The sequence below is a fragment of the Pomacea canaliculata genome, linkage group LG5 (genome assembly GCF_003073045.1).
Source record: "Pomacea canaliculata isolate SZHN2017 linkage group LG5, ASM307304v1, whole genome shotgun sequence".
Taxonomy (NCBI): domain Eukaryota; kingdom Metazoa; phylum Mollusca; class Gastropoda; order Architaenioglossa; family Ampullariidae; genus Pomacea; species Pomacea canaliculata.
In genome coordinates, this window is record NC_037594.1 from 5,525,894 (window position 1) to 5,644,513 (window position 118,620).

General features: G+C 39.2%; 4 protein-coding genes across 10 annotated transcripts; 2 read left to right on the plus strand and 2 right to left on the minus strand.

The window, feature by feature from the left end:
• The first annotated feature begins 4,255 nt into the window (after positions 1–4,255).
• On the plus strand, positions 4,256–35,605 carry LOC112564417 (leucine-rich repeat flightless-interacting protein 2-like). 5 transcript variants are annotated; one of them, XM_025239214.1, is made up of 12 exons: positions 4,297–4,874; positions 8,193–8,279; positions 9,427–9,468; positions 9,789–9,809; positions 12,717–12,980; positions 13,356–13,448; positions 13,896–14,052; positions 25,348–25,397; positions 25,709–25,823; positions 26,365–26,444; positions 27,110–27,214; positions 27,630–35,605. In XM_025239214.1, exons 1-12 carry the CDS (start codon positions 4,791–4,793, stop codon positions 27,735–27,737), a joined length of 1,206 nt encoding a protein of 401 aa, XP_025094999.1. In that variant the 5' UTR covers positions 4,297–4,790; the 3' UTR covers positions 27,738–35,605. The 5 variants fall into 5 exon arrangements, with proteins under 5 accessions (XP_025094996.1, XP_025094995.1, XP_025094998.1 ...); XM_025239211.1 differs by lacking the exons at positions 25,348–25,397; positions 25,709–25,823; positions 26,365–26,444; positions 27,110–27,214; positions 27,630–35,605 and having other exon boundaries at positions 4,256–4,874; positions 9,430–9,468; positions 13,896–20,364; XM_025239210.1 differs by lacking the exons at positions 25,348–25,397; positions 25,709–25,823; positions 26,365–26,444; positions 27,110–27,214; positions 27,630–35,605 and having other exon boundaries at positions 4,260–4,874; positions 13,896–20,364.
• On the minus strand, positions 17,841–40,219 carry LOC112564418 (glyoxal reductase-like). Of its 3 annotated transcripts, none has more exons than XM_025239217.1 (11): positions 40,083–40,219; positions 39,542–39,665; positions 38,911–38,991; positions 38,453–38,560; positions 37,779–37,967; positions 37,388–37,479; positions 36,858–36,965; positions 36,520–36,613; positions 36,125–36,286; positions 34,039–34,058; positions 17,841–20,766 (listed from the first exon to the last, which is right to left on the minus strand). In XM_025239217.1, the coding sequence occupies exons 2-9, from the start codon at positions 39,588–39,590 to the stop codon at positions 36,141–36,143; spliced, it is 867 nt and encodes a 288-aa protein (XP_025095002.1). In that variant the 5' UTR covers positions 39,591–39,665; positions 40,083–40,219; the 3' UTR covers positions 17,841–20,766; positions 34,039–34,058; positions 36,125–36,140. The 3 variants fall into 3 exon arrangements, with proteins under 3 accessions (XP_025095002.1, XP_025095001.1, XP_025095000.1); XM_025239216.1 differs by lacking the exon at positions 17,841–20,766 and adding an exon at positions 22,509–25,091; XM_025239215.1 differs by lacking the exons at positions 17,841–20,766; positions 34,039–34,058 and having other exon boundaries at positions 35,835–36,286.
• Positions 40,220–40,413: 194 nt separating this feature from the next.
• On the plus strand, positions 40,414–48,785 carry LOC112564419 (putative cytochrome b561). Its single transcript, XM_025239219.1, has 5 exons — positions 40,414–40,549; positions 42,032–42,252; positions 43,303–43,505; positions 43,780–43,934; positions 44,232–48,785. Exons 2-5 carry the CDS (start codon positions 42,039–42,041, stop codon positions 44,389–44,391), a joined length of 732 nt encoding a protein of 243 aa, XP_025095004.1. The 5' UTR covers positions 40,414–40,549; positions 42,032–42,038; the 3' UTR covers positions 44,392–48,785.
• A 62-nt stretch (positions 48,786–48,847) lies between these two features.
• Positions 48,848–66,144, minus strand: LOC112564420. The gene is made up of 17 exons (XM_025239220.1): positions 66,031–66,144; positions 65,574–65,845; positions 65,046–65,170; positions 64,475–64,668; positions 64,013–64,181; positions 63,627–63,853; positions 62,887–62,985; positions 62,222–62,295; positions 61,258–61,381; positions 60,802–60,912; positions 59,483–59,683; positions 58,562–58,990; positions 52,929–56,168; positions 51,732–52,469; positions 51,015–51,194; positions 50,138–50,212; positions 48,848–49,810 (listed from the first exon to the last, which is right to left on the minus strand). Exons 2-17 carry the CDS (start codon positions 65,789–65,791, stop codon positions 49,499–49,501), a joined length of 6,516 nt encoding a protein of 2,171 aa, XP_025095005.1. The 5' UTR covers positions 65,792–65,845; positions 66,031–66,144; the 3' UTR covers positions 48,848–49,498.
• Between the last annotated feature and the right edge of the window lie 52,476 nt (positions 66,145–118,620).

Genomic DNA, 118,620 nt, shown 5'->3' on the forward strand with positions numbered 1-118,620 from the left:
GGTCAGAGCACACTACATCGACTGTGTGACCTTCTCACCGGTGAACTGCACAAAGAAACCGTTACAGCGAGACAGAGAGTCTGACAGACGACGGGACAATAGAAGAAAAACCAACAGGTAGATGAAAACCAAAAGGCCGCAGACTAGTAAATAGTTTAGCACAATGACAAAGAAGCGTGTGTGAAATAACAGAAAACCCACAAATAAAGAATTATTACCCTCTGGCCGGTGAAGCAAACAGACATCTTCCCCCCCCCCTCTCTCTCACACACACACACACATGCAAACCCTACCAAAAAATTATTCCAATCTACAAAATATTAAGAAGTCAAGTAAACAATTCTCGAATATTGTTATCTTTCTACCTAGACCAATTATTTCAAAAATTATGATACACTGTCGTCATCGGGGTATGCATCCCCCGTATTCATAACAAATACCCTTGTACAGCAGACAGACAGGCGTTACTGTTCGACAGACTCACTGACAGACAATTTCTGAGCATGCATCCGTAGACTCATCTCCGAGATAAAAATGAACGGAATGGCAATGTCTGCATTTAGTGGAGTCTGGAGGCGTTTAGTGAAAAGCCAAGACAAACATGTGACATCATTGATAATGTGGTCGACGGGTTTTTCCCCACCCCGTGTGGGTTGCCTCACCCGTTACCAACCCACCCGCGCCGGTCTGCCATGCTGTGCGTAACGCCTCCACACACGTCACTCTATAACCGCCGCTGACGTCACCCACGCGTGACCGGAAGGGATTGGTTTGTTTGTGGATCTCATTCATAGTGTTTGGACTGAACGTTCATTTAAAATCCTGGTGTCGTTATACTAAGTGCAGATTCTCGGAGGCATTATCTGATAGCTGTCTTCTGCAAACTGTGCGATTGTCGGCTGAAACAGCTTTTGTCAAGTATTCCCACTCTTACCCTAGGGATATGCAATTTAGAATACTTGTAAAATGAAGTTAGCCTACTTCTAGCTACCACTAAACGACCTGTGAATAAGACTATAACAGTGTGTGAGCAAAAATTAACTTCAGAACCTGGAAGTTTCGATGAATTTTAAACATGTCGAACAAAAAAAATTGTTGTAAAAAATTCGAAAGTAGGAAAAATTTTAATTTATTTATCTAACTGGAAAAAACAAATATTTGAAGCGGGAAAGGTAAATACATGATTAAATATGTTTGAGACGTAACGAGGGCTTAATAAGTATAATTATTCTTTGTGCATGTACATGCATATATTAACGTATGATCAAGTTCAAACATAGATTGATACTGTTTGAGACACAGTCACACAGATCGCAGTCACAGATTGCAAGACTGCGATCTGTTATATGTTTAAAAGTTTGCAAATATATAAAGTTAGTAAACTTGTCAGATACTAAGATTACTTGTGAACAGATATGTTTTCAGAGAGCGTGTGAATGTAGCCTTGTAGTCCGAGTGGCAAATTTGCTCAGAGGAGCACAGAGAATCATCAATAAGGGGAGAGTACTGTGTGTGTGTTACATTTTGTTAGTTGCCTCAAGAGTTGTTTCCCTTCTCTCTCCTCCGAGTGATGTCAAAACTATATGTCATTATCTGTCTAAAAGGGGATGGGTGTGGGTGTGTGCGTGTATATGTTAAAGAAAGCACTTTTCAAAGCTTAACTTGGATTGTGGATGACCATGTTAGCTATGCATATTTAAAGGTGAATATAAGAGATTCTGTCATATGCCAAGACATCAGTAAATTGTACTGCATTTGAACATCCTTTTAAACAGACATCATTTACGACATTTTAATATCATAGTGGAGCATCCTTGGTTCATAGTGGCACATGTATACACTTGGTGTGAATGATTTATCTTAGTCATTGGTAAGTCTGATAGTGTTGTAAGCATGAATTTGTATGTGGCAGTGTTCTAACCTATAGTGAGATCAGACTTTATATGAATAGAGGAATGCTTGATGAAGAGGAGAGAAAGCAGTGGCATGAGAAAATGAGAATTAAGGAGTAGTCAATCATGGTTATCTGTCCAATGTTTTATATAAATATGAACGGGAATATTTTGCTTTTTGAAATTCTGCGTACAAATTTATAATTTAATTTGTTCTGAAAATCGTAGCAGGATAATAATAATAAATGTATGATTTCTGTAATAAAAAATGTTTGCAAAAAATGACAAGCAAAATCAACTCACTAGTAGGCACACCAGATTTCAGCAAAATGAATGAAAGTTAGGTTAGCTTCACATAGTTCATCTGTATCAGCTACCCGGTAGGTTTGCTTCATGACAAGGTTGTTGTGGTTTTGATGACTGTGATGGGACTGCTAATTTTATTTCAATGATTGACCATAGCAAGCAAAGAAGTATGAAAGAGAAAAGGAAAAGGCATGTATAATTGGTAAATATTGACAGCCACTTGGCAGTTGGCACTAGCTAAAAGTCCAATTTTAGACTACTTACTGACATAAACTATCTCAGGCTGTACCACAAGATGCACCTTGATTATTAGCTACTTCTGATAATTGTAATGAGACAAAACCATTACTCACTTTTGAAGCTGCTTTGTTTGATCATTCATATCCAAACAGCATTTGGGGATTAGTAGCTTTGTGGATGTGATTTTAGAATACATTGCTCTTAAGGTTTTCTGTAAGACATGCAGTTGCAGGGAGAACAAGCACCTGAGTGTCCATCTGGTCTTTAAAGTTTTAAAATAATTAAACTCGTGCTATCAGTTAGTGCTTAAAATCATAACTGTGAAACTGTATTGCAGTCAACTGTTAACATTAAAAAAGTGTAGTCTGGTCAGTGTGGTGGCCCGAATGCTGATTGATATGCCCACAAGGGATCTATTTCAAGAATTCAATGAACACTTCATTCATACAGGCAAAGGAAGTGAAGTTCACTTTAATCTGCTTTTTAAACGAAGGTGTACAGAGTTCCTTTGTGAGATACCTTAATCCAGTTTGTCTAACCAATATCAGCCTTGTTAGAGAAAGCATGAGGCACAAATTTAACAAAGGCAATACTATTTAAGTACAACTTTATTTATCCAAAAGGGCAATTGGAGATAGTGCTCATATACAGAGTTAATACAAACATATACATGTTAAAATAATTCCTCTCACACACACACACTTTCTCAGCAACAGTAGACACAGTTAATGACCTTAGGGCTTAGGTCACCTCAGGCGAATACAAGCCAGTAAAGTTGAATGGCACTTGGAAAGAATGAATGAACTGCAGTGACAATGGGTTCTGCACACAGGCATCATGTACCTACAGCCAAACTGCAAGAGGGTTAATTCATATGATCGGAAACAGGATGTGAGATGCCTTCCCAAGGATTTCCCTCTGCCTGATTCCTGTGATCTTAAAACAGATACTAACAAGGGAGACAAGACTGTTCCTGTTCCATAGGCTGTGGAACAAAGAGATAAAAGAAACACCAGCTAGTAAGGGATTTTATTGTGAGGAAGGGGGGGGGGGGGAAGTAGGGTTTCATTAATAATTTATAACATTTTCCTAAAAATACATGTGGTTTCTTGATTAGATTGTATGACTACAGTAAGCTGTGTAAATAAATAATATGTATGCATATATGTATAGGTCATGCTAAGTATAATGAATGTTAATGCAAATGCAAAATTGAGCTACCAATTATTTTGTGTATAAAGATTGTGATTATATTTATCACTCAATTTAGTATGATGAGCTCAGCATTACAGCTATATGAAGACAGATAAGACACTATTTTAAAACTTACAAAATAAATCTTAACATTTCATATTTGAAATGTTGCTTGCTATAATGTCTTTATGTTCAGTGTGTTTGTGAGCGCGCGTGAAGCATCAAGTCTCTATATATGCTAAATCGATGTACATATCACAGACCCATGTCAATAAAGGTCAGTGTTTTTTATCATAACTAAACTACATTCATCTAATAAAAACCTATATGCTTGGCAAAAGTTCGCTTATGCGACTATGCTCATATCGCAGCAGACCAAAGATATATACATGTATACTGTTTGGAAGGCTACGGTCTCAAATCTTAAAAACATAAAAAAACGGAACTTTCGATAGCACGACACTCATTCTCATTAGCTGACAGATTACTTTTAAAATTCTATTATAGACTAACCGACGGGAAAGCTGGACCGTGACTCCAGCGTTTATATCAGTTAGGCGGAGCTTTTTGCCTGTACCGGAAGTCAGTAACGATAACCATGGTGGCTACAGCCTTAGTGCTGAATGCGCGGCTTTGTAAGTCTGTGCCAGCTCTTGTCGAAAAATGAGTGCTTACACTTGCCCAATGATTCTTTACTTCTTATCCGGAGAGGTGCATGAGTGTCTAAAATAAATTTTTATGATTTAATTAAAACACATTTTTTAAAATTCCTTATTGTTTGATCTTGGATTGTTCTTGCTGCAAATTTTGTGGGAGAAATTTTTAGATTTCCCGTACATCACGCATGCGCACAGTGTGACTTTTGTACATCCGGGTGTTAATTGCAGGAAGGGCTGTAATGGAAGGTGTCAATCGGCGAACGAGAAAATGAATGAATTATTGCATGTAACCCGTCACTTGACGCTAAAAAGATTAGCATGAGATTCAGAACTTATCTTTTTCGATAATATAAACCCATGAGACTGTGGTAAACTTTCCATTTTCGCAAAGAAAAACAGCTGTCTTAGGGGGTGTGTTAAACAGAGATTACCGACAAGCCAAGGCTTTGGCTTTGCTCTCTGTCGTTGTATCGTGTGTCAGGATTTCCAGCAAGCAAGGATGAGTTCACATTCTGGGAGAAGAAGGAGTAATGTTCGGCAATACTCCGCGGAAGATCAAGCGCTAACACAAATTTCGAAAGAGGTAGGATGATATCTGATCAGTTTATTTTACGAGAACAGTTGTATCTGCTTCTGATCAATGTACATTTATGCTGTTTTACCATTTGCGTCTTACTGGCGTATGCTTTAGACAATTTTACGATATGTTAACTGGTATCTCACGTACCCTTAAGAGTGTTAATGTTTGTCCTTTGTCTTTTATGACGTATGCTCATTATCATAATCTTTTACTGTGGTAACTGAATGATTCCAAATCATGCAATTTTAGAATCGGAATTTATTGCCCAATTTTAACTATTTAAAATTATTATAATTTTTACCTTGTAGTATCCAAAAAAAAGCAGTGATATAAATATAAATCTGTAGGTTATGTGTTTAGAATTGTCAAGTAATGGGAAGTGATATCAACTCCCCACCCCAATGAATATGAATGTTTATTTCTATACCTTTTCATTCCTCAGATCTGTTTGTTTTTGTGCTTTCCTTTAAGATTTAGCTGTGAAGGATATGTTATATTCCTGTTGGTTCTTTATATCTTTTATTCATGAATTTTATTAATTTTTAAAATTCCTCATTGGCAAAATTGTTTGCTATGGAGCAGGACTAAGGCAGATAAGGGGAATAACACTATAAAGTTCCAAGTTATAGGTTTCTCAAAAAGACTGCACATAAGAATTACCTGTAGTAAGGTTCCCCACTCCACCTGTAAGATAAGAGTTGTTGGAGCTCATAAACAGAAGAATCTGTTTGCCAAGGGACACAGCACTAGGAACATGTCTTGGTTATGACCATCACCTACTTGAGCAATACCAATCATGCACCCGCACTGACAATAGCAGAAAAGAGTTATATGGTTCAAAGTGGTTTTGTTGTTTTTGCATTTGATCTGTGTGCACCTCTTTTTTTTTTCTTTTTTTTTGTTTGTTAAAACTCTCAGAAAATCATCGTCAAGTCTCTGACGAGATGGGATAACTAGATGAAAGGATTGTGATTATATGGAAACTAAAATTCCTTCATCTGTTAAACTTTTCTATAGTTCCACTTTCCTAAATTGTTGGCCTACTGAATTATACAACAGAAATAATATGGAACGGTGATAATGAATTTTATAGTTAAACCATTTGAGTGCTTAAAAGCTAGCAATTTTTAAACTGTAAAATGGTACAACTAGAATTACAATAGTTCGTGTGAATCCTTTTATGTTAGACAGGTCTGATGTTTGTCAGATGGGAGCTAGCTGACTCACCACAACCCTAGTTACATATAGTAGGATTCCCCTTTCGAGGCTTTGTTGCAGGTTTAAGGTCACGACAACAAGACTGACAGTTCCTGTTTTATCATGTGGCCTCTCCTGGCAGTCAGTTTTGCCACTTGCAGGGGCAGACTAGTCTCTTTCATGTCTCAAGCTGTCATTTCCTTTTTAGAAAACTGTGTGCAGTTTGCTGGAAAACCATCCTGCAAGGAAAATCTGTGCATGTATCTCTTCCCATTTCCCCCACCTTACAACTGTTTTTTTTTCCTTTCTTTTGAGGAACTGGGGAGTGGGGGAGAACATGTAAATACCTCTGGAGTCACTGTTTGGCAGAGTTGGGGAACTCCCAAAAGACAGCAAAGCATGAAGGTCTTGGCTGCATGGCTTGTGCCCATTCCCCAACCCATAACTTTCTGAGAGCACCATCATTTTTATTTTGCATATTTGTGACCCACAGGTCAGAATCACAATGCAAAAGTTAACCTTTATTAATTCATTCTGTTACTTAATTTAGAAGTTGCTCAATCTTTATCTTTCCTTTAGAACCTGTACAAATTTAAGATAGACAAAAAGATAGAATTTGGGAAAGAGAATGTATTCATTTTACTAAGAACAGTTGTAGATGATTGGCTTCATTATCTCTGAATTTATAGTGAAGAAAATAAGCATTTCTTCCAGATCAGCCCTTATGCTTTGTGGAGCATCTCGTTGAATTAGCAGCATGCAGCATCTTTTTTAGTGAATGCTTAAGGTGATAGAGGCTACCCACTAGGGTAATCTTTATGCACTGTCTATTAATAGTATTAACAGTATGTTTGATGTTACCTTGATTCTTACAGGTAGTGAGCTACATAGAACAAGGTCTGCTTGTATACGTATGTCTTTTAAGACAAATTGTTGGAGATACAATATTGTTGGAGATACAATATAATTTGAAATGGCCTGTGATTCTGCAGGCGGCTAAGACAGTTATAATTTACTATAAGCAGTTTAGTCAGTATTTTGACTGAAATAATAAAAAAAACTTTTTGTGCTTATAACCATCTTTTCGAGCATCTCTCTTATGTGTTTAGAATTTCAGAGTAATGTTTTCATTTCTCAACAGTTTTTTTTTCTTCTTCTTCTGCCTTATGACTAGTCATTCTCCTCAAAAAATGATGACTGTTTATGACTGCCTTATTTTTCTGTGCAACATTAAAACAATATGCATGCGCATTCAATCCTAAAATATATATAGTAAAAGATGGGTTTAAAATTGACAAAACAGTGCTGAAAAAATGCAAATCCCAATTTTAGATTTTCCTATTATTGGTGCAGCATTTGGCTTTTTGTCAATTGCTATGAATTCGTCACCTGGTGAGTGCACTGTATCTTCAGGCTAGATGGGCTGCATAGTTTGCCAACAGCCCATCCATCAACAGTACAAACTACTCTTACATCTGGAAGAAAAGGGGGAAAAATGTGGTCATATTTATGTAATTGTGTATATTATTATGGCTGCTTGATTTGTGAGGATATGTGTCTACTTTTTGTGTGCCTGAAAACCAGAAGCACAGTTTTTGTTACATTTATCATGAATACAGGCAACTGATAAACAGCAAACTGATTTTTACATGCTAATTAAATGACAACCCATTAGTAGTCAAGCCTTCCAGTTTAGTTGATCTCTACACATACAAAGAAGGTAGGGAACAAGGCACTTGTACAGGATATGGCATTAGGGGTGGGGCTGGAAAAATGTGTCCTTTTGTGTCCTTGCATATTTCTGTATATTTTTGGACATACATTGCATAGAAATGTCATTAGTTGAATAAATTAATACCAACCTGAAGGAAAAAGATCATTAAAAGTTTAATAGTTCTTTGTGCATTTGAACAGGTGAGGTTACATAAACTGCCGTACAAACATGTATAAGGGGGGATGTAGTGAAAATCTATACAGTATTCTAGTTCTCAATGGGTCTGTTGTTGTTTTTCTTAAATTGGAAGATTTGGGACAGTGCATGTTTATTCACTCATTTTATGCGCAAAACAAAGCAATAGGGACAAAGTCAACAATCCTTTAAGCAAGGTGTTTTTGTTTTTTCAGGCTGAGAACAGGCTTGCAGCAAAAAGAGCCGCCAGGGCTGAAGCCAGGGAGATACGCATGAAAGAGATTGAGCGCCAGCAACGAGAGGTCAGTTAGAACTAGTTTCCTGTGATGGAGTGGGTGTGTCGTGTTTATCTAAGGTGTTTTTTTTTTTTTTCATTTTAAGAAAAATTTCTAAGTAGTCCTTAGTATTTTTTGAGTTTGATGTATTCATAGGTGTGTTCATGCACGTGTGGATAGAAGTTTTTGTGAATGCATGTGTAGGTGTGTTCATGCTGTGTGAGGATAGATGTGTTCAGGGAATTATGTGAATAGTTCATACACGTGTGTGGAGGTGTGTTGATGCACATGTTTACGCAGTCAGGCATGGATGCACATTCATACATACATAGTTTATGTAAGTATCCTTTCCCTTTAGTTGCTGTTACTTTTTTATGTTAGAATGGTGGGATGTGTTGTGATTTATTATGTAGAGCGTTTTTATTATTGAACTATTTTAAAACATTAAAAAGTGTGTCTGTATTGCCTTGAATACATTAGTAGCTAGATCCATCTAGCAATTAGTTTCCCTATCAATCCAAACTGTTTGGATCATCCACAATCATACATTCTAGTATAAACACACATATGTGCCTATACCATGAAACTAAAGACATGCCTTACCAATGGTCAGTTTTAGTTGGGGTTTTTTGTGGTTTAGGTTTTAGTTAAACTCTCAGCTTCTGATTTAATGGTGACCTTTTAGGAGGTCACAACACACCTTTTAAAAACTACACTTTCCTTGTATATTGTTCATTTTTCCTTTCTTGTTGGTTCATATTGTTTAGTGGTATAGTTATTGTATCACATGAAAGTCTTGTTTTTCACTGTTTCAGTGAAGTGTGACTTTGTCTTCATGAAAATCTGATCCACCTGTACAGTTCATTCATTTTGCATATTTTCATCTGAGTTGTCTTCTTTATCCGCAACCCATTCTGTTGCCACATCAGATTCGTCCCCCATTTGGCAATACATAATCCACAGTTTCTTACATATTAATTCTTGATCATGGAAAATGATTGCATGGTACTTTATAAACTGCTGCTTCATATTTAAAATTAATTTTTAGAATTTGCTGTATTTAATTTAAATATGTTACAGTCTGTAGTTTTCAGGATTATAAATACAATAGAAAACATTGTTGATGCCCTCTCAGACAAGGTTTTGTCATGTTTATATTTATTTTGATGATCAGCAGGAGGAAAAGCTGAACAATGAACATATCGGAGTAACAAAGGTGAGGACATTTTCAAAGACACAGACATTGTTTCTTGTAGCACTTTCAACAAAATTGTTTATTAACCAGGGCTTCTGCTAAGGCTAAATGCTAAAGAACAGGGACCCCTTAAAAATCTGAAGAAGGGGTCCCTGTTCTTTGCCCAAATTTGAAGGGGACCCATTGACGAAAATTGAAGGGGTCCTCCGAACTTTTAATGCGTACAGTACGCAATTTTTTGAGTAAGCAGAAGCCCTGATCAACCTGTATCCATCTGGTTCACTAGTAACTACTTTTTGTGCAAAATAATTGCAGTTACGTGTCTTTGACTTTCATGACAGGTCAAGAATAAAAAATTATTGGTATGTCCATACTTTATTAAAATTAGATCTGTTTTGTGCTGCATTTTTGTTTTATTTTTACACCAAACTCACATCTTTTTTAAGTATGTTACCTGATTGTGAATAGTTTGTATGCTTTGAAATTTACAAGAAACACTCACCCATATAAGAAGCTAAAACTTTGCTGACGCAGGTACTAATTTTTTTTATTTACATGAATTAAAATTTAATTACATGGCATTTAAGTTAAACTTTGTCACTGTTGTATATTTTAATAAATAATTTAAATTCCAGTCCCTATATGTGCTGTGTCTTATTGTAAAAGAGACAATAAGTTATCTGTCATGGCAATCAATTTAAGTTTGTTAGCTATTTAATTTTGGGAAGATTTACATTCAGCAATGATCGGTAAATGCACATCATTAAGAAATTTAAACTTTTCTGAAAAACTTATTTAGAATACAAGAAGACACAAGTACTGACAAAGGGTTAGACTTAATCAGTTTACTAACAAAACATATTTATGTATGCAAATGGAAAACAATATACTTTCTATACATATGTTTTTGAAGATTGTGAAATATACCTACAACTTGTAGATAACTTAAAGATATCATAGCATAATAAGTAATGATTTAGACCTGTGTGAGTTATTGTGAAAGTCACAAACTAAACTATTAATATGAAAACAAATAGAAGCTGGGGCGTCCTTGCTAGTTTTATCTCTTGATTCTTTGTTTCTCACCATCTGATACTTCCTACCTCTACCTCTACTCTCCTTTCTCCCTGTTTACTGAATGAATGTGTTTTAAGAACGAAAGATGTTCTTGAATGACTTGTATATTTTGCACACTGAGTGAAATAGATAAAAAGTGTGTAGAAAAACTTAATTTAAAGTCTGCTCCTTTGTCCTTTTAACTGCATTTTAAAGTAAAATAAAGGTGTGTTAACACAGGTAATGAAAGTTAAATTAAGACACTAAATGAAAAAAATCTGCATATAACTAATAAAATATTATATAAAACTAAATTGTGTTGATGCATAATGGTAAGAAAATGACTAAAAAGATTAAGCATAATATTTTAAACATGTTTTTAATGAGCATTTCTTCAAATCAGAATAGAGAATGTAGTATGGAAGCACAGTAGGAGAATATGTATTATCAATATGTGAATGAATACAATGTACATTAGATGAGGATGTTTCCAAGCAGGAGTGTGGGCAGATGAGGTCACAAAAATAGTAAAGAATCCATAGAGAGTTAAGAGTTTAATAATTATAATAGAAAGCAGTTTCATCACCAGAGCAGGTTGCACCCTCTGCACTGACTAATGATAAATAAGAACGTTAAAAAGACTGGATAGCAATAACATGCTGCAATAAAAAAACACATTCAACCACTGAGCCACAGGTTAAAGATAGAGTACATAGTAATGAGCGTTTGAATGTAAACGAATACGTATAGCCAATAAGATACTATGTAGAGTAGATTTGTTAATGTGTAATAGAAAATGAGCACAAAGGAGAAAGTATAATATATTTAATCAGAAGTTTATAGTCAGTTCTAGCGTTAATTGATAACCAGTGAAGAATGTGCAGAAGTGGTGTAGCGTATTCCAATTTGCAAGTCTGGAGAACAAGAAGGCATCCAAATTCTAGACGTTTCAAAGCTTTTTGTGACACAAAGTTCAAGTCATTCATTTAATACATTTCAAACTGAAATAAGTTTATAAATTTAGCATTGCAGGCAGTATGTTACAAAACTGAATTTTTAAGTTTAAATCTTTTTTTTTTTAATTTGGGGGCATGGAATTTGTTTTTTTTTTTTACCATAGTCAAAGCATAATATGATTGTAGACTGAGTTGGGCTTTTGCTAATGTTATGCAGTGTTGAATAAGCAGGAGTTTTAACATTACTTTTCTGGCATTTTCTTCTATAGTCTGTTAATTTTTAATTTTTTTTCCTTAAATTGATGTGTGCCTTAATGGAATGATGGTGCTATGAAGTACCAGCTTGAGTAGCCCTTACTGTTGAAAATACAGCAAATTGTATAAATTTTTATAAGCTTTAGATGTGGATGTCACACTTTAATGGCCCATTTTTTTGTTGTGTTAAAAGCTGCACATTGCAGCTTGCGCAGTATGATTCATGCATAATTTATAATTGATTTAATTTCTGGTACCTGGGTCATAGTACTTGGTTCATTAAAACATATAATTTGAAAGTAATATGTGAAACATTATATATTTGCCATTTATACATTTAGTAGAAAGTTTACATCTCTTTGAATTTTATTGTTTGGAAATTATTCATCAACCTTTGCTTTTCCGCATTATTTTATTTAAAACTAGTTTAACATTGTTTCAATTATTTTAGAAGTTGATTGCATTATTTGAGTTTAAAATGTGTTAGTCTTGCTCAGCTATACTATATTGATGCTGAAATCAAGACCTGTTTTGAGCCAGAAATTATAGGATAATAAAAGCTTTTGGACAGATCGGTGATTATGCATCCAAATCATGCAAGACATCAAGTATTTCATCAGAAGAGAAATGAGTTGTGCAGCCTTTTTTTTTAAGCTTAAGCATGGCTTCTTGGTTTGCATGTAAGATGCATGCAATATAACTTGTTTTTGATGCAACAGTACTTGAAAATGGGAGCAAAAATTTAGTAAGACATGATTGTAATGTAATGAAAGTTACATTTATATTGATGCTGATACTTATTGTGTCTAAATGGAATATATAGTGGACTAAAACAGACTATTTTTATACGTATTAGAGAAGGAAAAAAATTATAAATGCCTTCAGATGACTGTGCCTTTGAGAACCATCCTGTGCCACCAATTTATGTTGCTGTTTATCTTGAGAGAATAACCTCAAATATCACTGGTGATCCCATTTCAACTAAGTGTTGTGTTGCCACAGACTCGGCAACATCCCACAGGATCAAGACGAGGCAGTGATGATTCCAGTGAAGGAAGCGGTGATGCACCCAGTGGCAAAGACCGTGACCTTAGGATGGAATTACGATCCTTGGAGGAGAAGTATAAAACCGCCATGATGAGCAGTGCTCAGCTGGACAATGAAAAACAGTCACTGGTGTACCAGGTTGAGCTTCTCAAAGACCAGTTAGAAGAACAGGCAGAGAGCTATGTCGAACTGCAGCGGGAGTACAAGGACAAGTGTCGGGTAAGTAATGTAAGAGTACCAAACAATGCATGGCAATTGTTATTTATTCCTGTTTATGGTGGAATAATTACAGTTATATTTTCCAGTATCTGCCAGAACATTCTGAATGTTTTTGGTACATTGAGAAATCCCCAGATTTCTGGGGTGGGGTTGTTTGCTTTTATTTATTTTTCTTTTGTGTGTGTGTGTGTGCGTGCAATTTGTAGTATAAGTAGAAAACTATATTTTGCCAGGATAAATAAATTTTTATTTTTTCTCCTAATGCTTTCCATATATCCTTCATCCCCTGCTTTCCTGATAATATTATTCCACCATCACACACTTTTTCTTGTAAAAAAATTGTTTTTATCATTGTATGTTTATCAAAATGTGTAGGATTTGGAAATGAAAAAACGAGAGCTACAAGCTGCAGAAGTGGAACTTAAAGCTTTGAGGGAAGCAAATGACTATAAAGATCGTTTGATAGCAGTAAGTAAAAATCTTACATGCCTTTTCTATATCTGTTTATTACTTGAGATAAATCTCCATATTTTTATGGGAGATTGATTCTGCATAAGTACGCATCAAGTAAAAGAGAAACATATTTCTAGTATTCAGTCAGAAAGATGGCAGTTTATAGCATTTTCTTTTATAATTTTCTTATATTACCTTTTAATGTCTATGTACATTTAAATTTAACAATATCATTAGTATAATTACACTTGACACTTTGTAAAGTATTTATCATGCCACAGAATAGCTTGGTGTAGAAAGTAAGGGCTGGCTCATGGACTCTTTAAAGTAGAGATGTTAAGTAAAAACTATAACTTTTAAGGTGTACTATTTATATTGAAATAGATGCTTGATTGGTCTGCATTGTTAATTACAAGCATGGTTTTAGAATTTAGATGCTGTGTTTTGTTTCTTTTTTAACAGGAAAGTGGTCTGACAATAGTGGCTGCAGAAAATGGAGAGCTGGCATTAGAACGAACCAACGAATCACCTTCTACCAACGGTCCAGTTTCTACTGGAGCAGTGTTACTATCAGCAGAGGCCATGGACCTGTTGAACAAAAGCAGCCAGGGGTCGTTAGGTATGCACTGCCTTGCTTCTCATGCATCTCACACCAGTTACCCTACTCCTAGCAGTAGTACATCCACTACCCAGCAGCTTGGAAGCAGTGAGTCTTCCAGGCTGGTGGGTGATGGAGATAGCATGGTGAAAGCCACATCTGCTGACACTCTTGCCCAGGGCATCAAAAGCCCTGACTCTCATCCTTTGGCCAACAATATCAAAGATTCTTCTCAGACAGAAGATCAAACAGATAGTGGTGAAATCGATAAAATCTTCTCTTCAAAGACTAACACCATTACAGGACCTGAATTAGGTCAAAGTGAAAGAGAGGCAGTTGTTGTTGACATGGCAAAATCCCTGATTGAAATAGAAACTTCTTTTTCTGTTGACGTTGAAGCAAAAAAGCTGGAGAAGCCTGGTGTTTCCAAAACCACTACAGAAAATACTGTGATGTCAGATGTAGAAACTTTGGTACTTGTAGAAGGGTCTGAGTCAGGTGAGAGTAAAGCAGATGGTGAGTTTTCAGTTCCACTCGACCATTCAAGCAGTAATAAATATAGCAGTGAGCAGAACACTGCCTGCCACCTGCCCATTGTTAATTTAGACGAAGGTAGCAGCGGTTGTTCAGCTATTATTTGTGATTCGGTGTTGCCTCCAGATGAACCTCTGAAGGACGCTGAGCATTTTCTTAATGAAAAGGTGCAGGATACTTTTAAAGCATCTTCTGATCACCCAGCTGTTGTTGTAACCGTATCTAGCCACAGCCAGCAAAACAGCTCAGATGTTACTGAGTCTGAAGATGATGGTGAAGAGTTCTTTGATGCTGTTAGCACACCTCTTCCCTCCCCTTGCCATTTAAGTGCCGATTCTGAGGTGAAAGATATAAATCTTTTAAAATCTTGTGAGGAAGGTGTTTTAGAGGGAAAGGCAGCAGAAGTAAGAGTTGGTGAAGAAGGGAGAGCAAAAGACTTAGGAAATGGTAATGGTCATTTAGATGTGTCACTCTCTGATGTGGGAACTGCAAAAGATGCAGCGGATATAAACCTATCAAAACCACCTTTTGATGATACGGATGCCAGTCAGAGTGAAGAGTATCCAGAGGCTGACAAACAAAATGTGGTGGGAACAGCACATACTCAGGGACTAAAAGGGGGCTGCACAGAAGGAAGTCAAGATCACAAAGAGGAAGAGGTTGGTGTGTCTATAATTAAGGAAATTGCAATAGGAGAAGAAACTAATGCAAGCTCTCAACAAGAAGAGACAGCTCAAGAAGATGTAAAGGAAAGCGACAGTTTAGCTGAGTTGACTGGGTTAGAAGCTTTTGATACCAAGGGTGCTGTTCAGAGAGAGAATGTTGACTCGGCTGATGGCAACAAGTACATGGGGGAATCCTTAGCAGATGATGGTGAAAGCGAGAAAGATGATACCTCTGGAAGTGATAAAGACAAGGCCATGATCACAGCAGATATCTGTAAAGAACAGATTCTGTTAGCTGAGGATGTCCATGATGAATCCAAAACTTCACAGGTTAACAGTGACGGAGAAAATACTTATGACAAGGCTAGAGTGTGTGAAGGTGTTAGTGAAATAGACCATGTTGCATCTGAAGGCAGTGATCTCAAGGCTAAAATTATAGATGTATCTGAGGGAGAGAATGTTGCAAACAATAGTTCAGATAAAGAAAAACTCTTGCTTCATGACGGAGAGAATGGTGCATTAAGAAGCAGTGATTGTGAGATAAGTGTCTCAGCAGATGTAAATGAGGAGCGAGAGTCTTTGTCTGTGGACAAAAATGGAATTAAAACCATGCCAGATGATATTGAAAGGGAGAGTGAGCCTTTTGAAAGTAATGAAGGTGAGAGTAGATTGTTAGAAGATGCTGATACTGAAGAAAATGATAGATCAACTGAAAACACTCTTGGTGATCCAGACACTTCAGCTACAGCAGCTGAGGCAATTTCTGACAATAGCAAAATGGATGAACCAATTGAAACAACAGAAAGTGTGAAGGGTGATGCTAAACTGTCAGAAGATGCTAGCGCAGAAGAGAATGATGAAACAACTCAAAACACACTTTGTGAGGTAGACACTTCAGTTGCAGCAGCTGAGGCAATTGCCGAGAACCGCAAAATGGATGAACCAATTGAAACAACAGAAAGTGTGAAGGGTGATGCTAAACTGTCAGAAGATGTTAGCGCAGGAGAGAATGATGAATCAGCTGATGCATCTGATGCATTTCAAGGCCAGAGCGAAATGGTCAAACCATTTGAGAGCAAAGAAGAATCTGTTAAAGATGAGGCTAATCTGTCAGAAGAAACTGATGAATCAATCAGAAACGCTCATGCTGGGGCATGCACTTCAGTTGTAGCAGCTGATTTATGTCCAGACCATAACAAAACAGGTAAGACAGATGACAGAAGAGAAGACTGCATGAGTGACATCATTGAAGGTGAGGTGCAAGCAGGTGAGAAAATTGAAAAAGCCACTTGCAGTGAAGCCATTCTAACCTCAAGTTTAGACAAGAGATGTGACCTTGATGTGAAGTGCAAAGATGACCTTGATGTGGCTCCATTGACTTTAAATTCAACAGAAAATTCTAGGCAGGATCTAAATGAAGGTGACCACTCAGATGACCAGAGCAGGCCTCCAGAGTCTATTTTGTGTGGAGAAGATGGTAACTCGCTCATCTTGATTACAGAAAAGAGCAGTGATGCCACTGTGTGTGTTCCTGTAGAAAATGTCAGTTTTCCCATTTCTTTGAAAGAGGAGACAAATTTGTCCAACAGTGTGGAAAACACAAGCAGCAGCAATGAATCTGCATTATTGGAGAACGCACTTACATTTGAGGAAGGTGTCTCAAAGGATGATGTCACCACTGCACAGGGAGAAAGACAGTTAGAGAACATTCCATCTTGTATCCAGGATATTACAAGCTCAGAGTTTGAACAAAATGAAAGAGATGTCGTGAATAAAGAAACAGAATCAGAGGGTGCTGCATCCATAGAAAATAAGCTTAGTGAGGAAAATACTGTTGAAGCAGCTGAAGATGAGAAAGATGAGGAAAACCAAGAGGGGATAGATGCTGTACCATCTCCAACAGCAGATGTGAAAGCCAAGGACCACAGTGATGGGTGGGAATCTGAAAATTCAGAAGCTCTCCTTGATGAAGAGTATGATTTTGATGATATAGATGAAGTGCTTGATGATAGTGACAAAGAGAGACCTGTAAAGATGCAAACATACAACAGGACATAGTGGGATTGGAGGATGTTGCAAGTATTGTGAGCAAGGACTCTGGCCTGCCAGAAAGTTTTGCAACCAAGGACTCCAATACTGCAAGCAAAGATGACCTCACTAGTGTTACTAGTCAGGAATTAGATGTCAGTAGTGTTGGTCCCAGCTCACAAGTAGAAGATTCAACAAGCAATTTGAGTGAAGACAGTGGCATCAGGAAGTCATTTTTGGATGCTGAAGTCAGTCACATACCCCAGGCAGTCTCTATGGAATCTCTGGACTTAGAGGCAAAGCTTGACAGGCTGACTTCCAGCACATCTGAGCATGGTAAGCATGAAGAAGGCAATGCCAAAGGCAAGGATCACCACGGCTCACATAAGAAGTCAAAGAAATTTAAGTTCTTTAACAAACTTTTCAAATAAGATATTATAGTCGTTAAGTATTCAAATGCTGTTCAGTTGAACACAGCTTATCTGGCACTTCAGATTCAAGCTTTGGACATATCATTATGATAATCAAGGAAAAGGAGACTTAATATGACAAAACCTGTTTTCATCTTTGTGCCAGTGCCCTTTTTTTTTTTTTTTTTTTTTTGTTTTGTTTTCCTAGTATTTTGTTGTGCTTTTTTATATATTACCACATTTTTGCCTTGTCATTCGTTGTACAGAGAAAAAGGAAATGTCAACTTGAATGTTAAATCAGAAGGTTTGATATTTACTTTGTTTCAAGATAAATACTCTTCCACATAATATATATAGAGAGAGAAAGATTTTTTCCCCCAGCTAGTCTTCTTATAGAGCATTTATAGTTCTTGTGAAACTTTGTAAATAGAGAAAAATACATTAGAGAGACTGTTTCTCACTTTTAGGTTTACTCACTTGAGAAAGTTGGGGGGTGCATCAAGTCATAAGAAATTGTAAATGCATTATGTCTTGATTTTTGTTGCTTTCTGTTTATTCATTAGTTTATTTGTTTAATTATAATAATAAGTGAATAATTAGTGTGTTTTTGTTTGTGGGATGCAAGCTTAGTGCACAAAAACGATCAGAAATGAACTATCAGTCAACCATAGAAGCTTAAGTTTATTGTGCTCTGTTTGTTAATTCTTAAATACACTGTATTCTTTAGTGCACCTGCATACTGTTAATAACAAAATGACAAAAGCTTATGTGACACAAATCTCCTGAAAACTATTTGATAATTTTATAACATAAAGTATGCCCTTCCCTATTTGGTATAACACTCAATTTAATTTACTCAAGTAACACTCAATTTACTCAAAAGAACTTACTATTTTATTACTGTTTTAAAGTTATATACAGACTGCATCTTTGGTCTGGCTGTGGCTACATACAGTGTAGTTAATTGCAGTATTTAATTCTAGTTGCTGGAGAGGGTATGCTTGGTGTTTTGTCCTCATTTGTGACTTGTGCTGTACGTGCATGACATGTATGGTCTTGCCTTTTGATGCAGTTTTGTGCAGCTTGATAATTTTAAAAAGAAACATTTAAAAATATTATTTTTGACTAGATGACGAAGGTTGATAAATAGCAATGTGTTTGGGTTTTTTCCTTTCTTGTTAAAATGTGGTTTTTTCCAAAATTTGTTTCAATTTTTCAAATTAATGCATGATATGGTTTGTCCAAGTTTTAAGCTGTCAGCCACATTTCGTATGGATCAAGAGCAAAATAGATAAAGAATAAAATGTTGACATGGGTTGATTTTTCAGTTAAAATTTTAGCTTCAGCACATTGCTAATTGGGAAATAGGATCTCAAGCAATTATATTAGTGGTCCTGAGAACAGTGGTTGAACTGTACACCAGTGTGTACATGTTCACATATGTGTGCACATCTGTAGAGATATTAACAATTAAATCTCTTACTCTTTATCTTCATTTCTGGAGATCACCTTTTTGCCAAAACATAAGCAGTTTGAGCACAAGTCACAGGACAAACACTGGTGGAAGAGATGCATTTGTAAAATCAAAAATAAACTCAGTGTGGTTTTACATGCCTAAACTGTTTTACAACTTTCAAAATTTTGCAATTGTTTATAACAAGACAGATGTATAGCTATGTAAGTAAACAGTTTTTTTTTTTTTAAAGTAGGTATTGCTTAAGGCAAGACAAATGCATAGCTATATAAGTAAAGATAATTTTTTTAAAGTAATACATTTAAAAATTGTCTGCTTAAACTACATTGTAAATATTTTGTAAAGTAGGCAGTGGGATGATGATGATCCCAAAGTTATTGTTATTCATTTGTGCCTATGATCTGTGGCTTGTGGTTTAATGGATAATTTTTTTTTAAATTTGCATGATGGTTGGCCTTTGCATGACTTAATAATTTGGTAATTTATATTTGGTATTATTATCAGCATTAAGAAATATAAACTTTTTCCTGTGAATTTTATTATTTGAAGCTATACAAAATAAATGTAGAAAAGAGAAAATGATTATTTAGTTTAAAAGAAGGAAGTAGGAAGGAAGACTATACACGAGGCTTTACTAGGTGATTTGTAACATTGTCAAGGTTCAAGTTTTCGTTGCAGCTATAGCAGTTATTTATCACTTTTTCGGTACCTAAAATGTATTCGTAAACTACTAAGTGGATTAGTTTATTTATAGTTCAGTCCCCTATGAAATTTTTTATGATGCATTTGTGCATGTGTTGTAGATATGCATAGCAGGTATTCAGTCATAGATTGTTGTGCAAGTCAAAAATGCATTTTTGCATAAGTGGATGCCATATAAAGCTTTTATACCATGACAAAGAAACAAAAGTAAACCCCACTGAGTGAACTATGACAAGTCAGCATCAATGTAGACACCTTGCCAACTCTTGCCCAACTCTTGCCCTGAAAAATTCCAGATACCCTTTCATGCCTTGTTAACCCTTTTTGCTTAATGCTGTAGGAATATACATTTTGTAGCCACAGTCCTGCTGCTATTGTATTCTAGGCACCCTTTTTTTCTTTAATTTTTAATTTTGCTCTTGCTGCTGCAGGAGAACTACTCTGTAGATTCACTCTTTTAAAACAAAAATTAAACAAATATTAAACAAATAAAGCAATTTTTTTTTTTTTTTTTTTTTTTTTTTTTTTTGAAGAATGGTTCTTAGAGCTTTCCTCCCCTTCCCCTTTCTCCCCTCCCTCTTTCCCTTTCCTGCCATTGTTCCTGCCATTGTAACATTTTATTTCCAAGCTTTGTTTATGACTATTGACTGACAAAATCCTTTGAGATGTTTTTAAAAGACAAATTTATCACAGATAAAAATATAGCAATAGTTGAAAAAATCCTGTGTTATAATACATATATAGATGTTTGTAGATGATTACAAGCCATATGTTTAATTCCATAAGTGTAAGCTATATTACTCTTATCAAGCACATAAGCAGTTACAATAAAATATGCTGTAGAAGTGGAAATACTTACTGCTTTGTTGTTTTGCCAGAATCTTGTGTGGGTTTTGTGAAAATTGCCTTTTGGCAAACAATGCTTGCAAACAAAGAGTGATATATAAATTGTGAGTGATGGAAGCTGTTGGATAACAAACACGCATCCTTCTCATGCTCTTATCTAATAATAGTGTGTGGTAGTTTTAAAAGGTGTAACAGATTCACTAAAAATATGCCAAGAATGAACTTATATGCATTGCATGAAAAACCCTGAAATCATATTGGAATGTTTTCCTGTGTGATATAAGTTGAAACTTTCTGCTTGACCTGGTCGGGGCTTAGACTGTTCTGCATGTGCATGAAATGCTTTAATAGTTAACACTGGTGAGCAGATCTTGCCATTCATTCCTTTCAGCTTGCATTGCATTTGTTTTTTTATTCAAGATCTGTCTTTGGCATGATGTTTAGCTCATTGGAATAAGTACTAAGTAAGCTGTTGAGATTATGCAAGTAATACAAAGTTGCATTTTTACTGTAATTTTTCTTTTGATAAAACTGCTTAGGAAAGTTTTTATTGCAAATTTTTGTTTTTCTCTTGATAGCCTTATTCATGCAAAGTGCATAAATGTTTTTGATTATTGATTCATGCTATGAGAGTCTTAGATGGACTTGCTCACAGTGAAATAATTATTTAAGCTGGGTAAGGGAGTCAAATGGAACTTTGTTGTAAAAGCATTGACATATGCGATGTGTGTATACCACATATCATCCAAACAAACCCTCTCCTGTGGCTGAAAACAGATTTGCTGTCTTCCTAACCTGTCCTTGCAATTATTTCCTCCCATATTTTAATCAAACTTTTTCAGAAGAATCTGTGAGAAAATAGTGTACATTTCACAGTGGCTTGGCATGCAATTTTGCTTTTTTTCCCAAGGGAATCGTGCCATCCTGTAATAGTCTGTTGCTGCAGCATTATATTTTAAACTCCCAAGTTTTTGGTCTGATACCTTGCGATATCATGAGCAGTCTGTAGCAGGACTTTTGGTTATTTTGCATCATGTACAGCAAGATACATTTTTTTCTTCCCATCTCAGACATTTCTGAAATTATATTGAAATATATTTTTCTATCTGACTGATATAAATTTCTCACTCTTTGCACAGTTGTATATCAGTCTAGGGTGTAAGATACAGGTAGTACTCATACGTTGTATTTTCCATTTATGACTGCATGATTGGTTACTTCAAACAGCCTTTGCCTGTATTTTCAAAAAGAAGTGCATTCATCCTTCTAAAAAAAAAATCTTCTTTTACATGTAACTAGATTATCTATATTGCCCAAATAAATTAATATTTTTCACACAAATGGTGGAAAGCAAAAAGTGTAGAAGGGTCATTTGCTTGAAAGTATCATAAAAGATCCCATGACTGTTAACAATTGGTTTGATAACTAGTGGGATTTGATACCAATGACTTTAAACGTGTGTAAAATAGGTTGAGATAGTGCTGTGGGATTTGTTGTGGCTTGTAGGTATATTAAGTGGATTGTTTAAAAGAAAAAGGATATGCTAGATCTCTTGAATGGTGCAATTCAGACCTGAAGTAGCCTGAGCAGATTTCTGACACGAGTCCAGAAATAGCCCTCCATGTGAGTAAGCGAACTTGTCTGTGCACACATATTTTCACATAGATTATCAGGGAGAAACTACATTGATGGCAAAGCTGCTAATTAAATAATTAACTTTATGTTACATTGAGTAGACTAAATTTATTAATCAGACTTGAATCATGTATGCATAATCCTATTCTTTCACTATAGCTGTCTTTTTTCTTTTTTTTTTTTTTTTGGTTAACCAACATTTTTGGTTGTTGTTTTATTTTTTTTCATTTTGTCATACATGTGAGGTTACTCGCACACAAAAATATGTTAGCATGCACCAAATAAGAATTCAGTGCTATTCTTTTTATTTTTATTTCCTAAATAAACAACAGCACACCCACATATCACCTACAGGTGCATGAAGGTTGCATACCCATGTTGCCAACTGATGCCGCTCTTGACATGGAGCCTTTGACCTTAGAAAAGTCTCTGAATATGTCATTGTGTAAAGTGAAACTATAGTAAGCCCACCCTTTTTCTTAGCAACACCCACTCCTTTCTTCATGGGTTTTGTTTAGACTGTTGCTGCATTTTATGTAAGCCTCTTATACTCTCAAAGGCAGCACACTGTGCTTATGCTATTTTTAACATGCATGTTATTTATAAAATCCTTGCTCTTCTGAGAAGGGCAGAGTTCTGTTCTTGAAAGATCACCTGATGTACTGATATCCAAAGTAAAAAAAAAAAACCCAAACTGCTAAACCCTTCTAGACTGAAATAGTTAACACATAATTGAACACTCTACTTACTGAACATTCTGAATGCAGCTTAGATGAGTGTAACTGCTAATTGCATATAGGAAGAGATTAAAAACTCCAACCAAAACTGTCATTGGCTGTGAATGTTTCAGAGGAAATGTTTTGCTTTTGTGGCCTTAAAACCAGTAGTGCTAAAAGGAGTTGTGGAATAGATGGTGCAGTCAACAAATGTCTTGATAGCATTAAAACTATTCAAATGCTGTCAATTAATATATGTGGTCAATCAAAGGATGCTGATGGCAGGGAAAGGAAGCTGTAGAAAGGGAAGGACAATTTTGTGGTGTTAATAATTATGCAGCAAACATTTGCAGTGCATATTCTTATTCAGTGAGGCATTGTTAGACCACACCCTCATTCTCTATTGCTGTCCCACTTCCTCAGCTTAACAAACACCGAACCCTCTGTTTACCCCTTATGCCTTTCTTTTCTTGATGGCAGTGCTGAAAACTAGTGTTTTACATTCTGTGGTAGGAAATAGATCGGAATTTGGTTGGGGTTTTTTTTCTGTCTTTATTCTCCACTCAATTTTGGATTCAGGCACTAAAAACACACATTAAAGACTGCTAAAGGTTTTTTTTGCTAGAATGCTAAAATACGTTTTTATTTATTCGGCTTCTTAAGTCTGTGGATCTGCTGCAGTGGTAAGCCACAATGTAATGGTGAACACCACACTAGGCCGCACACACAGACAGGAAGTAAATGGTTGTGTCATTGTCCTTGCCAACAAACAAATGCACTTTATAAAGGCAAACTAGAGATTATTGATTTAATCTCGACAACCAGAACATACTTCTGTTATTGCTAGCTGTGCTACATGATGGCATTTTATGCAAACAATTTAAAATCAAGATATTTTTGTTATGTGCTTTGAAAATAATAGCTCAAGGCAGTGTTCATTATCTTTTTGTCATCTTTCAGTTGCAACATATAACTTCATATATGTATATCATTTCACCACTAAAAGTTCTTATTCACATGTGCATACATACGTACAATATATGCATGGAGTAATGTTCACATAGCGGAGGTTAGCCATTACCATCAACATACGTATTATTGAAGAGGAGATCACTGATTTTGATTGTATTCAATCAGCACAGTTCTCTGCCCCCACCCTTCCATCGCCTTTTCTCCACTGCTGACAGCCATGGAAGTACTAATTCACATATATACATTCAGATCTTTGCCTCCACCCTTCTCAAAACACCACTGTTCCCAACTCTAGACTGTATTATGGAAACCTTTAAGGAATGGCATTTTTATTCTTGTAAAGCCACACAATAACTACAGTTTGCTGTCAGTGAGGTGGAACATCTGTATGATTCATACAGCCCCCCAACTGCTATGAGGTTCAAATATCAATGGCTTTGTAAGCTCTCCTGACACCTTAGCAAAGCTATGATCTGGGGGTGTAGACAGGGCTGTGGAAAACCATAACTGCACTGTGTACATGAAACCTGTGTGACTCATGGATACTTCCGTGCTGCTTTCTGCCAACAACAACAGTCTGAATTGTTTCTTACCGTACTTGTTCAGTTAAAGTAGGCAGACAAACATGTTTGGTTTTATTGTCATTTTAGGGGTGAGGTAGAGGCTACAAAAAGTTAATGTTATTTTATATTGTTAGTTTCCTGCCACACCCTATTTACTTCATAAGTTAGGATAACCACATGTAAGCAGCAAAAAATACTTAAATGTGCATTAAAAGAAAATTATTGCTGTCTTGAATCGGACAATATACTGGTCTTAGTCTAAAATGAAAACTGAGTTTTTTAACAGTTAAGATTTATCAGTACATAAAGCTTTATATAGTAATGAATCTACTGCACATTTTGCTGGATTTTTTTAAGCATAGAAGAAAGGGCAAGCGTTTTCAATTTTTATGGGTAAGTATTTAAGGGAGAGCTTGAGATTTTGAGCATATCATTACTACTTGGGAAGATGTGAAGATGATGTCCATCAGCTACTGCCATCATGACTAAACTTGGTAAATCAGGAAAAACTTCACCTAAAAAGGGAGAAAACCAATGATTAAAGAAAGCAGTTTTCCTTAGATTATGTATTTAAAACTATTCTTCTTTTAAGGCATACAAAGTGTTCAGCAACTTAGAACACTGATGTTCACACAAATATAGGGACTGCAAATATAGTAGCTTTCTAATAGTGTCCAAAGTAGCTGAAATCATTCTCTTTGCATCGTGTTTCATTTTTATGTTAAAATCTTTGTAACTTCCAAAGTCAAAGATGTAATCCTTTCATTGCAGATGATAAAGTCAAGGCTCTTGCTTCAGAGAAAAAGAAATTAATGGAAGAGGTAAGCTTGGTGTTTTAATAAATTCTTTTCTTTATTTAAGACAGGGTTTTTCGGTTGTAAAAAGTGTGCTGTGTGTGCGTACGAGGTTTTGCATGCATGTATTTTTGCAGGGTAGAAGATGAGATAAAATACAGTGCGATCAGTTATTAGTTTTCCTGTTTATTGCTCTATTGCAGCTGACAACAAGATCTTAGGCTATAATTAAAAGCAAGGACAGTTGATCTTAAGATGGTGACAGATTTGTAGCTGTAAAGATATTAGCTTCATGAGGCTTTCAGGAGTTTTCCATGTTATTTTCTGTTTTTTGCCAGATCAAGAGGTTACACAACCTACTAGATGATGAACAGACAAAATCAAAGAAAACTGAGGACTCTGCAAAAATACCCCAGATTAATGGACCAGAAATGCAACTGTATGAAATACAGCGTAAGTTTTCTCCTGTATTTTGTAATTTGTTTTTTGTTGGTTTTATTTTTAGGAGAGGGGTGGTAGTTACAAAACTTGTGTATACTAGTCATGTGTTTGTACATTAAAAACATTCATGTATACGCTTTTTGTTATGTCTCTGTCTCTCTCTATCTTATACACACACATATTCAGAACTGTCTTTATATAAATAGTTTTTCATGTTTTTCATTCAGTGTGTAGTGCTTTGTATTTACATTGACCTTTAATTGTGCCTTATGGTTCTCTGTTCAAACTGTTCAATAAGCTCCATGAGATTGGGCCATCCACTTCAGTTTTTAAATTTCTTGCTCTGGTAATGTGATGCACAAAGAGCCTGACTGCTGGGATTGCATGCTCCACAAACATCATTATTATTATTGCTATATCTTGCACAGACAATTCTTGTCAGCCATATGTGCAGAGATATCCTATTGCCTACCTCTTACAGTTAAATCAGGATTTGCTGTTGGAAAGAGTAGAATGTGGCTTAATAGCATTTTCCTCTGTTATCCCATTCAAGGTGAGGCAAGCAAGCAAATACATGATTACAAGTTCAAGTTACAAAAGGCTGAGCAAGATATTGCAACATTAGAAGGAATGGTATGTAACTTACTGTGAAAATTACCTGTAATAAAGAGGCTATGGTTATGTTGACCACTCATAATTTGAATATTGATTTTTATATATGTACATGCAATTCTATATATTTCTTTTCACCCTTTGAGGATTTTTCATCTATTTACATTGGTTGATCCGGTGGCACAATGGTTAGTGTCTGTGACCAAAATAGTGAGGGTTAGCTGTCATGAGTTTAGTTGTCATCTTGGGTACGCAGTTTTTTCTCTGTATGTGGCATCTGTTTACAGGCTTGGCTGCCTTGCCATGATATAGCCTTAGTTCCCCCCACCCCACCCCACCCCCATCTATTTACGTTGAGGATAAGGGTAGTACAACATATTGATTGTTAGGGAGTGAGGTGTTGAAGACCTTACATATCTTACAGACTTCTTTTGTGAGGGTGCTGTCTGTCTACTTTCCCTTGTTGCTTTTCCTTATGCAGCTCTCTAGTATCGGAGAAAATTAGTTAGAAATGAATTATCATGTCTACTTTAGGTACAAAATTTCTTCATCGAATTTTTGTTATAATTTTTATGTTAAATATTATCTATTGCTTATTTACAGCTGTAATATTTTGGCAATCAAACACATACGTTGTACTGAATTATGCAGTCTTTTCACAAATGACTAGCCTCTTTTTACAATAGGTTAGTCGACTGGAAACCCAAGTGAAGAGATACAAAGCAGATGCTGAGCGAGCAGAGAGTGTAGAAGATGAGCTGAAGCAGGAGAAAAGGAAACTGCAGCGAGAGGTTAGGATGTTACATTTTTATCTAATGCTGACAAAAGAATGGATTTATTAAAAACTTCTAAACAAAGTGAATTTTGTTGATAATTAAGCTTCTTTGATTTTTGAAGCTGTGGTTAAATCAAGAACACTGTGAGTTTTTTCAAATGTCTTGGAGTGGAGTGATTGAGAACTTTGACGTTGTAGATTTTTTTTTTACTCCAGCAGTTTTCTCTTGAACATGCTGAAATTTGAGAGCTCCTGCCTGGGCACAAATGTATAGAGATGGGAGTCCAGCCTACTTTGTTCCCTTGGAAAGCATTTCCAAGAAAAGTTAACATTGTAATGTTCATATTTTGTTCTCTCACAACATTTGACACAAGGTCACGTGATCCAAGTAATCTTGCACCATAAATTGAATTTTTTTTTTTTTTTTCCAGCTACGAGAGGCACAAACACAGCTGGAGGAGCTTCAAAACCAGAATAAACACTTGACAACACGATTAGATCGCATCAAGCAGTCTCGCACAGCCCTTGGAATTCAATGACAAGCTCTTGAAAAATCTCCTGCTATACTAAGCCATCCTTCATGCCAAGGCATGCAATTCACATAACTCCTATGTCTCAACAGGAGAAAGAATGGTCTGCCTTGGATCATTCAGGCATATCAGCCCCAAGTCTTGACTGTGACTAGTTTGTGAACTGCTGCGGTTGTGTGAGTTTTGAGTGCAAACTGTCCTTTAAAAAAGACCAGTTGTAGCAGAAGTTACTGTCATATTTACAGGAGTGATCACTCTTGGTTCCTCCAGGTCTTATGTTGATAACATTATGGACAAAATTTACTTCCCCATCTCTTCCAGACAGTTCCCTGAGTGCTCTCTCTGTGTGTGGTGGGAGGGGTGCATGTGTGTGTGTACACTTGTGCAAGTATCACATGCATACATGCGAACACATGTGGTATTTGTCAAGTTAGTAACAGAGTTTTCTTGGGGGAATGAACAATTGCAATTTTATTCTTTAAGTATCATTATAACCTTTTGCATGAGTGCTGACACGAAGTGAAACTTTTTGAGTTACATGTGAAAGTAGATATCTTGATGAACATCTTACATGATGTCCTGCATAAAAAAAAAAACAGCTAGACTTTCATTCCACAGGTAGGAACTATGAAAACTAGTGCACATTATTATCTGCTGCTTTTACTTCTGGTTTGCCCTTTGGAAAAACCTTTGAATTTTCTAACTTTACAGTTGGGACATATTACAGGAATTCGAGATTTATAATGTACTTGATGTTGAAGCATTACAAAGAGTTGCTTTAGAAAGACTGAAAACTGAATAGGACTTAAAATTTTTTTTTTCCCCCTTGGGGGAAGGGGTGTAGGCAATGGGTACATCTTTTTCTTCCTTACATTGGTTGATAAAATGAAGCATTTTTGGTGCTTTTTTTTTACAACAATATAGTAAGGAGGAGATCATTAGTTGGATATTTTGAGCTGAATATTAAAGTTTGAAGGTGATGCAATAAAGTTTGCTATGACTTCATGTTGGAAGATGATTCTCATACTCAGTGCTATAGCTCTTTTCGCTTCATGCTGAATTGTGTGCGGTGCTTTGTTGATGACTGTAGTCTTGGTTTTTCAGCTTTGCTTCTTTCTCCAGTTTTTGGATTTTAACTCAGCTTTGTAGATTTGGCATTCCAGAACAAGCTTCTGGGTTCTGTTTTCTTATTTATGCACATGATACTGCTTTTGTATTGTGATTGACTCCAGATCAGAGATGAGACAATAGGTTGATCACTTTTTCAAAGATTTCTGATTGGCTCATTGTTGATAATTCAGATTGCCTTGGTTCATTTTAAATCCATCTCAAATCACCCATCATTAAGTCAATATCTATCATTTAGTCTAATGTCTTAGGGAAAAACAATTACGAATAAGAATTATTCTATTTTCTTGCTACAAGGACATGCAGGAAGTGAGAATAGAGTGGTTCAAGTCACCTGCAAAAAATAGCAAAGCAAACACTAAGGTGAGACAACATGCAGACATTGCTGGCCTCTTAACATGCAGCAACTTTTGAGTTCTGCAATGCAACAGATACAATGAGTAGATTAAAACCCTAACCCCATTACATAAATCGTACTGGCAGTACTGTTTGGAACAGTGTTCCACAGTTACGGTAGAGCACATATGACATATTGAAGTGATTGGTGGACACAAAAATTTAAGAGTGTTCATTACTTTTTTTCTTTGCAGATAAAAGGCAGACAGCAGACTATTGTATTTCATTTATTGGACAAGAACAGCATTTTTCCCTTCATACTAATCATAGAGCAACTTATATTGTACAGAATATATAGCTGGTTGCTTAGAAATGGTTGTTTTCAAAAACATATTCTTTATTGGGTGAAGTTGCCAATTTCAGTGCCAAATTTAGTCTTTCGCTAAGCATCTATCCTGATGAATGATTTTGCAGTGTTTTTTGCATTCAAAAAAATTGTACTTTCTTTACAGAATGTACACTATACCATTCTTTACAGAAAGTGCATCATACCGTTATGTCATGCATAGTGTCCTACTGTACACCAAATGCTATCCAGTCAGTTATCATTCTTATCTGCTCACAACTGCTGCAAGGTTCTTCATGTACCTTGTTTCCATCAACATGCAAAGCTTATGCACATTGTCATGTTGTTTCTTTAGTTTTGTGCCATTTTAGACACTAAATACAAACACTAGATAAAGATTTAAAATAGTGATACTGTTGATATGTTTGGAATAGACTCATAATAACATTTCTGCACAGTATACAGCTTTTTTGTTCTTTAATGTGAAATTTTGCTTGTTCTGCAGATCTTATTACATTGCTTGATCTTCCCATAGTGTATGCTGCAAGGCTGCTGATTTTGACTTGTTTTGGAGTTGTGTGAGTAGTGAAAGGCTAACAATTTTCCTAAATGTTTTATATGTTTATTGATTTGCATTTAACGGAAAAACTGTGATCAGCTGACATTTCAACAGGATATGTGGACTTTATGTGAACTAATTTTTTTGTATATGATTTTTAAGTGTAGTAATATAATTGTATATAATAATAGCATTCTCAGATGAGAAATGCTTTTAAGCAACGCAATAAAGCCAGTAAGGAAAAATACTTGGTGATAGTTAACTGGGGAAACATAAATCAGTAACCTGCTTAGGTTTAGGTGTTCAGCTTTTGGCCTCATCGTTTTCTTCTGGCTACTGCTGAGGTCAGGAACATGCCTTGATAAGGCATTATCCAGTGGACATGCGGAAGACTAAGATGAAAATCCAGATTCTTAATATAAAAGCCTGGGGATTTTGTCATGGGGACAAACAAAGTCGGTAAATTTGTCAAGAGGAGTGGAAACTTTGTTAAGATACCAGAGTAAGCTAGGCAATTTTGTCAGTACTTAAACAGAAGACTAGAGGATTTTGTCAAAATGCAAATTCAGAATGGGAGACTTTGTGGAAGATGATTATTATTCATCATTAAAAGAGATGACAAAGCTGACTTTGTAGGGATGGCAAACAATGAAAACTGGGAACTTCATACCCACATTGTGATACTGTCAGGATGATGAATAGAGGTTGTAAATGAGATTCTTGTGCCAGTAAATGTCAGTATAAAAAGGTCTAATCCCAGAGCAGACTGTACTGTTGAGTCAAGGTAGTTATCAGGGAAGATCATGAACATTTTGTTTAAATAACAGCTAGAGGACAGCATACCAGTTAAATGGTAAATGTGAGCACTCAAGACTCAATGTTGTGGCAAAGTTTTTGCTGCTTAGTTGCAACAGTGCCTGACCATTTTGACTTATGTTTTCTCATTAGCAGATGCAGTTTTTTTAAGAAGCAAAGGTGTTTGCAGATTAATAAAATGTGGGCAACTATATAGGTGATTTAGTTTGTATTCGTCTCATTTTATTTTGGTTTTATTGTTGTAAGCTAGAGGTGTAGAGACGAGCTGCAGTGGTGCATGATAATTTTATGAGCAAGTCTTTCACTTCTCTGTACAGCCAAAGCTTTGGTGTGTCATGGGTGACTGCCAATCACCCAACATCCTGATCAAGTTCTTTTCACCAGATATTGACCTCAGACTGTAAAATATTTACACCAGATTTCACAGTATTTAGAACCTGTTTTCTCTTATGTCACAGTCAAGCTTGCTTTGTAACTATAACTGGATGCAGGATATTATCTAGAAATTGAGATAGTAACTAAGAATATGTTCTTTTGAAAGCTTCCTAATATATATATCACAAGGAATGTATCACTTCATCATCTGAAGAGACCCTAAAGAGAGCAATGTAGATTACATGTGCTTATGCATTGTTGCTTTCCCCTCCATTAGAATGACTGTATTGCTTTACATCATCTTTGTGTTTCATCTGTAGAAGCTTAATGTAGTTTTTGCTTCAAGCTTTCAGAGATCATTGTCTAGTCCTTTGACCTTTAGTCTAAAAGGTATGTCATAATACGGCATCATGGGTCGAAAGCTATCCATTTTGGTATTAAATATGCACCATGCTTGACATAGTCAAAAAATAAAGTCTTAGTATCTACTATTTTTTAGGTGTTACACAGAACTCTTAAGTGTATTTATGTGACATGCTGTCTGTGCCTTTCTCTTATAAGTGATCTCAGAGTGTTTGGAGGTGGGATTATGTAAGGAGTGAAAAGTATAAGGACATTCATTTTCTTGAAGTTCTTTTTTACAGAGATGCATTTTGCAGATGGCATTATTCCTGGGCAAGGAAGCATTTATGTGAATGCAGTTGTTGTGAGGTCAATATTGAAACACAAGGATCCAGCTTTTCCACCATTATTTTCTAAATTGTAAACATTTTACTGATTTTGTATATGTATCTATGTCAAAGCCAGAAGCTTGAATATTTTTCTTTGCTCTCATCTTTGAAGCTTGTCAAATGTTTTACGTCATTTTCACTGTTTGCTGTTCCAGACAATTCTTGTTGGCTATAAAGCTTAAAACAATGACCTTTCTAGGGAAGTGGGATAAAAAGTTGTACAGCATATTTTCATTCATTGAACTTTTGTAATTTCAGCCCTACTTTAAAGTGTCCATAGTAAGACATTTCTTTCTCAGTGGACATCTCCTTGCACTCACCTGCCTCCAACAAGCATCCATCAATAATGCCATTCAGCAGAAGGTATTGACTGTAACAGCTTACCATGCAAAACGAAATGGTAGGAATTTAAAATAATATCACACTCAGTATATCTCGAAGTCTTGCACACAGGGTATGTGGCAGTATAAAGGATTGTTTATAATCAGCAGTGGACTAGATTTTGTCCTAATACAACTGGATATGTACTAAATGAAGATGGTCCCATTTTGCTGCTAGGTTTGTATCATTATGAGGTCAGGGTTAGGTGTCAGGCATTGGAAATTAAATTAGAAATAAAGCCAATGATGTGGGAAAACAAGCTTAGGAAAATATTGTAGATGGAAACTGCTTGCAGCAGTTGTATGCTGTAGATTGCTATCGCATTATGAAACAATTTTATTTATATATTGTTGAATATAAGAGACTTATTTTTAAAAAATATTGCTTAGTAGGTTGTGCATCTTTCATGCAGTGAGTGGAAAGTACCTGAATACTTGGCAGAGTATGGGATCTTGAAATAAAGATGTACTTTTGTGACTTTCTGCATCATGTCATTGATATTTAATAAGGATATTCATTTGCCTGTTGCCTTCATTGTATTTGTTGGTGCAGCTTTTCTGACTCATTTTACTCACAAAGTAAGAGAATGTTGCCTTAGCTCATCTGTCACTTGTACATGGTGCCCATTTTATTTACGCATGTTTCAAACTGGAAATGCCTTCAGCTTCAAAGTCTTTCTCGCTCATGTTTTGTATAAGTGTTTTGGGGGAAAGAAAACGTCTAAGGTGGATTCTCTATAAACACAAACTTGAGATTTATAGGGAGTGTACAGTGACTTTGTAGTCATTGCTGTTGAGACTTGGTATACTTGGTGATTGATATGTGTGAGCAACATTTATAACGGGCTTAAATTATGAGACAAGGTTTAAATGTGTATGTAAAATGAAATGACAGTGCGCTAGTGCACCATACAAATTGTGTGTGCATAGCTTCCAAAAATAAAACATGACAATTTGTATAAAGGTCATTCATTGGATTTTAGGAAAACGAACAGCTGAGGGTTAAAGCACCAGTGTCCAAGGCCATAGTTCTACATTCTAGTTGATTTGCTACCCTTATGGTGCAGGATACTTTCCCCATTTGATTCAGCTGTTAAAAAAGTTTGTAACCAATGAGACAGTGGGGGGAAAGAAAGGCAGTGAGGGAAAGGAGATGAGCACCACTCTCATGTGAAAGAAATGGCTGTTAAGTGTTGTCTACAGTTCCCTGACTGAAAGATTATAAGACTTACATTGTGCAAATTATCTTCGTGTTCTATTAACACACTTCACCCAGGCAAATTTTCTGCATAATTCTATTGGTCTATCATATATCAGTAATCCACAGTCGTAATCTGCCCCCCTAGTATCAGTGATTTGAATTGCGATTTTACACAACTTCAAAAGCGTTTAGGATATTATACTAGATAGATGAGACAAATCACTGTGGCAAAATAACTTATTTTGAAAAGAGATTCTACAGTTATGGGCATTTACTTGTATTTACACATGAAAACTTACATTTGATTGCTTGTGCTTGACGGTTACATAACTGATTATTAGACTGCCATTTACATGGACTTATCAAGTTCTCCTAAATATAGTAGCAATTGCTTAGAGAGTATTATTATTATAGTACTTAGGTAATGCATTTACTCACTTAGCATCGAGCTCAATGTTCTGCACAAGAAAGTACAATACAAAGATATAAAATGAGAAATCATGATAACAAATGAAAGATTTGTATAGCATTTACTCACACTTGTAAGGAGCATGCTCTTCTTAGTGCTTAAAACAAGTATGAGACATGGGCAGCATATGAGGGACGGTAGAATAAACAACAGTACTGACAATGAATAGAAGACAAATATAGAAAATACAGAGAAGAACCAAATAATAAGAACTGAGTATGGTGATTTTGCTGAGGAAGACGTGTAGGAAAGCAGCAATACATGGAAAGGGTGAGGGTGAGTGAAAAAGGACTAGTATTATGTGGACTGGTAGGAGTAATGCTCAAGGAGGAGGTGTATTTTCAGTGCAGGTTCAAAGGATTCAGTTGTAGATTGGTGGCGGATGTGTAAAGGGAGTTTCATTGTTGCAATGTTCAGGCTTTATCTAAAACTTGCTCAAAGATTTTACTAACAAAAAAGCAAAAATATAGCAGCCTTTGTGCATCATCGAACTTGGTAAAAACTTGCAGATTTCACCCTAAGACATTACAATGTGTGAATATTGCTTTACCACTAAAGTTTATGACAAAACCAGCAACTTTTTTCTCAAGACACCAATATGATGTGCATTGGAACTTGTGTATTCTTAAGACACTGATAGTATTATGTGCATTATAGCTTATGTATTCTTAAGCTTCTACATGACAAATGAAAATTAGTGGCAATCTGACCATGAGTAGCTGTAATTGTTATTGTCCTCTGAATTGCCAGTCTGTATAAATGTCCAGTCTTGGAAAACACTTGTACAAACCTTTAGTGAAAAGAGGAGAGCATGCCTGAAAATGTCTTGTGCTGTACTCTGTGCTTTACAGATGAAAGGGAGAAAAGATTAATTGCATCATATTATGTTTTTGTCACCATCATTAGAATAGTGCTATCAGAGTTGGTCTTGTGCTTCCTACTTTTTGTTTGGAAGAGTAGTGAGTCATATAAAGAAGCTTTATTTTGAAAGTACCAGTTTGAGGAAAAAGGCAGTTTTTCACACTGTTCTATCCTTTCAAAACATGGAAACTTTGTACTGTCATAGGGGTTACATACCTGAGATCTCAGTGGTACAGAACACTGAGTTGGCTTCAATAAAAGCTTTGTCTCACGTGAAACTAGGCATGGGAAAGGAATCTTGTGGATATATCTGGTTGGAGAAAAAACTTGAATCTTACAGTTTATGGTTTATGTATCTCAGATGAATCTGTGTGAAAAAATGTACATCAACTAAAAATGTGTTTTCAAGCAGTTTAGTTTTCACTGTAAGCTCTTGCAAATAATTTACAGCCTTTTAAATTGAAAGACTAATAGCTTCAGTTGCAGATATTTTAATATTAATATATGAAATTGGTGTGCAAATTTTTTGTGGGCTTCACTAATGAAAGTTTTTTTCTGTTTACTGAATTCCACAGAATCAACATTTCCAGCATTTTGTAATGGATAATACATGAGATGTCTATGATGACTTGACTGGCCTAAAACTTTTTTTAAAATAAAATGCCCTCACCTGCATATAATGGCGTGTTCATTTATTTAAAGAAATTAAGGTTTGCAACCTAGTATTATCGACTGTGATGAATCAAAGTATTTGGATGTTGACTGTGGATGGATGATATATAAAACAAAGAAAGTTTGAAAAGACTTCCATCTGATATTACGAAAACCGTGTGCAATAGAAGATTCAGATGAATGGAAATGTGATCAAATTATTCAAATCATCGTTGACACAGGATTTTTTCAACAACTTCTCATGAAGGTGAAGATACAGAGAGAATTTTGTTGAAGAAAACAAGACTAGTTTATTATCAACTGTGCAACTTTCTTAAACCATGTTAACCTGGTTTACTCAAAATAGACTCCTCATTAAAAAGAAGGATTTTCAAAGTCTGATATTGTAACAGCTCAAGAAGGTGACTTCTGAGCAAGAGACAACCTAAAGGGATTAGGGTGAATGAGGAAATGGAAGAATGTCAACAGATGCATAAACAGGCACACAGAGCACACACACACACACATGCATTCTTATATCACCTTTGCAAAAGATCAGCTATGCTACAAGCTCTGGGTTCCAACAATAGTGCGTCCCTGAATGTATACTTGACAACCTGAGCATGTCATCTGAAGAAAGTTTAAAAGAAAAGATGTCGCAGTTCTCTCTGAGATGCTTAGGGCTCGTGGACTTTGGCAACACTCCTGCAAAATAAGCACAAATCTTTTATGCCATGTTTATTATCAAGGAACATTATAAAGACCTTGTTACTTTAGCAGTATTAAGACTAACACAATTTCTTGGATCATTTAGCATACACAAGTGTAACTAAGCACAGAAAAATTGGAGGTTTCTGTGGCAAAAATCGAAACTCAAAAGATAGGCATCCTGAAAACCATAGACAACTGTGAGAGAGAAAAACATTCTCTGCTCTTACCTACATCTTGCTGAACAGCCCACCTCAACAACACTTGGGCAGGAGTTTGACTTGTGCCTGCTGCAACCTCTAGCACAACTGGGTCAGAAAGCAGCTGGGAAAATTCATAAAACAGTTGAAACTTTAAAACTGCTAATACATTAGCTACTTCTGTAAAAAGTCATCAATCCCACTTCTCTCTGTGTATGAATATTTGTGTGCGCATATGACATACTACCGTTGCTTAAAAAAAAAAAAATTATTATTTTCAATAAATGTGGTTCACAAGCCTACAATGTGACAATAACTATATATATGGTTGGGTTTTTTTGGTGTGCTGAGTAGACAATACAACTAACCTTGTGAGAATCTGATGTTCCCAAAGAAGAGTATGCTTGAAAATGAATGCCCTTTAGCTTGCACCATTCTAAAAGCTCCTTTTGATGAAGATGTGGGTGAAACTCATTCTAAATAAAGATAAATGTCAACCAAGGTTAACTTTAGCAGTCTCAACAATAACACAATAATAATGTCTGATGAGCAATGTAATGATGCTTAAAGTCAATATCCAGGCCTTGAATACACATCAAGCCTGTACTCCACAGCAATGCATGCAGCCTATGGAAAGGACAGACCCAGCAGGCCCCTGATCTGCACCATATGCAAACTGTGTTAAGATGTGAAAAGTAAGAGAATATGTACCTACTACTAGTCAACACAATGAGCAGTATTTCTGTTGCAGAGATAAATAAAACAACCAGTTTTTGTGTAGCAAAGCAAAACAAAAAGACCAGTGTGGATTTTTCATCATGCACTATAAGATTCCAAACTGTTTTAAAAAACCAAAAATGCATCATGATGACAATGATGAGTAGCTTCTCTGTCATACCTGAAGTACAGCTGGGACCACAGAGGTTTCTGCTAGCAACTCTTCAAGATGGTTTCGAGTGAAGTTTGAAACTCCAATTGCTTTTACCGTGCCTAGTGAGAAAACATTCACTTTACGTTGATGAAAGTATATGAAGGAACCAACTGTCACCTGTTGTCATTTTTTGTCCACATGTATGCATAAAAATGATGCCTCTATCTCATCACCTTGAAAATATACTTCATACCTTTTGAAAACATCACATAAAATTTCTTCAAAGGAAGATATTAGACAAAAAAAAAATTTCAAGCTTAATTTGGTTTCTGCTTTTTCTAGGTGGATTAAACTATTCCAGTCACAAAAACATCTTATTAAAATTAGTATTGTTAATGTGGATGTTGCTAAATTTTGCCTTCTCTCAATAGCTGTTCCATGTCTCTGTAGCTGTTGAGACGGTTCTGCTTGTTGCGAGAATCTTCTGGACGCAGTTTCCGTGTTCCAGGCCAATGGATGAGAAATAAGTCAAGGTAAGAACACTGCAGATGAGCAATGGATTGTAAGCAGGCTTTTCTGCAAGAACCAGATCCTTGATCACCTGGGGCTGAAATAGTTTGTGAAAAGATAATGGTTTTATCTCAGTAATGTTTGTCCTTTTCCTGCAAAACTACAAAACCATAAAGCCAACATCTCAACAGTTCACACAAACATTCTGGACTCTGCTCTTATTTGAGATCATATGTATAAAATCGATCCCATCTACTCTCTACAAGGAGAGTTGCAGCTAAGGACAAGAAAACAGACTTAACAAGGAAGTGCAATTTGTAAAGTGCATATTCATCAATGCAATATACTTTGTTTCAGCTTTACTATTTTTTAGGGTGTCAAGTTATGTATTTTGATTGTTAAAGTTCTTCGCAGTGGCAATCCGTCTTTAAGGATGGCATGCGAATGGGATTTTGTGTTTTTCGTAATGCTCTGCTGTTAAATCTGGGACCCTTTATTTTCACATTTTATTTGTTGCAGGATAGATACACTATTATTTGTTTGGTCTGTCAGACATCATCACCATGATCTAGTAATACCAACCTAATTTGCTTGTAAGAAATATGTCCTCTCTAGTCAATCCATGCTCAGGAAGCAATATCTGTAAGCTTCTGCCAATATCCACCTCATTCTTGTAAACAGATGCAGTATCTTCAGATGGAAAAATCTCATATAAGTATATCCCTTCTGGAAATTATTCACAGATACAGAAGTGCAATCATGTATTTACATGGAACAGAAAGTATATTGTAACAAATAGGATACTCATCAACAATTTTATCTCAACCCTTTCTTAATGCTCTTTCACTCTGAAACTCTTTTACCTTCATCCATGAGCCACAACACTAAAACACACAGAATTCTTTCACTGAAAGTTTGCATTTTATCAAAGAATCAATTACTCAAGCAAATCCTAAATACTTATGCACATATATTTCTAATCAATTAAATAGTCTTTTTACACCTTATTTCTACAATATACAGCTTCTACCCAGTCTCACCAAAAGATCTGTATCCAGCCTCAATTGCAGTCTTCAAGACTTCGTGAACAATATCTTGTCCTCGAATCTTAAAGGTACCCACTGTAAGGATTTTATGCATCCGCATCATAAATAACTCAGCATAAGCAAAGGTTCATAATAATTAATAATGGATGAATCTATAAAGGTTCTGTGTTTGTTTTCTCCATCGTTTTCTTTTCACTAAACTGTACATGAAATATTATTCTATATGCTTTATATTCTATACTTATCTACCATATTCTTAGACATTAGATCTTGACTATGCAAACATGTGCACATAAACAAAGTATCATATGTATAAACCCTTATGATGTCTCATATGTAGTGACTGAAAACCAAAAGTGAATAGAACTTATATATACATATATATGACATGGTGTTGTGTCAAAAGACATACCAATCAAATTCTAAAACCTGATTACAAAGCCACGATAATATTACCCACCTTTACTTTTTGAATAATTACTTCAAAAATAATTAAGTAAAGAAAAGAAAATTATATGAAAGCTGTCTCAATTACGTTTTAAAAACAGCATTTAAAAATAATGATCATAAAGCATTGGTATTCTCTGAAACTTCTACTGAAAATTTTTGTTGCAAAATACCGTACATCCAAGCAAAGGCATGGTTGCTCCAGTGTTTAAGTTGACATATTTCATTTGTGTTTTCTTGGCAAATCAGTACAAGTCAAAATCCAAATTTTATTTGACTGGCACTGTGTTTAAAATCTTCACCTGCAAGTAAATGTAATTAGAAACTAATGTTATGTGCATTTTGCTGTGCCTCAGCTTTTATTTCCCCAAGGAATATAATTGCCTTGGGGAAGTAGCTAATCTAATATATATATATCACGACTGTATAATAATATCCATCATTCCATGTGCTTTTTTTCTAACGATTTTAAACAGTGGAACAGATTCTTTACATAAAACCCAAATTATGACAAGAATTTTTGTTTTTCTGGAGGAGAGACCCATTATAACGCAACATTTGTATAAATCAATGCTCGAAATCCAAGGCAGGGATAGCATAAACGACAGTAAGAACTGCGCTGTCAAACCAATCGTCTACTCTTCTAAATCATTTGCTAGTTTTCTGCAATGATTGTTATGACAGCTGTCACAGAGTCTAGTGAATGCGGAAAGTTCAACCTGTCAAGTTTCGTTACTGAAACCCCCGCCTGTGACTGCAACCACCTCCTTTCTTTCTCTCTCTTTCTGGATAGTGTGACAATGAGCGATTATTTTTCTTAGAAGTCGTTCTACTATGGTGAACAGTTCAGTCGGCTGGTTCAACTTTTTTCGTCGAACATATCCTTCATCAGACTCTAGACAGCGTTAAGGAAGATCATTTCCTTCTTTCGAGGAGAGATAGTGTTCTTTATTTTTAGTGCTTTACTCTGATTGTAGAATACACAACCATCGCGTTTCGTATATTTACACACACAGAGACGCACTGTCAACCACTGACTGGATGAAGGGACTTAACTGGCTGCTGCAGAAAATCCACATGACAGTGGTCGCCCCTACTCTCAGGAATAATTTATACCGAGTTTCTGGTGGAGTGTTTCTAAGGAAAACCATCTGGTAGATTTTTGTACACTGTTACTGCCGTCAGGGTAAGGCTGAATTTTTATTAAAATCTGACAGAGAAAGAACAATGCATTCTTTCTAAACCCGAGAATTTTCATTTTAGTATATGATTTTATTTTTGTCCGTTTCGGCGTGAAACTACAATCTGGCATCTGTTGTTGTTCGAGTGTGAGACCACAGAAAGTAAGATATTCAGACTGCGAGGTCTTCTTTTATTCTGCTTCTTTAGGCTGTGTATAGGAATGATGATGATACTATACCAGTAAAAGTGAAAGGAGAAAGCAAATTCACTGGGCTATTCAGAAAAGTATTCTAAATTCCAAAGTATTTACGAGAGAAAAACAGTTTCATGCAAGCTGGCACCATATCACTTCAGCTATCGTTGCAGTCAAATTAAAGAATGGAAATGCAGCTAAGGCACAAAGCCCAGATGGGATCTCTTCCACCAAAATTTTAAAAGAAACTTATTTCAAAAATTGATCTATTCCATTATTCATGCTGTTAAACAAATCAACACATGATTGAAACAAAGCAGGGAAACAATAGGGCCATCTTAAAAATAGGAAAGAAAAGAGTGGTCATAGTAATCATCACCAACTGAGCCTAATTAACATGTGATATGCAACTTGCAAGATGGTGGAGTGTTTAATACACACACATGGATTCAAACATAGTATTCTGTTAGCGTGGATTGCACAAAAGCAGATCTTGTGTCACTTAGCAGCTGGAGGTTATGTATGATTTAACTCAAATGATTGGCATCAAAATTTGTCCTTTTCATATGTTTTCAGTGTGTTTCAGGGCATATTCTACTTTATTTATTGCCTATTTTCCTTATTGCCTCTTTCCCTTTGCTATAGTATCCTTATAATCACCGTGGGTATTTCACTGAGGAAGAGAGTTGCTAAAAATAACATCCTGTTGCCTCCATATGGTGATCTTTGTACTATATCTTGTGCATTTGACCATTGATTGAGATTGTTACTGGTACAACTATAAATGGTAGCTTATTGAAGAAAATCAGCTTTGTGAAAAGTAAAGTTTTCTTAGATTTTGGTCATTGCTGCTAAACAGGCAAACATTACATATTTAGATTTGGAGAAAAGAGAGAATCATTGCAATAACAGTTGGTGTTTTCATTTATGCTTACTGCAGGAATTCACATTTAATTATTTGTGATTGACTTGATGTTTACTTTTAAAGAAAATTTTCTTTCTTCAAACAAATCCTTTGATTTTGTTTCAATCTGTTTGGTTTTTTTTATGAAATATTTTTGTAAAAGCTTAAGAAAAAAGTTCAACATAGAACAAGTTTCTACAGCTCATTTACAAAAATGCTATGCACAGTTGATGACCACAAATTTTTGTAGTCTGTAATTTTTCTGTAAACAGCTGTAGCAGTTATACAACCAGTTTATAATTATACTGATGACACATTTTATTTGATTGTTCTTGGAGTAAGCTTCCATATTGGACAAGGAAGAGTAATGAAATAATGCTTACTTTTAGGGGGAAAATGTATTTTGATGGAGAAGCCAACCCTGCTGACCTGCGGTACTTCACCTGGCTGGTTCTTCTGGCCCAGCTTTTTGGAGTAATGGCTGTTGTTTTGGTTGCTGTATGGATGGGTCACTTTCAGAATGGGTTTGCTTGGCAGTCTAACCCTGAACTTGAGTTCAACTACCATCCTCTGTTTATGGTCATTGGTATGATCTTCTTATATGCTGATGGTGAGTCTGCATTTCTGAAGAACATTTGAGGAGAACTGAAAGCTAATATAATGTTTAAACTGATGTATAAAACTGATAAGGTTGCAAAGCTTAGGGATTGTGCAGTAGTCTGTAAGTGATTTATCCTGTCTTAGGAACAACATAACCTTCTGCTACCATTTATCATCTCTAACAGTATACAGTTTCGATCATCTATCCATCCTGATAATTCTAGGTTGTCAGGGCAACCCGCTGTAAACAGACTAGCAAATAGCTCCAGTAGCAGGCCTTCATGTTTGTGTGGAGCATAATTATAAAGATTGCACAGAATTTTAAAATACTGAAAATTATGAACCAAGGCACCTCCAGGTAAAAATAATTGTTTTCAGATGAATGTGTTTAGTTTTATCTAAATTCCTAGTAATTCATAAAATCTGAGCAAATAATCCACTTCCATTTGATTTGCTAAATGCAAGTCTTCAGGTGCTAACATGCACAGAAAGAGGTGACATCTGTGATGCCTATACTCTGTCAAGATGAGAGTCAGTCAAGGATACAGTGGCTAATTCAACACAGCTAAGTTCTAACATGACATCACAGATTTGACTCTTTCTGCACAAAAATGAGGATGTTGATGTTTGAAAATTTGTATCTCCATAATGAAATAGAAGGTAGATTATTGGCTCAGAGGTTAGAGAGTTTGTGTCTGCTACAGAATAAAACCTAGGCATTTGAAAAGCAAGTCACTTTGATGGCTCTTCAAGTACTAAACAATAAATTATTCTTGTTTTCAGAGAGACAAATATAAAGCAGGAACATGCAGCCCATGAATGTGTTTTGTGAAGGACTTTTTTTAATATGAATTGTATGCATTATGTAAAATGTATAACACACTTTTGTACAATATGTGTAATCCTTGTCAAAGCAACAGAGAAGAATGAACTGCTTATTCAGAAAAAATCACATTCTCACTAGTCTATGGGATATTAAAATATATATATATATAAGGAAAGCAGGTGGAATAATGAAGACCAGACCTTAGCTGCTAATTCTCTTTGTTGTATGATGCAGGTATTCTTGCCTATCGAGTGTTCCGCAATGACAGGAAGATCTACATCAAGGTTCTTCATGCTTGCATGCATGCTGCAGCACTCATTTTTTCAGCAGTAGGACTCAAAGCAGTCTTTGATTCTCACAATTTGCTTGGAGTTGCTAACCTGTACACCCTGCACAGCTGGGTTGGGCTGTTTACTGTTGTTGCGTTTGGTTTGCAGGTGGGTCTAGAACAATTTAAAAGTTTGATTAAAATTTCAAAAACATTTCTTCTTTTCATCACATGTGTCTGCAATCATGATTCTGGTTTTTTTTTTTTTTTCAATCTTAATTTATGGGAGTGTGCAGCAAATTTTCCTCAGGCTGTAAGCAGTCTATCCTGGCCACTTCTTTCAGTATCCTAGAAATATTTGCCTCTATTTATCTGTTTTTCCAGTATTATTTTAAAATATGAAATTAAAAGCAGAATTTTATTATCTTTGGTTCTAATTTCAGTGGATTCTAGGGTTCACATCTTATTTAATCCCAGTGGTGGGCATGGCAGCAAAACGATTTTATATGCCATACCACAGGTTCTGGGGTTCTACTCTTCTGGCTTTGGCAGGAGCTACAGCCCTGATGGGCATTACTGAAAAAGCCGCTTGGAAATTGTAAGTGATACAACATGTCATCCATGATTTTCATTATTTCTTTTCTGGTTTTTTGTCAGTGCCACAGATCATATGTGAAAGACAAGGTAGGTGGGTAATTGCAGCATTTTGGCATCAAAGGGAAAAAAAAATTGAGTAACTAATTTTACGGTTTAATTGCTGCCATGAGTAGTTACTTAGGGAAAACTTTATACACATGTTAAGTGAAGAGTGCATTGGGGTCAGATGTCATGCAGGCAAGAAGTCAAGTCAAAGGAGCGTAAGATAATTTTCCTTCTTGTTTCTCTCCAAAAACAGGCCTGATGAATGGAAAGCACGTACAACACAAGCATACATAATCAACTTCCTTGGTATCTTTATCATAGCATTCATCGTCCTGGTCATTTATTTGGTCACCAAACCTGACTACCGTCGTGTCCCTGCCCCAGAAGAGGACCACATCCAGCTGGCTGAATGAGTGACCTGTCTTGTACATTTCTAGCATCAGACTGAGCTGACAGAATCCAGCAAAGTCCTTTTTCAGTTTACTGGTTTCTGACCAACCACCAGCTTCAGAATCTTGTTTTGGTTTCCAATTGCCTGCTGGCGTTATCAGGTGTTAGAAGGAGTGTACTGCTACCTAATGGGGCAAGTGCTGCTTACTGTTGTTTCTTATAATTAACTGGATTTTTCTTTGACCTTCAGCTTTAGAAGTTTCCAAGCAATGCATAGAGCAACAGCAAAAATGAAAGAAGGGTAGTCTCAAAATATATTGGGTATGTTTGGAATCTCCTGGAAGTTAAATACTCAGCTGGAAGAGTATTTCCTGGGAAGTATGCATATGAAGAAAAAGTTTATAAGAAGAGTATGAAGAATTTATGTATACAAGAAATTAGGTACAACAGTAATACTGGTGCTGTGTCCATTATAAGTGTAGCGATCAGCTGCACCTTCAGTCCGTGACTCCATGCTTAAGCAGTAAAAAGGGTTGTAGATAAAAGGACATTTGCCATATGTATCCATGTACATAATGTAATCTTTTAACATCCAAAAGGTAAATGCTGGCTAAAACTTGTGTCCAGACTGCTTATGAATAATAATACATATGCCAAATATTTTTTTCTGTCTTATAACACCGTGAGACTATCATTATACAAAACTATACAAGATCACTCTCATATTCCAGTTTTGTAATGGAGTGAAATAAAGGCATCCGTTATTTGTTATCAGATTTCTATAAAGAAATTTATGATAAGCATGTTGATGTTAAAATATAATCGGTTAATTTATTTTAGAGATGGAGAATGTATACACAAACTTGCTGCTCGAGGCTCACCATTCCGTTGATAGCTTCTGGTCCCCAGCAGCTTTTCCTCTGTATGTTTTGACAGCACCATCTTTGTTTTAGTTTATTGAAGGAAGAATTCATCTTTTTTCCCCTAATAGAATATTTTTGAAAAATAAACAGGGGCTTTCAGAAAATAATTGCTACTGGTATTTAAGAAGAAACATACTTTTTACAGATCTATATGCTTCCTTTCATTCAGTCAGAAGTATTTTGAGGTTTGGTTTGGGCTTTTTTTTGTTGTTGTTTTTTTTGAACATACCAAAATATGAAAAGTCAACTGTTTTGAGTTATAAGTTATCTTCTTCGTACAGACATATCTGATCTCAGATTTCTGTTAATTTGTAGCACTGGAGATCGAGGACAGGATGTGCCATTTTGAACTTGTATAGCTCACTTCATTGTTTTGCTTTACTTACATTGAGCTTTTTAACCTGATGGTAAAAGTTAATTGCTACTGTGCTTGTTACCTAAAACGTCATCTATAGTCCCCTTTCAACATCTCAAATCTTGCTATCGCTCTTGTTACCTTAAAATACTGTGATGTAAACCATTGATAGCCAGCTTTGTTAGACCACGTTTGTATTGTGATGTTTGTAATTTTTGCTTCTGCCAGTGTTTTTGCGTCTGTTAATGACTGATTATTAGTGTTTCTGTCATTTAGGGGAAGTGTACAAGTTAAAACTACATATGACAAATTTGAAGACTTTTTTTTTTCTATCTTTCTCACATTCTTACTGATCCTACCTTGGCATCTTAAGCATAATTGTGTAATATCTAAACTTAAGCTGTTTGCAAAGAGTTTTAAGCTAATAATTACATCCGCAATCGTTTGGAATAAAGGGAAAAACAATTCTTTGCATTTCTTAAGAAAGCCATTAGAGAAAAATCCATATTTTTAAAAGTTGTTTACATCTAGCTATTTTTTTCTTGCTGGTGCTTTTCTTTTTGATGGATTGGAGTCTTGTGTATAAGAAATTACACAATTTGATGAAATCTGTGCACATCATAAATCGCATGTTATGTTTGTGGCTTTATTTTCTTTGATAATTTCACTGGTCAGCAAGTTTTGTGAACAGTTATTATCAAATGTTCTGAAATTCATGCAGGTACCTTTATAACCAGGAACAGATCAGATAATTTTTTATATTTAGTTTCCCATTATAGATGATTGACTATTGTTGTAGATTATAAATTTTTTCAATATTTTGTCTTCTTCACAGCATTATTAAGCCCAAATATGTATACATGAAGAGTGTCGGATAGTGGCAGTAACTGAATCTCTTTGTCTCCACAGCGGCAACATGTCAACCTTTTTCACATCTTTTTTTGATTACTGCCAAAGAACAGGTCCTACGCACTTCTTGTATTTCTAATGGGCCTTGTTATTTCCACTTTCTCTCAGCTAGAGAGCTGTTCAAACATTCCAGTTGTATATTTAAAATAAATTTTCTTATTTAGTCTGTACACAAGATCACATTGTTTGGGGATATAATAGTATTTATAACTTTGTGTTTAAGTTCATGTGGATATGACATGAAGACAAAATTTTTTCATGTTATGTTATTTCACTTTTCACTCATATGTTTTACATCATCTTTTGTACAGTACATCTATCAAAACTCATTTGTCCAATTTTCTGCAATATCAAACTGCTCAAGTTTTTAATTTTATGTGCGTGCAAATCACTCAGTCATCCCTTCACTGCTACTGGTTGTTGGGGGGGTGGGGTGTCACATGGATAGATGTAGTAAGGAGGCCCGCCACTTGTACCTGTCTTGGGCATTAGTGCACAAGTCCTGCACAAGATGATCGGTCCACTCCTTCATGTTTGTAAGCCAGTTCTTCGTTTGGCTTCTGAAGCATTGACCAACCTCCAAGGTATCTTGAAGGAGGTTTCTTTTGCTTTCAATATCCATGGTCCTATCTCTGGGTTTTTATGCTTGGTGGCAACCATCTGCCTCTCCAAGGGAACCACAGCCAATGGATCAGCCTGGTTGCAAACATGCAGGGACTAGGCAATGGGCCCTGTCAGTCCTTTTGTTGCTGATGCCATGTTAGCAGCAGTTTTCTGTAGGGTTTTCTCCCTTTGTCTTTTTCTTTTCCAAGATTGCCCACAAGGCAAGGGGACCATTTTCCCTTGGATAGGGTGTTGGTAGCATGGGGAATGATGACAAAACAACCACATGGCTTCCTAAACTAATCATAGATTTGAAAATTAAGAGGCCTAGAAAAGGATTCTTGTATTTATGTCATAAAAAATAAACTTAGAAAAAAGAACAAAACCTATGGAATAAAAGTGTATGAGATAAACTTATTTTGCCATCTGTTTGCAATGCCTGGTTTTAAGAGAAATTAACTATCAATATTTAATTAACAGCTAGAAGAACCAGTAACACATCGCTCAGTTGTTGTGTTTCAATGTGTATTGTATATATGTATCCCTCCTGTGTTTCAATATATATATAATTAGGTGCTAAAGTAATGTTACTGCGTTGTTGTTTATTCAATTTGTGCCAATGAATGTTATAAAATAAGGTAAAGGTCTCCCTACGCTTTTGGTCATTGGGAGTGAGGTGTTAGAGACCACACCTTTCTCGGGACCAGCTTTTGTTGAGAGTGTGTCCATTTATTTCTCACTCACTGTCTTACCTTTCTGAAAGCTTCAAGAAATCATGTACCCATTTAGCAGCTGGGTTGAACAAGGGGAAAGTTTGCTGCACTATGTGGACGTCAAATGGGCTTGTATGTACCCCAAGGTTTGGACACCTTGCTACAACCACCCGGCTATTTTCTCTCCTAATGAATGTTTGTCACAAGAAGGTGAATAGCACAGAGATATCTTCAGCAGGTTATACATCAGCTCTTAAAAAAGTCATTCAGATTCACATAGATTTTCATGCATGGCTAACTGTAGAGCAGAAGCCGCAGGTTTGAAGCTGAGAAATTATGCCTGCCCACTCAACAGCTGCCCAGTCGGAATGGATAAATGATTTATCAGAGAAAGAGAAGGCATCAGGAGAAGGTTGGGTGCCGTCTCCCACATGCTGTGCCATAGACAGGCTAAACAGCTAATGCTCATCACCCCTGTGGCCACTTGACTGTAAGACCTTTTACCTTTACTTGAAGACAGATGTTTTGTGCATATCTTGTATGCTGTTCCTCATTTTAAAGTACACAGTCCTTACCATCACTCTCTTTCTCTCTGTCACTTAACTGTGGCCAGTCGTGGGGAAACATGATGAGGCACAACAATGGTGAAGGCATGCCAGTGGGACCTATCCTGGCGCCCCTTTAAGTAGGTCCCCTATCTGGCGGACAGTCCACCACCCCTTCTCTCACACACACACAAACATGCAATTAGATTCTTATTGTAGTATCTCCCTTTTTTCTGATACCTATACAGTCTCCAACACTTGTGTGGAAAACATGCATGCACCATATGAACAAATGCAAGTACACACATATACTTTACCTTGGATATTTTGTGTGGTACCTGTGTCTGGAAATAAATGACAATCTTGGAAGCCCTGTTTGTAGTCTTGTTATTGCGTGGACTCTCTTGATATTTAAGATTGTAAGAAAAGGAAACTATTAGCAGTAACTTTTATTTTTCTTTGTAGATACAAAAAGGTGTACTACAGGTAAAAAATTATCTCTAAAATAGCAATTTATAAAAATGGTCTTAACTAGTTTTTAAAAAATTCTAAATAAATGTGAATCAGTATGTCCTGTCGCTGTAAGTCACACATTCCAAAGAGGTGAATGGGCATAAAACAGTTCTTGTACCTCAAAAAAGTACAGGTATTAGAACTACCTCCAGTTGGTGCGAGCAGTATCACATCAGCCATCAGCAAACCTTTGAAGTACTGGGCCAGTTCATCAACAGCAAGCTCATAACAAAGGATATTCATTATGTCCAATTTATAAGTTGGTCTTATATGCAAGTGTTAGTGCATAGTTGATCAACAAAGATAGGTCAAGTCTATGATCTAGAATACCATCTGCACTCATTAGAAACAGGTATTGTTCAATAAAGATGGTTTCCCAGATAGCAGGCAGGAAAGTTTACACTCTCCATGTAAAAATAGTATTTGCAAGAACGTCTTATTTAAAATATGTAGTTGTGTCATTGATCAAATTGCGTCTGACAATTTTATATGGTAATGTACATTTCCAAATCAGACCTTCACTGATAACTGTCTTCTGACAGAGAAGTTCATTTCAGACTTGCAAAGTATTAAGACTTGTCACTGCTAGTGTTTGGGAGTACAACAGCAGTGCATGGCATAAAGCTGAGTGGATCCAGGTACTCAAAGGTGCTGTCAACAAATGGCCGTGTCCTTGCAGATGGGGTGGCTTGAGCGTTTTGAGAATGGTTAGGGGAAGTATTAACAGATCCAGCAAAGGTCCTGCAAATGCTATGTGCTGAGGAGTGAAATTCAGCTCTTTGCTGATTTTGGAAAGTGCCGTGGACCATGTGGAACTCCAGCTCACTGTTGACTTCATCTAAAATGCTGCTGTAGGATTGGGATGTCGCGCAGAGCAGATCCTGCCAAGCGTAAGATTGTATCTATTTTATCTTTTTTTTAAAAAATAGGATAGCATTGCTCCTGAATGTAATAATAACATGACATAAATTTTCAATTCATGCATCTAAGCATATTTGTTATTCAGGAGCACCATGTTTGAGGCTTTGTGTGTGCACATGGTTGCATGCACATACATGAGTGCACACTCATGTGAGTGGGAAGAGGTGTGTGTCACTGTGTATACAAATGCATTAAAAGAATAATCCAGAAGTGTTTTCATGTCAAAACTTTTGTAAACAAAACATTAAAAAAAAGTTAAGAAAAATTAGCATTTAAAATTTGCTTACTCTGTCCACAGTGTCTTCACATGCCATTCTGACTTCAGCAGTGGAGAAGGAGCAGGGGCTCTCTAAACTCTGAGACTAAAATCAAGCACTTTTGTTGAAAGCAGAAGCAAATGAAGAAATAGCATGTGGCTGTTTACCAAACAATAGCACAGACTACATTTGTTGCATTATTTATCACTTTTAAAATGTATAGATAAAATAATATATTTTTTCCATCTTTCAACAGGTTTAAAGAGATTAGAATGATGTTTCAAGAATGAAACGATTATATTATTCTGAAACTCTTTCTATCTCTCACATGAACACTCCCACTACTGCCAAACCATCCCCTACACCAGCGGTTCTCAACCTGTGCGACGTGCTTACAAGGGGGGCGCGAAGGTGGTCATTTTTTAAAGTTTCTTATACCGGTATTAGTGAAATTAGCTTACATTGCTGGCTAAGGGGGGCGAGCGGACGTACCTTTGTTAGTCAGGGGGGTGTCACAAGTAAAAGGTTGAGAACCGCTGCCCTACACACACATATTTGCAAATCCAGCAAACCTGACATAGATGTAACTACATTTTTTAAACTGAGGACATACGAGGTTTAAAAAAAGTAATCAAAAGATCACTTCTCCAGCACTTCACAAATCTTAGCAAATATTTCTTACAGGTCCTTGGTATGGTTTGCATTCAACCTCTCCCTTCTAACCCCTAAAAATAACACAAGACCAACCCCAACTATAACAAAGCTGAAAACTTTTCAAGCATTTGCTCACTTTTATGGAGTTTATCTCTAAGAAAATGAGAACATTTTAATGTACATAGAAAAATGTCACATGCTGTTGCTTCTGACAGCATTAGGACCCTGATTCTGTCCTCCCTATATACCATACCTTGTTGTCATGGATCAACTTCTTTTCTTTGCTGTCTTCCAGTGAAAGGCCTGGTGCAAAGTTTGATAATGAGTTTGGAGCTGAAGATGCTCCAGTGGTGCACTCTGAATATGACAAAGTCAGTGGTGCTTCTGGAGGCCAGTGACTGCTTACATAGGACACAAAAGATCTGGCTGGGTTCTGTTTTTTAAAAAAAAGATACATTAATGATTAACCTCAGATTCTCAGCACTTCTCCAGCAGCTGAGAAGTATCCACCAACAGATCCAACGACACAAAGCTCACTTGTTCTAGTAGAAGTAAAGCAACAAACTTCTGATAACATAGTGTTGAAGGTTTCTAATGGCAAAATGCAGTATAAATAAATATCTTTGCAATACTATATCCACCAATGCAGAAAGCAGCAAAAGCTTCCAGCAGTATAAAGTTATACCTACAATTTTCACAATTATAAATCTTCTACTATAAATCTTACTGCATTATATATACTATTATTATTTGGATCTGGTGTTGATTGGTGTTGATTTGTGTGATGAATTATAAATGTGTAGCTGATGGCTGTGCATGTGAACTTAGTTTTTTGCTGTGTAACCTAATCAGATGATGTCATAAAATGTCATAAAGTGGCTAGCAAAACAAGGAATTCTCTAAGATCATTAATAGGTAATGTCTTTTAATATATGCAATACTTTATTTTAATGAAGGATTTCAGTTTTACTGGATGTGTGGATGACAGGCTTGCAAGCTGGTGTGGACTGTCCTGTGGTCTCCTCCATACCGTAGATGATGTCCATTTCTTGCTATCTACAGAAATCTGGCTTGAGACAGATGGAACATCTTGATGCTGGCCCATCTCTAGGTCACTTCTGCTTTCTACCCACTTCTTTGTGTCCAGTGCTGCTGAAGACTGGGAATCCTTGTAACCAGCTCTTTGCTCCTGGCCACCAAAATGCAAAACCTGGCGTGGAACACTCAGACCCTTCTGCCACCTGCTCAGAGCACAGCTGGTATTACTGCTTTCTTTAACAAAGGAAGTCTGTTGCTGGGACAAATCAGTTCTCTCTCTTCTACTTGATGCCTCAATCTTGCGTAAGCTTCTGCTCACTTTGGCTGAAGCTTGTATTTTTTCCGAGATGCAGCTTCTATCTATGCCTTGTGCATCACAGCTTCTCCCAGTGCTTCCTGTCAGATGTACGGTGGGACAGACGGTGAAGTGAACGGTGAAGATTTTGCTGTCCATCTTATCCAAGTGGTCAGACGATGAACAGCTGTGGGTGTCGTAGGTCACTTCACAGCATTCGAGAGTGGAGGACGAGTCACAGCAAACCAAGTTGGTATCGCTGTCATATCTGGAGCTACTGGTCATGGAGTTTAGGTTGTTTGTAGAACTGCTAGGGATGTAGCCATGACTAGGCTGCCTGTCTCTGCTTGAGTACAAGTAAGGGGACACTTGTTTCTGCCAATCCAGAGAGAGAAATAAAATCAAAACTATATTGAAACTCGTAATCTCAACACTCAGGAAATCTACAGAATATTTTTTCATCGTTATGTTTTTCTCATTTGTTGTTTTTTGAATAGCTATATACTCCTGGATTTATGCACTGTGTGAAGGCCTACTTCAAGGCTAGGTACCTAGTGTTGCAACTTATGCCTATCAACAGCTATGGGAGGTATTCTAGCAGCAACCACACATTCAAGTTCAAGATCCATTCACACCTGGTCATGTTGGAAAGTATTCCAACAAGTATCAAGTATGGGAACAAGTAAACAAGTATCTAATCCTGATACGATGTTTTCCAACTGCATTCATTGATTCTAGTCGTCATACACTTGATCACAAGAGGACCACTACAGGAAGGAAGTGCTGTGTAAGAATATGACATGCTGACAGAAAGATGAAAGAAACGGTAAGCACCTGTAAAGTCCATGTCTCGGCCACCGGTGCCGCATCCCAGCCACGCTTGGTTCTGTTTGCCGCAGTGGGTCGTTGACGACTTGAAGATGAAAACCTCGATAAATCGAGAGCTTCAGAGCTCGGTAAGGTGTAAAAGTCAGCGGTGGGCTCTTGGGTTTCTATTTCTTTCCTTGTGAGAGTGGCACTGCCCTCTTCTTTCTTCCCGTCTTCAAGCATCTGTTCCAAATCTACGCCTTTCGTTGCGATCTTTCCATCATTCTCACTGTCCTTAGCTTCAGCCAAAGTTTCAGCAGGTTTAGCTTTTACCTGCAATGGAGCGAATAACGTGCGAGGCTTGGGAACTGGTCTCTTTATTTCCTTTTTCACACTGGGCCCGTCGACAAGAACTCCAGGCACATCACTCCCTTGATGTTGATTGAGTTCCTGAATGCAAGGAGTCGCCGTAAGGTCAGCCTTATGGTTGTCCATTGAATCCGTGTTTGTAAACATTTGGTTTATGTCTACCAATGGCTCTGTCCTCGACCGCAACGTGGGCTTTGGCAGGAATGCAGACGTCGCCTTGAAGTATTGGGTTATTTTGTTTTGGATGCTGTCAAATACCACATCTTTGGCAAACAGGCTGCTGCTTTCTTGCAGATTTCGACTACATGTGTTATTGTCGAAAACATGAAATAGCTGCTCGAAGTTGGCCTCAACCTTCGTCATAGAAATTCTTCGACGTTTTTTCTTGTCGCTGTGGAAGGAATCAGACTTGACCTGCCTGTGAACACGAGCTACGTCCTGTCGTGAATCTGTTGGAGAAAGAGATTTAGAGCACAACCTCAGTTTGCACTTTTCCCGATACATCTGCAATTCTGGTGGACCGGAAGCTGATGCCCTTACTTTCTTAGCTTCGAAATAAGGACGACAATGTTTTATGTCCTCTGTGTAAGAGCACTTTACAATGGACGTATCTTCTGGAATTACTGACATCTCTGTTGTCATGGATGTATAGGTTTCAGCACATTCAGTGCTTTTTTCAAGCTTTGATTCCTCAGCAGTTCTATAGGTACTTTGGGTTACATTTTCTGTGTCACAAGCAATGTAAGATTCGTTTTCAGTTTCATTGCAACTGGTCTTGTGTTTGATTTTATACGTTCTTTGGGTCTGCTTTTTGCTTTCATACTTATTTTTAGTCTGGCAGTTTCTTTTAATGACATTCCGACTTTGTTCTTCGCTTTCATAGGTACTCTGGGTTTGATATTTACTCTCAGGGGTACTCTGGGTTTGGTAGTCTGTTTCATAATTACTCTGGTATTCATCTATCGTTTCCAACGAATTCTGGCTTTCATCTTCCGTTTCCAAGACAGTCTGACTTTCATCTTCAGTCTCTAAAGTAGTCTGGCTTTCATCATCAGTTTCTAAAGCAGTCTGGCTTTCATCTTCCGTTTCAACAGTAGACTGGCTTTCGTTTTCTGTTTCCAAGGTAGTCTGGCTTTCATCTTCAGTTTGCAAAGTATTCTGGCTTTCATCTTCAGTATCTGAAATGGTATTGTAATCATCTTCAGTTTCCAAAGTATACTTGCTTTTATCTTCAGTAACTGAAGTTCTCAGGCTTTCATATTCAGATTCTGAAGCAGTCTGGCTTTCATCTTCAGAGTCTGAAGTAGTCTGGCTTTCATCTTCAGTTTCTACGGTAGCCTGGCTTTCATCTTCAGTTTCTAAGGAAGCCTGGCTTTCATCTTCAGTTTCTAAGGAAGCCTGGCTTTCATCTTCAGTTTCTAAGGAAGCCTGGCTTTCATCTTCAGTTTCTAAGGAAGCCTGGCTTTCATCTTCTGTTTCTAAAGTAGCCTGGCTGTCATCTTCAGTTTCTAAAGAAGCCTGGCTTTCATCTTCAGTTTCTAAGGAAGCCTGGCTTTCATCTTCAGTTTCTAAGGAAGCCTGGCTTTCATCTTCAGTTTCTAAGGAAGCCTGGCTTTCATCTTCAGTTTCTAAGGAAGCCTGGCTTTCGTCTTCAGTTTCTAATGTAGTCTGGCTTTCATCTTCAGTCTCGGAAGAAGTCTGGTCTTGGTCTTCGGTCTCTGAAGTGGTCTGGTTTTCTCCTTCAGTGTTCAAAGTCATCTGGCCTTCGTCTTCTGTTTCCAAGGTAGTCTGGCTTTCCTCTTCAGTCTCGAAAGTAGTCTGGTCTTGGTCTTCGATCTCTGAAGTAGTTTGGTTTTCTCCTTCAGTGATCAAAGTCATCTGTCTTTTGTCCTCATTTTCCATAGTAATTCGGCTTTGATCTTCAGTTTGTAAAGTAGCCAGGCTTTCATCTATAATTTCTAAAGTAGTCTGGCATTCACCATCAGGTTCTAAAGTATTCTGGCTTTCATTTTCATTTTCCTTAGTGATCTGGCTTTCGCCTTCAGTAGTATAGACCAAGCCTTCAGCTTTCAGGTTAGTCTGTATTTCATTCTCAGGTTTGAAGAAACTCTGAAAATCTTGTTTCCCTGGTAAAGCACTCTGGTTGTCGTTTTCATATTCATAGGCGCTCTGATTTGTGTTTGATTTACGCTTTTTCTTCTTTTTGTCTGCTTTAGCGTCCTTTTTACCTCCTTTACCCCCCTTGTCTTCTTTCTTACCCCCCTTGTCTTCTTTCTTATCCTTCTTGTCTTCTTTCTTACCCCCCTTGTCTTCTTTCTTACCCCCCTTGTCTTCTTTCTTATCCTTCTTGTCTTTTTTCTTATCCCCCTTGTCTTCTTTCTTATCCTTCTTGTCTTTTTTCTTATCCCCCTTGTCTTCTTTCTTATCCTCATTGCCTTCTTTCTTATCCCCCTTGTCTTCTTTCTTATCCTTCTTGTCTTTTTTCTTATCCCCCTTGTCTTCTTTCTTATCCTCCTTGCCTTCTTTCTTATCCTTCTTGTCTTTTTTCTTATCCTCCTTGCCTTCTTTCTTATCCTTCTTGTCTTTTTTCTTATCCTCCTTGCCTTCTTTCTTATCCCCTGTATCTCCTTCATCACCTTTGTCTTTCTTGTCCCCCTTCTCCTTATCTTTCTTTTTCTTATCTGTTTTATCTTTCTTATCTTTCTTATCTTTCTTTTTGTCTCCCTTTTCTGCCTTCTCTTCCGATGCGTCTGCTCCTGCTGATTGCTGCGGACCTTCCGAGGCGTCTGCTCCTGATGTTTGCTCCGAGGTAGACGTTTTGGTGGAGTCTGAATCTCTTTCTTTTTCGACATCTATGGGAATCGATTCTAACCGTGAGACAACTGAACTTCGACGTCTCTGCAAAGAAGAAAACAATGCGAAACTCTGGATTTATGATAGCTGCGTTTTTAAAATGTCTTTTACAAAGCAAACTATCTTATTATCCCGCATTTCAGCTTAACAGCAAGTTTAGTAAATAATAAATGACTGAAAATGTTGCAAGGTCAAATGACATTTAATAATAATTTTCCTCATAATCCATTCCAAAATTTATTAATGAGCAAGCATCCTGCAGTGATTTAGAAATAAATAGCTATCTAATTTATAATTTGTACATTTCAACTACTGTGACAATTCGCTGAATTAGCTATCAATGAAAACTGAGGAAGATTTTGATCACTTCTGTGACTTTTTGAACTTTCCTCCATCTTGAGAGTAACAAGTACTGCGCATTCTCACACGCATCTCTTGAATGTTACTCTGAATACCCGTCGGAGTGGGTGGATGCGCATAACTCCATAGACGTAGGACCGACAAGGCTCGCCATCGAGACCTGTCTTAGGCTGTCTGAGCAGATCCTGCATGTAAGGACCAGTCCAACCTTCTACGTTTGCCAACCAATTCTTCCTCTGTCCTCCACTGCGTCGACTTCCACGGTACCCTGAAGGATAGGCTCAGAGTGTGATGACAGGTCACATGGCCAAACCAGATCATAGTTGCAAGAAGGGGTTACTAGCTTCCTGTTCGGTGGTAACCGTGCTTCATACATTGTCTTGGTCTTGTGGTTCCCGTACGCAGCCCCCCTCAGTCACTTGGTCTGGAATGCCTGTAACTCTTCTCTGTAGAAACAAGTCCATGCCCCTGATAGCAGAACGGAAACTACGAGGAATGTATCATCTGCACAGTATCAAACCTGATGGTACTGCTTCGCCAGATCTTGTCTAGCCTGGCTATCTCTACTGTCTCTGTTCTGATGCCATTTGGCTGCTGAAAAAGGAGACTATCAAGTACTTACAACTGTTTACCTTCTACCATGTAATTCTATGGCTTGTCGTTGGTGTTAACCATAACTTTGCTCTTGTCAGTGCTGGCCTCTGTTCCACAAGTATTTGCACTTTTCATCGAGGGCACGTCCTACTTATACTATTGTCAGAATATATTAAGGCATGTGACATAATGTCTGAAATTCGAAATCAAAATCGTACCAGTGCATGTTTATTGAATTTATTAACATTTAAATTATAATAATCTACCTCTGGGGTGCAGGTTTACTTAACTTATAAAAACTAAATTTGTTACTGCTATTGATGATATAATTTCATACATGTCAGTGACAATCCTTTGTTCAAAATATTTAATAAAACTGCTAACTACTTACACCTCTTGATTTAGCCAGAAATGTCCAAAAGCATCCTAAAAAGAATAAGCCTAATCTCAGATGCCAGTTTTGCTTTCCATTATTGTCCAGTCATTCTAACATTTTGTATCTTACACAACTTATGTATATTTTAACAAAAAGTAAGTTTTCTTCAAAAAATCACCATGTATCATCACGTTAGGAGTTTTTGTCCTTACACCCAGAAATCGTTTCGGAGCGCATGTATGGACTTTTTCAATTTGCTACAAACACTTTCATCACGAACTTCTATCTCCTATATACATCCATGCTTTCATTGAGGCCCAATATTTCTGCTCCGTAAAAAAAAATTGATCTGACTTGCATATAAAATAATCTAGTAAACACATCCACAGGATGATTGTTTATCTTATATAACGTATTAATAATGCAAAATATTGTTCTTGGCCTTAGCAGCTAGGTCTTCGAATGCACGGGAGAAACTTACCTTTGTAGAAATAAAAGCCTAAGTACTTACACGTATTAACCACATTCATTTGTATATTTCCATATAACCACCTTTCATTTGCTGCTAAGAATCCTCTTTTTTTTTCTAAAACTAACAATATTACTCTTATTTAAGAGAGTTACTGATTACATTGTTAATAATCTTTAAAGCTAGATCTTTAATTAAAAGAGAGAAAAGTATAGGACTATACACACCTAAGAGTAGCGGTAGTGAATAGGTGTGCAGATTATGAATATGGTGAAACCTCGGTTTGATTGACCTACCATTTATTCCTAATTTTTAGTAAGTGTTCGGGTCTTGTATATATATTTTTTTTCTCGTGTCAGCCTCCTAAATTAGTTTCAATGCTATTTTTGCGTCATCTGACCTGGAAGCGGTAGTGAAATATTTTAAAGTTTAATCTTTCTCTCGTATCAACAATTTTATGTGGTTATATATAAATTATTTTTTAAATCAAACTTAATAAAACTGTTTAGAGCAACAGCGCACTGCTCTACAGAACCGTCTCTGACCAAATTTTTCTGCCAAACGAGAAAAAAATGGTTGGTCAGTCTATGTCATGTCACTTATAATACCAATCACTTATTTACTTCTCTGGCTGTGTACCTTAAAGTGTGATCCAAACGGTTCTTCTTTCAGCTCTTCCTGCTCTTCTAAAATGAGCTGGACTTTGGGGATGTCCGGCTGATCATCCAGTACTAATGAGTGAGCATACTCCGGTTCTGGCCGAGTGCTATATTCCACCCACGCCGTGGTTGGGTCCACCAGCCAAGGCTCAGAGGGCTCAAGTTCCACTTCCTGAGATGCAGAACTACGACTGACAGGGTCGGTAGCACTGTTACCCATGCTGGCAGTATAATACTGGCTAGACGGTCCCGACATGGATGAGATGACTTTGGGTTCGCTGCGTACTTGTTGGACCTGGCCGCCCGTCCTCCAGTCGAGGTTCGGTTCGCTGGGTACGGGTAGGATCTGGCTGCCCGTCCTCCAGTCGCGGTTCGGTTCAGGTCGTACCCGCGAACTAGTCCTGCGCATCTGTTTCAGGAACATGATCTCAGTAAGTCGTATATTAACACGTAATGAAGTGTAAGGTTACTGGGTTTGAGGCCAAGGTATTCTCAATCTCTCTCTAAATCTCTCTCCTCCACACACACACATGAGGAGGTCTCCGGCGACCTCAGTTACCACTCTCCGACATCCACAAAAATTTCCTTAAAAATACCCCTATTGAAACCACTTCAAAATCCAAGAAAGCAAATTCTTTGAAGTCCCCGGTTCGTGTTGTTAACATAACCCCTTCTAACACTCAAAATTAACCCTAGTCAAACTCCAACCCACCACTTTAATCATCATGACACTCATCCTCTAATTCGAATTCTTCCAAAAGCTGACAATTGGTCGTCGTCATTTTAATGGTCATAAAAACACACCCACGCACACATACGTAGTACGCAGCATATGCAAGCAGAATGCATGACCCCACCTCTGAAAGTCTTTTTAAAGTAAAAATTTCCAAACATTTCTTACCTCCGCCTCGGCCACTCTCTCACTCTGAGCCATGGCCACCATGGGGTCTGCACGGTGATCGCTGGGCCAGTCGGAGGATCTACTGGTGGAGGGCATGTACAGTTCTGCCTGCTGGGATAAGCCTCTTGGACGATTCCCTTCCTCTATATCCCTACGTACCTGCTCCTGTATTTCGGCCATTGTTCTGGGCCTGTTTTGAGTCTGATTGACAAACAACAACAAAAAAAAAGGCAGCGCCATGAAGACAACGAGATTCAGCCTGCAAAATATTTTTCACAGACAGATTCTTTATAGACGTCTCGCACAGACCTAAGACCTCAAGTCTTTGCAAGCACCCGTCTCTCGACGGATTCATTAGAGTCCGGAATAAATTTTAGGTTCTGTTTTTTTTTTGTTTTTTTTTTATTTGTTTTATTTTTTATTTATTTAATTTTTTTTTTTTTGCGGCTTTTCTGAGTCTCAGCAAATATTTGGATCTGACGAGGCCAAGAAATATTTTCCTCGCCGAGAGATGCTCCACTCCTACTGATTAAAACTTAAACTAAGACAAGACGTGTTCTATATTTTAAACAAAACAAACACCGTGTCGAAACGTATGGTTAGTTTGGGTGACATTTGGTGTTTGACCGATTTCTGAGTTTAATCATTTTTGACGTTTATTGCGCACAAAGGAACGTTTTAGATCAGGGGTCTCAAACACGCGGCCCGCGGGCCGTATGCGGCCCGTGAAACATTTTTGTGCGGCCCGCGGTCACGTCCGCGGTGTATATGTATGTTGTGTTGGTGTTTTTTATGGGAACTACAGTTTCTGCTTTTTTATTAGTGACAGAGACAACGTCAACTTATTTTAATAAACTAAACTGCCCGTGCATGTAATAAACTACACTAAATGTAATTAATAATTATAAAAACCTTATTTTAGCATTTAACTGCAGTGACAGTAGTGTTCGTAAAATTTAATGAAAAAACATTTTCTTTTCGTGGTGCGGCCCGCTGACTGGCTGTTACTTTCCACTGCGGCCCACATGCTAATATGAGTTTGAGACCTCTGTTTTAGATGATATCAGTAAAACTTAGAATTGATACTTCGGAGGACAGAAAGCACGTACAGCCTATACTCTGTGACAATTTTCTGCGCTGTCAGAATATACTTAAAGAGTGACTATTGTGTGTCTGCATCATTAGTATGACAATTGCTTCTGCTGTCACGATTATTGTTTACGCTGGCTGCGTTATTATTATTGTGAGTACTGTTTGCACCGCGTCATTATTATGATTACTTCTCAGAAGAACGTGAATGCCTCTTAAAGAGAACTCACCAAAGACGATCTTTTGGCTAGATCTTGCTGTAACCACATATCGTGCAAGCTTCTCTGATCCGCATTGTCCAACTGCACTCGACTTGTGACTATCCTGCCCGGCACTGAGCCCTTCAAATGGATTCAAAAAGGGAACAAACATTTTCACTTTCAGATATTAGTCGTTGTATCTTTGCCTCTTGTACATTTTGACTTTCCGGAAATCTTTAAAGTGAAAAAAAGCCTTGTAATATGCAATTATAATTATGCTTTATGTACAGACGTGTGTTCTGTTCTGGATTTGGATGCAGCTTTGGCTTTTAAGTCGTTCATATGTATTGATGTGTTGTAAATACATTTGAAGCGGAGATGCTGGTGACCGCATTTGAGATAGCGTCGTCCAAGTAACACCAAGAGAAACAACAACAACATCATCAGTAAGAGACGACAGCAGTAACTGGCAGGAGCTGAACTCACTGACTCTTGTCTGTTCGCCAGCCCTTCGAGCAGCCTTAGGGTTTCATCCTCCAGCCTTATGTTCGGATGACTGGTTGAGTACACTTGTCGCTGTCGATGAGTCGAAAGCTTGCGAAGAAATTCGCTGGAACATAGCAAGAGATTCAATCACATCGTCATCAGTTATTTCTCCTTTGACTAATATGAGTAGTCAGGGGGAGAACATGGATAGATGCAGCAGCTGACAAGGTCTGCCACTCATGCTTGTCTTGGGGGATGATTAGTGTGCCCTGCGCAGGATGACGTCCACTTCTTCACGTTCGTAAGCCAGTTCTTCAGTTGACCACAGCAGGGTCGACCACCCTGCTAGGTACGACAAAGTGTCGTGCAGGGTCACATGTCCAGCTTGACTGTCGCAAGCAGGGGTTCTTGGTGTCCTACCTGTGATGACCAAAGTCATCGGTGTTATATTCCCTGTACGAGATCTGGAGCAGCTTCTTAAGGCACTTGCTCTCAAAGGCCTGAATTGACCAAAGATCTCGTAAGAGTTTTCATGTTTCTTGTCCCCCTATCGTGCATTTGTGACGACCATTTCAAGAACACGGGATCTGAAGATCTTCAAAATATACCGGCGACGTAGAATAGACAGCGCCGATGAAGCCTAATTCAGAAAAAGGACATGAAGAGATCCTGGCAAACATGTTTAAGGTTGGACAAGTCCTTGTTTTATACACACACAGAGCACAGAGCACAGCACACACAACACATAACATATAAACACACAAACAACGAGAGAAGAAGAAAGATCATACTTAATTAAAAACGCATGGGTGCAATGCAAAACACGTCTAATATAAATAAAAGATACACTTTCTGCCTAAAGCGTCTGGCAAAAGCATATCCCGCTACTTCTAGAGGCCTCATCCACGGCAGGGTAAACAGAAACAAATTATTGTGTAATGATCAACAAAAAGGCGCCACTCACTCAGCTTTTGAACTCCTGCGAGGTAGTCCATACTCCAAACCCGGCACTGCTTTTGACCGCGATTTCCTGCACGTCTGCCATCAAAGAATGGAGTTCTTTAGATGGGCTTAACGTGCAGTAAGTGTAGTGTGTGTCGTGGTCTCAACAAATATGAAAAGCGTGTTTTTAAAGTACAAGTACTAACTGTGTATGAACAAAACTTTCAACCACAAACTACACACATCCATGCTTCAGCACTCTTGTTTTCGGGGTTAGGAGTGTTGGGGGTAGTTGGTATCGGGATGCAGATGAATTTTTCATCTCTAAGGTGTGTCCACCCTTCAGGCGAAGTATTTGTGTTAAGTAATATTGCATTTTTCTTAAGATCTCGATTAGGCAAAGTTGTCGACCACAAAACGCATAGGAAGTGTCTGCTTAAAACGTTTAAATTTTTAAAGCATATACATGCGCTCTTGTGTTTACATGAAGTAAGTTTCTTCGCAGATTCCTTCCCCGAGTTCCTATTTTACAAAAACCCTCCATCCATTGCTGCACAGTACGCATGCGCCGTATTTAAATTTAAATCATGGCTTGACTTAAATCTCATGTTGCGCATCTGTAGGTGGGACCTAAGTGCTTGGGCGGATGTCTGAGTTCACGATACCGACATTTTAATGAGCTCTAACCCAAATAAGGACGCAGGCCATGACAGCAGCAACTGCGAAGAAAGCCGCTCCCAAGATGGCGAGAAGGTTGGCGCTCGACTGGTAAGTCTGTGTTGTGGGCTGTAAACACCGATCAAATACATTTAAAATATAGATTGTGTTCAGTTTGTAGTTGTATTTTATCGTCAAGAGGTGCGAGGAAATCGACTAAAAAAAAGTACTTCAAAGGATTCGTAAACGATTGTCGTGATGTTCTAAAAAATTTGATGAACAGATTGTATTACAACATGAAGAAGACTCATTCTCTAGCATGTATATGCGAGCTCCGACCAACCATACATCCAGTAATAGCTCAGAGAGTAACTTTAATGACACCTGAGTTATTCTAATAAAACATTTTCAGATTTTATTTCAAAGGTAGCATGTATTTGAAGTCAATATAACACAGTTCTCTTAAGTTCATATTTTTCAGAAAGTAGCCTGAAGTGCAGTGGTACACTATTATGTCTTGGGAGTCCAACCGAATTAAATGAACTTTGATACACAAGAATCTTAACACCTTTGAATTATCTACCCCCTCCTCTATCTCTCTCTCTCTCTCTTGTCAGCAGTCTTTTAAAAGGATATTGTATGGTAATATTAACACTTCTAGTCTCGAGAACCCGTCTTTTATTGTTTTCTTGTGCATGTCGTTTTCGAAAACGAATAATTTGAATAGTAACTAACCGAGTAATCAGTCTTCAACTTGACTTTCTTCTTACCATGGGTGCGATTTTGTCCGTATTCTGTCCAGTGTCGAGCGCGACTTGCATTCTGAGGTCTGTGTTACGTGGACTTGCAACTACTGGCTCAGGTATCGGAGAAGCAGCCACAGTTTTGGGGATCTCAGTCCTGGTAATAATCGGAGCCTCAGTACTGACAGCAACAGGGATGCTCTTAGGAGTGGTAAGTGCAGTCCACGCCACCCGTTCCAAAAGGTCACCTAAAACTAAATTATTTAAAGGGACACTGACGTTTACAAAAGTACACCAAATATCACAATACTGTAATATTCTTAAAACTAAGGTTTAAGCCACGACAACAAAACGCATCCCTTCAAAATAAATCAACATTCTGTATTCCACCAGACATTTTTATTCCAGCTCACCTTTATACTTTTTGGCATCAATCTTTTTGTCGTGTATATCGTACCAGCCACTGTTATCGAACAACGGAGACTTTATTCCTTTGGTGAATTTCATGAAAGGGAGGATGCGGTCATAGTTGGGCACCTCAAACTCGTCTGCTAACATCAGTTGACTCTGCCAACCAGAAAGCTGTCGTCGCTTGTCATTAAGTTTTGAAATCACTGGCGTTTATTAGATATTACAACATTCTTCTTAAAGGTCTAATGAGGTGCACAATGGTTTTTTAATGACTGGGTAAATAATTTTAATTTTTGGGTTGTTTTTTTTTAAATTATTTTGGGAGAGGATGGCAGAAATGAGTTCAAAGTTCGAGGATTTTACGATATGAGATGGACGTAGCGTACAACACTTTAAAAAGCTTTGGCAGAGGTACGTGCTTATTATTTGAAGAAGTTTTGCAGAAACTGCAGTTAAGGACCTACCTTAGTCGCATCCTGAAGGACTGTGCGATAGTCATCCTTAATGTCTCCCGCTTCCAGACTGTTCACACGATGCCACATTCGGTATATGTGCTCCTCCACCACCCGACGCATGTTGGGATCCTGCTGGTCTATCACCAAACCAGCAACTACGTCGGGGTCTCTCATGTCCAGCACATCGTCAGGCAAGTAGATATCTTTAATAATAATAATGATAATAATCATCATCATCATCATCATCATCATCATCATCATCCCAGACCGACAACCCACTTAATAAACTTTATTTGTTAATCATGCATGAATTACAAACAATATTGTTTAAAACCCTTTTAATCCTATCCTTAGCCGAAAGCCCATGTTAATCTTATCCCTGAGCAACCCACTTTAATCTTCTCCACGAATTGAAATCCCGACTCGAGAAGGCATCAAACCTTTTGACAGCAAATTGCTGTGGAGGCTGCTAAAATCATTCAACAAACAAACAATAGACCTCATACGCAGAAGTGATTTTTGTACAAGCAGATTTTCCCCCGAAATGAATGTTTATCTAGGCAGACACAAATGTACTTGCCACAAGAAGTTATGAGATTAAGACCACAATTTTCTGATGTGATAATCACAACCTCGGACTCCGCAAGCTCGCGAACGAAGTCCAGCAAAATACAACTACACATGTCTTCCTCAAAGTCGAGGTCTCTGAAACCATCAAAACAGTTTTTGTGACCAAAGTGGCCTTCGTCTGTCGTACTCCTGGACTGCATTACAATATTCCGACATAAACAATTATTTGATATAAAAGTTGTGTTCAAAGCACGCATGTATTGGTGAGTTAAATATTAATAAATGATTAATAATAAGACATTAATAAGTTGGCGATGTATGATCTAACATTTTCGGCGTTATATACATTCGAAATCAGCCTATCCTGTAATAATTTCGCACATTAGAGAGTTTATTATTCATTTCTTCATGTACTACTGCAAATTAATGATCTCTCTCTTTCTCTCTCTCTCTCGCTCTCTCTCTCACACACACACATATGAATGAAAGACAAGTGGAAACAAAAGAAGATGGGGTATATTTAGCATGCGATACCCACACAATCAAAATGTTCTTGAGATGCTTTAAGCAGGCGGCGAGCTGCACCACATCCATGTTGTAAGCGTCTTCACACTCCAGTACCAAGGGAGTATTCACTGCGCACGTTCTCGGACATTCGCGAGGCCTCCTGCCGGGTGTCGTCACCTCTTTGAATTCAATGATGGCAAGCTCTTCTCTAGATCCTCTTTTTCTAGCTTTCTTTCCAGTCACACCCATGGCCTTCTCGTCTATGTCGGTGATGGCAAGCACAGGTTAAGGATCAAGGCGACACTGTCATGACAAATGCAAGAGTTTTACAGTTCAGAGATCAATGTTTGTTCTAAGGTTCGAGTCCTCTGTTTGAATCGCTGTCGTGTAATAAGAAAGACACAATCTTGTATAATGCAGTTTGAAAATGTTAAATGTTCTGTTATTATTATTACGTCTGGTTACGTCTGCTTGTCCGACTTGTCTACCTTTGTGAATTATCCGCCACATGACCAGAGTCGCCTGATGAACTGGGAAAAAATGTGACTGCAAGCAGACGTTTCCGTCCACGTCACCAACTGGGCGCCAGTCTCGAGACTGACGTCATCGCTGACGCAAAATATCGATGACGATGATGATGATGCTATTTTACAATAGAAGTTTCTGGAAGTGTTTTGGTAGGATTTAATAATAATAATAATAATAATAATAATAATAATAATAATAATAATAATAATAATAATAATACAGCGCCTTTTTTCCAGCATCAGACTCAAGGCGCGTATAGGGACGCAATATACAAATATCACCTATATGTACTTTCTTTCCTTCTTTCCTCGTCCACTTTGAAAAATAAAGTTGCACTCTTCCGGAAACCGAATCGCAGGAAACTGGTTTTCCTGTTTGTTGGAATATTTTTCTATGGATCAGCTAAAGGGCCATGTTCGCTGTTCGTCGGCAGTTGCTTTTAACCCTTTTTCTAACCTTTACGCTGCTTTTCTTAGTTGTTTGGCTGAAGTTATTTTCCTTGCTTATGTTGTTTTATATTTTTATGAGCTGAGATGAGTAACAAAACATGTTTCAAGCAAAAACATCAGCAGACGTTGTGGGAACAGAAGCACTTTCTGAAACGGAGGCGAGACATTTTACAAGAAATGATGTTTTTTCTGATGCGATAAGAAAGCACAGGTATCCTCAAGTTTTGTATGAGAAACAAATTTCCCTTCATCAGCAGTTTTATTAAATGGTCGCCATCTCTCTGTCTGTCTGTCTGACTCATTGTAGCTGTCGTCTATCCTTGTAGCTATCCCTAAATTACAATACAGAGAGAAGAATCTAGGAGTTCGAGAAGAAGTACCTGAAGACGCTGCTCGGGACTCGCAGATAAAACGACTTTCTATGGTCGTCACACTCGCAGGATACCAGGAACTCTACTCAGAACAGTCAAGAGATTTAATCTGGTTTGGTTTGGCCATGTGACCACGATACTCTATCAAAGACTGTCCTTCAAGGAAGAAGATCGACGCCGAGGTGGTCAAAGGAAAAAAACTGGTTTGCAGACTTGAAGGAGTGGACTGACTGTTCTGTACAGGACCGAAAATATCTTTCAAACATTTTTGGTACAGTTTTCAGTACAAAGATCAATGAACAATGCAGTACATTTTCAGTACTGTTTATGTCTAAATAAACAAAAGAAATTGTTGATGCTGAAAGCGTATCTCTTGTGAAAATAATGTGGGTAGATTATTATCTTAAAGAAATAATTAAGGCGCTGTGCCTGATACTGTGTATTAGCTTTTCTTCGTTTAAGTTTCAAGACAATGTTACACAGAACATCACTTAATCAAGAAAGTTAATTGCAGATTTTGATTAAGTTCAATGGTTTTACCATTTGTTTTAGAATAACCCAAAGAAAAAATCTATATAAAAGATAAATAATATTGAAATGCGCAAACCGGTATTTCCTTTGACAAAGTTCTTAGATTTGGTAGAAGGTGTACAAGAACTTTGCCTTGAAAGAAATGCTTTTTAACGGAAAAGAAAAGTTTCTTTAAAATTCAAATACTTTTTGGCATTAGATATTAAACAACTGAGACGTAGTTTCTTACACCATCTGACCCTGGGGCGGGACTGGAATACGCGAAATGAAAATATCCGACATTTCTTACAACTAATGACAGTTCTTTCAGTTCCCATCCGAGTGATTTTGCCCCCTCCCAAGACTGACCTGAGTTCAGTAAGGCAAAGATAGTCTAGTGAAAATAGGGAGTGAGAACTTGAAGTGGTTCACCGTTTAACGAGAACGGAAAGCAAAGACCATCCCTCTCCTTCTGCTGAACGTTACCTCCACTGGGAGGATGGAGGCAGTCATCATCCAGTCACAAGCCCCTGGCAAGCCTCGAACCCACGACGCCTTTTGAAGTCAAGCACGAGTGCAGACCCTCCCTCAATTCATTACAAGAGACGGTCCTAAATTTAAACGATCAACGGTATATCGTTTGACAGGTTCAAGCAATGTTACCTTAGGAATGTGTGATTTTAGAAGCGTGTGCTTCGAAAACAGATTTGTTTATTATTTTTTCCCCACTCTGGTAACTCTTTATAATTATAGCTAGTTTGACATCTATGAACATCTCCTAGGTCCAGTTTTCCAGTCTTCCAAAGCAGTTTCTAAATTAACAGCTGCATCTGCTCTTCAGAGGGAGAATATCGGACAAAGATCTCTGGCTCTGTGGCCATAGAGTTACATGCACATAATTTAATTAAGCCTGCTTGCACGTGTCTCGATGGCAGGTGGGTTGGTGAATTTAAAGGCAGACGCTTTCTTGTTGCTGGTGGCTGCTGCTGAAACGTCTGTCGACGACAACAATTAAAGTCGTGGACAGGTGGGACGCAAGGCCTGTGCAGATGGGGCGGGTTTTTTGTTGTTTTGTTTGGGTTGTGTTTTTTGTTTTTGTTTTTTTTTGTTTTGTTTTGTTTTTTGTTTTTGTTTTTTTGTTTTGTTGTTGTTGTGTTTGGGTTTGTTTCTTTTTTGTTTGTTTGTTTGTTGTTGGGTTTATTTATTTTTTTGTGTGTCTGAATACTTAGCTTCTCACATAGAGGTCACGCAAGAAGGAGACGGGTCATGCTTGCACGCTGAGCCACTCACCGTACACATGCCCGCTTCACGACACGGCATACATGCACCTGTTGTTGCACTCTGCACTTTTTTCATGCCAGAACGTTCCAACTTCTTGCTTCAATTTTTTCTTTTGAGTATGAGAGGCGTCATCCACCTACCCGGGCAGAGACAAGATTAGCAACACAACCTCACTAACCTCCGGGTCACTGTTTATGTAAACACACTTGAAAGTGAAACAGAGAAACACAAGAAAGAGTAAGCACACTTATTAGGCTTGTAATTTATTTTTGAGACAGGGTTAGATTTTAAGATTAGGGACATATCGATGTGAGGCAATACAGCGGACAACAAAAAGTCCAGTTAAGTCATCAACATTTCAGTTGGCAGCTTTACAAAAGCAAAAGCAGAGAAGGAAGAGGAATGTCAGGTGGGGTGAACGAATTCTTCACATTCCTGTTTGAAGATGCCATCTCTAAACGACCGTCTTCTAGTACTGAACGCTTTGCGAATTTTCTCACTGCTGCGTAAAAAGAGCCGTGACAAATTGCTCTCGTTAGTTCATCATGAAGCCAGCTTTATTCTTTCTTTCTTTCCTTCCTTCCGTCCTTCCTTCCTTATCTGTGCTTTTTTGATTCTCCCATTCCCATTTTCTTTCTAATCATTCTCCCAGACTCAAACACTTTTTGGGTGGTTAGTATGAGTGCGTGGGAGTGCATATTCATGTGTGTGCGGGCGTGCGTCTGAGAGTGCGCATAGTTTTTCTGTTTAAAGAGAAATGGAATAAATTATCAAATTCAATTATTTGATGTTTGATTTTGAGATCGTTTTTGTTTTAACTTTTGCCCATGAACAGATGCTTCGTGTGTTTGGGGATAGGGGAGTTGAGAAGAGAGGGGACGTGAGTGCATTTGTCTACACGTGCACATATTCCACTTCATTTATAAAATGTTGCAAAATAATTAATGAGCCCTAAATTACTATATTTATATATCTATATTAATGCAAGATCACAACAATTACAGGAGAAACTATTGGGGACACAACACTGGCGTACGTGTCCTTCAGAATATCTATCACTCTTGGAAGAAATCCGTATGCCTCTCGAATCTCCCAGACCGAGGGGTAGTGGATGTTATCAAATGCTTTTTGGAAGTCTATGTAGTTTATGTAGACTGATGCTTTCCACTCAAGTGACTGCTCCACTGTGGTGTGTAAGATATGATCTGTTCATACCTTCTTTTTCCTGTCTTCTTTTCACAAGATCCTTTAAATGGCTTGTCTAAATCTCTGTATCAGGATTCTACAGAAGCTCTCCCATGGCACTGATAGTAGACTGATTCCTTTTCAGTTACCGCACACTGACAGGTCGCCCTTATCGCAGGTAGTTACACGACGATGTCTTCATTCCAAGTTTCTGGAGCTTTCTCTTTGATGAAAACGTTCTTCCTTTTGTAACCCAGCACATCTTTACTGGTATTGAGGAATGTCTTGTGTACAATATTCCAGATGCCATTGACTTCATCTTCCAAAGGATGGAAGCTGTTGGTCAATTCCGCAACAAGATGGGCTGTTATTACCGTCCTTCAGTCTGCTGTTCTCGAAGTTTCTGTAGTCAATGTTCTACCTGGTGGGCTGCTGGTCCTCCACAAACCCTCCTCTTCCCTCATCCTGGCCTTGGGACTAGACACCAGCGGAGTTCCTGTGCTTAGAAAAGCCAGCTAAGCAACATTGGTTGTGAAGCAGTCAAACAAACTGTCACTTCATGCTGGCAATGCCTGCAACAAAATCTCTTCAAGATATATCTTTTTTCGTAATGAAATGACTTTGAAATTTTATTAACTTGCTATATTTAACCCACACTTAAACGTGTTGCAGAGTTTCCTCCACCTGCACAAAGTGTCCTTCATCTTCAGCGAGCAAAACAAACTCACCTGACAGTGAGCAATCAGCAAGGACACCGCTTGCGACCACGGTGATTAGAAAGAAAGAATAAATCGAGAGAAAAAAATCTTACGCCTGTTTGGAAATAAACGTCAAAACAAAGCACTAAACCAAGATAGGATGTCTGGAGGCCACTTACAAACTGCTGTAAGAAGCACAGTAACACAGGAATAATACATCTGACAAATGGCGTATGGCCATGTGGGGCGCGCGGTGGCGCGGGGGTATGGCGCTCAGTTCTCTCCCTGGAAGCGAGGGAATCGGATCTCGCTTCGGGGCTCACGCGTGGATGCGGCAGGTATTCACAGAGGGTGGCCGTTGGGAGTTGTCTCTTCTTTCTTCCTCGTCTTGTCCCACAGTCACTTGTAGGTGAAAAACATTTTCTTACCAAATATACCAGGTAGCTACACTGTAGCTGACTACATCACTTTGAGAGAAAGGTGGATGCTCTGTTGTACCTTTCATTCTATTTGTCCCTCTGCTGCTGTCTATTTTTCCGTTCTTGACTCTGTCTTGCTCCATGTGTATGTCAGTCTCTCTCTCTCACCTCAGTTCTTTTCGCTTCTCTCCCTCTCTTTCTCTCTCTCTCTCTGAATGTCTTTGTGTCTGTGTCAAACATCCTGTTGGAGAGATCAGCGGTTTGTCTCTCTTTCTCTATGTCAAACATGTTAAATCAGAGATTTCTCTATCGGAATTCTTCTCTTTTCCTCTCTCTCTCTACCTTTGACCTCCTCCCCAGCTCTCCCCTTGATTGGCTTTCCTGACCGCATCTGAATGACGCACGAGATCGTCAATACAAAATATTCTCCGGCAATTAGAAGCGAGGGTGTGCAGGTTCGTACCTCCTCGCCGGCAACAACAGTGCTACCTGTCATAAATACCCACGAATCCCGGCAGCCCAGACAAACGGACAAAAGGTTTGGCTCCGTGCAGCGGACGTTCACCCCTGTAGCCCAGCATCTTCTCAATGATGCTAATCACAACATTCACGGCGCGTGGGTAGTGAAGCCAGATAAAAAGCCGGCGCACTTTCCTCTCCACACTTTTTACATCTTCTTCAAGACTTAGATAGGTGGTATTTTAAAGCATGGGGGATTGTATCATTTTAGTTAGAGAAATTCTTCTGGCCCCATAAAAAGTCTTGGAAAATTTATGAATCAGATGAAGGGAACGCCATCCAGCTCTTGAACGTCTTGCCAGCAAGACATGATACAGAAAGTACACACTTGACTGAACTGCTACTGTTAAGACATCCGGAGGACTTTGGTGACTCAGTGTTGCAGGAATGGAAGACGTTGTCCACCTATTGACAACCAGATAGAGGCTGTGGTTCATTCTAGTGTATTAAAGTTTAATCGCCTCGTGTGTATTAGTAGTGGTTAACCCGATATGTTTGGATCCATTAAACGGTATCCATGAAGACAAAAGGTTTAGTCCTCAGATGGTACTCGTAAAACAGAAATAAGAGTGTAGTATTACAAATAGACTGTACGCGCTTTAACTTTTTTTCCCTGAGTATAAAGAGATGAGAGATGTACGTGTGTGTGTGCACGACAGTTTTAAACTGTTGACTAGAAAAATGTTCGTAAGACAGAGTCGGGGCTTATGTGAGGGCGACAGAATGAGCAGAGAAAAGGCCAGGGGCAGAATTTAATGGGAAAAATAAAGTCGCCATCGGCATGACACGGGGTGTGGAGTGAGAATTAGTCTTTCTTCTCCACCCCGCCACCTAGTCCTAGGGCTAGGCATTGGTCAAGTGAGGTGTGGACTTCTTGTCCTCGCTGGTTAGTTATTGGATGAATGATGCCGGTTACTTGTATTTGTCCAAGAGCATACCTCCGTGCGTTGGTGCCTGGCCTGACAAGAGGGGAAGACAGGTGGGTCTGGTGTACTCTGTGAAGGGGGCACACACACACACACATGCACGGACGCTCACACTCACACACACCCGAGAATCTCTTTTTCAGCAGCACTTAAAAAAGTACTGTGTTCACTTAAGGGAAATGTTCACAGCAGTTACCGCCATTCCATTGTCCCTAGTGGATTGTTTGAGTGTGCCCAGGCTATGTTGGTCGTTATTACCTCCCCTGGGACACTCTCTGCAAGACTGTTCACGGTTTACAGGTGATCTCCCCTTCATTGCTATTTTCTGTCTTTACAAGCGGGACTGTTTTGAACTTTATTCCTCTCATCTTGGGGATTGAGTATGACTATAGACCAAAGTTTTATCTTACTAAAGGTATTTCCATTTTCCCTCACAGGTGTTTTAACAGTTGAACTTCAGACGTTCGTAGAATTCTTCTCCATTATCCCAAGCCCTGTTCCCAAGAGATAGTCTTTTTTTTTTAGAAACTTCTTTAAAGTTTCAATCACTTATTTTTTCTCGCCCACCCCCAACCACCTACCCATTCACACACAGGGAGATAGAGAGAGAGAAGAAGGTAGTCAGCTGGGACTTGTTGAAAGTGTTCCGACTGTGATACTATTCCCATCTCCCTAAATAACTTCACTTGCCTTCGTGTCTGTTATCCACCCCCCAGTTCCCTTGCTACCTGTCTCAAATATTTTACTCTCACCTGCCGACTCTATCTCTCTTTCTCTCTAAAACTCCTTCCAATTCTGCTTTTCTTTTACTTTTTACCACAACCAGTCGTCAATCTCCTAATGTCTGGAATGCAGACTTCACCTGATCCTTTGTCTCAAGCTTCTGTCGACGCATGCGCGCTGCGTTGCGGGTGTATCCCCCTGCCTCCTTGCCTCAGTCGTGTAAATACCCCAGTTACCATCTGCGTCACCAGGTCAGTGTATCTCGTTTGCATTTCTTGGCAAGGTCCAGGCGCAGGAAGTATCTGGTCATGAACACGTGCCGCCTGCCTTTGCACAACCCTTACACCTGTCCCTGCGCGCTAAACCCTTGTTAACGCTGACCTACGCCGGGGTGGGTGCAGAAGTACTGGGAGTTATCTCTCTTGAGCACCACCTCCACCCCATCCCCCAACCTCCACCCCACCCCAACCAGACTGCTTTGCCACTGAGTGTCTGATGTGTTTTCTCCCATCACCCCGAAGTCTATTCAAAGTTCGACTATCACTACGGTCTGGCATCTTCCTCTTCCTTGCCTCTTCAGTTCGTCGTCGAAATTTCGGGAAAAAATTCCTGTTTGAAATTACCAGATCATTCAAAGATCGGGGAAAGTAAATACAATAATATTAATAAAATTAATTTATATAGTACGATATCCCGCCAACAAAATCATAGAGCTAAACAGTATCCACGAAAAAGAACTCACAATGACGGAAAAACGAAGAAAAGCGTGAAAAGTAGCTGCGTTCCGGTAGTAAGAGACGACTGCTGCAGGTTTAGCGATGAAGACACATTGCCGAACATCTCCAGTAAACAAGGGTTAGTGATACCCGGAGAATATTGAGAAGTACATCATATTTCAACAGAAAAAAGATTCACCGCAACACAGTAAAAGGTAGTAGATACCGAAGCACGTCAGAGTGCCAGCCAGCAGATCCAATCATCTTTCACAGCTGTTTAGTAGATAACATTATATGTAATCCAGCTACAGAAGAGAAGAAAGGAGCAAACCGCAGCTAAGTAAATATAAACATGGACATCCGGTATTGATGCCAGCACCAAAGTATGACCACGTGACGGAAACAAAGTCAAGGAGAGCTGTTCCCCTCAACACTTTATAACATAGACGAGACTCAGCAAGTCTCTACATTTCTGACGTCACGAATCAATGTGCCGACATTTCTGACGTCATTAATCAATGTGCCTACATTTCTGACGTCACTAATCAATGTTTTTTCGTTTCTGATGTCACTTTTCAATGTTTCTACATTTCTGACGTCACTTTTCAATGTTTCTACATTTCTGACGTTATTATTCAATGTTTCTACTACCTTTCTGACGTCGCTATTCAATGTTTCTACATTTCGCTATCAATGTTTCTACATTTCTGACTAGTCAATGTTTCTACATTTCTGACGTCGCTAGTCAATCTTTCTACATTTCTGACGTCACTAGTCAATGTTTCTACATTTCTGACGTTATTATTCAATGTTTCTACTACCTTTCTGACGTCGCTAGTCAATGTTTCTACATTTCTGGCGTCACTAGTCAATGTTTCTACATTTCTGACGTCACTTTTCAATGTTTCTACATTTCTGACGTCACTTTTCAATGTTTCTATATTTCTGACGTCACTTTTCAATGTTTCTACATTTCTGACGTCACTTTTCAATGTTTCTACATTTCTGACGTTATTATTCAATGTTTCTACTACCTTTCTGACGTCGCTATTCAATCTTTCTACATTTCTGACGTCGTTCATCAAACTACCGAGCTTCTGGGAGCGCCATTCCATGCAGCAGGCGTTCTTCCATTTAATGACCAGACCTATGGCCCCCGACAAGTGTCAGGACTTGAAACAGTGAAAGTGTTCGTGTGATCCTCCGAGACATTAATATTTACTAAAGCCATGTTAGCTCTAATTTAACCAATTTTTGAGTTATTTCGGTTGCATACTTCAAACCGACATTAAATGGATGACATGCACTTTCGTCTGGGTCTTTGTGACCGGACCAGCATTGCTAGATGTCAATGGAAACGCACCAAACGATGCCAAAGCTTCATCGCTCATTCACAACAACCTTATATTTCTGTCCTTATTATACTGCCCTTCTTTTACAACCGATTTTTTTTCTTTGACTGTTCTTTAAGGGAGGAGAGAGGGCCAGGACTGAATATGTTCTGATGGAGGGCTGTAATAGCTTCTTATCTTTACGTCTAGTGTGAGTTTCATCTTTAAAGGATGACTTCTAATTTCTCTGTGCAACTCAAGTATTTAGGAATGTTTTTCTTTTTACAATTTTATTTTTCTTAATTGAGTCTATGCTGCTCCCAGTATACATTAAAGCTTTCTACAAATATCAAAGCGTACATGAAAATTGGGTTTCAAATTGACTCACATTCAGTTGTGATATTTTTAATGACCTGGACTTAGTTCCTGGCGAAGGTGAAATGGCGTGAACAGAGATAATTCAAAGCCAATTTTCGTACATTTAGTTCTGAGACAAGGACCATAAGCTTGCTAGCCACACATTTGTAACTTTTTGCATTTTTCAAGCGAGTATATGATTTAAAAAGTCCATCAAATTAGCAGAAGCGATAGAACTGTTAGTCGACCTCTCAAAATTTTGTGTAAATGTGACGCAAAAGGTTTTTCTTCTCAGTGATTATGGAAGAGTTTGAGCCAAGAAAACGTTACCAAAGGCATGTTTTGATAGCGAGGTCAACGTTTTAGATAGTTGGAGCAGACAGGGGCAACATTTTTCAATTACACTGCATGATGTGTCTAGAAGCAGCTTTGTAAAAAGTTTCTCGACAGGTCAGTAAATTAGCTCTATCTCTTCTACAAGTTCAAATTACCAGCTTGACATTGGGATGTTAGGTCAGTAGAGCATCTCAACTGAGGACGATTCTTTTCTTTCTCTCTCTCACACGTTTTCTTAATGGGTGTGAATTCGGTTTTAGTCAGTTTTAGATAAATGGAACATAACATTCTACATGACATTCTATAACCGACTTTCTCTCCTGCATGAAAATGACGAATAAATTATGTAGAGGGGTACAAAGTGTGTGTGAGAGAGATTAGAGATGAGAGAGGTAGTCTAGGGAACCTTTTAGGAATTATTCATATTATTTGCACAATGTTTCATTATTACAATTCATTCCGTGTGGAGTAGTTTTACTTTGAAAGACTAACTCACGCGCACACACACACCAGAACACTCTAATAACCTGACATTGTCATGATGAGAGACCTCAGTGAGAGGACTGATGACATCCACAGAATGACAGCCTCTTAGGCAACATAACGGAAAAATATCCCATGATAACCATTTTTCCAAACAGTAAAAGATGCTCCAGAGATGATCTTGTCAATGTGTTTGGCAGATATGTGTTACAAGTTTGTAAACAATTTAATCCTTGCAGTTTAAATGGTGGTGTGAATGGCGACAAGCTAAGGTATTTCACCGACATATCAGTTATCGACATGATTAATTGTTTCATCGGAAATCCTGAACCTTTTACAATCTCTAAGAGTAAGCAACAGATTAAACTCAAAACATGCCAGTGAAAGTACGTATGCTAATATGTAAACAAATTGTTTGTGGTTATCGATTCACATTTCTGTTATTTGGTTCTGGTTTTTGTACATGTTTGCCAGAGCTAATGGTTGGAGACATTGACTTTATGTTTCTGATGATTAAAAAAAAAAAAGGCGTCCTTCACTAGTTGTCTAAAATTGCTTTATTTCTATCAATTTTCAATTTATTCCCAGGTATACACGTATACCTTACCAATGGCAGGTATTTGAAGCACCATGAATATATTAGATTAGGAGTATCACCAATAACATCCCATTTAAAATTAGTATGGATGCTTCTTTATGGAGTATCGCCTACTGAGATAGAGTGTAATGTATTTGTTAACTGTTTGTATATGTATTTATTTGTGATTCTTGGCTATTCATGAATTATTTATATACTTGTAAAATCCCTTGAAGTGGGCCGTGGCCGAATCAAGAAAGTTCATTGCTCTCTCTCTCTCTCTCTCAAGAATTGATATCCAGACACTGAAACCAATAAACGAGTTTGCCTCTAAAGGCAATATCATCGCTCGTAAAACATAGCCACAGGGTCAAAGGTGACTGGTTTTGGAGAAAGGGGGATTTTAGATGACAGCATGTAGGGCGAGACATATTTCTTGTCTGTAAGCCGGTCATTGACTTGACAGTCTGGCAGATAACCGCAGGAGCGAAAACAGTAAATGTTCAGACAAGATGCAGGGCTAACTGCCAAGGAGGACAACTCTTCAATTTTCATATTTTCCTGCAACTTTTCTTTTCCATTATTTATTATTTTTTGTATTGGTTTAAACGTTTCTCGTGTTTGTAACATACTCTCAAACAATCCTTGGTTCAGACGGAATTTGCATTCCTGAAGACGAGTTCATGAAGAGTATCATTAAAAAGACAAAAAGAATTTGGGGGAATGAGGTAGGCCTGGTGTAACAAGTTTGTTTGTGAAGAGGATGTGACGTTACAGACCCGCCCCGAGGCTCTTTCACAACAGTTCTTACTCTCGGGTCACGACGTCCTAGTGCTTCCGAAGTCATTGACCAGCTTCTCCAGTTCTGGCAGTCCTTCCTCCATCCTTCTATCAACGTCTGGAAGGTTTTGCTGTGTCATGGGTTTATTTCTCTGTCATGAAAGACAGCTTCCCATCCCAACATGCAAGAGTTTGTAGACCCCTATATAAGTATACTGAGGTTTTCAAAGAGCGCATGTATATATATTAACATTTTCGTGATCTTGAATCCTGATGTCTTAAAAGTGGCGAGTTTTGCGCATATAAAACTGTCACTAACAAATGATAAGAAGATTATATACTAGCTTTCTTATGTTTGGCTTATTACAAAAATTAACGTTCCTCCAGTCTTTCAGACCCCTTCGGCAAATTTTCTTTTGGGGATTTAGAACTCTGTCACGTGAATGTACCCATCCAGCCAGCCAAAGAGATGAAGACAGCTTCAGCAAGTTGTAGTCGCTTGTCGGCCAGCTGAAAAAACTCTCCAATGTTTTCTCTCCGTCTACCCATCTTCCACAGGTGTTATTTACACATCCACTCAGGAGCTGTCGACACTTGGCTCCAGCAACTTAAAGCTCTTTTAATTACTTAAGTGGTCTGTTTGATGATGGTATTAATCTATGTTAGGCTGACCTTGCTTTTATCGTGCTTGGCTCCTAAATTTACCATTCTGTCAGCCTGCTCATTGCCTTCAATACTGCAGTGTGAAGGGATCCATTGCAGGACTGCTTTAGGCAATTGTTATTTCTCAGAGCTAATATCAGATTAGGGAGGTCGTTAATGTGAGCGACCTGTAGAACAGATGGGGCATCTGTTAAAACATCGCTTGTGAGTCTGTTTTGTTTATTTTTTACTGACACCGTTTACTGCATAGATCAGAGCTTCAACTTTGGTTCTGTAGTTGGTACAGTGAGAGCCTTCTGGTATGATACCATCTGCCTGTGTCCACCAGGGTGTTGGACTGTACCCCAGCTCCTCCATTTCAGATTGAATCACTCGCTGAGCCATCTGTGTAAGCCCGTATCCATGCTTCTGGTTCTCTACTTTTCAACTGTCCTTTCTGGTGTTGTCTCTGTAGTGCTTGTGTTTCTTTCATGAAGCTTGATCTTTAGAGAAGACCTGAAGATATGTGTTTGTGTGGCACTCATTGGATGGCCTGTGCTGTTCTTGTAATTGGTTGCTTGTACAAGTTTATTACACTCTCTTCTCTTGCTGATTGCAGTTACATGTATCCGCTATATTTTTCCCTCCGTGTTTTTTATGGCTCCAGTAATGTTTATTAGTTCTTGATTCTGAAGTTTCTACAAGGTCTGTTGATGTGTCTTGACTGCTAACACTTGACCCATATTCGAGGTAGGGTCACAGTTTCCTGAAACACAGTTTTCAGGATTTTCTCCTCCCCTCCCCCTCAGTCTATGCCCTCCAGCTTTCTCGTGATGTCAAGTTTTCTTCTGACTTTGCCTTCAGCGCTGGTAATATGCTGGTAATAAAAGATCACACCCAGGTACGTCTGTTGATCTTCAAATTTTAGTGATATATCTCCCAGAATTAATTTTCCAGCTTGTTCTTTGGTGCAAAGGGATAAAAGGGATTTTTGCTGTCTTCTCCGTGTTGACTGAAACACACCAGTCGCCTTCCAGGCTACAATGTTGTTCCGAGTTTGATACATCCAGTAAGTTGCCGTTGAAACATATTTCTCTGAACTCAAGAGAATCAGGTCATCTGCTTAAAGTGCACTACGGGTTTTTTGGGGGTAGCTGTGGTACAAGGTCGATGATAAAGAATATGAACAGGGTTGGTGAGAGAACTCCTCCTGTGGAACGCTTTGCCGTAGAAGTACCTTCAGGCTATGGTGTCCATCCACCAGGATCCAATCACCTCTGTAAGGTGTGTTGTTTGGTCTTCTGTGCTTTCGCAAACCTGCTTGTTCATGGGAGTCGTGTGCCTCTGTCTTTGCTGTTTGTTCCTTTTCTTCTCTGCTGACTGGTTTTTGCAGTCCGTGATGGATGGTCAAGTCACTTTCTCGTACAAAATGTTTGAGCAAATGCATCAGCAGCCGTTTTACCGGTCAGTATCTGTTGTTCTTCTTCTTCAGGTGTGATCTTCTATCCCTCTGTCTGTAAGAGATGAGATGGTAAGAACGTGGACTTTGTCTGCGAACGGGTTTCCACACTTCGCGAACTGATTCCATGGCAGCAACAAAATGTCATCAAAATAGTTTTATGAAATCGACTTCCGCTTCCGATGGCTGCTGTCTGCTACTGGTACAGCGGGATATCAGATTTTATCTTCAACAGTTTTAACCTTTTTTTGAAATGAAAAAGGACGTAAGTGCAGAAATAATGGCGGAGCATTTAGTAAAGGTGGGGAGAAGTTAAAATAAAGATGCAATGGCCACAATGAGGATAGCAAGTGCTTGCGATCACAGACAAAGAGCGATCTGACGAACGGAAGTTCATTTGTAGCAAACGTAGACTAAACCTTGAGATATATGGAGATGTTTTAGTGTAGTAGAAATTACTTCCTGTTTTGATTTAAAAAAATTATGAATATTTAAGGTTTGACAAACTTTGTTCATGCAGCTATTCCAGCCTAGTAACCTCAGTTACAACTTGTTTAACCACTTTTGGGGCTTACTGACAAAATTTTCAAATATTTTATTTGTATTCACTTCACCATTTACAACACTTCATCTTCAAATCATTTTTTGTTTGTTGTTAATCCTATACAGATTTGCCATGTCTTGTTAGTTTAGTACTTGTTACTCCTCGAGGACCATAGGGCCGCAAACATGTTTTGTATTCATCTGTATTTATGTCTCACCAATGAAAATGATATTGAGAAGAAGGACACCTTTGTTTGTTTTATATATAAGTATTTCACAGTTTCGTGTTCGCTTTGTTTCACTCTGTTTTACAGAAGCATTGTGTATAAATGACTACAGATAAATCTACCTGGGTCAGATTAATTTTTTTTTCTGAGGAATCTTTCTATCAGTCTAATCTTTTATGCATCTTACGATATTTTGCATGCATTTCTTTGCGATACTGCATGCTAAAGTTCTGCCACATAAGAAATTCAAACTACTACTCCAACAAAATGTTCCCATTAAACAATCATAAAGAACTTTTCAAACGCTTTTAAAAAGCAGACCATAAACCTACAAGGCAAAGCAGACATCTGGAAACTGTCTAAAATACCAACAGCGACATTTACCTTATAATGTCATTCACTATTCGCGGTTCACTGTACCTCTCCACACAGAGAGGAACAAATATGCAGCCATTTGGGACCCGGATCTAGTACAGGAAACGCAAAACTATACAGAACATGGTCGCCATCCTCGTAGGACTTCTGGAACTCCTTCTTGCGGTTATGAAGCAAAAGGAATGAAGAAGAAAATCTCAAGGACAACTATTTCTGAAAACGTTAATAAGTCGGTTACGAAATTACAATGTCGCATCGTCGGCTTCCCTTTAAGGTTCTCTACAGGATGGAGTAACCCTCACCCCAACCCCAACCCCAACCCCAACCCCAACCCCAACCCCTACAAGCGCCTGCGAGAGGCCTTACGGTGCCAGCCAGCTACACAGTCAACAAGTGGGATTGTTTGAAGACCTTCTATCACTATCCGGGATCAGGGTTTCTGAGCTTAAAAAAAAAAAAAAAAAAAATTCAGTGTTTGGGATGGTCTCAAATTTTGAAGTGCCAAGTTTAGAAACCGCTTAGAAACCGCACATATTGAATATAATAAGCACATAATGCACATGAGTGAAGTTTGCATTTAAAAATGGACCAAACCATCAGATTTTCCATCCGAAGGAGTAGACCAATAAGAGCGAAACACTTTGCTAACACATCTGTGTACCTGGCACGCATACCTGGCAAGGTGGGTAACTCGATGCTCAACTCCTAAGTGTTGACTCTGTTCACCGATATGTCTTTCTATTTCCGATGAGTTTAAACGCTTTCTCTCTGGTAATTATTTTTAGTCAGCAATTTTCTTTGAACTAAATTTGTTTGTTTATCCTTTGGCTGAACTTTGCTGGTCTTAGACTGCCAATCGTCGGCTATTCATCTGCATTCAAACCCCACCACTCTGAAATGGATTATGTGTAATATCCTCTATTTTATTCTTCCCCAGGTGTCCGGTATTATTGTCTTTCAATGTCCTTCTTGGCATTCCCTACGGACACTTCATTCGTTCGTGTTCGTCCCGTCGAACACGTGGAAAGGCATCGACGGTGACAGTTGTCTACAGTCGTCTCTATGTTTATATTCATCGTCTTTATAGCCATTAGTAAGACTGGTGTGAGTGTGCAGGTGAGAGGGAATCCGTGTATGGGAGATGAAAGAAATGTTTTACTTCATTGGAGGTTGATTTCTGCACGCTCTGTCTCTTTCCCTTTCTCTCGCTCTCTCTCGCTCTCTCTGTCTCTGTTACAACTTGAAGTAATTTTAAATGCTTCTTCCTCCCCAAACATTATTTTAAAAAACACTCAAGGGAGGGACATATAGTGGTCAAGGAGGCAAACAAAGCCTTGTCAGGGGGAAAAATACTCTCACATTGTTTGCGATCTATGGTGGTGTGGATATAAAAATAATTCAATTCTCTTTACTTTGGTCCCGTGCCCTGTGCTGACTGTGACAATGCTTCATACAGATTTATTTATTTATAAATTTATTTATGTAGTAAATTTCTTCTGCCAAGTTTATAAAGATCAGCTTACAATTCATTTCTCCTTCGTGGACCAGGCGATGGGACCTTTATTCTAGTTAAACCTAGAATTATCCTAATCTGTTAACCTATACCCAGAATTAAAATGTATTGCCATAGTAAGACTTTCTTTCTTTTTTCCCCTCTTTTCCCAACCTTTCACACTTTTTTTATTCCTCCATTCTCGTTTGCCCTATTTTCTATGTCCTTTACCTTTGATGAAATAACGAATGCGCAGCGAGTTTTAAAGTTGAGTGTAACTGATTCGAATCTCTTCTATCAGCAGCTATGTACAAAAGATAAGCGAGACCCACGACAAGTCCAACTTTCCCTTTCCAAGCAATACAATCTTTTTTCTATTTTAGAACAAGAGAAATTTCTGAAATGAAATTAGTAAGTGTTTATTCCCTCTCCAACGCTTGGAGTCCCTTCTTCAGCCGAATATCTTTGCTTTCATAAACATTTACACGATTTTGAAAGGCTCTTTGGCGTGACTCACCAAAACAGGACCTGCACTTAGGTTGGTGCGGGTGTGTAATTAATCCAGGTAAAGGCAACAAAACCACCAGCTGCTTGTACAGCGGATAAGAGATGCCAGTTGACTCCGTGCCAGGTCGGTCACTCCCGTCAAGCCCCCCAAATGCCAGGGTTAAGCCGGCAGGCAGGAACTGAACTCCATCTCGCAAGAATTAACCCAACCTGACGATGTTCCCATTTGTGCAGCCAACCTGCTGATGCCAGTCTAAACAATTTTTAGTAAAAACTTCTTCTTCGGCGAAAATGATCTTTGTCCACTGTGGATGAATCATATGTTCTTTCCTTTTCATTCTTTGACTTTTCCATTATATCCTGATATTTATCTGGGCTTTGATGAACGAAAGCGTCCTTGGCCTAGAAGGAGAAGCGAACCATCTACCCGTCGAACAATGTCGACTCGTATGAACCTGACAGAGTTTCCACAGGCTGCCAGGATAAATGACCAGGTTGCCAAGGCAAATGCCCGAAAGGGTTTTCTGCTTCAAATACTTTCTGTTTCAGTGACAGCAGAACATCGGCCATCACTCGCAATCCCTCGCTCGCCTGTCTTAACTGCGCATCACTCCAAATCAAACAAGTCAGCTGGAGGGAAAGAAAGGAGGAGGTGAGCATGAACCTTTTGCAAGGATAAACTTTGAGTACGGGGAGACCCTCTTGTCGAGTCCTGCGGAACGCGCTTGCCCTTCCAAAGTGTCAAAGGTCAGCAAGTGCAAGAGGATGACAATGGTGCGAGCAGGAGGTGTTCATCTTGCCGGCATCAGGCCTGCCTCCCGCTGTCCCAGCTTTTGAACCACAAGTGCTTGAGAAGATGTGCGAACACGAGCCACTTTGCCGGGAGGGAGGACGGCGGGACTGATGCTCGAGCTGCCGCCACACATGGAGGAAAGTATGATGGGAGTCGGCTGTTTGAAAGTCAAAGTATGTGCAGTATGTCGGAAAAACCGTTGAGATGCTGAAAGGGTCGACAGAAAACTAAGAGCCTATTCCTAAGAGGGTGTGCTCGTGGGTTTGGGGTATGCACGTGTCTAAAATTGCATGTTTGTTATAATGAAAAGACTTCGCGAACAACCAAGATTATAAGCAATTATTTTAATAACCGCTGGTCAAGTTTGCGCTTTTAATTATTGTCATTTGATATTTGGTTAATGTCTGCCAGTGGAAGCATTATTATCGGAGACAAAAGCGCGATTGTGTTTCAAGCAGATATTTAAGGTTTTTCGGGATTACGTGATTTAAACGTTGTTTCACCACCTTTTTACGTGCTTTAAATATTTTGAACTTTACAGTATTTTGACCTTTTACTGATGTAAACACTCTGACATGTAAGCAGTTTAAGCGTGTTCATTTGTAATTTTAACCCTTTGATCTTTTCGTGGATTGAATAGTTTGGGTTCAACGTGATTTGAATTCTTTCAGATTTACATGCAAAAGTTAATATCTTGCAAACACACTACATCTGTCAAGCAGATGAGGAGGTCTACGAAGAAAAAATATTGAAAAGAAGGCAAAGTAAGACGGATCAGTTTTCTTCCTCCTGTCTTTTTCTTTCTGGAAAGATAAAGGGAAAAAGGAGAAAGAGAAAGGGTTGGAGGAGCAGGGAAACAGGGGAAGAGATATGATATGAGTTGATAGGATTTTTATTTTTGCTCGGATTCTCTAATGTCCCTAAGTTTGAAGGTAGTGGTGGGGGTGGTGTTCTGTAAGAACATTTAAAGAGCAACGTCCTCATTACTACTGGCCGAGAACAGATGAGATACAGAAAGGCAGAGTGCAGAACAGAGGACGAACACTAGCCCTATATAAACAGGCCTGCCTGCATGTTTTAACATTAACATCCAACTCTTTCTTTCTTCCTTCATTTTACTTTTTTTTCTTTCATCTCCGTCTGTCGCAACAATCTCTCTCATTTGTATGTGTTCGCAAGTGTGTGTGTGTTCGTCTGGAGAGTGAAAGAATATTACATTGTCAGCTGTAAACTTTGTTTGATTGTAACTGTATCTAGAAGACTTGACCAGAGCTTGAACCTTACACAAGTGAAAAAAGACACAAACCCTGAGTAATTTAGTCTCCATGACTTTTTTCACCCTCGTCCCTTCTCTAGATGTAGTCCTTCAATCGCGTGTATTTATTTTCCCCCGTAAGGACACATCCCTATCACTACTTAATATCTAGATGACTGACAAACATACATTCCTCCCCCTTTAACCACAAGCTTGTCCATATTCCAGGACACGTCACTTATTTGCCCTCCGAGTATATTACTGCCTCCGGGTTTCTTATCTCAAGTTACAAAAATACAGAGACCAGGGAATTAACTTGTTCAGTAATGAGCAGTTTATCCTCTTTTTTACATAATTTAAGTCTCTTATATGGGTGGCCAAAAGTGCAGATGGGTAGATTTTTAACGGAGGCATTCTGCGATGCTGGGTGATTATTCACACTGCGTGTTTGTATTTGTGTGGAAATTTACTTATTTTATTTTTTGCCGAGCGTGCGTGGGCGCGTGCTGCCCGATATTTAAGTGTTTGTTTACAGAGTTCACACCTCAACTTTACCTTCACCGGCGGCGGGAGGCGGGGAGACGTTCATTGATGGAGGGTAACGGGAGGAAGTTCATCAGCACCAACAACCCAGAGACCAGGAGAGCACAGAATGCACGAGCTCCGACTCTGCGATGGAGGACGACGAGCAGCGCGATGTGAAAAATGTGCAAACAAGATCTCGTGGGAGGTGGGTGGGAGTGGGATGGAGGAGTTGTGAACGCCTTCCTCCTGTTAGCCTCTCAGACCTCCTCGCCCCCTGCTGCCTCCTTCAATCTTTGTGACAGCGTTTAACCAAAAAGTCTCGCAAGAGTGCAGCGAAGGTTCCGCCGTCTGCTCCGGGGTTTTCCCCCTTGAAAAATGTTAAACGAGAAGGTGGTGAATGATCAGGGGAGAGCAGTACCAAAAAAAATTTTTTTACAGGAAGATTATAACTCATTGGATGATTAATTAAGTTTTCTGACTTATTTGTTTTGTTTCTTATTGTAAAAATCGGTGCTGCATGGTTAACGTGCTGCCGGATGACGATATAAGGTTCACCGGTAAAAACGACCACCATGTTGATGATGGGGAAGTTTTGTGGAGGAAAACGCGGGGGAGGAGTGACAGGTTTCAAAGGAGCATAAAATTAATCACTCAATCTGATTTTGCAATGGAAAAAGCTTACTTCATCCGTGTCTCTGAAGTGAAAAAACAAGGCATGACTAGATGTGTGTGGGTGGGCGAAAAAACGAAAATGCAAACTAGAACTTGTTATTCCACCCACCAAGAGGTCCAAAAACCATTCCTTGAAAATACTGGTGAAACGAGGATAGATAAGCAGTTCTCAATATAGCTCTTAGATATATGGCCCACCAAGCAAAGTACCGGTGAGAACGATATAGGCTGAAATTAAACTACAAGATTATCAAAATTGTCGTGCGCTTTCAAAAATCATGTTTGAGTGCCGACATTAACTGAGATGTCTTCCAACGTATCTGACAATCAAACATTGTTCTTGTCATTAAATGTCCTCAATAAAAAGAGAGAATCAGACTTTTATTTTTTCTTGTTTCGTTAGCCGTGGTCGTAACATTTTATTTGTGACTCATGTAATAAATGTAAACCTTTGGCTAAAGCAATAATCTGTCTGGTAGCGACACCTATCTCAGCAATTTTGGAAGTCAAACCATTTTGGTAACTTACCCCTAAGGTATGTCAAACTTCAGCTTATCACTAGACCTAAAGATAGGAAATTGGATCTTGAAAAAGCTTTCGAAGTCAGCCAGGTGGGTTACCTTAGAATCCCAGGTGATGATTCGTGTCCGAAAACCTTCTAAAAATAGAATGTCTACCAGGGACTCTCACCTGCATGTCAAGAATTCTCCAATTTGTTTCTAAGAGAAATCGTTACTGCTTTTTGTTTATTCACTTTCAATCACTGAATCTATTTGCCAACCTCCAGAAGTATGTCCTCGCACTAATTCATCTATTTCTATGTCTGTGGAATCTTATAAAAGTATGTGTCTTGCAATTTTTATGTCATTCTTTTAATTTAATCGATTTGATTGATTATTTCATCGCAAGCTTTAAAGATTGTATTTATGATTTACCGGGAAGTTTCAGACAGAAGGACTTTGGAAGTTCTCCTGTTTTGGCCAACTTTTAATAAAAAGAAAGACGATAAAGCAGTAGATGTTTTCCATCTTTGCCTAAATAAACCTAGAAGAATTCGCCTCCTCGCACTTAACACACACCTGGAGTTTTTCTTGGCTTGATTGGAGCAGTGGAGCTGCGAACTGCAAGAGTATGAGGAATTTTTTATTATTTGAAGGGCGGAAAGTAGTTCTAGTGAAAGTAATGCCTGAGGAAAAGAGAAAAACTTTTTTCTGGAAATGAGTAGGATGGTCTTCGGTGACACCCATCTCCGCGGTCTTGTGTTCCGTAACTCTGAACTAACGGATACTTCAGCAAATTAACGGTCCAGGAACATTTGAAGAAAAAGACGATGAGGAGAGGACGGCGATAAAACAGTTGTGTAGGCACCAGCGTGTTGACGATGACGTCAGAAGGAGTCACGTGATCTGAGTGAAAGAGCCTGCCATACACGTTGGCTTCCTTCTCAACTTCATTATTCAGGTTGTGGAGCTAATCTTGCGCGCTTTCCCGGTTAATTATGTTTTTTCATTAGTCTGCACTGTCTTAAAATATCTCCACACGTGGACCAATCAGGGGATCGTAAATGAGAGAGAGAGAGAACAAAGAAAAGGTCCCAGTATTAGAAAAAAGGAATTGGAGGAGAAAGAAACGTCAGCATGGAAAGTGTTGAGCACAGAAATCGCATTCAAATTGCGGGGAAGAATGAACTCTAGTTTAGCGTGTGTTTGTTTGCGTCTGTCCGTCCATTTTTTTTTCTCTCTCTCCTTCCTTCTAGTCAACGCCAATCCCTTTTTTCTTCAATTATCTGTGTGTGCGTTTTTTTTCCTCTCCCTTTCTTTTTCTTTGTCAGCGTGTGTTCGTACTTGCTTGTCTGTCCACTTGTCGGTCTCTTCTTGCATGCGTTCTTCCGTCCGTCAGTCCACTCGTCCGTCCGTCCAGTCAACACCCCTTCCTTTTTCCTCCACGTGTGTGTGCGCGCGCAAGCACTTACCCCTTCTCTCTCTCTCTTTGTTTACCTGTGTGTCCTGTACTTTCCCCTGGAATGCACACCCGGCACGCGCACATGACACAATGACATCATGCACGGCAAGAACCGTAATTCACAGAATAAACCGATTTATGCGCACTCGCACACTCCCACTTACACCCACGTGCCGGGTGCACGAGAAAAACAAATGAATTTACAGCCTGATAGCCCAGGCTTCTAGAGTGTTCCAATGCACGAGGTATCAAGTACACTCTCCTCCCTGTAAAGAACACAATCTTGCAGAAAACCAGGAACTGATATTTAAAGTCAGCAAATTCAAAAAAGAAAGAAATAAAAACGATTGGCTGCAGATGGAACATCTTACTCTATTCAGTGTTTTATTTCTAGGAACAATTTCTTGTAAAGCTAATTTGGTAGAGATTGATTATTAGAGTGTAATCAAGCCTACAAGAAAACAACCTTCCACAGTCTGTCAACAACTCGAAGTTTCTATAAACAATTCCTGAACGAAACCGTCTATACATAAATCGTGGACTTTTTTTTTCAAACTTTTTCAAATCAAAGCAAATTTCTTTTGGCTTCGTCGTTTCTTTTTCCTTCTTTTTTTGCGGGTGAAAGCGTGCAGACTTCGTCCAGAAATCGTTTCAACGTCTCAGAATGTTCTAGCTATTCCTGCCAGATGAAGTGGTTCAGACTGAGCACAATGCCAAGGTCTTGAGTCCCAACTCGTCCAGCGAATTTCATTTCATTTCCTCCTGTGTCTGAGATCGCCTGAGTGTGATATAGAGATATCAGCCTCGTTTCCATCAAAGCAACATATATTGCATCTTCTGAGATACACCCAACCATATTTCCCGCAGCCAAATGTTCTCCGTTGTAAGATATATGCCCGATAGCAGAATTCTTCATACTAAAATTTCTAACATTAAAAGAGGTGTCAGGAGATATTTCAAAAAGCAGGCGTCAGACAGTGCACATGTGCCGCTCAGCTTCCGTTTGATTCCCTCCCCCTGGTTTGTGATCAGTTATCCCCCCAACCATTCTTTTACTTGCATTCAGCATCTTCCCTTACCCAGCATGAGTTCGAATGCAACACTTTAATTTCAGAAATTGGGGTTAAATTGAGTCCGTCTTCTGAAGGCCTCACCGTCTAGAGTACCTTTCTCTGATAAAAAGAAGAAATAGAGATGAAGAAAGGGTAGATGGACTGATTGACTCGTCATGTAACTGGCTAATCAGTCGGTCGGGTAAGTGGAACTTCAGAGGAAGAGGTGAACAACTACATTACGGTCAGTCAGCAACGACTCACGGGGAGGTTATCCAGTCCTGGAAATGGCGTTTGCCAGGGAGACAGACTTCTTATTGGCAGCAGCTTCATCTGCCATAAAACACAGAAGAAAATAAACCAAGCAAAATTTACGGAACTGGTGTCTTCATGGACACCATTCGGTGTTAAAAGTGGGTCGAGTATATAATGAGTGCAAAAGAAGTGGGATAGCTGTGATTGTTGTTGTTGTTGTTGTTGTTGTTGTTGTTGTTGTTGTTGTTGTTAAAATTGTGCTTTTTTTTGTTTTTTTGTTTTTTTTTTTGTTTTTTGCTTTTGTTTTTTTTTAATTTGCTTTTTTTTATTACTTTTTCAGATCCTTCTCCTCTCCTCCCCTCGATGACATGGTGCATGTCAATCATGTAAACATAAATTCAAAACAAATATTCCTTTCTGGATGGACTATACTACGTTTTCTTTACATAACAAGCGAATTTCAATTTTTCCAGCTCTTATATTTTACTGGATTATCCCTGACAAACTATTGCATGGACGTTTCTACCCTCAAATCTTTCGCTCACGGAAACCATCTATCATCGGGTTCATCGTAATCATCTGTCCGCGTCCACAAATGGTTCGTATGTTTCTGCACTTGTGCTTCTCGCTGCTTTTTATAGACGCGGCCAAGGGCTGTGGGAATCCTCTGCCAACATTTCATTTGCCCCTACCCCCAATCCCGGATAAGAACTCGACCAAATTTAATTTTTCCAGGCCGTGCCGCTAAATGCAGTGGAGTCAGTCTGTCAGTTATTGTCAGTCACAGTCAACTCGTCTGTCACTTGTGTGTCAGGAATGAGATAAAAGCTGTGATTTATTCCTGTCGGAGGTCAGAGTTCACAATGCAGCATAACTGCAGCGTGCACGTCTACACAGACGATGTCCTACTTCGGTGCAGAGTTGCTATCCAGGGCTATTCGTGGATATCGCCAGTTTATCCAGGGAATCGCCCTAACATGGATAGCGACCCATGCTTGAGTTACCTCCGACAGACAAACTAACCTCCGATGGATGAGTCGTTAGTGAACTTACCAAACTATCTGGCACACGTGTCACAGAGAGTGTCCCGAGGTGAGTGGTGACGACCGAGTGTTTGAACCACTCCACGACCTGGCGCCACACAGCCAATCAGCAGCAAACACATCAAGGATGAGGGCATCTTCAGATTTCAAGACGATCTAATGGCGTTTTCGCCCTTGTAGAAAGAAAACCAAGAAGAAACTAGAAAAAAGACGCGTGCATGAATTCTAGGGCCACAAAAACTCTAAAATGTTTACCTGTGTACAGGTCGCTTCACCCTTTACAGCCTGAACTAAGTGACTCCTGTCTCTAACTGCTTCTCTCTGTGTTGTTTGTTTTTTGTTTTGTTTTTGGTTTGTTTTGTTTTTTTGTTTTTGTATTTTTGTTTTTTGGGGTTTTTTTGTTTGTTTGTTTGTTTGTTTGTTGTTGTTGTTGTTTCTTTTGTTGTTGTTTTCTTTATTTGGTTTTTTGTTTTGTTTTGGTTTTCTTGTGTGTGAATACATCTCAGAACACAGGTATAGGCGGGTGATAGATTTCGATTCCAGACCACGGTATTCTAGAATATTTTCTGCACACCATCGATATGAAACAACTTTCTTTGTAAGGAGAACTGAACATATCCCACCACTCGCTTCAAGCCGGGTGAGCCCAGGGTTTGATAGCTCTGAGCTTAATTACCAAGCGGGGATAATCAAAGTCGCAGTCTTCGGACAGCTACCGGGGTTACGGAACGTGAGAAAACAATATCAGATATCAACTCAACTACAGAAATAAAAGTTGATTTATCGACTCTACTCAGCAAAGGGGAAAAAAGTCAGGCAAGGGCCTCATTCCAGTCCAACTGCCGCATATTTAGGCTAATTAGAGGAAGTCTGACCCCACAGTTCAAGATACAGAGACATTGTCGCCTGCTGGAGGGGATTCCCCTAGTTCCACATCCCCACAACCCTGAAACCCCGTTACAGTACACAAACCTCAGCTGCTTTCTCACCTGGCCTTACAGGCTTCCCTTTCTACATTCCTACCTCTTTTCCTCCCTTCCTTTGTGTAAGGGGTGGGGGAGGGTTGTATGACTGAGCTGTCACGTGATGTGCAAAGTAATCGTGTTCCTGTCTTGGAGGACTTGTGTGGACTAGACATGTGCAAAGACAGCATCCTACTCCATACCTCCGAAGCCGTACGCATGGACCTCAGGTAAAACTAACCATCGGATAATTTTCAACCGGAGGGGCAGCAAACAAGAATCCTGTAGGCATCAACCGACCCCCACTCATGTAAGATCGCTATAGGAGTTTGGTTCAAGACTGCAGCTCAAGGATCCCTCATTACCTTTCAACTCACGCGAATTTCAGCGACTCGTGAGTCAGTTTGTGTAACCACCGGTCCATGGTGATGGGCCCTCAATGCGAAGCCTTCATTGCGCATGCCCACCACGCTGCTCGTTGACTCAGGCGGGCAGTGAAGTGCAAGCAATCGCAAGGCGTTCAATCCCCCTCCTCTCTCCTCCTCTCTCCTCCTCTCCCCTCCCTCCCCGTGATGTACTAACACGCTAAAGATGTGCAGATACTGGGGGTGAGCAAAAATAAAATGCACGTGCAGACGAGACGAACTGGAGCTAACGGCCTCACCTGAACTCACCGAGGCAGTCGGTGCAGGTTGGACGAAAGGCTGATTATGGTCTTTAGCCGCTGGGTACGCTGATGAAAGGGGCGGTGGAAATGAGGGCATTAGGGAGGATACGAACATGGCTACAGACTTCAATCTGCAAGAACAATTTATAATTGAAAAAAAAACTAAATAAACAAACATGACATTCATTTTTCTTCCTGCAGACATAAACAATCTATTATGTATTCTTCCTTCCTTTTCTCTTTTCTTGTCCCAAAACTTTTTTTACTTTTATTCTGTTTTTAATTCTTTTGTTACCCTTAAACCACCATTACCCCAAAAATATTAAGAGTCGCATAACTGCTCTGCATACCAAAAGGCTGAAGTTTATATAAAAGAAACATAATGTCAACAAGTGGATGAGACCTCGACAAAAATAAACAAAGTTCACCAATGCATGCTGCGATCATGTTATCATACTCGAATTTTAACTGTTGTACATATTGCACGATGTCTTTTTTTAACAAGCAGAATAACAATAAGTAAGGAACTTCAAACAGCTAGTTGTTGTTGTTGTTGTTGTTGTTGTTGTTTTGTCGTTGTTGGTGTTGCTGTTGTTGTCGTCGTCTTCGTCGTTGTTGTTGTTTGCTGATTACTTCTGTCATTACTCAGTGCTTTCATCACCTGATACTGTAGCAGCACAAATAACCGTAGCATCACGGAGTCGGAGGATCAGAGTTCTGACCATTCGAAGTGTGAGTTGTGGTGGAGTGCGTGGTGGTGGTCTCCGCCGCCAGCGGAATTTTTTTTCCACCATCATTAGGGTCGGAGGAATTTCAGCCAATCAGAGTGCACGAAACATAAAGGTCGGTGCAGCTTACTGACTGACATCTGTAAGATTATTAAAATTGGATCAAACCTGCGGCGTTAAGTATTTACATACAAGAAACTTTTACTTTTTATGTACACGTTAGTATAAGTGAGAGATTCATTCAACCTCTTCCGTTATACCGCTAGTCTACACTGTGTATCACGTGACATTCCTCCGTGATGTTTAGTGCTTAGTGTTTACAGAAGCGGCTCTGACAGGCTTGTTTTAGTGATGAATGTTAATTTGGTCTTACTCTCATTTTCTATCAATAAAACTCTACCTTCGCCGCTCAGGACTTGCTCCTTTTTTTACGACAATGGAGAAAACAATTCTAAGTATAATTACTCTCCTTGGACCACTTTATCATGCATAAAATAAACCATATTTTTTATGCTTATGTATTTTTATATTTGATCAATGTGTATATTTTAGTTACCGCTAACAACGGGTTATTTGACTTAGAGATGTTATGACGCAACATTTTTATTTTCTGTACTACAAAAGTGAGAAACTTAAGTTTTGTTTGATATATTTCTTTGTTTTGAAAAGTATTTTGCATTTTCCATCTAGATTTTAATAGTGTTATTTTGTTCTTTTTTTGGTTTGGGTTTGTTTTGTTTTTTTGTTTTTTTGTTTTTTGTTTTTTTTTTTTTGGATTACGATTTCATCAGCAGCTGACATTTTAGGGAATATGTTTCGTGCACACTGATTGTCTGAAATTCCTCCGACCCTATTGAAGGTGGGGACAAAATTCCGCACCCGGGGCTCGTGGTGAGCTTCCGTCACGGCTTTGACGTAATCGGTGGTTGGGGTTCCTGCGTTGGGGTGAGTGATGACGTCGTCCAGCAAATCAGAAACGTTTTTGCTGACCGCGCAACTGCCGCGGAGAATTTATCGCTGGATGGGAGGGGAGTTCCCCTGTTTGGTGAGTAGAGTTATCCCTGGGGTGTGGACTGTCGGTCGCCGCTGGTTCCCTAACGTGTTGCTCTGCGTTGTCATGGTAACATGTATTCCCAGTTTGTCGCCTCTGTAGTATGCACATAGTCCCTGACTACTATGATCCTTGCGCATCTGTTGATGGCGAGTCGTGAGGTCAACAGTTACTTTGACTTCCATTTCACACAATGTGAGTCTGCCCTTCCATTTCAGTCTCATCCACGGGTCCTGAATTACTTTCTATATCACCCCAACATAGAAGGACCAGGCCACGAAAAGAAAAACCAAATCTTAGCTCGATGCTGATTAATTAAAAACAAAATGTCCGAACACTTACTGTCGGCTTGCTTGTAATACATGTACAGAGAAACTCGTGTGGTGAAGTCAACCTGCCAGCAGAGGAAAGGTGTCCTGCAAATGTCTTCTATAAAAATGATATTCATCGTGTAAAATAACAAAAGAAACAGCAGAGCATTTCTACACACACACCTCTCCCTGTAACTGCTCCCTACAGGTGACTGCTTAGTTCACCTAACAGTAGAACCTGTCTGTTTGTTAACAGATATTGCTATCTATCTCACTGTGTATATATATATATAGTCTGAAAAATCTGCAGTTTTCTTCACTTATTTTAATATGCCGAAAAGTTCAAGTCTTTTAATAACTTTTATTATTGTGTGTGCAGCAAACTCATTTCGCAAAATTCTTTCCAAGGCAATTAAACTACAGATACATTAAAATCTGCCCTTAAAACCAACATAACCGCTGACATCCCTTCACATATGATATATATAACATAATCATGTGTACCTGTTCTTATTTGGAACATTTCTGTTGTTTATAAATAGCTGGGATCTGAAGGGAGACATGCACTCACTTTTGACAAGTCATTTCTCGTCAGATGAGTTTTGCTACATTAAGAAAGATTAAAAACAAGGCTGAAGATAGTCTTTGGGGCGTCGCTCGTCTGGAAATGCAATTACCACCGAGACTGCAGCAGCATGCAAAGTACTTGCCTCGCACACGCCTCAAATTTAGCGTGGCCAGACCCTGCCTCCATCTCCTCCTTGCTGCCCTCCTCCTAGTCCTCCATGCTCGAGGACTCGATCTCGCCACATACTCTGCATTCTGTGGACAAGAACTTGCAAGCGCTGGATTCGCATCCTACACAGCGCAGCCTACTTTAAACTGTAATTGCCAGCTGTCTAAAGCAACTGGTTCCACTTGTTTGGAATGTGACCGTCTTCATAAATTTCCCAGACTTTCATTATTCTCTGTGGACAAACACAGAGACAGTGTTTTGTAAAGTGGAACAACTTTTCTCTAGTCGACATCGCAGACTACTTCAAAAAGTCATAGAAAATGAAGAAATCTTTTTCGATCTGTCTATCAGTTCTGACAGACACGCTTTTGTATTTCGTTTGTGGTATTTGTGTCTCTTGAGTTTATTGTGGGTACTGCATTTTTCACATTTTTTTGTATTATTGTTGTTGTTGTTGTTGTTGTTGTTGTTGTTGTTGTTGTTGTGTTGTTGTTGTTGTTGTTGTTGTTGCAAAGTTTGAATTTTTTCTCTTCGGAATTTTTGTGTTGCATTACTCCAAGCATTAATAAATAATAAAATAATAACAGTTGGCTGTATAGGTCAGCCTCTACACATCACTAGCTCTACCCTGTTGTAGACGTTTTTTTTTTAATAGAACAGACATGAGTGTTAATTTTTTGTTAAAAAATCATCAATTTAGCATGATAATCCAGTTGAAAACTTTTAATATTTCTTTCTTGAAAATCATTTTTAACTATTTAACTGAAAGAGAAATTGGACTATTCTTCATCGAGAGGTCAACAATTTATTAATATAAATTCCTTATTATCATTGTTATTGTTTCTCTATTTTATATTTATATATATCGCGGAGGTTGGGGTGCACACAGGTCTTTCTCACGTGTTCTTACTCTCTCTTTATTTGTCTGTCTATCTATCTGCTCTTTTCTGCCTTCATCTCTTCTTTCTCCCCCTGAAGATCACTCTCTTAATCTCTCACTCCCTCTTCTTTTATATCTTTTCTCTTCCTGCTCTCTTTCAGAAGCTGTTAGTGATTCTTGCCCTATCTTGTTTAGACACAGCTATGTTCTGTAATCTTCCAGGGATACTGGATCCATTACACATCTTGCTTTTCTTTGATTGCTTTCCAGCAGACGACATTCGTGACGATGTCGAGTTTCTTTCTCGCAAGGTGAGCGCATACCTTATCTGCTCTATCCATCTTCAGTTTGACAGCATGCCATGGGGCAGTCATCCATCTTGTGCTTGACGTCAGCCGATAATGTGTAAGTATGTCTGGTTTCTTTTTGCTTGACAGCAAGCAACATGTGTGAAGAGAGAATGATGAAGAGCAACCACTTGTTTCTGGGGGAGGCCTTGAGAAAAAATATCTACACGGTCCATGCAAAGGTCAGAAGGTCAGTTGGTCAAATGAGGGTCAGTCTACCTGAACTGGACTCACACCTGTGAGGATTGCTCCTTTAGGACACAAACAAACATCACCTGAAGATATACAAAGATTGCTTGATTTTGGTTGGTTTGGTTGGTTGGTTGGTTGGTTGGTTGGTTGGTTGGTTGGTTGGTTGTTGGTTGGTTGGTTGGTTGGTTGGTTTAGTTTGGGTTTGGGTTGGTTTGGTTTGGGTTGGGTTGGGTTTGATTTGGATTTGGATTTGGATTTGGGGTTGGATTTGGATTTGGGGTTGGGGTTGGAGTTGGTTTGGTTTGGTTGGTTTGGGTTTGGGTTTGGGTTGGGTTTGATTTGGATTAGGATTTGGGGTTGGGGTTGGGTTGGGTTGCGTTGGGTTGGTTGGTGGGTGGGTGGATGGGTTGGTTGGTTGGTTGGTTGGTTGGTTGGTTTTGTGTCATGTTCCACGATGGATCAAAAGTTCAGATATTGAATGAAAAAAAAATAACTTCAGTTTGTGACTATTTCAACACTTTTCCTGTATTTTGATATCCGCTTTGTTGTGCCTGACGGAGCTCTTTCCTTCACAGCAATCAGAAGATCACAGGCCTACCTAAGTTGACTCTCCTACACTCATTCGCTCTCATTATCTCAAGCAGTAAAGAAACAAATTGCACATAGCTGCGCAGCTAACACTGGCGCGTCACTTCCGTAAAACAGCTGGAATCCGGCGACGCGCGCATATTTGCAGCCACAGGAAGTGACCTCTTCGCAGAACTGGTGTCTGCGAGGGGCCTGAAGATTCGACTGAGATACCTTACTTCATCTGAAGGCTCCGACTACATATCTACAGGCAGTCTGGGTAGGTTAGTCCCAAGTACTCCGTTTCCTCGTTTCGCGCTCCGTTGCTTTTTTTTAATTATTTTTTTTTTTAACTTTCCTTCAAAAATATAAATTTCTGTTTCATCCAACTTCACTGTTCATGCATCCCACGAAGACACGAAATTCATAAGCAAGTGATGCTTCTTTTGGGATCTCTGATTTTTATTAGCCCTATTACCTTAAGGGTCGTTACGTTCCGATCGCTTTCTCGCGCCCCCTGGAGGCAAAGGAATGTTACCTGGTTCTGTAATGACCTAAAGACTTTCAGCCATAAAAGCCATCTGCATTAGCTCTTTGCCCGCGTCTGTCGATGTCATGTAGCAATTTCTTTATCGCCTGATGGTTCAGTGTGTCGGAGCCAGAAATATATTTGTACTTTGGTGAAATGAGGGACATAAAACACGACACTGCTCCTGCACTCACCCCCGTGGTCACTAGTGAAGTCAAGTCGTTTAGAGTGATGTCCTTTTACATTTGGCACATTTCAAGAGAAGTTTTATGGTCAGGTAAAGGTAAAAGACATTCCCTAATCTTTTTTTAAGTCGTTTGGGAAGGGAGGTAATATGAGATTCCACTTTTATGGAGGCCAAGGGTGGCCATCTCTCACACACACACAGATATATTTGCTGCTTTACCTTTTCCACCCTCATCAGGCTCCAATTCCCGACATCTGGGGTAACAAGTAAAGGTAGCTGGACCACACGGGTATCGAAGCGGCGCGCCCTTGGAATCGAAAGCCTTGCTGTTCGTTTCTCCAAGGAAAAACAGTAACTGTCTGGGGTTCTCTGTTAATAACTAATTTTTTAAAGTTAACCCCTCTAATGTTTACACGACTGCTACTGGCTATTATTCTAGTTTGACTCTCTACTGTATACAGGATAAGCATTTGTTACTGAACTTAATGTCTTTAAAGGTCTAGTGAGCTCTAATGCATGTTTTCCTAGAGAAGACGCTGTCGTGACGTCACGCTTGTATACAGGTGCACTTATTTAACGCTTGGTCCCAGCTCTACCACTGGCTGTCGCCTTGACAACTTCCACGTGTCCATCAACAAACCTGATGCTTGTGTCGTTGATGTTGATCTGTCCACGGTGATATCTGTAGGGAGAATGGGGAATAGGTTTTTTCACATTAGAAAATAAATATACCTTTAAGTAGCAGTCGATGATGATGTGATGGCATTAAACTCCCAACATATCCCTCCGACTTATACGAGGGGCTTACCTGGATCCTCCCACTCTCAATAAAATTTAAACCGTTAGGTAATACCCTTGATGTCCCAAAATCACCGAGCTCCACCCCCTACTTGTAAATCACAGAAATCTCGCGAGATAAAATAGGAATCTTTCAGGGGAAAACTCGAGGCAGAAAAAGCGATTGTTTTACAGAAATGCTGATGGCTTCACAAAAAACAAGAATTCCTTCAGTTTTATCGGCCGTTATACCGATGTTTTAGTGATATTTTAGTGACATTGTTGCAAAGGATCTCCGCTCATAATTCCGAGTTTTACTGCCTCCCTGCGATGCCAGAGAAAACACCTTTTCTTTTCTTCTCGATAAACGGATCTTGGTTTATGGCTCGCTGCGACAAAAGGTTTTTACGGCGGTTGGCGGATGTTTACTGGCTGAGCTCAAGACACAACCATCATTATTACAGACAGAGAAAAGGAACTGAGGGAAGCTTACAAATCTCTTCTCATCTTTCTTATCTTCCCTCTTCGTTAACCGGGTAGTGGTGGGTGGCAGCTGCAGTGGGTTGTTGATCATGTGTAATCTACACAGTCCACAAAAATGTGTCTGGGATGTTTAAAACACAGACTTATGTAGGAGTAGAAATGTTAATAAGAATACAGACACGGAACTAAATCTCTCATAAAGGTTTGTATTTCCATCAACCCACCCACCTGTCTCCTCCACCCCGGGTCGCGGGTGCAGAACGGTCTCTGGCAACACAACTGGCGTTTGTACAGGCGGACATCTTGTACTCTTACATGAGATTGCAAAAGCAGAGGGCGAAAGTTTGAAAAAAACCATCAGACCCAAGAAATGACCTGTTTTCTTCAGCCATACCCTAATTTTCACGCCTTGCAACGAGGGCCGCCAGCACTCACACCCGGGGTGCACTTTAAGTGTGAGGTAACCCGACGGTGGCTTCATTACACATTTTCTTTCTTTACTGAACATTTTTATCTCAGGTGTTTAGCAGCGTGTGAACTATCCATTACCTTGTGTGTAGACACCAAACTATCTCCTCCCCTCTCCAGACTCAATCCCGTTGCCATAAACTTCTTAAAAACGAATCGGCAGTTCATGAAAAGGCGATGGAAGTAGAGAGGGAACCTCGTGCCTGCTTTCATTTTCACCTTTGATTTATTTATTTCTTGGATTTATTTCTTTATTGGTGTTGATTATTGTGATTTTCTTTTTTAAGTTTGGTTTTTAACAGCTTTATCATTTAGCTGACAGATTTGTTTGCTTATTTATTCAAACTGAAAGAGAAACAGGTATTTAAGAAGGTAAAGCTTGGAGTGCAGGTTACTACTTACCTATATACTTAGGAACTCGACAGACAATTGTATGTAATTTTACCAGTAGTCCAGGAAATATTAGTAGATGAGTCCTTTCCGGAATTTATCCAACATTGCTTGAAATTACTTAATTAGTGGAATTACAGGAATTTTCCAGCACTGCTAACACTCAGGAATGTAACAGGTGGAAGCAAAATATTTTAGTCCTCATTACAGTAACCCTTTATATTGACAGTGAACGTTTTATAAAATCTGTATTTTCCAAGAAGATTTTTTTGGGCACAATGTCTTAAAAAGTAGTTTTAGTTGGATTTTTGTCTAATTCTTAAATTTTAACTTGAGAACCTAGGAGCCAAAGACCGCAAAGAAGAAGAGGCGAGGAGCAATGACCAGAGGGTCTGGCAACAAGACAGTAGTACTGATGTTGGCATTTAGAATTCTCCATTTAAAATTTAGCAGGATGCCAGAATGGGGGATGGGAGATGGAGTTGCCCATGTAAGTAAGTTTGATATCACTGTGAGTGACCTGCTATTATGAGAAAAAAATACATTCTGGACATTTTGATGTTTTGCCGAGACAAAATCCTGATTGCTGGTAATTCTGTCTGAAGTCTAAAATCTTGACATACATTTCAGTTGGTATGTATGTGTGTGAATAAAAGGTTTAGCTATATGGATGACTGTGCATTACTCGGGCTGGCAATGAAAATGTCTAGACGCTGATAAGGAGGCTGCTGTCGAACCTAAAGGACTTTCTATGCACTTTATTTCAGGAATACCGAGGCAAGAAAATAATTTTATTCATCGGTCGAAACGAGAATTCCGATAAGATTATTCTGGTTACGATCTCAAAAACTGAGCTTCATTTTGTCAAAAAAAAATCCGTTGCAAGGATGCCAACAAGTTCCCAAGTGAATGCAGAACAGACGAGCATAAAGAATAGTCAGGCAGGCAGGGAGACAAACAGTTGAACTGTTGGCGAGACACTCGTTCACAATGGGAATGACTGAAAGGTCAAGGTGTAGATGAACAAGTAAATAGAGGGATGGATTTACAGAGATAAGCAGGCTTGAGTTTTGCTAGGTCATCGTCATCTTGTCAACAATTTTGCTAACAAACAGTTCAGACAAGAAAGCATCCTTTCCTACAACTTCAACTCTTGTCCCGATTCATCATGGACCTGGAGGGTTGTATTTCAGTCGCACGGCTGCATCCAGACAAGGCCAAGTCATGGTAATCACATTCAATCAGGTTTCCAATCACAGTCGGATGACAAAGCATCTCAGTGACTGTTGTTTTTAAACATAGAACAGAGTGCATGCAAGATGCTGGAGGCATTTCCACTAAAGTACAAGATCGGTCTTTCACTGGAGAACTTTGGAATGCAACATATAAACTGGATGCCAGGGAAGATCGTTTCTTTCAAAAATTCCAAGAAAAATGTCAAGTGCATTTCGAGCTTAGATTAGAATTCACATATTATTTACAGTAATATTTATTTTAAAGTTTATGCAATCCTACTTGGGTTTGGGTTTTTTTGAGGGGGTGATTCGCGAGGGAGCAGAGGAAGGACAGTGTTACGCTCACACACACACACATATCTAAAATAGTGGTTTTTTTCTTAGAACATTGAAAAAACTCATTTTACCCTCTTCTTTATCTTTGTCTTCGTATTTTATATGAGAGAGCCAGGGCGCGTTCTCTCGTTTTTCTCTCTCTTGTGGGGGTTGGCGCGGGCTTGTGTGTGTGTGTGTTGAAGACCTTGCTATCTTTTAATGCTCGATGCTAAATTTTTTACAGAATAATTCCAACATTTTCAATTTCCCCGACACCTGTCTGGAACTCCACGAGAAGAGTCACTCGTTCGATTGCTAACATTTCTCAGTGACAGTTCTGCTCACTTTCCTCCCATCCATGTTTTACGACCGACTTGCTCCACCCCCTGCCTGCAATAATGAAGACGACATCATAACACTCAATGGCTTACTTCCTGCGATTTCTTCGAAACTTTTCTGTAAAATAAAGAGGACAGTTAACCCTCTCACTCTTTCTCCACCAAAATAAATCTTTGTTTGGAAAGTCGGTCTTTGAGGGAAGCGGCTAACTGCGGGGGATGGTTCAGATGTTTGGAGGGAATTACAGTCGGGGAAAAGATACAGTTTGATCAGAATTTAACTAAAAATAACAAAAAAAAAATAACAATAACTTTCATTTATTGTCCTGAGTGACACTTTCTGCAAAGTTTTTTCAGTTATTGGCACGTACAACCATTTCCTTTCTGTGGAAGAACTTGTTTCAAGCTGCACTTCTTCGATCTTTCTTTTTTCTTTTGTCTGTATGTTGTGACACTTGCTGCATACGAAGTTCTTCGCTTAGTTTAGTAAACTGTTTTCTTTAATACATTGTGCACTAACAATCCTATTCCGCAAACAATGTTATACATCTCTTGTTTACATCTGCTATGGTTCTTATTTTGCGTCCTTCCTTCTGTTGTTGTTAGAATACCAATTCCTCTCAAGTGTTGTCTGAGCTGCCTGCGCCCATGTTTACCTTTCCGGCAATTCCTAATTTTTTTTCCAGAAGTTTCAGTCTGCCTTAAAGGACTAGAGAAGTGCACAATTATTTCTATTGACGATGCAAAATTCAGTGCAAGATACTCTTTACCCAACTCTAGATGAATACACTACTTACTCTTCTCTCTCTCTCTCAAGATACGAGGTTAAAGACATCCCCATGCCCAGAACGAGGTCGGCAGAGACATCAGGATTGTACAAGTATACATTTATTTTGTGAAGATCAAATCCGATAGTGGCAGGCCATAAAATAATTAGTCATATCCATGTACAAAGGTGACGAAACGATTTTTACCTATTGTTGCGGATGGTGATGTTTGTAGGCATGTCTCTCAACAACAGGTGGGGGTGTTTCACTCAGATTTGGGAAAATAATAAATCTCGAACTGGGATTTACTAATTATTACAAAAAATATTGTACCCCACAAAACCTTTAAGACTATCTCGGTGTAAAGGTGACCGCTCTTTCAAATGTTATTCAGTCAATTTGCGAATTCTGCCAGATGTCAGATGTGAAATAGTTTTAGAATTATTTTTCGTTTAGTTTCACAAAAAAGCTCTTGACTCCGGCCATTGAAGTTGAAGCAAAAGGAAGTTGAAATGAGTGCCAGACCCTAGGCTTGTCTGGAGAAGTGGCACCTAACATGTCACATGGTCTGCTCCCTGCTTCATCCTCCCACTTCTGGTGAGGAGTGAAAAAAGTGTTTGTATGTGGAGAGGTGTGATGCTTACATTCTACATCGCAGCTTCAAGACTTTCACATGGAGGATGTGAAATGGTGAACTGTCTGCGGGCACACTCTCTGGCTTATTTTAACAGCCTGAGCTTTGCATTGAGCAAAACCATCGACGGGATAATCATTAACAAAGGTAAAGTGGAATCTGACAGTCATTCTCCATACGGAGACGATAAAAGCTTGGCATGCAATCACTTGTTTCCACAGTCTCACAACATTTACAAAAAGGAAGATAAAGAGAATAAGAACAAAAAAAGGATGCAGTGGAAGAAGAACAAAAACTTACAAAATGCAGGTCTGAATCATCACTGATTAATTTAAATGTACTGTCCACAGAAAACTCTTGTCTATCGTTAATTTTATTATACCATTCCTGTTGATAATAATTAATTTTTTAAAGAAATATTTTGAACGTCTCAAACCACTTGGTTATTTAATATGCACTCACGACATTATTTGTACAAATAACCATCTTACACACCCACATAATTGTATTATTTAAATGATTAGTATACAACATTTTGTAAAACTTTCTGGACAGTCAATTTTCTGATAGATGAATAATATAAAATCATATATTCTTATAGATACACCCACATATTCGCCACATACCATCGCATTAGGTTTTTTTTATAGATACACCCAAATATTCCTGATATACATCCAAATATTCACATTATGCTGTTGAATTAAGTGTTATAGATACACTGAAACATTTGTCATTTAATATCGCATTAGTCATTATTATAGACATACCCTAAAATGTATTTTTTATCAAAAATCTATGCAGAAATTTATATCCCGGGAGTAAATGCCGGCCAGATATGAACGAAGGTTTGAGTCTCATTTGACCAAGTGGGAAAAAGTTTTTACATTACTTTAATCAGAATTGTCTTAAAGAGGAACAACTCTAACCTCCACCAGAAATTATTTCCCTTTTTTTAAACCTAATCGGTATCATTTTAATCATTTTTTAGGTCGATTTTTCAGCTCTATGTTAAGCAATGTGTATAATAATTAATTATTATCAGTAGTAGTACTAGTAATAAAGCTGTAATTATATGTCTGGCCATCAGTCTTGTCGCCATCGTCATCAATCATCGTCGTCATCGTCATCATTTCTGTAGCAATCATATTTCGTTGTGGGACTTTTGTACCATCATTTCTATTTTTCCTGATCCAATGTCCTCCCCATCTCCTCCTGACCTCTTTTAACCCCTCAAAAAAATCGTCGCTGTGACCTTTAAACCCTAATAATGCTATCAAATGAAAGCGAGCAAAGCCAAGTTATGAGGGTTTATGGCAACATCAGAAGACTGTGGAACTCTTACTGCCAATGCCCTTCTGCATAAGAGTGCAGACGTAAAAAAATTATCTTTTGTTTTTATTTTTACTCCTTTTCTCCTTCACTTCTGGAGAGCGCGCTAGAGCAAATGGTTATGTCCCCATTGCATGGCCACTGAGTGGGTGGAATGGGCTCAGAGCTCGTATCATCGTCTACATCGGCATCACCACCTCGGGAAAGTTTGCTTTTTGTGCATTGTTCGTTATCAGTCCGATGTGAGGAGTCGAAAAAAAGAGTGAACTGTGTGTTGGGTTCAATGAGAGAGGAACTCGCGTGCACCACTACAGTGAAGTCGGTAGTTTTTGTGTTCTTTTAGGGAAAAACTCATCAAAGAGCTCGGTTTTGGATTCCGCAAGGTAGCTGAACTCTAAATAGAGTGCTTCATAATATTTTCTATTACCAAAATGGCCAATTTTTGTAATGTCTGAGTGTGTTCTTGAGTGTTGAAGTAGTCTGAATGTCAACATGTTTCAATGTGTCCTAACAGCGACCCACATGCTATAAATTTTAATAGACTGTGGTACATTTTCATGCATACACAGTTTATTTCAATTTTGACAACTACTTTTCTTAAAATTGCATATTTCAGCACTTTTAAATACATTCAGGGTTATTACAAAACTGGTCAGATTTTGAAACAAACACTTCTGACTTAGAATGTTCGAAGTGCAATTCTGTAACAAACCATTGGTCTATTAGTCTGTATTTCGTCAACGACGATGAAGGAGGTAGACTGAGGTCAGCTCAGCGATAGAATGAGTAGTCTCGATTGCAATTTAAAAAAAAGTAAAAATCTCGGAAATGTGTGGTGTCTAGTTTAACCGGTTGTTGCACATCTCCAGCCCTCGAAATTTTCTTACTTTTGATTGGTTCTTTTGGCACAAAGGGATGGAGACCTCTCTTGGCAAAAATTCTTTCATGCTAAAATAGTGAATAGCAATACTAAAATAATAATTTTAACTACAATTCATCTATAACGGAAGAGACTAGACGAAAAGTTTTTTCTTGATTTCTCCATTTCGTCGAATGTTTGTGCTTCTGATTGGCCTATTAGTAGTTACAGCCTCGATATTAAATACCGCTCAAATCATTGGTCTTTATTTTATTTATTTTATTTCATAACTCATTGACAAAAACAAACTATCATGCAGTTTTACTCGGGTGTATTTTGTAATATATTGTAACGTCCAGAAACGAGGCAGAAGACGATCAAGCACAAGCAACATGTCTTATTTATGTTTTCAAAGATAACAAAACCGCTTTATCTGAAACTCTGTTTTATCATAGGAAGAAGCTGAGCCAAAGTTTCAAGTTAAGGAATATACATTACTGTGAAATGTGAATATCAAAGACCGGGACTTTTTTGTCATTCAAGGAAAACATTGTCATCATTAGTTGTCACTTTTGACGAACGTAGTTTTTAACAAAGAATACAAAAATATATGATTTATTTCAGAAAGAACATTTTTCATAAAAATTTTCAGTTCTGACCATTTTTTTAAATGTAATTCAAACGAACATTTTTATTACTCAAGAAAGAAAAATTTATGACCAAAAATTGAGTTTTGGCTTGTTTTTTACAAAATATATAATTCTAAATGACTTTTTCATTGAAATATCTGTATAGGTGCATCATCGCGGCTGTGTGCGTGCATCTGTGTCAATCTTGAATAAAGATTAGTCATGCTCACATATCTCTCGTATTCCAGCATACTGGAGGAGTCTGGAATAAACAACACCTTTGAACCAGCTACACCGCTATGTCTGTCCTTGACTCCTCATCCTCAGGCAGATGCTGTAAAAAAAAAACTAGACGAAAATACAGTGTTATCGCTTTCTTGAATCAGGCAGGGTAGCTTCCATCACCATGGCATTTGGCTGCAAAAAAAAAAAAAAAAAGTAAGGGCTGATCTGAAAACGAGGCAATGCACGGCATACGACTATCTATATCCACAACTTTATTTCCATTTGATATATATATATATACGGTCTGAGAACAAATATTGTAGCAGAAACAAACAGTTGCGGTTGGCATTGGTTACTGAGTCATAATCAAAGTGCTGTGTGTGCAAGATCAAACGCTGAACCTCGACTTTGATAAGACAGAAATATGAATGTTTTACAAATACCCGACTGAAGCTTTATCCACATTATCTTGACCCTTTCAGGGGGTTTATATACAAAGGTATTTCAAAAATAAATGTCTGCTGGCACATGGCAGTCGGGACACCACTAAAGGGCAAATCTTCCTTGACCCCTCAATATTCCAAGGGTTTCTTCAGAGCTCTTTATATTTTAGAGGACAATGCTACCAGACTATCCATGAGGTTGGTGTGGATGTAACTTTCACTCAATATTTCATCGTCTCTTGTTATCTGTAAACTCTAAGAGAAAGAAGCGGGTGAAAAAATTCAAAAACATAAAGAATACTTTTGAAACACAACTGTCAGACCATGGCTCCAAACGCACAACTGTGGCATGCAAAAGAAATAAATTTCAAACAGGACTCAAGAAGATGAGCAAGCAGACAAGAGGAAATGAGTGGAAGTTAAAGAAACGTGCACCGGCAATAAATTGTGAGAGAAACTGAGGAGAAATGAGTGGCTCGTGGAGTGAATGCTCCATGGATACTGTCGTCTGCTGCCCAGGAACTCCAGTTTTGTCTGGTGCACCATCTTGCCCAGTCGTGCTTATCAGGACGTGAACCACAGTCCTCCTCCTGAATCATTGGTTTCACGCCACGTCCACACGAACGGACCAATCAGCGCTCGGCAAAGTAAGATTGATTTCAGATTACAAAGGCATTACTCACAGGTGCGGCGTGGTTAAACTTCTCGCCTAAAATTCCTTCTTTTCTTGGCGGATACTTTCAGGCTGGGAAGGGGTTGTCTCTGGCAAAGTAACCTGCGAATGCCACGGGCACACTTCCAACAAAAAAACATTTTTGACCTTCGCAGTTTCAGTCATTAGATCATCAACAATTACTATACACCCTTTGTGTTGATTACAGACAAAATTTCAAATGTTGTGGCTAAAATGGTATTTTAAATCCTTCCGTGAATGAACTTGGTCGTGCCATTCCCTACAATTGAGAGGGTTTTCTATTAACCCCACACCTCACACCTGTTTCAAGTAGTTTAATTTCGTCTGCTGCTCCGCCCTTGATCGCGGTAAAACCTGATAAAGGGGTGTCCCTTTCTCTAGACAAGCACAAGTTATTTAGAAGAATTGGCAAGGTGTGGTAGAGTGATCTGTTTTCTAATAATAAGAGCAAAGCTAAATTCAAGAGACCACTGCGGAATATTTTGGGGAAAATACCCCCATTCCGTTCTCAAGATACAAACATGTCCAAGCACAGAAAAAGATAAAATTGTAAGCAGATTATATGATCCCTGCTCTCCTGTCAGCCTCGTTACCCTGTCCATCCACAATACTGTCTGTTGTCAGCTGGGATACAAAGATAAATAACTGCTACCGTGGGGATATCTCGGGGATAAATTTCTATTCTGAAGTTTCACAATGCACACCGTCCAGGTACCATTTGCTTCAATGGATGTGTGGAGAATACAGAGGTTCATATGCTTAGCACCTTCGTAAGTGCTTACCTGAGAGAGAGAAGAAAAGTAAAACAAACAATGATGCAAGAAATGCTGACTAAAAATTGGATGTAACTGTAAACATCCGTATACACATCTAGTTCTGTAAAACACAATAATACTTCATATTTATACAGCATACATATTAAAATAAATTTATTTGCACACCTGTACGGTGTGAATGACATGCAAACAACCAAACAAAGTTTATGTCTTCAAATTCCATTGAGAAGAGTCCACAGTAAATTGGCCTTCCCTCTTGTTGGTCGGTGTGAGGGCATGTGCAGGGTGATGGTTGAGGGGGATGGGACCTGCTCGGTGAACTGGGTGTGTTGAGGATGTGTGGAGGCTGGAGGGTGTGGAGGTCTTTGTGGGTGAATGCCAGCGCTGGCAACCGCAGCCATCTACGTCTGGTACCAGGATGTCGGAAAGAGAAGGCGTGAGGAAAAACCAGAAATATTCTCTCTGAGAGGAGGGGAGGGGACTGCGAGAAAAAGATGCAAACAAGAGACCAGAAGTCACTGCCAGTATCATCAGGGTGAGCACGACATGAATCACAGGCAGGGAGAGGTGGACACGGGAGCGGGTGAAATTCTTCGCACCAAGAGGTCGAGGCAAACTTGTTTTCTTTCGAACAAGGCAAGAACGGAAACAAGTCCGTCAATCAACCAAGCGATCAACTAATCAACAATATATATATATATGTTGTAAAACACCACACGTGACACTTCATATCATAAATAATTGATGAATATGTCAGATTATTATTTTCGTTCGTGACAGATGGACCAACCAGGTTAGAAACCGTAGAAATATTGTTCATAAATCTTCAGATCCAAATACGACTTTAAATAACGATATGTAAACATTAAAAATACAACAGAAAATTTTAAAACCTGTAAAATATATATTGAGAGAGAGGTCTGAAGTTGTCATGTGCATATTTTTTTATATTCATGAACGGACATAACAACGGCTTTGTAAGATGTCATTTCTCCCACCCAACAAATCCTGAATGAAGGAAATAATATTCGTTGATCGTGTTTGCTCTCATCCCTTGTCAGAAAGCAAACGTGACCTTCCAGCGACACGAAGTTCACGTGCAGGTCATGAGGCCACACTGCGGGCGTTCTAGAAGGAGGTTAAAAGTTTGCTTCTTGTAAAAATAAACAAAAAAACATTCCCAGGTTCCTACATCAGCTTTACGTTCTGCTAAAGCAATAAGCGATAGATTTCTTCTTAACAGCAATAAATCCGTGAAAAACTCGCATACTTCCACCCTCTCTTGCCCTGAGACTCGTGTTGCAGACAGTCAGACCCTCGCACTGTCTTTGCCGCCTGTCGTTCACAGGGTGAGCAGGGGAGAGGAGGTGGAGGAAACGAACTCAGGGGCCTCGGCTTTGAACAAGTGTGAAGGTGGAAAATATGCTGAAGTGACGGCATCGTCTGCCCACAGTTTCAACGATTGTGATCGCTTTTGCAGAGTAGAAAATGTTAAAAAAAATGTTTGCAAACTTACGAACGTTGTCGAGTGCAAAGACTGAAACCATAGAGAAAAAAGTTGTTTACAGTCAGCAGCTTCTCTGAATGACATGCACATCATGCACTCAAATTTTGTTTTTGTTTTGTTATGTCTTTGGATTTGATTTGTAGCAACGGTTGGTAAGCAACCAGCAGTGAATTGTTCATTTGTTTGTTTTTGTTCTTTTGTTTTGTTTTGTTTTGTTTTGTTTTGTTTGTTTTGTTTTTTAGTGGGATAGACATCCTGGTAAGATGCATGAGTTGAAAAAGAAAAGAAATAAAAAGGAAAAGAGAGAAGGAAGCAGGAAATGAAATCTCCTGTTGACGGAGAGGAGTCATCGGACCTTAACCACCTCTGGGCAGATGAATGTTACTTTATTTTCTTATTCATATTTTTAAAAAAAACATAATTTCTGATCCCACACTTTGAAGATCTCCATGACAATCGCTCTTCTGAATGAAAACAGACACAATAGTTTATCATTATTGTCATCATCGACTTCGTGGTCGTCGTCATCGTCGTTGTCCAGTAAACAAACAAAAAAAAACAGAGACTGTCATCGTCGATAGCACATGCATGCTCATGATGAACAAATAAAAGATGGAGAAGAGTGTGTGACCGTGTGTACACATGTTTTCCTGAAGACTAATAAGTGCATCGTCAGAGTAACGCCTGCCCGGACACACACGCATAGAGATACCGCGGTAACGGAAAAGATGACAACAACATCCACGATGATTATGTTGATGCGAGCTGGTGCATTATCTGTTGCAGACGGTGCGACTGTTATCTGATGAAACTCTGCAGACAGAACAGGCGCGCGGAGCGACCTGCCCTTTGCGTCCTCTGTGGTTGCAGTCTGTGGAGTGTATGTCGGGCACCACGTCCTCGGCACCCACACCAGGAACCGCCTCAACTCCCACCTGCACTGCATCGCCAACACGCCGAGGATCGCAATTCGGTTTAACTGATCATTGTGTTGTGTACAACATTTCGTTGTAATGAGTCGGTGGATGGAGAGGAAGGGTTTAAATATTTTGATACTAGCACCTACTGAAGCTGTTCGAATGCTTGTCCCCACCACCATCACCACGAAGAACAAAGGCAACAGTGCTCACGATGAACTTGGTCGATAGGATCGTACGTGTGTGTGTGTGTTTGTGTGTGTGTGTCTTGTAAACGTGAGCCCCATGTCGAGAAAGATTGTGGCATAGAACTCGGGTGCAACTGCGACGTTGACCTTTGCCCTAACATGCCGCTGCCCATTTATCCTCCTGGCGAGCTTCCGATCGCTTGAAGAAAGCCACTCTTGGTTGATTTATTTAGTATGAAAGTGCTTCCACCTTGCGGTGATTTAGTACCATGGGGCGAGAGGGAGGGGGAGGAAACTGGAGAAAACGCACGACGGCCACCCCAGTGGACAGGTGTTTTGTACAGTGTCCCGAGACGAGATGTGAACTTGAGCCGCTCACTGCAATGGTGACAAGCTTATGTTTTAACCTCTACACTTCATGGTCTTCGGCTAAAAAAAAAAAAAAATGAATCTCTGCATCCGGCCTAGCTTTCGGTGACAAGGTGGCGGAAGTGGAGACGAGCCAAAGAGGATGCGGCGACTCGCTCGTTAATAAGAGAGATTTAAGGGCTGTAAATAGTGAGATGAGGATGTAAAAGCCAGGCTAAAGTGTGGCGAAAACACATCACAATCATCATTTCAGTTCACTCGAGCATTAAATACTAATTGTCTGATACTTTACTCAGCTTATCAGCTCTCTTCCATCTAAATCTAATGACATTGTTCGTTTTTCTCGAAATTATTCAAATTGTTTTCTAACTCTACCACCTTTTACAATGATGGCCACCCGACAACACGAGCTCCATCCTGCTGACCAACTTATAGAACAGAAATTTAAGGTGTGTGATGCCTTCCCGGGGTTCCTTGTCTCGGCTCTGTATAACTTGGGGATCAAACAAGTGATTCATAATATGTTTCAAGATGCCAAAGCTTTATCTTTTTCTGCCTGTGACAGGCGGAACTTTGATGCCAACACAAAGAAATGTCGTCTCAGAAGAGAAGAGATCGTCTGTGTATTCCCCCGGTTCCAAAGCACCAGTCTGGAGGATTTCTCGTCCACTTTGGCGGTAGTACATGACATCGTTCGTTCCCACGAGTATCACTGTGAGCTGTACAACAGAGTAGTGGAGGGAAAAAGCAGGGTTGAAGAAGCCACGAGTCGTCTCTGGACTGGGATGGTGGTCGGTATCCGTGTCGTCGTGGGGAGCAGTCGTCGCTCTCTGGCGTGGTTGGCGGGCCGAGTGAGGAAGTGTCGACAGACAGCTGGATGAGTACATGTACTGTGAGTGGACAGTCACCAGGTGTCGTGACCGTCGTTTTGAGACCTGCTTCTCACCTCATCACAACCGCAGACTCACGACTTGGCGAGACTGGTGTGGGAAGACTTTGAAATAACAACTGTCAGAGCTAAGTTGATGTGCGTGTGTATGTGAGCGTGGATGTGTGCCCACATAATAAAACACTGTATGGCGATGCTTGGAAACAAAAAAAAAGCTGCTCTCGATTTTTAAGAATTGATATTCTGGAATGTAGGCTGACTTTACTGCAGTTCACAATCTGGAACACAGTCGAGCATCAGTCCAACATCACTTTTCTCTCTCAGCTCAGAGCGGACATTGCTTCCTTTTGAACTACAGTGATACCTCGGTTCTCGAACATAATTCGTTCCGGGAGGACGGTCGAGAACCAAATTGTTCGAGAACCGAAGCAATGAAACCCAAAGGAAATAATGGAAACTGTATTGATTCGTTCCAAGCCCCAGAAAATGCCTATTTACTGGCCTAATTTGTATATAATATGTAGAAAAACATGAGTCTCAACAAGAAATAAGAAATAAAAGTGTATTTATTAAAACAAAACAAAAACAAAAAAAATAAAATGTACTGTACAGTACAGTCAATTGTGTTTCATTTACTGTACCTGTACCAAACTTTATGGCAGGAGGGAATGAATGTGGAGGGAGGAGGGAAGGGGGATGGTTATTGTTTTGAAGGGGAGTCCTCTTCAATAAAAACAGAGGGTAACTGCTCTTCGGGTGTTTCTGTTCTCTGTATCTTTTGCTGAGGAGAATCAGAATCTTGCTCTTCAGTTGCTTGTCTGATTTCTTTACGGAAGAATTTGTCAATTGTTTGCTGTTTTTTCTCCTTTGCAAAATTTTGCGGAAAGTGGACATAACATTGTCATTAAAAATGTTAACTGCTCTATTTGCTACCACTTTATCAGGGTGATGTTGTTCAACAAAATTTGCGATTTCTGCCCATTTTGCACACATTTCATGACTCTCTCCACAAAAACGTGACTCTCTCTGCACTCACACTGATGACGCAAGCAAGGCGCGCTGGGCAGAATGAACGCCATTCGGCTCAACTCGGCTCATCTCGGACGTTCGGATGTTCGAGTTCCAAATATTTGTTCGGATTCCAAGACAAAATTTTCTCGAATTTCCTGGTCGAATACCGATTTGGTCGAAAGTCAAGGCGTTCGAGAACCGAGGTATCACTGTATCTTACAACCTAAAAAATTAGAAGAAAATAAAAGTATATTCACCCTTTACCCATAACATCGCTGTACACTAAAATGATAAAAATTCTGACCCTCCATTTACTTCTACTCATACTTTACTTGTTTGGATGTATAAAGAATGCTTTATACACACCTTTCGGAAAGTTTGTTTAAACTCATGTGAAATCCAAAACGAAACGCAAAATAATAATAAAGTCGTACTTTGCAATGTTTCAAAGCCAATTTCAAGAGAATTTAAACAAATGTAAGTGTGTATATTAAACAAAGGTGACGTGTCCTCATAAATCTTGCCTTTCGTGTGGATAGATATTTTTTTCTACAGCGAATCTTTTGGTCTGGGGCATCGTGCTTTGTAATTATAGCCGAAAAATTGTTGGCTGTGTGCTCGGCATTGAAATGCTCGCTCTCTTTCTGATGCACATACTTCCCCACATCAGGACCATAAATTTAAAGAATTTTTTCACCTGCTCTGTTTTGAAGCTTCCACTGGCTTTTTTTTTTTTTCCTTTCTTTCAGTGATGCTACCCTCTCTGTAGCAAGTCCTGTAGTTAGAGGAAACAGGGGGAGTGTATTTTCAGCCTGCCACACATTTTTGTTGACAATCGGGAGCCGCACAGTCTCTCTAGGCATTGCCTCTCTCATTTTGTTTGTCTGCCTGCTGCTCCCACTCCCCACCAGACTCACAAGGTCACGTGACAGAATGCAACTTCGTTGAACCCGAAGACGTTTCAGGAATAAGGGTTGTGCATGTTGTCTTATGGAAAACGATATTTAATTTTTTTAAAGTTTTTTTATATGAGTTACTGTATACATCTGTAAACTTAAAAATAATATCACTGTGAAATCCCAAACAGTTTAAATTTGCTCGTAATCGCATTCGTATCGTCCTGGAACTATTTTTGTGTCATGACATCACGCCGTTCTGTTGTCATAGGGCAGAAGGTGTAGAGTTCGATACCCGCTGAACCTCTTTTCTGGGCTAGATGTTTACGAAGTGCCAGGAGAAAAATAACTTTCTCCAAACTCCATATCATGACCTTCTCACATCAGCAAAAGGTTTTATAAAATGATTCTGCTTACACTTGCATGGGGTGAGGAAACGGACAGTTTAACTGTGCTTCGCGTGCTTATCAGTTGAGCAGACTCTTGAAGCAATCGTTGCGCGGGATAAAGGCGCCTGGCTTGATGGTTATTGTACGACTCCTCTAACCTCTCGTCCTCCTCTCGATGATACACTACTCTTACGATTACGATTGCAATTACACTCACAGGCTGTATCTTCTTACTAATGGAACCCCTGCGTGCAGCACGGTCTCGTCTTCAGTCATCGTTATCTGCTTTGTCTTCCTCGTCATCTTCGTCCTTTTCATCTTCTCTCATCCCACTCATTGCTTTACCATTTAGCTGAGCGTGTTTTCTCCTCGGCGATTACAATATCAACCTGTGTAATCTAAAGGTGAAAAGGTCAGTTTTCCGGAAATGTCGACGACATATCATGAACTTTTACTTATCTGCTTCTTTTAGTGTTCACCTGACACAAACAATGTTTAAGATTCTCGGATTTCTTACATGTATACGATATAATCGTTGCTCGCACCACGTGAGAAGCCAACCCAGCCAATCACTGGCGAGATAAGGATGCCGGCTTGCGCAGCCTCTGTAGTAGACCTTCCCTGCCTGCGTGTTTCTCTCCGATGTGTGAGCAAGACATATAAGCTAGTCCTTCTACTCAAATCTCACCGAGACCAGAGATTGTCGAACATTCTGCTTCACTAGAACATAGCCAAGCCCCAACATACCGTGTTCATCCCTTTAACCACCTGTCTTCTCACTTCTGCCGATTGCTTGCCCCAAACTCTAGCAAGAATGAGGGAAGAGGTAAGTTCTTCGTCACAAAGAATGGATTGTAGTGTTCTGTTCACACACTACTTCAATGACATCTGTCCTCAGCTGATAGTTCTACTTTCAAGGGAAGTTTATCTCCCTTGTGCTAGTAGGGAGTACATCCACCCGGTGTTAGCAATCCAGACACTCAAGCTTCAGACCGCCTTGAACGGATGTTAAGGAACTTTTTGAGCTTTTTCGGTGCGACACCCGGATGTTAAGACCCAAAGGCGAAGCTACCCTTGATCATGGCTATGGCATCAGCTCCTCACTCCCTAACGACCTGACAAAGGTCATGGGGCGACCTTTACCAGCAAAGGTTGCTATCGTATCTAACATACATTCTCTCCCACCTACACCTACACTATGGTGTATCTCCTACTGCCAGCGGCTAAACTCGGGTAAACCGCAGGTGAGAGCCGTCAGGTTCTGGAACCACGAGACTACAGATAAACTACAAGGCTGTCTTGTGTGTACCGACTGCGAGGCTCTGACAGCTTCCTGTGACAACGATCATGAGCAGATGGAGGTCATCATACCTGACATCGGTTTCTGAGTTGAGCATTCCAACAAGTTGCCTGGGACAACGAAAAGACAAGGTTCGAGGCCAGTTTCAAGGCTAACCAAAAAGCAAACCTGATGGATGCATGCTGGTCAACCGAGGACCAGTCTTCAAGCCAGGCTCAAGTCCACCTTTAGAAAAGCCAGACACAGACCAGAGTGGATTTTCAATGAAAACTCGAGTCTCAGTTTCAGAGAAATCGTCTCCGATCATAAAAAGATAACACCACCAATAGACTCCCGCCCTCCCTGATAATACGGGTTCTTTGATGAGGACAAAGCCACACCAGTGACAGCCACAACACTCACGACCCTGCTGCTGATGAGCAATTTATTCAGGTAACAATACTGCAGGTCCTGAAGGTGTGTCAGCTCCCACACTGACACACTACTCACCAGCTACCTTTATAGACATTTTCAATGCATCCCTTCAACTCTATCGCTCTGTCGTCCCCTACTGTTTGACTCAAATCATTCTTCATCGTCCCTGTCGTCGAGAAGACCGCGGTGACATCACTAAACATAGCCAGCACCCAATTTGCTTCTCAAGTTTTGGCAACAACTCTTACTTCCTGCGCCGGCTGAAGAAGTTCCTTAGCCTGGACATTGGGGTCCAGATGTACCTGGTGGGATCGTGAGTGTATCCCGAGTCTTCGTCTGGTACTGCAGCGCCACCCAGACACAGAAAGTTCGACTGTAGCGGGTGGTGGGTAAACTACTGGCTGCGACCTGCCCTCCGGCAATATCTAGGCCAGAGCACGAGGGGTGGAATATCGGGGCCTACGTGAGACCTGACATTTATTTCATCGCAAGCTTCCTGGGATCAGGTACAGACATATTTAGGCCAAACACCTCACCTGAAAAACGGTTTCTGTGTTAAGCCTCTCTGAATGTGTGGCAGGAGTCAGAACTGAATGTCGAGTGTGTGTGTGTTTTGTCCAATGTCAAGTTGCAAATAAATTAGTTCTTTTAAAAAAAGGTCGCTTTTCTTTATACACTCCACCGGCATCTTGTCCAGAAAGACTAACGATGTATCATGTCCACAGACACCATACCTACCCAACGAATAAACATTCCAAATCCTGCGTGTCATCCTGAAGTGTCTGCTAAAAAAACACTTGTCGAAATTATTCGAGGTAATTCATATAAACAAATATACGATTGAAGCTGGGCCTAATATATATATACATATATTATAATATCATTTACGAAGATAATACCACAGCACATGAGAAAGAAAAACCAGAATTAATAATGGCAATTAATAATGCCTCCTGGGCTTTGAAACTGGAGCACGGGAGGCAAAGAAACCCACTTTCCCTACATCTGCACATCAGGTGTCTATACATTACCCAATCATATGTCCCGTGGAACTAAAATCTGGTAGATATCTACAACATTTCCTTTTTTAAAAAAAAACTATTCCATGATATTTAAATAAAACCTCAGCGACTGCGAATGCTGTGAACTAGCGGTGGTGGTGGTGGATGAGGATGGCTATGCACCGGCAAAGAAAAGGGAGGTGACTGCACATGCACGGCAACCCCACCCTCCCTCGGTACATCCACATGCCTGTCTTCCTGTTTACATGTAACACATAAAAACAAAGGCTCTCTGTCTCTACGTCTGTCTCTCCCTCTCTTTTCTCTCTAAGTGTAAGCAAGTGCGAGCCTTCTGTGTGTGTGTGTGTGTTTGTTTGCACGCGCGCTCTCGTGACCGTGTGTACTTTTATGCATCCATGTCCGTGTTCACGTATACATCCACTTGTTTGTGTGCGTGTCTGCGTACATGCATGACCGAGGAAGACCGAGGTAGATAGACGAGCTAGATAGACGAAAGAACTGAAAGAAGACACGAAAAGACAAAGAAAGAGTAAAATCATGCATGAACGTGCATGTGTGTAGGTGCGGCGCACGCGCACACGTCATGGAGCACGTGATCTGACGCACAGACCCCACGTGACCCCTGACGTCCATTGACGCCATCTGGTGGACTGGCAAGCGGGTTCTGGTGCTGTTGCCATCCTCAGCGGATGACTAGTCAGGTGGACCTCACCGCCGAGTTTCCCGATGATGCAAACACCACGTACACACACACTCCACGTGGCCAGGAGGATCGGCGGACACCAAACTCCCGCTCTCCCCTCCCCCAGCATCCACACCCGATGGACTGAGGACTACAGCCGCCCACGCACTGGGAAAACTGGTGTTCCGTGTGTTCCTTGTTGGGGAATCGTACCTACCCCTGTATGACATCACCACACACCTTGGGTGCACTGACAATGGCAAGCAGAACAGTAGTCGGCAACTTCCTCGCCGCACGTGCTGCCAGGAAATCAGGAGCGAGAACGTTTGAGAACTTTTTTCTCTCTCCTTTCTTATTGCGCACCCACGCATGCGCGCGCGAGCGCCCTCACACAAGTGCAAACTGTCCTGTTCTCTCTTTTCTCTCTTATTTTTTCCTGCTGTCTTGCGCACACGTGTGCGTACGATCCCACACACACACATACATACACACGTGCACGCACACGCCCAATCTCTCTTCCCCCCTTCTCTCACCTCACTGCTCATCACTTTCATCTACCACTACGCTCGCCTCTACAGTCGGCATCCTCACCCCACCCCATTCAACTTTTTTTCTCTCTTCACTCGCCACCACCACAACCACCCAGCTCTTTCAAGCGCTCGGGGCTTCTGTTCTCCCTCCACCTGGCACGCGCTCACCTCCCAGCACGTGCTGGGCGAAACACGGTGTCACGGACAAGCACAGCGCACGCGCTCGACAGAGAGAAAGAAAGAGCGAGAAAGAGAGAAAGAGAGAGACTCCAGTGCACGTGCGCTCACCGCCACGTCCCACCCTCGACTACCACGACGACAAGCCAGCCACGTCACGAGCTACCCGCTCACTTCCCGCCAGGAAAACATTTTATATCACCAGACATAAATCCCGCCCCCCCACCCCACACACACACACACCTTTCTCACCTTCCCGCCTCATCTATTGACC

Coding starts and splice junctions, on each gene's coding strand:
- LOC112564417 (XM_025239210.1), top strand. CDS start 4,791: ATGAGTTCACATTCTGGGAGAAGAAGGAGTAATGTTCGGCAATACTCC. Junction 4,875..8,192: donor TAACACAAATTTCGAAAGAG/GTAGGATGATAT, acceptor TTGTTTTTTCAG/GCTGAGAACAGGCTTGCAGC. Junction 9,810..12,716: donor TCAAGAATAAAAAATTATTG/GTATGTCCATAC, acceptor GTGTTGCCACAG/ACTCGGCAACATCCCACAGG.
- LOC112564418 (XM_025239217.1), bottom strand. CDS start 39,590: ATGAAATATGTCAACTTAAACACTGGAGCAACCATGCCTTTGCTTGGA. Junction 37,968..38,452: donor ATTTCTTACAAGCAAATTAG/GTTGGTATTACT, acceptor AAACTATTTCAG/CCCCAGGTGATCAAGGATCT. Junction 36,287..36,519: donor GGCTGTTCAGCAAGATGTAG/GTAAGAGCAGAG, acceptor CTTATTTTGCAG/GAGTGTTGCCAAAGTCCACG.
- LOC112564419 (XM_025239219.1), top strand. CDS start 42,039: ATGTATTTTGATGGAGAAGCCAACCCTGCTGACCTGCGGTACTTCACC. Junction 42,253..43,302: donor GATCTTCTTATATGCTGATG/GTGAGTCTGCAT, acceptor TGTATGATGCAG/GTATTCTTGCCTATCGAGTG. Junction 43,935..44,231: donor GAAAAAGCCGCTTGGAAATT/GTAAGTGATACA, acceptor CTCCAAAAACAG/GCCTGATGAATGGAAAGCAC.
- LOC112564420 (XM_025239220.1), bottom strand. CDS start 65,791: ATGGGTGTGACTGGAAAGAAAGCTAGAAAAAGAGGATCTAGAGAAGAG. Junction 64,669..65,045: donor TAATCTCATAACTTCTTGTG/GCAAGTACATTT, acceptor TTATTATTAAAG/ATATCTACTTGCCTGACGAT. Junction 59,684..60,801: donor TAGCCAAAAGATCGTCTTTG/GTGAGTTCTCTT, acceptor TTTGTCAATCAG/ACTCAAAACAGGCCCAGAAC.